Here is a 137,103-nt window from a genome sequence, read left to right on the forward strand (position 1 = left end):
GAGTCCAACAGTCTCTCCTGCAGGTGATTCTCCCCCTCGGGGGAGTTCACTGACAGAGACTCCTCTTCGGAGGACCGACGATGGTGTTTCTGCTCCCAGAGGACGTATCCGTTGCAAGGCTCGCCCTCCTCTTCGCCATAGAGGTCTTCCTTCTCCCCACAAGGGAGTTAAGAGACGCCTCTTCGGCTCCTCGCCCTGACCGTCCCCTGCAGAGGATCCTCCTCGTTGAGAGTCGACCGTTGCAGCCGCATCTCTGGACCTCTCTGCAGATTGTTCGTGATCTCTTACGCCTGCCAGACCAGCTGATACTCCTTCACCGTTCGTGGAAGCTGATGCGCAGTGGGCGCCCTCGCACCCCGTTATCCAACGGGCACCGGTCCCTTCGGGGCAAAAGGGCTTGTCTCACAATGTGAGCAAGTCCCTTAAGTTCCAGGTTTTACCTGTGCGCCCACAATCTCCTGCGCGCAAGCCTTCTCCTGTTCCTGCTGTTGCTGAGATTCATTCTGTGCCGGAAACAACGCGCCAGTAATCTCCTATGGCAGAGTTGACATGTCAGCACTCTCCTGCTCGCCATCGATCTCCTGCTCGCCAGCGCTCTCCTGCTCGCAAGCTCTCTCCTGCGCGTCGGCGATCTCCTCCTTGCCAGCGCAAATCTGCGCGCCCTGATTCTGATATGTCCCCTGCGTGCCCATGATCTCCAGCTCGCCAGCGCGTAACTACCCACCATTGCTCACCCGCGCGCCCACGATCTTCGAATCTGGGCGTAGAAAGGAAGCCTCACCCTTCGCCTTCTCGCCAGCGTTAACCTGCGCGCCCTCGGAACTCGCCATCTCGTCAACCCTCGCATACGCGCAGTCACCTTTGCGCCCACAGGTTCCGGCTCCTACCGTGCGCACTTCCAGAGGTGAACGGGACATGACGTCCCCACGAGTAGTCTCCTTCACGCGCTTCTAAGCCTGCTGATCCTGCGCCCCATCTGTCTTCTCCAGATCGCGCACCTGCACGCCAGCGATCTCCGGCGCGCCCCATCGCCTGCGTGCCATCACTCGCCAGCACGCCCACGCGCCTGCTCGCAGAAGATCACCTGCGCGCCCACGCGCAACCTTACCTGTGAGCAGTCGCTCACCTGCTCGCCCTGCGCGCCATCGCTCTCCTGTGCGCCATCGCTCGCCTGCTCTCCGTTGTTCACATACGTGCCGTTATTTTCCTGGTCACCAACACTCGCCTGCGCGCCCACGCGCACCCTCGCCTGCGCGCCCACGCGCACCCTCGCCTGCGCGCCCACGCGCACCCTCGCCTGCGCCTCCATCTCCACGCGCCCGCGCGAACCTGCGATTGTTCCATCGCGCGAACACCAGCGCGAGCCCAAGCGCAATTCACTCCGGGTTTCGCAACACGAGCTTCTTAGCGAGTCTTCAGGAGCAAGAGCAGTCAGGTCATCTTAACGGCTCCCCCCCCCCCCCCCCCCCCCGCAAGCGCAGAACAGCGCACTCGCAGGAGGAGGGGAGGCCTTCAGAGAGGTCTAGGCACCAATCTTCTTCCCTTTCTTTTCAGGCAGGCCCTGTGGTATCTACTCCGAAGGATCGCCCGATCCCCTTCCCTCCAGCGGGAGTCTCTGACACTGCGTCTGTCAGTAAGCAGCCATGGTTTGGGTCCCTTATCAGAGCTGTCGTTCAGGCTGTTAAGCCTGCCTTCGCTGATTTGGGTCTCAAACCAACGGCAGCTCTGACCCCACTGAAGAGGAAGAGAGGAGTAGAGATCGTGGTGACTTCTCCCAGGGTCAAACTGGCTCCTAAGAAGTCCGTAAGGAAGGCTCCTTCCCCCCCTCAGACGTTCTCTCCTTCTCCTGTGGACGAAGCTTTTCCGTCCTCATGGGAATCTACCGAGGTGAGACCTTCTCCCACCGCACCAATGGGAGAAACCCCACCACGAGTAGGAGAATCGTCCCGTGTTGGGGTGGAGAAGAGCCCTCAGACTTCGTTGCTGGAGTCCTGCATCCCTCCTAGAAGGGAACCAAAGGACTCGAAGACTATCCCAAAGTCTTCCAGGATTCGACTAGAGCCAGTGAGACCCCAGGAGAACGTCCGTCCACATGTCCCCCCAAGTAGAGCATCTGAGGACAAGAGACTTTGCTGCCAGTTCACCAGGAGGAGAGCAGCAAGAGTCAGAACATGCCTTCTGGCAAGTCTTGACTCTGATGAGGCATCTCAACGGGTTCAAGGACCCTGAGATCGTCCCTTGTGAGGGCAAGGACACGGTCCTGGACCGAGTCTTTGGCACTCAGAAACTCTCTAAGGCCAGTGCGGCTTTGCCCTGGTCCCAAGGGCTGAAGAGTGCCAGGGATAAGGTTGAGGGCCAGCTCTCCGAGCTCACCTCCTCCAGTCGTTCCACTGCTGGCAACCAGCTCCTCCCACCTCCTCGTGTCCAACAGAGGAGGTATTTTGAAATCATGGAGCAGTCTTGGTTAGCTCTTCCACTCCTCCACTCCGTGGAAGAGCTTTCCAGGGGAGTCTCTCTTGATAGACACTCCAGCCGGCAAGTGACATTTTCGGCAACAGAGATCCTGAGTCAGGAGAAGGTCGCAAAGTGTGCCATGCAGGCCACTTCGTGGCTGGATGTCTGGCTGGGGTCTCTGGGAATCCTGCTGCGATCCGAGGATCTGTCCAAGGAGAGCACCAGGAAGGCCCTGGAGACCTTCCTCCTTTCGGGCACACGCACCATTGAGTTTCTGGCCCATCACGTCTCGAACTTGTGGGCAATCTCGATCCTGAAGCGACGTGATGCGGTGACCAAGAGGTTCCACTCGAAGGTCCCATCCGTGGATGTCTGCAAGCTCAGACACTCTTCCCTCCTGGGAAAGAGTTTGTTTGAGCCCAAGGATGTGGAACAGGCGGCTGATAGGTGGAGAAAATCGAACCAGGATTCTCTTCTCCACAGGGATTTTACAACAAAGCCCTACAAACCTCCAGCACCTCAACAACTTCGCCAGTCCAAGACGACGAAACCGGCAGCGGCAGCAAAGACGACGGTGTCCAAGCAGCAGCCCTTTCCTGCCAGAGATAAGAAGGGCAAAAAGTCTTCCAGGGGAGGCAAGAATCCTAGAGGGAGCGGCCGAGGCCGCAAACGCTAGGATTGGCAATCCCCCTGCATGTCCACCAGTGGGGGGATGCCTGAAAAGTTGCGCATTCAGGTGGCAGCAACTCTGGGCCGATTCCTGGATGATCTCCGTGATCAGTCAGGGATATCGCGTCCCGTTCATAACATCTCTTCCTCCCCTGACAGCCAATCCAGTGTCGTTGAGCTCCTATGCCATGGGATCAGCAAAGGGGCTAGCCCTACGGACAGAAGTCAAGACCATGCTGAAGAACATGCTCTCCTGGAGGACGTGGACGGCTCCCCAGGCTTCTTCAGTTGACTCTTTCTTGTAAAGAAGGCGTCTGGCGGCTGGAGACCAGTCATCGACCTCAGCTCTGAACAAGTTTGTCAAACAAACTCCGTTCAGCATGGAAACAGCAGACACAGTCAGACTTGCAGTGAGACCATAAGACTTCATGTGTACACTGGATCTGAAGGACCCGTACTTCCAGATCCCAATCCATCCGTCTTCCAGGAAGTACTTAAGATTCAGCCTAGACAACAAGATCTACCAGTTCAAGATGCTGTGTTTCGGTCTCTCCACAGCACCCCAGGTATTCACCAGTGTGTTCACCCTGTTCTCTTCGTGGGCACACAGGATCGGCATCTGTCTCCTCCATTATCTGGACGACTGGCTGATCCTGGCAGACTCGGAATCGACCCTTATTCAACACCGAGACAAGCTTCTGGGAATTTGCCAAGATCTAGGGATCATGGTAAATCTCGAGAAGTCTTTTCTGCTTCCATCTCAACGACTGGTATATCTAGGCATGATATTGGACACCAATCTCCACAAAGCCTTTCCATCAGACGACAGGATAGCAAGGCTGAGTGTTGCAGATCCTTTCCTCAGACGAGGAGAGCTTCCAGCCCAATCGCGGTTACGTCTCCTAGGTCACCTTTCCTCCTTGGCCCGTCTAGTTCCAAACAGCCGCCTCAGGATGAGATCCCTGCAATGGCAGTTGAAGTCCTGGTGGAATCAAGGCCACGATTCCCCGGACATTCTGGTCCCTATGGGTCCTGCGGAACTGACGGACCTTCAGTGGTGGGTGACAGACAAAAACCTCCGAAAGGGAGTGGATCTTCTCGTCTTCCCCCCGGATTTGATGCTGTTCTCGGACGCTTCAAAAGAAGGGTGGGGGCCCCACGTTCTGAACCACAGGACATCAGGCCTATGGTCAGAATCAGAAAAGTGCCTCCACATAAATCTGCTAGAGATGAAGGCCGTATATCGGGCACTTCAACAGTTCCAACAAACCCTGGGGGGTCACTCCGTGGTGGTGATGAGCGACAACACCACAGTAGTGGCTTACATCAACAAGCAGGGAGGTACCTTTTCACAACAGCTATCCCATCTTGCAGTAGAGATACTGAGATGGACCGAAGTCCACTTGATTCCACTATCGGCTCGCTTCATTCCGGGCAAAAGGAATGTGCTCGCCGACAGTCTGAGCAGAGCATTGCAGATAGTGAGTACTGAGTGGTCTTTGGATCCTCTAGTAGCCAACTAAGTGCTGACTTTGTGGGGTTCCCCGACGGTGGACCTGTTCGCGACAGCCTTGAACTTCAAGCTTCCGTTGTACTGTTCCCCAGTCCCGGACCCCAAGGCACTCTGGCAAGATGCCTTCCAACAACGGTGGGACAACATCGACGTTTATGCCTTCCCACCGTTCTGTCTGATGAGAAGGGTGTTCAACAAGACCAGAATATCGGTCAACCTGTCAATGACTCTAATAGCTCCGCTATGGCATCATGCAGAGTGGTTCCCGGACCTTCTGCAGCTCCTGACGAAACTCCCGAGAGAACATCCTCCGCGACACGAGCTACTCAAGCAACCACACTGCAACATCTTCCACAAAGCCGTAGCATCGCTTCCGCTTCACGCCTGGAGACTATCCAGCATCTCCTCACAGAGAGAGGCTTTTCGCAACAAGTTGCGGAAAGGATGTCTCGGCACCTGCGAAAGTCATCCATAGGGGTCTACCAAGTGAAGTGGAGAGTCTTCTGTGGTTGGTGTTGTGGGAGGGATATCTCCCCTCGATGCCACTATTCCAGCAATAGCGGAGTTTCTTGTGTATTTGCGGGAAGAAATGCGCATTTGAGTCTCGGCAGTGAAAGGCTATCGCTCAGCCTTAAGCCTGGCCTTCAGGCTGAAAGGAATGGACATTTCCTCCTCGCTGGAACTTTCTCTACTCATACGAAGCTACGAGCTTACCTGCCCTCAGTCGGAAGTGAGACCTCCTCCATGGAACGTGGTTTGAGTCCTCAGGTCTCTTAAGAGACCTCCATTCGAACCACTACGCCAGGCTTCTGATCGTAACCTGACTTGGAAGATGGTGTTCCTACTTGCATTGGCCTCAGCCAAGCGAGTCAGCGAACTTCATGGTCTCTTGTACGACGTCGCCCATTCAAGGGGAGGTGGGGAGGTAATGTTCGGGTTCGTCCCTGAGTCCCTGAGTTTGTGGCTAAGATTCAAAATCCTGGGATTCCGGACCCCCGGTTCGACTCCTCCTGGATTTTGAGTCTCCGTTCTGTAACAAATGACCCAGACCATCTCCTACTGTGCCCAGTAAGGAGTCTGAGGCTCTATCTTAAAAGAACAGCTGCAGCTCGTCCTTGAGTGGGAGCATTGTTTGTGAGCACAGGAAGGATGAAGAGGAGGGTCACTAAGAACACCATCTCAGCATGGATTCGCAGGGTGATCCACCATTCCCTGAATCCAGACCCTCCTCCATCACGTCGCCCTAGAGCACACGATGTCAGAGGCATCGCTATGTCCCTGGCATTCAGTAACGCAGGTTCTACAAGCTGGGGTCTGGAAGCGTCAAACGACCTTCACAGCCCACTACCTGCAGGACGTGACCCACTGGAGGCTCGATACGTTCTCTATCGGCCCTGTGGTGGCTGCACAACAGCTGATCTAAACCTCAGGCTCCTTAATGGACAAGTAGCAGAAGGTTGAGGGCATTGTTACCTGGTTTTAGTCTGCATGAATGAAAAAGTATGCCTGGCCCTTACTCTTTTCTTCATCCTCCCCTCTCTTGGGGAAAGCAGCATCCTGGGTTCTCTGCACAGCTGACCTCAAACCACTGCAGGTAAACCATGCTTCCTCGTGTTCCTAGTATTAAGATAATACTGTCGCGTCCCCCATACCCTGACGAGGTGGTATTGGGAACGTCCTATCCTAGAATTCCATCTAAAGGATTCCAGGTCAACTTCCTAGGACGAGTCACACTTCATTCCTTCACACACAAGCTTATGTAGGCCGCACGTTCCTTGCAGAGCAAAGGATTTGCGAGGTGCAGGGACTCCTTATCTCGAGTGCTACACACTCGGATTCTGAGTCCCCGGGCAAAGCGAAAACCAGTAAGGCTGGGACTTACCACCCTTCCTAAGGGTTAAGTCACGCTATTTAAATAGCGTGGTTTGTATTTCGGTTACGGAATAAATTACAAATTCGTAGATACAGTAATTTGTATTTTTCCTAACCATGCAAACCTTAGCTATTTAATCATACTTGCCCGCCAGCTCTGTCTCCCTTGAAGTCCTACCTCTAAGCGAAGTGAATCAGTTCACCGGTGTGTGAGGGGGGAGGGGTAGCTAGCTACCCCTCCCCTACCCCCCGCTAACTAGCGAGGGGGTAGTTAACCCTCGTTAAAAATCTAATGGCTCGTCATTCAGCTACGCCGAAAGTAATACCCTATTTAAATAGCTAAGGTTTGTATGGTTAGGAAAAATACAAATTATCTACGAATTTGTCATATTTCAGATTTGGTCCTCCTTGGGGCTCACGGGTTCGCCCTCCAAGGAAGCTTTGCTTGATTTCATCCGCATGGAGGCTTCTGCCAAGCAGTCGTCGTCACTGTCAGAGGTAGATCCCCTGACACTTGTCGACGTTGTTGGGTCAGAGGTGTCTCATGCGGCTTCACCCATCTCCTCTGCCACTCCAGACTCTACGAAAGCTGCCGGCTTAATTTCCCCCGTTCCTGACCATCCTCCGAGGGGGAAACTAAGTTCATCATCAGTCTCTACTGCTAGTGTTTCTCTCCCTAGGGGGAATTCACTTACAGACTCCCCTTCGGAGGACTGCTGACGGTCAGCTTGCTGATCCAACAGCAGAGGAACCTCTAGACTGATCGTCCATTACTGCACCTGCAACCAGTCTTGTGACTTCGGTTCAGGACTTCTTTGCGAATCGTTCGTGATCTTTGGCGAATGGTTGTCCTTTTAAAGAACACGTTGACCATCCATCCGACAGACCTGCTGACCTTACATCGCCGTTCCTGTATGGGCCTAACAAGGCTCCACCAAAGTGCGCTATTGCGCGCCATCGTACTGCGCACCACGTGCCCGCACACCCTGACCAGCGCTGACTAGCAGCTTGTCAGGCACCAACGCTTTGGCGCACCACCCATCTTACTCGCCCTTACACAGGGCAGCAAGCTCACGCACTTACGCGCCAATATGCACCTACACGCTAACATGCCCCTACGCGCCATGCATGCCCACATGCGTACACACGCCAACGATCTCCTGCGCCCCAGCGCTCTCCAGCACCGATGCACCCTGCGCCCACGCGTCTGTTGGTGCTCACCTGCGCGCTAGCGCTCACCTATGCGCCAGTTAGTTGCGCAACAGCGCTCTCCCGCCCGCCAGCACACTCCGCGCGCCCCACATCACGCTCTCCTGAGTGTCATCTTGCGCTCCAACTAAGGTGCCAGTCAAAACCTGCGCGCCATCACTCTCCTACATGCAAGTTCGTAGGTGAGGCAACAATCTTATTGCCCTCACCTTTGACCAAGTTTTACCGGCACGCCAGCGCTCAATAGCTTTGCGCTCACTTGCGTGCCATCTTTCTCCTGCGCGTGCACCCTCTCTCTCCTATAGACGCGCTCCAACAATATCCCACGCGGCCATCATGATTCTGCTGCATGCCCACGCACTTGGAGACAGTCTCATCTTGCGCGCCAGTCAAAACCTGCACGCTATCACTCTCCTACACGCAAGTTCGTAGGTGAGGCAACAACCTTGTTGCCTTCACCTGCGCACCAAGTTTTACCGGCACGCCAGCGCTCACCAGCTTTGCGCTCACCTGTGTGCCATCTTTCTCCTGCGCGCGCACCCTCTCTCACCTATAGACGTGCTCCAACAATCTCCTGCGTGCCCATCATGATTTTGCTGCGCGCCCACGTCCTTGGAGACAGTCTCCAGCGTGCGCATTCAGAGACATTCTCCTGCGCGCACTAATTCTCGTACAGCCGCGCGCGAACACACTCCCACGCGCCTACGCGCACATCATGATTCTCTTGCGCGCCTACACACACATCATGATTCTCTTGCGCGCCTACGCGCACGCGCACCAATGTTCTCCCGTGTGCAAGCATGCGTACCAAAAGGAACGACGTCCGGCAAGGTCACGATCGCCTCATTCCCCTCCCCGCAAGCGCATACCACCGCTCATTGTGGGAGAAGGGAAACATGCAGAGGGGTTCAGAATCCCAAAGCTACATCCTAAGGCAAACCCACCCATTCCAGTAACTCCTCCCAGGGAACCTTTGGTCCCTTTCCCTTCAGAGGGTATGTCTGACAGTGCGTGTCAGCCAGCAGCCCTGGTTCAATGCCTTGATCAGAGCCGTAACCCAGGCTTTCAAGCCTGTCCTGTTTGATCTAGGACATGGAATCATGGCTTCCTCTACCCCTTTGAAGAGGAAAAGATGAGTTCTGGACGCAGTCACTTCCCTGAGAACAAAACTGACTCCACTCAGACCATCGAGGCAAGTTCCTCCTATTTCTCGGACTAACTCTCCATCCCTTTCGGATGAAGATCTCCCGTCACCTAGGGAACCATGCGAAGAGAGACTTTCCCCCATCGCACCAATGGAGGAAATCTCTCTTCACGCCGAGTGTGCCTCAGAGTCTGAGAATAGAAAGGACATGCCACACTCATCGATGTTGGAGTCTTACATCCTTCCCTGGAAGGAATCTAAAGACTGCAAAACATTGCCAAAGTCCTCCACTAGAGCTAGGATGGAGCCAGCCAGTCTCTCAGGGAATATCCGCGACTCCCCAAGAAGAGCCTTTGGGGATAGAAGGAGACTTTGCTGCAAGTCCTACAATAGGAGGAGACCAGTAATAGTCAGGACATGCATTCTGGCAGGTTCTGACTCTAATGAGGGTTCTCAACGGGTTTTCATACATGGAGATCCTCCCTCGAGAGGGCAAAGACACGGTCCTAGACCGCGTCTTTGGTACTCAAAACCCTCTAAAACAGTCCAGCCCTGCCCTGGTCTCAAGGGGTAAAAAGTACCAGGGACAAGATCGCCCAGCAGCTCTCCAAGATGTCCTCCTCCAACTGTTCTGGTACCACGAACAAGCTTCTTCCACCTCCTCACGTTCAACAAAGGAGGTACTTTGAGATCTTGGAGAAGCCTAGTTCAGCTCTTTCGCTTCACCACTCGCTGGAAGAGTTAACCAGGGGAGTCCCTCTTGAGAGAGACTCCAACCGGCAGGTCTCTTTCTCGGCAGCCGAGATCCTCAACCAGGAGAAGGTCACGATGTGTGCTATGCAAGCTACTTCGTGGCTTGACATCTGGTTGGGGACCTTATATATCTTGATACGATCTGAGGATTTCTCCAAGGAACGTACCAGGAAATCTATGGAAACCTTCCTTCTCTCAGGTACTTGCACGATCAAGTTTCTTGCCCACCGTCTCAAACTTGTGGGCAAATACCATCCTGAAATGGCGGGATGCAGTAGCTGAGAGATTCCATCAGAAGGTCCCTAGTGCCAAGATCAATAGGCTCAGACATTCCTCCATAGAGGGGTCTTTTCTGTTCGAGTCTAAGGATGTGGAACATGCTGCTGAGAGGTGAAGGAAGTCTTATCAAGACTCCCTCCTCCATAGGGTTTTAACATCTAAGCCCTATAAACCTCCAGCACCACAGCAGTCCCGTCCAACCAAGACCACAACGACAACAACTGCAGCGAAGACAATGGTGTCTAAGCTCTTGCCTGTAAAAGACCGGAAAGACAAAAAGTCCTCCAGGGGAGGTAAAAATCCTAGAGGGAGCAGCCGAGGCCGCAAACGCTAGGATAGGCAGTTCCCCTGTATTTCCACCAGGGGGGGATGCCTACAAAGTTGCACAAACAGGTGGAAGCAACTCGGGGCCGATTCCTGGACAATCTCCGTGATTAGTCTAGGATATCGTGTCCTGTTCATAACATCTCTACCTCCCCTGACCAGGAATCCAGTGTCATTGAACTCCCTTGCCATGGGATCGGCAAGGGGACAAGCCCTTCGGGCAGAAGTCCAGACCCTGTTGAAGAAGGGCGCTCTCCAAGAAGTCCTCGACGGATCCCCAGGTTTTTTCAGTCGACTCTCTTGTAAAGAAGGCATCTGGAAGCTGGAGACAGCTCTGAACAAGTTTGTCAAACAAAGTCCCTTCAGCATGGAGACGGCAGACACGGTCAGACTAGCAGTAAGACCGCAAGACTTCACGTGGACACTGGACCTAAAGGACGCTTACTTCCAGATCCCAGTCCATCCGTCTTCAAGGAAGTACTTAAGATTCAGCCTAGACAACAGAATATACCAGTTCAAGGTGCTGTGCTTCGGTCTTTCCACAGCACCACAAGTCTTCACCAGAGTGTTCACCCTAGTGTCATCTTGGACACATAGGATTGGCATCCGTCTCCTCCGTTATCTGGACAACTGGCTAATCCTAGCAGACTCGGTGTCAACCCTTCTTCAACACCGAGACAAACTTCTGAGACTTTGCCAGGATCTGGGGATCATGGTAAATCTTGAGAAGTCTTCTCTGCTTCCCACTCAAAGACTGGTATACTTATGCATGATTGTTGACACCATTGTCCACAAAGCCTTCCCATCAGACGACAGGATAGCAAGGCTGAGAAAGGTCGCAAGACCTTTTCTCAGACGAGTAGAACTTCCAGCCCAATCGTGGCTACGTCTCCTCGGTCACCTTTCATCGCTGGCCTGTCTAGTTCCGAATGGTTGCCTCAGGATGAGATCCCTCCAGTGGCGACTCAAGTCCTGGTGGAATCAGCACACGACTCCCCTGGCATCCAGATCTCCATGGGACCTGCGGAACTGACAGACCTCGAGTGGTGGGTGACAGACGAGAATCTACGAAAAGTAGTGGATCTTCTTGTCCTCCCCCCGGATTTGATGTTGTTCTCAGACGCTTCAAAAAAAGAGTGGAGGGCCCACGTGATGCACCACACGACCTCAGGCCTCTGGTCAGAGGCAGAAAAGTACCTCCACATAAATCTCTAGAAATGAAGGCCGTCTTTCTGGCCCTTCAACAGTTCTAACAATTCCTGGCAAGTCACTCTGTGGTGGTGATGAGCAACAACACCACAGTAGTGGCCTACATCAACAAACAAGGAGGTACCTTTTTGCAGCAACTATCCCATCTAGCAGTATAGATACTGTACTGAGATGGGCCGAAATCCACTCGATACCACTATCAGCATGCTTCATTCCAGGCAAAAGGAATGTGCTCGCCAACAACCTGAGCAGAGCATCTCAGATAGTGAGTACTGAGTGGTCTTTGGATCATCTAGTAGCCAACAGAGTCCTAACTATGTGGGGTTCTACGACTGTGGACCTCTTCGCAACGGCCCTGAACTGTTCCCCAGTCCCAGACAACAAGGATCTCTAGCAAGATGCTTTCCAACAACGGTGGGACAACATCAACGTTTACGCCTTACCCCCCGTTCTGTCTGATGAGGAGGGTACTCAACAAGACCAGAACATTGGTCAATCTTTCAATGACCCTCATAGCTCCTTTATGGCATCACCCAGAATGGTTCCCGGACCTTCTGCAACTCCTAACGGAGCCACTAAGAGATCTCCCTCCACGACACAATCTGCTCAAACAATCACACGCCAACATCTTCCACAAAGCTGTAGCTTTGCTACGACTTCACGCCTGGAAACTATCCAGCATCTCCTCTCTGAGAGAGGATTTTCACAAGACGTTGCGATTAGGATGTCTGGACATCTGCGAAAATCATCAGCAGCAGTCTACCAGGCAAAGGGGAAAGTCTTCTGTGGTTGGTGTCGTGGAAGGGATATCTCTCCACTTGATGCCACTATTCCAGCAATAGCGGAGTTCCTCGTGTATTTGCGTGAAGAAATGTGCCTATCAGTCTCGGCAGTGAAAGGCTATCGCTCAGCCTCAAGCCTCGCCTTCAGACTGAAAGGAATGGACATTTCTTCATCGCTAGAACTTTCTCTACTCATACGGAGTTATGAACTTACCTGCCCCCTGTCAGAAGTGAGACCTCCCCCATGGAACATGGTTCAAGTTCTCAGGTCTCTTAGGAGACCTCCCTATGAACCATTACGCCAGGCAACAGATCACCACCTGACTTGGAAGATGGTGTTCTTGATAGCTTTGGCCTCGGCCAAGCGAGTCTGCGAACTTCATGGTCTCTCATATGACATCGCTCATTCAAGGGAATGGGGAGAGGTAATGTTCAGCTTTGTCCCCGATTTTATTGCTAAGACTCAGAACCCAGGAGTAGCGGATCCTCGATTCGACTCCTTCCGGATTTCTAATCTCGGTAGTGTAACAGATGACTAAGACCATCTCTTACTATGCCCAGTAAGGAGTTTGAGGCTGTACCTCAAGAGAACAGCCGCAGCCCGTCCTCGTGTGCCAGCACTACTTGTCAGCACAGGAAGGTCTAAGAGGAGGGTCACCAAGAACACCATCTCAGCATGGATTTGCAGGGTCATTGACCTGCACTGAGTCCAGACCCTCCTCCGTCACGTCGCCCTAGAGCACATGATGTCAGGGGCATAGATACGTCCCTGGCCTTCAAAAGAAATTATTCAGTGATGCAGGTTCTTCAAGCTGGGGTGTGGAAATGTCAGAACATGTTCACATCCCATTACCTGCGAGACGTAGCCCATAGGAGACTCGATAGGTTTTCTGTCGGTCCTGTGGTGGCTGCTCAACAGCTGGTTTAAAACCTCAAGCTCCTTATTGGACAAATAGCAAAAGGTTGAGAGCATTGTTACCCGGTTTTAGTCTGCATGAATGAAAAGGTTTGACTGGCCCTTATTCTTTTCTTCATCATGCCCCCTCTGGGGGGAAAGCAGCATCCTGGGTACTCTGCATAGCTGACCTCAAACCACTGCAGGTAAACCATGCTCCCTTGTGTACCTAGTGTTAAGATTAAGACTTGCGTCCACATACCCTGACGAGGTGGTATTGGGAAAGTCCTAGTGCACAGTTTTCCATCTAAAGAACTTCGGAACAACTTTCTAGGACGAGTCACACTTCTACATACCTTCACACACAGCTTGCGTAGGCTGCAAACCTTGCGTAGCAAGGTTTTAGCGATGTGCAGAGGCTCCTTATTTCTTGAATGCTAGCACACGCAGGTAAGGAGCCCCCGGGTAAAGCCAAAATGCCAGACTGGCAGGGACGTCCACCCTTCCTAATGGGTGAGTCACCCCTATTAAATAGCGTGGTTTGTATTCCAGTTACGGAACAAATGACATTCATAGATAATTTGTATTTTTCCTAACTACTGTATACAAACCTTAGCTATTTAACCAAACTTGCCCACCAGCCCTATCCCCCTTGAAGTCCTACCTCCAAGCAAAGTGAGCTCAATCACAGGTGTATGAGGGGAAGCTGTAGCAAGCTACCCTCCCTACTGCCCCGTAGTTAACCCTCGTTAAAAATTAATGGCTCGCCATTTCAGCCACGCCGAAAGTAATACCCCTATTAAATAGCTAAGGTTTGTATAGTTAGGAAATATACAAATTATCTACAAATTTGTCATTTTGATAAGTAGCTGGGGACAGATGATGAATTTTTTTTTTTTTTTTTTTTTTTAATGTAAAATATATTCACCTAAATGTAAAGAGTTTGTGTGGTGTGTTGTTGTCAGTTACGAGACATTTTTTTGGATGGGCTTAAGGGCTAATGGGGAGGGGGGGGGGGAATACAATGAATTATGGTTTGTGTGAAAAAAAATCAGTTTTTTTTTTTTTTTTTTTTTTTTTAGGAAAAAATACCTAATACTTTCAAATTGTCAATTTTATTTATGTGCGTCAGTATTTTTGTTAACCCTCAAGTGGCTCCCCCCCAAAAAAAATGACTTAATCTGTTATTGTTTCTTTTAACAGAATGATAGCAATAACCTACTCACAGTAGGGAGTCAAGTAGAGGTACTATAATAGAGTAACATTTCATAATCCTGCACCTGGTTATGTTGTTGGTCAGCCTGGTGAAGACTTGTCAAAAGCAGGTGTACCCGAATAAATTATCTGACTTGATGAACTAAGGAGAACCTGTTAAAAAAGGCGGTGAGAGTGATTTGGACTCCCCTCTGCTTTTGAAAGTGATGTAGACCTAAGGGGGCTGGCCGGCTAATGCCGATTTTCAATGACAGGACTTTGACATTTATACCACTTAATAAGGTGACTTAGGACATCTCCAGTTGCATAGGATTTTTGCCTCTGACCTGCAGTTTAGCGATGTCAGGGTCATTTATCCTGAAAATTAGCGTTTTTCAAATTCTATCTCATCCTTTGATAATTATTACTAAGATCTAGGATTGATATAGACCTCCAATAATATGATTTTTATTTCTAAAAGTAATTTTTTTTGCTAGATATGAATTTTTTCATTATGCTAAAAAAAAATAAACCCTAAATACCAGGGAGAAAAACTTAAGAAAAATAATATCAAACAAAAATTGGAAAAAATAAGGCTTCATTTCATTATTTTATAATGTATTTATAGGTTATATACCAAATTTCAATGCTATATCTAGGGAGACTATTTAATTTGAAGGCCAATAAGTATAGTTTTGAGATACGGGCGTTCAAAGTTTTTCTTTGCAAAGACAATATTAACAAATCATGATTATTATGAATTTTATGGCCTTTTTTTGGGTATCAGTAAAAGAAAACTAAGTTATTTATCATAATGTAATCATAAATGAAGATCTGTTTGCTCAATATCTTGCTTTTTTTGGCTCCTGTGAGGCAAGGCGGCCGCTCCTCTATCCACAAAACGCACACACACACATACACTCTCTCTCTCTCTCTCTCTCTCTCTCTCTCTCTCTCTCTCTCTCTCTCTCTCTCTCTCTCTCTCTCTCTCTCTCTCTCTCTCTCTCCACTACCGATATTACCCTCTTCTGAACTTTTAATAGAGCGAATTTTTTTTTCCTTGTTAGCAACAAGTTGAAATTGTCTTTTCCTCTTTGAAATGATTAAATTCTTGCAGAAAACGAGTGCATTGGAAACTTTAGCGGAAGAAAACCCCACGGTTGAAATATATTTGTTACGACACATACAAACCTTCGCTATTTATAGGGTATTACTTTTGGCAACGCTGAAAACCAGCCAAGACAATTTTAGTGAAGGATAATTACTCCATCCGCTAGTTAGTGGGAGGGGTTTGGGTTAAACTGGCTACCCCGCTCACTCACACCTGTCGGTTGAGTAACCCCTTTTGCTTTTGGCTCGGTAGAGTGCGGACGTGCTGTCTCTCTCTCCCGTTAAACAAACTGCCTTGACTTTATTACTACAGTATTCCTTTTTCTTTTGTGTGTATCGGTGTGTGTGTTTGGTTACTGTCCCGCTATGCGGACATGTCCAGGTATTGAAGGCCACCGCTGCGGTACCCTCATGTTGTCCTTGGAGACGGACCCACACCCTTTATGCCCGGCTTTCCCGGGAAACTCAGTGTTCGCGGAACAACACCTGTTCCGAGTGTAGGGAGTGGCCTGCCTCCCAGTGGGAGAGGTTTGCGCATAAGAAGAAGTCTAAACGCGAATCTTCGCTTTCGGGGTGTTCCTCGAAATCGAAGAAATCGCTGGCTTCTGCTTCCTCTACGCCCAAATCTCTGCCTGAAGCTAATCTTCGACCAGGCCCTTCTGGGGCATGGTCGAGCAGTAGCGCAGGGCTTGTGACTCCAGATCAACCTTGTGGGATAGGCGAGGGTGGCGACTCCCCTAGTGAGTCTGCTCCTTCCCTTTCCCCAGGAAGCGCTTGTTCCTTTCCAGAACTTGCGTCATTGTGGCCATCGCTGGGTGTCGATGATCCGCTACGAAGGAAGTTCTCCTCGAACTCCTCCGAAGGGGAGCAGAGAGAAGGCGGTCATCTCCTTCCTCTGCGGAGGTCGATCCTCCTCTTCTGGGCACAGGCGCTGTTGCCAATCGGTCAGGCCAAGAGTCTGGTTCCGACACCGAGGAGTTAGCTAACCACCAGGGGCTGTGGCAGGGCTCTCTCTCCTAAAGCAAGCTACCCCTTCAGGGGAACATATCTCTCGTTCGCGAGAGAAGATTGCCTCTGTACATCGGCAATCTCCTTACGCTTTAGGTTCTCCTCCAGGGGCGGAAAGAGAACCTGGTTATAAGCGTAGTTCTCCTTTAGATGAACTCTCCTCCCCTGCAGAGGAATTATCTGTAGACCTTAATCAGTCTCCCCCTCGGGCGGAGTCTGTTGAACGTTCATCTCCGGAGATTCGTAGAATGGAGGAGTGGGTAACCCCTCTCCACACCGGACGTTCTCCTCCTCGGGCTGTGAGGAGACGTCTTTTTGAACCTGCTGGTTCTCCTCACATTGACCTTTCGGGGTCTCGTGACGATCACCCTTTGGGCTGGCGTGATCGTGAGCCTTCGGCCTCTCGTCATGTTGATCCTGTGGGTTCTCATGACAGCATGAGTCCTTCGGGTCTCCGTGCGCTGAACCTTCGGGCTCTCGCAACTTGAAACCTTCGGGTTTCTGTTACGCTGAACCCTCGGGCTCTGTAACTATGGTAATGTTGAACCTCCGGGTTCTCGTACCATCAGTCACGCTGATCCTTCGGGGTCTCGTGACAGAGGAACCTCGGTTCCTTGTTACGTTGACCTTTCGGGATCTCGTAACCTGAGTTACGCTGAACCCTTGGGCTCTCGTAACTTTAGTCACGCTATCACTTTGGTGTTTCGTGACAGAGAAACTTCGGTTTCTCGTTGCGTTGATCTTTCAGGTTCGCGCAACACAGTTCACACTGAACTTTCGGGTTCTCGGGACCATAGTCATTCTTTCTATGACAGAGTTTTTAAACTCTCATTGTGTTGATCGTTCGCGCTCATACAACACAAGCTATCGTGAACCTTCGGGTGAGTGTAGCAGTGAGTTCTCTCACCAACCTGAGAACTCTAACACGTACGACCAAGTTGGCGCGCACAACCAATTTGGCGCACACGACCAACATGTACGCAAACAAAATGGAGAACATGGCGCGCAGGTTCATCCCATGGCGCGCCATTTGCACAAACATCCTGTTGCTCACCATGCGCTCGAACAACCTATTGCACGCCATGCGCGAACAACATACTGTGCAACATGCGCGCGAACATCCTACTGCGCACCATGCGTGCGAACAACATACTGTGCGCCAGGCGCGGGAACAAACTTATGCGCGCTGTGCGCACGAACAACTTTATGCGCGCCACGAACGAGAAAAAGGTGCGCGCAATCGGGAAGGGCGCGCACAAGCACCCTTCCGCCTACCAACAGTTCAGCACACGACCATCTTGGCGCTCACAATCAGTCTCTCAAGCCCCTTAGGCCTCAACAGAGACAACAGTCGCCTGCACGACCGAGCCTAGATCCTTTCCCTAAGGGTAGGCCTGTGCCGATCTTGCCTGTAGGGAAGCCTCCCTCAGACAAGAGGGTTAGGAAACCTGTCCAGGTTCCTAAACCCAAGGAGCAGTGCCTTCCTAAGGACCTCCCCCTTAGTTCCTCAAGAGCCCGCGACCCCCCGTGGCTTAGCGCCTTATTCAATGTAATGCGTCAAGCCATGAAAGGAGTCGTTCAACGCTCCCAGTCCTTAGGTGACACACCGAGGATCCCTTTATCGCCTTTATTCCCAGGGTCGTCTCCTCCCTCCGATCCTAGGAGGAGTTCGGAAGATTCTGCACAGGCGGGTCCTTCTAACAAGGGGAGACTGTCATCCCCTCGCAAAAGACCTATGGAGGAGATTAGGCATGAACCTAAGGGTAGTCCCTGCAGTTCAAGACGCCACAGGCCAGACCAAAGGAGAAAAGGAAAAGGATTCGTCCTTCATCCCCCCAAGGAGGATAGGGTTACTTCCTATGGAGACTCCTTCCGTCCCTTACCGGTTAAGATAGTGTCTAAGGAGGTACGACCTGCGACCGGACGGGAACTCACCCCGTACGGCAACAGACTTACAGTCCATCTGTAAGCCGACGGAATCCTCTAGGCCCTTGGGGACAGAGGACCTCTGGCCTCGTGGGAGGGAACCGAAAGATTTGTTCACCATCCACAAATCCCCGGCCAGGCTTCCTTCCTCACTGTCTCCCAGGTAGTCGGAAGCAAGCACCTCCTCGGCAGTCTCCCTATCCCCAGTCTATCCAGTTGACGACTTCGACCTACTCCGGGCTCCTATGGATGAGAGCTCGGATGTGGAAGGGCAGAGCGATCTCGAGGACGACGCTCTGCCAGCGGCCGTTAGCCCTAAGTTCATCGAGGATGAGAGGAAGGAGTTGAAATATGCCCTCTGGCAGGTCCTAGCCTGCATCCGTCCCATCAATGGACTTCCAGATACATTGGCAGCCCCTCTAGATGAAAAAGAAACAGTCCTTGACCAGTTATACGGCACTCAGAAATTTCAAAGGACCAGTGCAGCTTTGCCCTGGTCTAAGGGGTTGAAGAATGCCAAACAGAAGTCAGTGTCCCAGGCAACTGGGTCCACCTCCTCTCTCCGCTCCAGCTCGTCCTCCAAGCTCCCACTCTCTCTGCTCCAGCTCGTCCTCCAAGCTCCCACTCTCTCTGCTCCAGCTCGTCCTCCAAGCTCCTACCTCCTCCGGATGTGTTTCAGAGGAGGTACTATGAGATCCTCGGGGAATCTCTTCCAACGCTGCCTCTTGACCACTCTATAGAGGCACTCTCGAAGGCCACACCCTTCGAGAAACTGACGGGACTTCCAGTCTCCTTTTCGGCCTCCGAAATTCTGAACCATGAGGAGATGGCGAAGTATGCCATGCAGGCTACTTCGTGGCTGAATTTCTGGTCAGGATCCATAGGACAACTGATGCGGTCTAAGGACCTGTCTCGGGAGTCCTCCAGGAAGTCTTTGGAGATTTTCCTGTTGTCTGGCACTCGCGCCATCGAGTTCCTCTCCCATCAGGTAGTGACGCTTTGGGCCAACACTATCCTGATGAGGAGAGATGCTGTCATAGGCAAGTTTCATAGACATCTCCCACAGGCCGAAGTAGTGAGACTGAGAAATGTCCTTTCGAGGGCAATTCTTTGTTCCATCCCGAGGATGTCGAGCGGGTGGCAGAGAGGTGGAGGAAGTCCAGTCAGGACTCCCTCATCCAAAAGGTCTTAACAGCTAGACCTTACCCCTCTCAGCCACAATGAAGCACAGCAAAACCCACAACCGAAAAGGGCTAGAGACCCAAAACAGCAGGGTGAAAAGGGTGCGAAGCAGGCCTTTCACAGCAAAAAGTCCTTTCGTGGAGGAAAGGGTAAGTAGGGATCCGGCCGAGGCTGGTCCCAATAAGACAGGCAATCCTCTCACTTGCCCACTTGTGGGGGATGCCTGCAAAGCCGCTGACAGAGGTGGCTTGACCACGGGGCCGAACCCTGGACGGTCGAGGTGATTCATTCAGGGTATCGTATCCCACTCACGCTCTCTCTCCCTCCACTGACTCAAGTGCCGATTCCATCGAACTCCTGTGCGAAGGGATCCACACAGGAGTTTGCCCTCAGGGCAGAAGTCCAGTCCATATTGGAGAAGGACGCTCTCCAGGAGGTCCTCAACAGGTCCCCAGGGTTCTACAGTCAACTCTTTCTTGTGAAAAAAGCGTCTGGAGACTGGAGACCAGTCATCGACCTCTCAGCCCTAAACAGGTTTGTCGAACAGACACCTATCAGGATGGAGACATCCGACACAGTCAGACAAGTGATAAGACCCCACGATTTCATGTGCACTTTAGATCTAAAGGATGCATACTTCCATATCCCAATTCACCCGTCTTCCAGGAAGTATCTGAGATTCATGTTCGATCGGAAGCATTACCAGTTCAGGGTACTGTGTTTCGGTCTTTCCAAAGTACCCCAGGTATTCACGAGAGTATTCGCCCTAGTATCATTTTGGGCTCACAGAGTCGGCATCCGTCTCCTAAGATACTTGGACGACTGCCTGATTCTGGCAGACTCGGAGGCGGCCCTTCTTCACCACCGAGATGAGCTTCTAAGGCTTTACCAGGATCTGGGGATCGTGGTAAACCTCCAGAAGTCTCAACTGCTCCCCTCTCAAGAACTGGTATACCTAGGCATGCGATAAGACACCCTAAGGCACAAAGGGTTTCCATCAGACGAAAGGATCCAGAGACTGAGGGAGATAGCACAGGTCTTCCTCAGTCGGGAAGAGCTCCCGGCGCAGTATTGGCTTCGCCTTCTCAGTCACCTCTCTTCCCTGACCTGACTGGTCCCCAACAGTCACCTCAGGGTGAGATCCCTCCAGTGGCGACTAAAATCCCAGTGGAACCAACACTCCAATTCTGGGGATCACTTAGTCCGCATAAGGCTAGAGGAACAGTCGGACCTCAGGTGGTGGTTGACGGAGCCAAACCTCTGCAAAGGTTTCGATCTTCTCGTCTCTCCCCCGGAATTGAGACTTTTTTCGGATGCATCAAAAGAAGGGTGGGGGGCTCACGTGCTGCACCATTACATCTCCGGCCAATGGTCCGAATCAGAAAGGTACCAGCACATAAATCTCTTAGAGATGAGGGCAGCCTTTCTGGCCCTCAAAAAGGTCCACCAGGTCCTGGCGGGGCACTCCGTAGTGCTGATAAGCGACAACACCACGGTAGTAGCTTATGTGTAAGCAAACAGGGCGTTACCATTTCCCAGCAGCTGTGCCATCTTGCAGTAGAGATACTCAGATGGGCAAAGAACAACTCGGTTACTCTATCAGCTCGCTTCATTCCGGGCAAGCGGAGTGTGCTAGCAGACAAGCTGAGCAGAGCGACTCAGATAGTTGGCACCGAGTGGTCTTTGAATCCTCTGATAACCAACCAAGTCCTGACTTTGTGGGGTTCCCCGACTGTGGATCTGTTTGCAACGGCCCTGAAATTCAGGCTCCCGTTGTACTGCTCCCCAGTCCCGGATCCCCAAGCTCTTTGGCAAGATGCTTTCCAACAACGGTGGATAAACCTGGACGCTTACGCGTTTCCCCCGTTTTGTCTGATGAGAAAAGTCCTCAACCAGGTACGAGCAAGCAACAACTTGCAAATGACCCTCATAGCTCCACTATGGCATCACGCAGCACGACCTCCTCAAACAATTACATGCCAACATCTTCCACAAAGCCGTAGCTTTGCTTCAACTTGACGCCTGGAGACTATCCAGCACCTCTTCACACAGAAAGGCTTTTCGCAACCAGTTGCGAAAAGAATGACTGGACACTCAGGAGATCCACAGAGGCAGTCTACCTGGCGAAGTGGTCAGTGTCGTGGAAGGGGTATCTCTCCCCTCGATGCCTCTGTTCCAACTATAGCGGAGTTTCTTGTATACCTTTGGAAAGAAATGCTTCTCTCGGTCTCGGCAGTCAAAGGCTACCGCTCAGCCTTGAGTCTCGCCTTTAGACTGAAAGGAGTCAACATTTCCTCCTCGTTGGAACTTTCTTTGCTCATGCATAGTTACGAGCTTACTTGTCCCCAGGCAGAGCTAGGACGTCTTCTTTGGAACATGGTTCGGGTCCTCAGGTCTCTGAAGGGCTTCCCCTATGAACCACTACGCCGGGCCTCCGATCGCCACCTCACGTGGAGTCGGTGTTCCTGCTCGCTCTGGCTTCGGCCAAGAGAGTCGGCGAACTTCATGGTCCATCTGCTGATGTCTCCCACACTAGGAGATGGGGGGAAGTAATCCTCAAATATGTCCCTAAGTTTGTAGCTAAGATTTGAAATCCAGGAGTGCTGAACTCAAGTTTCGGCCCATTTCGGATAGAGAGTATTCGTTCTGTAACCGAAGATCCAGACCAACTGTTACTATGTCCAGTAAGGAGTCTGAGGTATTACTTAAGAACTGCAAAAGCTCGCCCCCGTGTACAAGCACTTTGTCAGCACGGGGAAGGTCAAGAGAAGAGTCATGAGGAATACTATTTCCTCCTGGATAAGGAAAGTAATCAAATACACTCTACAGTATACCCAAATCCTCCTCTTCCCAACTGACCCAGAGCTCATGACGTCAGAGGCATCGCAACGTCACTGGCGTTCAAGAAGAATTTTTCTGTGGCACAGTTATTGCAAGTGGGCGTGTGGAAGCGTCAGATGACCTTCACAGCCCACTACCTGAAAGAGGTAACCCACAGGAGCATGGAAACCTTCTCCGTTGGTCCCGTGGTGGCCACACAACAAGTGATCTAATGCCTCAGGCTCCTTGATGGACAAGTAGCAGAGGGTTGAGGGCTGAGGTTACCCGGGTTAGTCTGGGGTGAATGGAAAGAATGTCTGGCTCCCTTCTTTCTTTCTTCTTCTCCCCCCCTGGGGAAACAGTTCCGCAAGACCGAAGCATAGCTGACCCCACCCCTCTGCAGTTAAGATTCATTCCCCTTGTGCATCCTGAGTATGAATAAATACTTTGTTACGTCACCAATACCTCTTGAGGAAGGGTATTGGATATGTCTTGGAATTCATGCTTATCCTCGAGTTCCTATGTAAAGACAAGCCATGAGTCTCTCTCACACAAGCTGCTGCAGGCCGCTATCATTGAGTTACCTTGTAACTACTTTGATTTTAGAGAGGGTAGGGTTCCTACTAATTAGATAAAAAATCAATTAGAAGGAACCCCGGGTCATGACCAAGGCCAGTTGATAGAACTTCCTCCCTCCTAAGAGTAAGTCACCCTATAAATAGCGAAGGTTTGTATCTTTGTCGGAACAAATAACAAATTTGGAAATAATTTTTATTTTTCCTAACATACAAACCTGGAGCTATTTATACAAATTGGCCTGCCACCCTGTCCCCGTAGAAGTGCTGCCAGAAAGCAAAAGTGATTACTTAACCGACAGGTGTGAGTGAGCAGGGTAGCCAGTCTACCTCAACCCCCTCCCGCTAACTAGCGGATGGGGTAATTATCCCTCACTAAAATTGTCTTGGCTGGTTTTCAGCGTTGCCGAAAGTAATACCCTATAAATAGCTCCAGGCTTGTTTGTTAGGAAAAATACAAATTATTTCTAAATTTGTTATATTTAGTGATTTTTGACCAGGCTCTGTTCACTTACTGTGTGGATCTTGAACTGTAATGTGGTGGGGTTCTCCATTAAGCTTGATTATTTCTTGTGCTACCAGCTGGGAACTTTGACAATGATTGTAGCCGCCGGAGTTGGGTGTTAAAACATTTGGTGTTTGAACGTTTAGTGTAGCGATAGTGTTGCTTGGTGAGACAGTTGTACCACCCAGGAAACAGCAATGTACACACAGTGGCATTTATTATGTACTATAATATGTAGATGTTTTTGGGCTCAAGCCATGTCGTCCTGATGGAAGCTTCCTATAGACAGCTTTCTAAGGGATATTTGCCTACAGTGATATTCCTAGAGAATTGACCATAGGTCTCCAGAATTCTAACTCCTGGCACGAGTATCCTTAAAATTTTCTTAAGGATATCGCATAATATCAGGGGATGTATATCTTGATACTACACATGGCAATCTACACCCTGAATAGCGTTTTCGCTTTGAGGGGGGAGAGTGGCGAAACTGAAGGGGAGTCGTTATCCAGGTTACCCTAACTCCCCTACTATTACGAGGCTCCTAGGTGGGGCTCATTCCTATTTTGGTAGTGATTTCACACGGTGTTCTCCCTGTTCAATCCAGCGTTCTAGATCGTTTCTTTAGAGGATTTATCATGCATTCTCCAGCATCTTCTGCCACTGGAAAGTTGAGTATTTAATCTTTACAGTGTATAATTTCTAGCTCCTGCATCACAGTGAAATTAGTATAATTTAATGTTTTATGGAGGGTGGCCGGTCACCGGATGCGCCATTTTGGGCGCTGTCGTTCGTCATGCATGCTTTATTTAGTCAGCAGAACGACATTCCCGGTATTTAGCTTTAATGAATTATAGCTATTTAGGCAAAATTATACTAGTAAAGATATGATCATGCATGACAAGGTACCCGTCTGTACATGGAAGTGTGTGAGAAACCCATGTAAGTCTACAATCAAATATCAAACCTAAAAATTTAGTTTCCCCTACACATGGGATACGTTGACCTTTAATGTATATACTCCTCGGCCACCCCAAGCCGATTAAAGATATTAGATTCAATACATCATGCTGGTATTAGATTGTTCACAGGAGCGTTTAGAACCTCACCTATCCCAAGTCTCCTTGTTGATGCTGGAGAGTTGCCTCAGGACCTTTACTGAATGTATTCCATTATTCGGTATTCGTTTAGATAGCTGAGACTCCCTAATTCTTTAGCCTTCCAGACTGCAAGCCTTGTAAGGCACCCATACTTTGAGTTGCACCCAAAATCTCCTCAACCCTATGGCTTTCGGGTTAAACAATTATTAAACAGTCTGGATATAATTAGAAGTAAGGTACTTCCATTCAAGGTATCATCAATGCCTCCATGGAAATTACCAGAGATATCTTTTTGTAAATACTTTATTGGAGGTAAGAAGAATATGACAGACCTAGAAGCCAGGTCTCTTTATATGGAACATGTTAAAGAACATAGAGGATCAACTTTTATATATACTGATGGCTCCAAATCTGATGCTGGCGTTGGATTTAGAGTACTGTACATAGTAATGGTTTTAAATGTAGAGGTGCACTTCCTCTGACTACTTCCATATTTACTACCTTACTGTATGGCATATTAACCGCTATTGAGAAAATGACGTTGGAGGAGGGTAATTTTACAATTTTTAGTGATGCAAGGAGTGTCCTTCAAGCTATAGAAGTTTTTAATTCTAATAACCCTCTAGTTTTAAAGATTTTAGAATGGCTTTTTACTATTGGACGGAGAGGTATAACAGTTCGATTTTGTTGGGTTCCAGCACATGTAGGTGTGTCTGGGAATGAGAAGGCAGATTCACTGGCAAAGAATGCTGCATCCGAGTTGCTGCCAAGAAGGTATCCCATTCCCTGTAATGATTTCCTACCTAACATCAAGAAATTGGTTTGCAATAAATGGCAACAGCTTTGGGATAGCCTAGATGGCAATAAAATGAGAGAGGTAACAAATGTCATATCTCCTTGGAGGTATAACAAGATGCCCCGAAAATGGGAGACGTCTCTTTGTCGCCTTCGTATTGGTCACACTCGGTTGACACGAGTTTCTGCTGAAAGGCCAACACCAACCATATTGTGACGACTGTTTAGTACCTCTAACAGTGAGGCATTTGTTGACCGAATGCCCCAATTATAATAACTTCCTTAATAGATATTTGATTGAGGCTCTAGGTGAGAGTGGCAGGTTCATCCTTGCCATGATTATTGGACATGATGTGTCCAAGTGGTATTTTTAGATTTATTTCAGAAGCAGGTCTTTCGAAAACTATTTAACTTTTATGACATTCAACTTTTATGATTTTAATTGAATATTTTTTTTTTTTTTTTTTTTTTTATACATAAACTAAATGATATCGGCGTCAATGACCTTAGATGTCAGGATGCCTTAAAACTTTAAATCAATCAATCAATCTAGGGGATATGGGGACAAGTGACACTCAACTGCGTCCTAAAGTTTATTGCTAGGCTCAGAATCTGGCCGTAGCGGATCCTTGACTCAAAACCTTCCATATTAAGAGTTTCTGTACTCTTAAGTAACCCACTGTTCGAGCTCAACAGATCAATAAACTTTGTCAGTGCAAGCAGTCGAGAAGAGTTACAAGAACTCAATCTCTTCCTGTAACATGAGGTGATCGAACTCTCCAAGCAGACTCATTCCCTTCTGCCCGGAAACATAGAGCTTATGACACCAGGGGCGTTTGCACATCCCTGGCATGCAAAGTACTTCAATGTGAGGCAGGTCATAAAAGTGGGCGTGTAGAAACCTCAAACTACGTTCACCTCCCACTACCTGCAATGCATAACCCACAGTAGTCTCGGCACATTCTACATAGCTCCTGTGGTGGATGCATAAATCGTGATCAATAACACTTCGGCTCCTTAGTAGGACATGTAGCAGTCGTTTAATGGCTGGTGTTATCCAGTTGTAAGTCTTGTATGATAGGCGAAGAACTGGACTTTCACCTTTCATTCTTCCCTCACTTGCGGCTGGAGCAAACAGAGGAACTCTACAAGCTGTCCTCCTCTGTCCCTTGTATATCCTAATACTGTATATGCGTATATATTTTTATGTCCCAATTCTTCCGAGTCCACAGGGGGTTTAGAATGAATCGTCATTTACCAATGAATGCATTGGTTTGCGCTTAAACATTCTCCAAGTAGATTGGAAAACCAACCTCACCAGACCTTGTCTTTGTTCAGCTCGCTCCTTAAACACACACACAACAGCCTGCTTTCACACTAGCATGCATAACATTAGTGAGCCTGTGGCACACATAACAGCACGCTTTATGCTAAAAGCACACAGTGACAGAACTTCACACTATGTCATGGATCCACGCGCTCTCACCAAGGGTAGATATTTCCTTTCTTAGCTAAAGATTGATTGCGATTACGTGTCCCGTTAGACGATTTCATAGCTAGTTACGATGACAGGTGTGAGCAATGAAGCATTTGCCTTCCCAGATGGACAGAGGATAGTTAAAAAAGAATTGCACCAGAACACAACTTTAAACGGTGCCCCCACCCTTCCTTTTCCCCTGTTGGACAATTAGTCCTATAAGATCGATTGATAGGAGTTTCATATAAGTCACTCCTACCATTTTTCTCCTAGTGGGAGAGAATGTTGGCCAATCTTACCGAGGATGAAGAAAGAGACAGTGACATTGCATGCTACTTTGCTTTTACGTCTACTATTTGTGATTGCAGGAGAGCCATCTCACCAGATCACACGCTCTTAAGAGAGCACCATATCACGTGTTTGCGATCGATCGTGCACCCTTTCTTCTGCTCGCAATTGGTTGTGCATACTCTCACCATCTTGCGGTTGATCGCACACCCTCTTATTTGTGTGTGGTCGATCGCGCACCCTCTCAACTACTTGTGGTCGATTGCGTTTCCTCTCACCTGCTGGTCATTAATCGTCACGCACCCTCTCACTTGCTTGTGGTCGATCGCATTTCCTCTCACCTGCTTGTCATCTATCATCACGCACCCTCTTACCTGCTCACTGTCGATTATCATGCACCCTCTTACCTGCTCACTGTCGATTATCATGCACCCTCTCTCCTGCTCGCCGTTGATTGCACACCCTTTCACCTGCTTGCCATCAATCGCGCACCCTCTCAATTGATTGTGCAACCTCTCACCTGTTTGCTGGAGCATCCTCCTATGGAAGTATCTCCTGGAGCTTTCATTTTGTATTAGCGGGGGTTCCACCTATCTTATTGCACTCATTTGTCCAACTTAGAGCTGTCTCATGCTAATGCTTTTATCTATTCATTCACAAGCCTGCTCACCGTTTGGTATGTAAGCTTCTTACTCCTATTACTCCCAGGTATACATGTGATAGATACCGAAGATGCGTAAGAGGACTAATTTCACACCCTCAGCAATCCAGTAACTTACTGAAAGTACTGTATTCTGGTCCAGTTGACTGGGCTTTGGTGTTAGATCCTCACCCACAGAGGCATGGTCGATCAAGATCGTCAAGATGCATCTCCTATGTTGAAAATGACATTGTCACCAATCAACTTTGTTTGTGGTCTGCCCTTTGAGAACACCAAACCATCATTGAACATTCTCCTGGAAGTGTTGCCTGCTCAAAAGTGATGAAGGACAGTTGTTCACCTTTTTCAAAAGCATCCAAAAGAAGGGAGAGCAAATACTCCAAAAAGAAGGTTAAGAGATCGTCTAACTTCCTTAGGTATTTTCGTAGGAGAGATCCTGACAACCTTTTAGTTCATCAAATAAGGAATTGTTTCCATACCAACAAACCTTTAGTTATTTATGTGGATTATCTTTCGGCAAAGCTGGCCATTAGACTTAGAATGCGAGGTGGCAACTTTGCCTAACCTCCTGAGTTGGTAGGCAGGGAGCGGGTGGGGGTTACCCAGCTGTCTTTATATACTCTCATAGCTGTAAGCTATATCACTTGTAGAGAGCGGACGTCTACTCATCTCCAAAAGCTGCTGGACTTTTTTATTTCTCTTTACAGGTGTGCTTGTTCTTCTGATCGCTCTCCTGCAGACATGTCCTGGGCGTGAGTGCCTTGTGTGGTACCTTCATGTCTTCGGTGGATACCAACCCCCCCCCTCTCTGTCCATCTTGGAGAGGGCAATGCTGCGATCAGGGCGACGGCAGATATCAACCCCCCCCCCTCTCCATCTTCTAGAGGGCATCGCTGCGAGCAGGGTTTGCCCTGTGAAGAATGTACGGAGTGGCCTGCCTCCTAATGGGAGAAGTTTAGATAGCGCAGGAAGAAGGCGGCGAAGTGCAATCTTTCTCCCTTGGGGGCGAGGAAAGCGTGTTCTTATTCTTCTCTCACCCCTAAGCCTCTGTCTTAAGCACCTTCTTGCTCTTTTTCCTCAGGGTGATGATCGAGCAGAAGCACAGACCAGATAACTCCTTGGTAACCTCCAGGTACTGGGGGTTAGTTGCTTTCCCCAGAGGAGTAACTTCACCTCCAGTCACCTAGGAGCCTTTCTCCCTTGCAGTTGTGTTGCAGGTGTGGCCATCCCTTGGGGTTTCTGTACCCCTTATGAAGGAAGTGCTACTTCAACTACAGTACTTGAGTGTGGTGCCAGGAAGGATCTTACTCCAGAACCCTCAACATCCTGTGCTTTGGAGGTCTGCAAAGTCCACCCGTCACCCTCTCCTGTACCTTCCACGTGTGGACGAGGCGATGGCTTGTGTTCGCCCCTCCAACGGCCTCCTGCTGACGATGGTCCTGATTGCCATCCCGGGACATTGTCATCTCTTAACCCTCAGTCTTATGTTTCTCCCCACAGGAATACTTCGGTTGGAGGAGATGATCTTCACGAGACCAGTGCTCCTTCTACCAGAGGCGCACGAGGACGAGAGACTCCATTTCCTAGTCTTCTGATAGTCGTTCGAGATGATCTGAAGATCATTATAGAAATCGTAGGTCATCGTTATCTTAACGCTCTTCTTCCAGAAGGTGTTCTTGCTATAGAGTGTCACGCTCACGACACTAACAGTCTCAATGCTCTCTTAGGAGGCGTTCCTCTTCGCGAGGAAAAGTCTGGCGATCGCGGTCATCACGATCACGAGCAACTTGGTCTAGATAAAGGTATGGATGCTCGCGTTTTAGATAGCGTCTATCTGGATCACGAGGATAACGCTCACGGCAAAACTCCCGTTCACGAGAGCTATGCTCACGCTCTCAAGGGCGCCATACACGACGTTGACGTTCACGATCACGAGGTCAACACTCATGTTCACGAGCTAGGCACTCGAGATGTTCGCTCCGTTCACGATCAAGGGCTAGACGCTCTCGATCACGAACCTTGCATTCACGATCACAATGTAGATGTTCCTCGTCAAGAGCAAGAGGCAAGCGCATGTGCAGTCCATCTGCACGTCGCTCCTCAACTCGTCCATCTCCCAAACGAACTCGGACCGAACCTGATCTTGCAATGAAACATCCTACAGACATGCGTCCAGCTAAGCTACTCCCAATGCCCTTTGCTGCCTGGGGTGCTTTAGCGAAGCGTTTGACTATACAACACTCTCCAATGCGTTCCTCTTTGACGCACTCAACAACGCTTCGGGTTCGGGTTGCCCCTACTCAGAGGCCCTCACTGACAACTACTTATGGCGTAGGTGGCCCTCTGTAGCAACAGGAATGCTCAAGGATTCCATCGTCCAGTATGGCTCCTACTGCTCATGTGAAGAGCACTTCTACTCGTGAATCGCACTCATTGTCGCGCGAAACTTGCAATTTTGCACTTGAATCTAGCAATTTTATGCGCAAATGGGAGATTTCCATGAGCAATTCATGAGTGGGAGTATCGGAATACCGAGCAAGCGCAGTCCCAACACCTCCGGCTTCTACCACCTTTAGCAGCAGGCCAATACCCTTCCCATAAGGGTTTAAGGAGCCTCCTAATAGGTATGCCCGGACCGTCCTCTTCACTTGACAAAGGAACATCTCCTGTTGCCATAGAGGCTCTCTCCTACGTCAACTCAGGCTCCTTCTAGGGTTCCTCCTAGGCGATGTTCTCCTCTGATTCTCTAGGGAAACCCAGGACTTATTGAAGGGTGCTGAGCTCCCATCATGAGTTAAGTGTTTTTCTAACTAACCCGCAGAAGTCCTTGGGTGTGGCTCCTCTACTGCCACAGGTCCTGACTGTTCCAGTCATGGCTACTCATTGGATTCCCTTAGAATCCGATTCGAGTTCGTCGCATAAGAGTTCTGACCCTAGAAAGAGACCTTCGTAACCTTCGGCTCCTGTAGCCAAGGCCTTGGTAACTGGTATCCCCGAACCCTCGCAAGTGCCTCCTTCAAACCTCTTTGAGGAACACTTACCTGCATGAAGGGAATCTAAGGACACCAAAGCAAAGGAAGCCCGTTTGGCAGAGGTGGACAGGAGATCCCCTGTGGCATGTCTCTCAAGCAACCAAATTGACGACCGAGATTACTGTCTACACCTTTAACCCACAAAAAATTGAGGTAGTGCCTTCAGACCAGCATCTGATTTCCTTGCCCTTGGGCAGAGGAACCTTCAGCTCCTGTAGCTAAGGCCTTGGTAACTGGTATCCCCAAACCCTCGCAAGTGCCTCCTTCCAACATCTTTGAGGAACACTTACCTGCACGAAGGAAATCTAAGGACGCCAAGACCAAACCTAAGAACACCAAAGCAAAGGAAGCCCGTTTGGCAGAGGCAGACAGGAGATTCCCTGTGGCATGTCCCTCAAGCAACCAAATTGACGACCCTTACCGACCCCAAGCTCTGAATGTGAGCTCTGAAGGCAGCTAGTCCTAACTTCCACTCGGAACAAGGGAGAAGAGTGTCTGCGCACACTTTTTGGCAGGTCCTTTCTTGCATGAGGACCATCATAGGCTGTCTACTCCTGGTACCACCACCCAAGAAGGGAAGGAGATGGTTCTTGATGACCTTTTTGGAACCCAAAGTCCCCCCAAGACCAGTGCAGCCCTGCCCTAAAGGCCTGACAGCCGCCAAAAGGAAAGCAATCGCTCAGATAGCTGGAGCTTTTAGTTCTTTGAAGGCAAGTTCCTCCTCATGATCTTTACCACTTCCTTTTGTCTTACAAAAGAAGTATTATGAGATCGAGAAGGAACCACATTCTACCATGTCCCTCGACCCTTCGTGGGAATCTCTAACGAAGGGTCTTCGCAACCAAACCCTCTCCGCTGTGAGAGCCTCCCTCTCAGCAGTTGAACTCCTAAACATTGGGAGAGGCACAAAGTACGCCATGCAGGCTGCTTTGTGGCTCGACTTATAGTCGGGGTACTTGGGCTACCGTGTGCCCTCCCACAATCTTTCGAAGGAGTCCACAAGGAAGTCCTCAGAATCTTTCGTATCGACAGGTACCTAAACTCAGTTTTTATTGCACCACATCGTCAACTTGAGGTCGAATGTCATACTCATGAGGAGGGAAATTTCACATGCAGGTGCCAAAGGTGGAAGTCTCACACTTCAGGAATTCCACCCCTGAAGGTTTATCTCTCTTTGTTCCCAAGGAGATCGAGATGGCTGCTAAGAGGTGGAGGAAATCGTTGAACGATTCTCTCCTTCATAGAGCCATGATATCCAGGCCCTATGGAAAACCATCCCAGTCTTCTCGTAGTTAACAGGCTACCTCCAACCCCACAACTTCCAGGTTCTCTGTACCTTCTAAGGAGTCGAAGTGTCCCTTTTAGTCCAAAGGCCAGAAAGGGAGCAAGTCCATCAGAGGAAAGAAGGGAGCTTAAGTGAGCGGCTGAGGTGGTCACTCCCGCTAAGAACAGCAATCCTCATCACCGACCACCTGTGAGAGGATGTCTGCAGTGCCTCTGGCAGAGGTGGCAGCATCACAGGGCAGATCCCTGGACGATTGAAGTGATGGCCATAGGGTATCGTGTCCCTTTCACTCAATCTCTCCCTCCTCCGACAAGGGATCCAGTCCCGTCAAGCTTCTATGCGAAGGGATCTGCAAAGGAGCTGGCCAAAGTCCAGACCATGTTGCAGAAGGGCGCTTTCCAAGAGGTCATGGATAGGTCTCCAGGCTTTGTCAAATTTTTCTGGTGAAAAAGGCGACTGGAGGTTAGAGACCAGTTATCGATCTCTCTCCCCTGAACAAGTTTGTTCAACAGACTCCGTTCAGGATTGAGACGGCAGACACGGTCATCCAGGCTGTTCGACCAAGGGACTTTGTGCACACTGGATCTCAAGGATGCATACTTCCAGATCCCAATCCATCCATCCATCGTCCAGAAAATATCTGTTTCATAAACGAGGACAGAATATACCAGTTCAAGGTTCTCTGCCTGTCTCACGACAGCACCTCGGGTTTGCAAGAACGGCATTCATCTCCTCAGATATCTTGACAACTGGCTGGTTCTGGCAGACTCGAACACAACCCTTCTTCGTCACCGAGGCATGCTTCTCAAGTTTTGTCAAGATCTGGGGGGTCTTGATTAATTTTAAGAAATCTTCACTGCTTCCTTCGCAGAGATTGGTATACCCTGGTATGATCATAGGCACCCTCCAACAGAAAGTCTTCCCATCAGACTAAAGAGTACACAGGCCGAGAGAAGTGGCATCACCCTTCCTCAGACGGGACGCTCTACCGGCTCATCAATGGTTGCGTCTGTTAGGTCACCTAACCTCTCTCCACCTCCAAACGGCAGCCTCAGAATAAAATCCCTGCAGTGGCAGTTGAAGTCTGTGTGTAACCAACACTCAGGTCCGCTGTACAAGAGTTCCAATTACTCAAGAGCAAGTGATGGAACTACTTTGGTGGGTGGCAGAAGAAAACCTTTGCAGAGGTCAAGATCTTCTCCTCCCTCCTCCGCACTTGATGCTCTCTATACAGATGCATCAAAAGAAGGGTGGAGGGCCCACTTGGTGCATCACATGATCTCCGGCCTTTGGTTAGAGTCCAAAGGTATCAGCATATAAACCTTTCAGAGATGAGAGCAGCATACCTAGCTCTTCATCAGTTCCAACAGTTGCTGGCAGGTCACTCTGGTGTTGACAAGCGACAACACCACAGTAGTGGCTTACAAAAACAAACAAGGCGATACGTTTTCGCAGCCTCTATGCCATTTTGCAGTAGAGATTCTCAGATGGTCAGAACAACATGTGGTGTCCCTGTCAGCTAGCTTCATTCCAGGGAAGAGGAATGTACAATCAGAGCAGAGCGACTCTTGTAGTAGGCTCCGAATGGTCTTTGAATCCTCTGATAGCCAACAAAGTCCTGACTTTGTGGAGTTTCCTGCCAGTAGACCTGTTCACCTGAAGCCCACGTCACAGAGGGAAGATCCACAGGAGACATGTTGATATTAAGTGTGCCTCTTCTGCTAGTCTCAAGAGATGTTATAGATGTTGGTGTGATTGTGGGTTGCTTTGTGGGGAAAAGTCTGAAGACTGTCTCCTATGCTTTTGAATTAGACAAGCTAAAGGTATTCAGCACCAGAGTAGAAACACACTCCTGCACTTTCTTTAAAGCAAGTCTTCACCAACAACTTCTTGGGAGTCCCAAGATCGTCAATACAAATTGTAGATGTCATCAACCTGTAAACAAGATGACGACCCCTCCCATGTGAGCAGCCCCCCTTTCCTCTAGGGCAGGGTTTCCCAAACTAGGGGTCATGGAGGGTCTAACAAATGTTTGTAATACATTCAGCTTATCAGAAAGGGGCTAAATTTTTCAAGTCAAGTCTCAGAGCTGGTTTGAGTGCATCCACAGACTGGTTATATGTAGTAGATACCACGGTTGCCAGAATTATCATAATTATGCTGATTTACTCTTATTTTTGTCCATTTGGCTTAAGAAATTTTGAATGTGACAAGCCGTATCTGGCATAATTTATGGCATAATTCACAATCATATATAGGATACTGTACTTGATATCTATATGGAAGTCATGATCTCCTACTCCTACACCACTGATGCAAAGGGCCCCGATTAATTTCATCAGCTACTTCACGCTTCATAGTCCTCAGCCATGTAGGCCAACTCTTTCCTAGAGTATTTGTGGAGCCCCTTTTGGGGAGTACATAAAGGGTGCCCAAACCTTCTCCATCTAATTTCATTTCTAATCCTGTCCTGGGACCTCCAGAAGAGTAACACCTGTCACTTTAGAGGAATCTGCTACAGCAGCAAGTTTCAGAGAATCTTCTATAACCATTATTATAAGCTATGCTATATAACCCTAGTTAGAAAAGCAAGATACAATAGGCCCAAGGGCTCCAACAGAGATGAATAACTGTCAGGAAAGGAAACAAAGAAATAAGTAAACAAGAGAATTAATAAGCAACCAAAGTACAACATTCCAAGAGCAGTAACACCCTTAAATCAAGAGCTTTCATGAAAAAAAAAAAAATTAAAAAACAAGAGCAACAGAAATGAAATAGAACAGCATGGCCAAGTGTAGTAACCTTATAAGAGAACTGTAATCCAAGACAGTGGACAGCCATGGAACAGGCTATACCACTACCCCCCCAGACTAGAGAACGCTTGTTTGATTCTGGAGTGTCTTCCTCCTACTGTAGAAGAGCTGCTCACCATAACCAAAGTCTCTCTCCAGTCATTATGAAAAGTTAATTAGCCACTGAAAGATTACAGCTCAGTAGGGATGAAGGGCCTGGAGAGACTGATCTAGGACTAGACGCTAGAGTTGGTTCCCGTTTACAATTAGCCTTGGAATTCTTATGCTTTTCCGGAACATTTTGTCGTTCACAGATAATCTCAAGACTTAAAAGCGGAGAGAGAGATTTAGAAGATTCATAAATGGAAGTTTCACATTCCAGTCAAACTGGCTCATAATAGAACAGTGGGTGAAAAGAGGATGCAACCTTTCTCTCTGCCAATGAATGGTGAAAATTAGGTTTCTGTCATTTACATTCTCATCAGAGTCTGATCATTCAATTTAAGTTCAGTTCTATACCTTGTTACTGTAGTTCCTTCAGTAGCTACAACCTCACCATCCTTGTGAGCTGAACCTGTAGGTCCACCTGCTGAGTCATCAGCAACCATTGCCTGGTCTTACCTGGTCCCAGCTTGGATTAAGAAGGGCTTGGCCACTGATCATATGTATACAGTACTGTACTGTATATTCAAAGTCTCCAGGCTTGCTGGGGCAATGTCACTGCCATTCACGAACGGCCTCTAAAACCTATGGGATTCACCATCTCCTATAGAACTAGGTCTCTGACGGTTGTGCGCTGGTTGAGTACGATACTGGGAAGGAGGAGGAATAACTCGCAAACAGAGGATAAGGCTCCCATTGAGGCCTGGATGTAACCACGGAAGATTCCTTATTATGATCTGAAGGTTTTAACCAATGAATCATCTGAAGGTTTTAACCAATGAATCACTGGAGGAGGAGCATTTTTGCCATATTCCTATGTTAAAAGGAGATTGCAGTCCTGGAAGCAGAAATACGTAGTGCCAGTGGGCCAACAGGAGGATGCGTAAAGGCACACCAGCAGATGCTCCTCGGAAGCTTTGAGAGGAAGCGTACAGGGCGGGGGCCTGTAGTCTGTGGTTCTGCGGACACTGATAAGATATCTATTGATCTTTCAATACAAAAGTGTTTCTTGGGAAAGGATGAGTTACTACTTCCCTTTTATAAGCTGAACATATAGAACTCTTTGGAGTTTGGGCTAAGGATTTTCTGGGAAAAAAAGGTTTCACCAATTTCCTCTTAGGGGAAGCTGCACCTGTAGGACCCCAAACCGCGTGGGGTAATAAGAAGAACCGAATCACAAGGTCTTGACTGGGATCACAAGAATGCTCCAAGGCCATAGGTGTATGAGGAGAAATGGCGAACAGCCATAGAATGAAAAGGTACAGTATACATTTATATACAGCAAACTTCTGGAACCAGAGAGATGCCTCCCTGGTCCCCCACATCTGAAATAAATAGTTGTCCGTATGAGATTAAAGCACTTGATTGGAGAGAGAGAATGGTTTTCAATTTTTGGTGATATCAGAACTTCCATTGAAGCATTATTTGTTTGAATAAAGGTACAGGTAGAAGCTAAAGGGGAAATCTTGGCCTTGCTAAGTTGGCCAGAATTAATAAACGTGCACAAAATATTGATTGCCATTCTTTGTAACAGGGTCTCCGTAAACTCTAATAATGAATAATCAGGGCCCGGGGGGGAGGGGGAAGGTCTAGCTTCTCTTCCTTCGAAGAGAATGCAGTCCATTTCAAAAGGAAAATAATCCCTTTTGTCATTTTTCCTACTATAGCTGTTGCGAGGGAGGCGCCTCCAGCAAATGTCATAAGGGGTGTTCACTTCTCATCTCTTTCTCCTACATGTAGCACGCAAGAGATAGAGATCTATTTTTCCTCAGCTAATGAAGGTGCCACAAGGACAATCTTCAATACCTTGATAGGTTACTTAAACACATGTGGTTTAAATTCGAAGAGTACGTAAAAGTATCGCTCAAAACACTGTAGAAAGGTCAGAACGGCCCAACTTCGTCGTAACCAAGAGCAGAGAACACAAACTCTAGCATTTTGTTGAAAGATCCACGACACAACCATACATGTTTCCAGACCCACAATAACTTCAATCTGGTCATTAAAAAGCTACACCAGAGGTAAACCCCCATAAATGATGAAGGCTTGGTATCTGAATAGGAACAAATCTAAAATTTGTAGGATATCAAATAAGTGTTGGCAGGCACACGATAATGGAAATACAATTGCTGTAGACTAACCACCGTCCGATACAAAAGGTAAAGGTACGGGTAGATAACATTTTGGTTTATAAAAATCCAAGACCCACTGAGTATGCACTTATAATTAGCAAAATGTGTGTAGTGCAATTAGAAACCCTTTTACCCCCAATGCTATTTGGAACTTTCCAACCCTTAACACCCCCTCCCCCCCCCCCCCCCCGCCATTTTCTTTTTCAAGCACATTTTGCAATATTTTTTTTTTAAATGTTATTTTCATTAGTAAAATAAATTTTTGAATATACTTACCCGATAATCATGTAGCTGTCAACTCTGTTGCCGACAGAAATCTACGGTCGGGATACGCCAGCGATCGCTATACAGGTGGGGGTGAACACCACAGCGCCATCTGTGGTCAGGTACTCCAGTACTTCTTGTCAACACCACCTCAATTTTTTCCTCGGTCCACTGGTTCTCTATGGGGAGGAAGGGTGGGTCAATTAAATCATGATTATCGGGTAAGTATATTCAAAAATTTATTTTACTAATGAAAATAACATTTTTCAATATTAATCTTACCCGATAATCATGTAGCTGATTCACACCCAGGGTGGTGGGTGGAGACCAGCATACATGTGACAAAGAAGCTAAGTATCCCGTATTTTATTTTATTAGTTATTCAAAAATAACATAAAATAAATAAGTACCTGGTAAGGAAGACGACTTGAACCATTACTCTGCCTTTATTAAGTACGTCTTCCTTACTGAGCGTAGCGGTCCTCTTAGGATGCTGAACGACTCTTAGGTGCTGAAGTATAAAGGGCTGCAACCCATACTAAAGGACCTCATCACAACCTTTAACCTCGGCGCTTCTCAAGAAAGAATTTACCACCCGCCAAATCAACAAGGATGTGGAAGGCTTCTTAGCCGACCGTACAACCCATAAAAAGTATTCAAGAGAAAGGTTAAAAAGGTTATGGGATTATGGGAATGTAGTGGCTGAGCCCCCGCCTACTACTGCATTCGTTGCTACGAATGGTCCCAGGGTGTAGCAGTTCTCGTAAAGAGATTGGACATCTTTGAGATAGAATGATGCGAACACTGACTTGCTTCTCCAATAGGTTGCATCCATAACACTCTGCAGAGAACGGTTCTGTTTGAGGGCCACTGAAGTAGCCACAGCTCTCACTTCATGTGTCCTTACCTTCAGCAAAGCAAGGTCTTCTTCCTTCAGATGAGAATGTGCTTCCCTAATCAGGAGCCTGAAAAGGTAAGAAACTGAGTTCTTAGACCTTGGAAGAGAAGGCTTCTTGATAGCACACCATAAGGCTTCTGATTGTCCTCGTAAAGGTTATGACCTTTTTAGATAGTACCTAAGAGCTCTAACTGGGCAAAGTACTCTCTCCAGTTCGTCCCCCACCAAGTTGGACAGGCTTGGGATCTCGAACGACTTAGGCCAAGGACGTGAAGGAAGCTCGTTTTAGCAAAAAAACGAGCTGCAAGGAACATGTAGCCGTTTCAGATGTGAAAACTATGTTCCTGCTGAAGGCGTGGATCTCACTTACTCTTTTAGCTGTTGTCAAGCACACGAGGAAAAGAGTTTTTAAAATGAGGTCCTAAAAAGAGGCTGATTGGAGAGGTTCAAATCTTGATGACATAAGGAACCTTAGGACCACGTCTAGATTCCAGCCTGGAGTGGACAACCGACGTTCCTTTGAGGTCTTAAAAGACCTAAGGAGGTCCTGTAGATCTTTGTTGGTGGAAAGATCCAAGCCTCTGTGGCGGAAAACCGCTGCCAACATACTTCTGTAACCCTTAATCGTAGGAGCTGAAAGGGACCTTACGTTCCTTAGATGTAACAGGAAGTCAGCAATCTGGGTTACAGTGGTACTGGATGAGGAAACTGCATTGGCCTTGTACCAGCTTCGGAAGACTTCCCCTTTAGACTGATAGACTCTGAGAGTAGATGTCTTCCTTGCTCTGGCAATCGCTCTGGCTGCCTCCTTCGAAAAGCCCCTAGCTCTTGAGAGTCTTTCGAAAGTCTGAAGGCAGTCAGACGAAGAGCGTGGAGGTTTGGATGTACCTTCTTTACGTGAGGTAGACGTAGAAGGTCCACTCCTAGAGGAAGAGTCCTGGGAATGTCGACCAGCCATTGCAGTACCTCTATGAACCATTCTCTCGCGGGCCAGAGCGGAGCAAACCAACGTCAGCCGTGTCCCTTTGCGAGAGGCGAACTTCTGAAGTACCCTGTTGACAATCTTGAACGGCGGGAATGCATACAGGTCGAGATGGGACCAATCCAGCAGAAAAGCATCCACGTGAACTGCTGCTGGGTCTGGAATCGGAGAACAATACAACGGGAGCCTCTAGGTTATCGAGGTAGCGAACAGATCTATGGTTGGCTGACCCCACAGGGCCCAAAGTCTGCTGCAAACATTCTTGTGAAGGGTCCACTCTGTGGGGATGACCTGACCCTTCCGGCTAAGGCAATCTGCCATGACATTCATATCGCCCTGAATGAACCTCGTTACCAGCGTGAGCTTTCGATCTTTTAACCAGACGAGGAGGTCCCTTGCGATCTAGAACAACTTCCACGAACGAGTCCCTCCCTGCTTGGAGATGTAAGCCAAGGCTGTGGTGTTGTCAGAGTCCACCTCCACCACCTTGTTAAGATGGAGGGACTTGAAGTTTAACCAGGCCAGATGAACCGCCAACAGCTCCTTGCAATAGATGTGAAGTGTTCTTAGCTCCTGATTCCATGTACCCGAGCATTCCTGTCCGTCCAAAGTCGCACCCCAGCCCGTGTCTGATGCGTCAGAGAAGAGATGGCGGTCGGGTTTCTGAACAGCCAAAGGTAGACTTCCTTGAGAAGAAAGCTGTTCTTTCACCACGTGAGAGTAGACCTCCTCTCTTCGGAAACAGGAACTGAGATCGTCTCTAGCGTCATGTCCTTTATCCAGTGAGCCGCTAGATGATACTGAAGGGGGCGGAGGTGGGGTCTCCCTAACTCGATGAACAGGGCCAGCGATGAAAGTGTCCCTGTTAGACTCATCCACTACCTGACTGAGCATCGGTTCCTTCTCAGCATGCTCTGGAAGCAATCTAGGGCTTGGTAGATCTTTGGGGCCGACGGAAAAGCCCGAAAAGCTCGACTCTGAAGATCCATACCCAGGAAGACAATGGTCTGGGATGGGACGAGCTGGGACTCCTCAAAATTGACCAGGAGGCCCAGTTCCTTGGTCAGATCCATAGTCCATCTGAGAATCTCCAGACAGCGACGACTTGTGGGAGCTCTTAAAAGCTAGTCGTCTGACGAAGCCGGACACAAGATCATGGTACTGCTGCACAGTCTGTGAACTGTCAACCATGGGGAAGCGAGGAAGTACAGTGACAACCCGAAGCTGTCTAGACTGTCTGAGTCAAACAGACAACTCCTTATCGGGTTGCTGAGGTTGCCGCACTGCGTCACAACAAGTCACTTCTGCTGGTTGTTGAACGTCTTCCCAGTGACACACTGACTCCGTAAACAAAAAATCCTCTAACAAGGACTAAGCTTGGACTGCATGTCTTGCAACACAGCTCAAGGTCTATGGGAGCAGGTGTGGTAACAGACGGGGTTAGCGACTGAAGTGGAACCATTACCCTCCCTGGAAGCATGTTATGCTTAAATAAAAGTCCATAGGAGGCTAAGCAGCTAAAGGCTCCTCTCCAAATGACAGAGTCCTCAAGGGAATATCAGAAGGAGGGAGAATAGCACTTTCTCATCTACAGGAACCATATCCGAGAAAAGCTAAGTTCTCTCAGTGAGGGTTTCACTGGTGCAAAAGCAGCAGACTAGAAGGCAACGTTATGAAACTGCTTGATAGTCTAGTGAGTTGGCAACAACCAAAGATGTGTGACTGAGAAGCATGCGGTAAGGTATGCAGAGCATGCTGTATGCAGAGCATGCTGTATGTAGAGCATGCTGTAAGGTAAGCAGAGCATGTTGCATGGCGTGCGGCTTATGCTGCATGGGATGAGGTTCATGCTGCATGGGATGAGGCTCATGCTGCATGGTATGAGGCTCATGCTGCATGGGATGAGGCTCAAGCTGCAAGGGATGAGGCTTATGCCGCATGTGTTGAGGAGGATGCCGCATAGTATGAGGCTCCTGCCTCATGGGTTGAGGCGGTTGCCGCATAGCATGAGGCTCCTGCCTCATGGTTTGAGGAGGATGCCGCATAGCATGAGACTCCTGCCTCATGGGTTGAGGAGGATGCCGCATAGCATGAGGCTCCTGTGAGGTTCCTGCCTCAAGAGTAGCGTCTGCCTCAAGGGTTGTGCAGAGAGAGGCTCATGCTGTGAAGAATGCGGTTGCTGCATGCGTTGAGGCGGCTGCCTCATAGCATGAGGTTCCTCAAGAGTTGAGGCTCTTGCCTCAAGAGTTGAGGTTCTTGCCTCAAGAGTGGAGGTGGCTGCCGCAAGAGTTGAGGTTGCTGCCTCAAGGATGGTGGAGGTTGCCGCAACGCAAGAGGTTGCTGCCTCGAGGATGGAGGAGGTTGTCGCAACACATGAAGCTCCTGCCTCAAGGGTAGAGTAGGTTGCTGCAAAGCATAAGGCTCCTGCCTCAAGTGTTGAGGAGGTTGCCGCATAGCAAGAGGCTCCTGCCTCAAGGAAAGTGGAGGTTGCTGCACAGCGCTGGTATCTGGCAACTCCCAATGCGGCAGCTCACGCGTGGAGGTAGGTTGAGGAACCTCAACATCATACGTCTGGCAGGGTGGACTGCGCAGAGGTGGAGTTGAGGCGGCTGCCTCATGAGCTGCACAGCGCTGGTATCTGGCAACTCCCAATGCGGCAGCTCACGCGTGGAGGTAGGTTGAGGAACCTCAACATCATACGTCTGGCAGGGTGGACTGCGCAGAGGTGGAATTGAGGCGGCTGCCTCATGAGCGCTCGCAGGAGGAGGTGTGCTAACCTTCTCTGCCTGAAACTTCTGCATCAACACCGCAAGCTGAGACTGCATTGTCAGCAGCATAGACCACTAGAGTTTAAGAAAGACAACAACAAACGGAGGTACTGTCCGTTGAAACTGAGGGTCTAAAACAGCTGGTGCGGCAACAGACGGAGTTACTGTCTGTTGCGATACCACCTTGCCTCTCTGGGAGGTGTGCAGTTGTCGTACTGCAGCAAGTCCGAACTGACCCAGTGCTAATGGTACCACCTAGGAGTTGGACTTGCGCGGAAGGGACCGACTTGCACTTAAAAGCTGCAAGATTTGGTCCATGGTTTCTGCGAGAAACCTCTTCCGCAGACGAGGAATAAAAGGGCTCTCTCGTCTTTGTGTGGGTGGGGTGATCACGTCGGCTACGTGAGTTGGTTACACCCGAAACCACGGAGGGAAACGTCTGTTCGTCGATCAAGGCCTGCTGAACCCATAAGTCCTTCGACATTACTTCTCCCCTGGGCTTGGGAGCTTGTAAGAGGTCCCAGACTAGGCGAACAACTGGCACGAACAGACGAACCCTCGAACGCAACACTGTAACACTTTGCGCTTATCACTTTATCACTTTTGATTTTCTGTTTGCACTTATTTCACTGAACTCGAAACTTTAAGTGGTTTGTACCTGAAACACGCAATTCTATCCTTCATTAAAAGTTAGTAATTGCGAAAACAGTATTACAATGTAACAGAAAAACATAATGAAAGATAAATAATTCAGTGGCTGGAAAAGAGACTAAACACTAGATCAAATAAACTACGTTTAAAATCTCTCACCGCATAAAGCTGAGAACAAGAATAAAACTCTAGAAACGTTTACCTTCTTCCCCTAAAGAGACTAGGGAGACGAGCAAAAACGATAACAACGTTACCCGCTTGAACGAAACGTTTATCCTCCTCTCTCTCTCTCTCTTGACTTAGCACTGAGAGAAGAGCCCAATATATATATCGTTAAAACATATTATTGTTAAAGGAAAAAAACTGAAAGATTTCCCAAATAAAAAGTTCCTTTATTAGAATTAAAACCATTTAAGCTAAGAAAGAATGAACAAAACGCTAGAATCGGTTTACTCTTACTGCAACGTGACACTGTGATAGACTCTCTCTCTATCGTAACGATAGAGCGCAAGTTGAACGTCCTGAACGTCAACAACTGCAGAGACAAAACAAAACATTAGTTCAACTTTGAAAACAGTACAAGACTATCAAAGAAATTCTTTCAAAAACATTAAAATAGCATAATATGTTAACAGGTAAAAACGAAATGACGGGCTCAATGTTAATTAACTTCGGTTCCAAGAAAAGACCGCCTACTATTAGGAAAGGTCGAACATAAACAAATATAAAAATTAATTTTAATAAGTTTATAATAATTTAAGGAAGTTAATCAAAGAGGCCTATAAAAGGCGGAGAGATATAAAATAAATCTATAACTTTTGTTAAGCAAAATTAAGAGAGTCTATACTCTCTTCGACACCAACACTTCCGTCTAAGGGAAGGGTCGGCCATTTAAAAGTGAAAGAGAGTTCATACTCTCTTCGTACCAAAATTAAATAAAAATTAAATCAAATTAATTCCAAAAACTTGCTAAGCTAATGATATAGCTTCCTGAATAGCGAAGGCTAAATTCTAGAGCAAATACATCACCAAATCGTGAGCAATAACTCCAGAATCAACAGCGTATCCATGTAGGTCTAGCCGGAGGCACGACAGAGGAAAAATTGAGGTGGTGTTGACAAGAAGTACTGGAGTACCTGACCACAGATGGCGCTGTGGTGTTCACCCCCACCTGTATAGCGATCGCTGGCGTATCCCGACCGTAGATTTCTGTCGGCAACAGAGTTGACAGCTACATGATTATCGGGTAAGATTAATATTGAAAATTGTGCTAACAGCATTAATTTTATTCATAGAGAGGTCAGGTTGGTCTCTCTATTTGGAAAATGCCTGAAGTTTCTCATACAGTTATCAAAAATATGCAAAAAAATGTAAATAGCAATATTTGCAAGGACGTACCGGTACGTCCACGGGGGGTAAAAGGGTAAATAAATAAAAAGAAAAAAAAATTCCTTTGGTGTTCGCAGGACAGAATCGGCCATCACATAATTAAAAAATGTGGTAGTATGTTGATTAAATGGGCAGCTTTCGTTTGTATAGCAATATAAATAAGATAGGACTTATTGAACTTGGACTAAACCCAGCCCTGGGGTATGAGAGCAAATTCTGAAAAATCCCTGCATTTACACCTTATCTAAAGATAAGAGGATGGACAGTAACAGGGAAGAGAGGAAGCATGAAGACTAAAGTAGAAGGATGTAAAGCCAAAGTAACGTTGAAAAGTAATGCGTGTAGGGCACAGTTATAGACAACACGACCTTCTATAAGTGGCAGGCCGAAGTCTGCAACATTGAGATCTACCTGTCATGAGATGTGATTACAAAGCTAGGCTAACAGTATATATTGGGAATATTCATTCTAAATTCCCAAGGTGAAAATATGACCATATAATGGGCAAATAATTTATTTTATCCATAACTGGCCACTTGTTATAAATGCATATTAGGTATTCTAGATTTCAACAAGAATCATTTTAACTAATGCTTCAATTCTAAATCTTGCATTCAGTCATTAGCATGTTCATTTACAATAAACTACAAATAATGTGAAGTTAACAAGTTTGCAGTTTAGATCACACACATATACTTTGTATAGTTAAAACAAAACCAGATGTACTTTGCTTTCATACTAGGCAACCCCACAACCCCAAGAAGCTTAATAATTTTCATTTAGGTAATTATTTACAACACCACGCTCTCCATTTATTTCAAAATAATGCAATCCTGCAGTTCTCATCTTCGTGCACAGTAATTAAGGGATTTTGACGAAGGAAAATCTATTTCTGGGGAGAGACCTGTGACGCCCGGTGAAAAAGTCCTTTCTACTTTTTCTGATATAAATCTTCCAAATGTACCATAGAAAAATAAAAGCATGGAATGCAGAGGTCACTACCCTCGCGCAAGCACCTCGTGAGTGTTGTGTATACATCAGGGGCGTGTGAAAACCACTATTCACAGGCTGTCTTCCAATTAGATAACTCCTTCATCAAAGGGAAGGGCCGTAACAAAGACCCCAGATACCACACTTGTACCACGCCACCGTCGCCCACACGAACGCCTTCTAGGTCACCCTTCTGCAAGAACATATGGCTTGGCAAGGAAAGGGTGGGTCCGTACAAAAATAACCGGGAAGGGTTTCACCGGGCGTCACAGGTCTCTCCCCAGAAATTGATTTTTCCTTCGTCAAAATCCCTTTTCTGGGTCGACCTGTGACGGCCGGGAAAATGTACCAGAGATTGCCTTCCAAGCCCATTAAAGTAATAACATAATGAGGAGAATACAATCACCATGTACAACAATAATATAATATAATAATGTAAGTAAATGTCCAATTACCAACTAGCCAAATGACATGGGGAACGTAAGGCTAAATGACTATGACGACAAGGAATCAACCGAGTGTCGAATCGCAAAAGGCATCGAACCTTACATGTCTAAGCATATCTAAACATTAAAGGAACGGTAACTACAATAACAGTTAAACCATAGGAATTAAACATGGCAAATATCATAGGGCTAACGAACTACCCAGGAGAGTGGCGACGTGGTGTGAGTGGCAGGTAGGAGGGAGAAGAGAAGAGATGGAAGAAAGGAAGAATAGAGATTAATGGGGAGGGATAAGACTCCCCGCTGCCATCATCGGGTATTTAAGGGCCTGTAAGATCTTTAGATAGTGGCGTTTGACAACCATAGGGGATTTCCAACCCGTATATTTTTTTAAATCATCAAAGTCCCTGTTCTGGAAGTAATTGATGGAGGTATCTATTGTCCGTATATCATGAGCTTGGGAAATGATTCCGGATTAGTATGTTTAAAGAAGTAGAGGATTTGTTGCCTGATACCGTGAATGGAAATAGTACCTCCTAATTCCCTGATAACCTAGGGGCCAGACGAGCGGGTGGCAGTTCTAGCTAAAAAGGCCTTGACATCCTGGGGAAGAAGAATATTCTTCTGAGGGGAGCACCTATTTTGCGGATCCTCATTTTTTAGTTAGGAAAGCTTTGTCTGGAGAAAGGAGTACTTCGGCTGAAGTCGGCTGAAGGGAGGAAATTTATGTTTTCCGGGTTTCGTGAGAGAGCTGCTAGTTCTGATATTCCATCACCTGAGGCCAAAGCCGTTAGAAATAAAGTCTTCTTAAGAAGAGTGATATAAGAGCAGGATTCATTGCCCGTGTCCGTCGCAAGTTTGAGGACACCGTTCAGAGACCAAGAGTCCTTTTGTGGCTGAACCGAAGATCGAAGCCTAACACTTGTTTTTGGAATAGATGAGAAATAGGAATCAGCTAGGTTAATGTTAAACCCAACAAGTTAGATCTTCAAAGCTGACTAGATGGTGGTTAAAGTGCTAACTGTTAGGCCTTTGCCAAATAGGAACCTCAAGAAAGAGATGGCTATATTCGGAGACATAAGAGTATGGTCTGAATCCTTAGGGAATCTGCTAGTTGTTAACGGCTGAATCATATTGGCGAATTGTCGAGTCCCTTCTGCCTGATTCGATGAAGAGATCGTTTTCCGGTTCAATGTTCGCGGCTCTACGAGCTGCAAACTTCCTGTAGTCCACAAAGTTAGAGTTTTGGCTATCCTTGAGTAATCTGACACAGTGAGTTTGGATTACTTGGGTCAGTTTGGGGAACGGGATCCGGAAGGGACGGAGTTTCAACTCGAGGAAGAGAGGAAACCAACTGATTTTGGCTAGTGAAGTGGTACTAAAGCCACTGCCCCCCGGAAGGAGCGTAGTTTGTGCAAAAGTTTCATTAGAAGATTCACTGGGGGAAATAGGTAAATCATCTTCTAATGGTTCCAATCCCGGGATAATGTGTCCCTGGCATAAGCCTGAGGGTCCAGGGTTGGGGTCACATAACAAGGAAGTTTGTGATTCATCTGAGTTGCGAATAGATCTACCTGGAGGCCCGGAACCAGCCTGAGTATTCACCGTAATGAAATTATGTCTAGAGACCATTCTGATTCCAGTGGTTTCGTCCTGGATAGCGTGTCCGCTCTCACATTTTGGACTCCCGCTAGGTGAGTTGCTGACAGGAACCAGTTCTTTTCTGTTGCCCAGGCGAAGATAGTGACCAGGAACTGATTCAGGTTGGGTGACTACATCTGTGCTGTCTGACACTAATCTGATGTGGGTCAACCTCAGAGGAGAGAGTCTCTTCAGGGTCAAGAACACTGCCATGGCTTCGAGAACATTGATATGGGACAGTTTCATGGCGAGTGACCAAGAGCCCTGAAACTTTTGATGTTCAGAGTAATCCCCCCATCCACCTAGAGACGCGGCTGTATGGAATGTCACTTGTGGCGGTGGGAATTGTAGAGGAACCGATTTGGAGAGGTTCTTCGGTTCGGACCATGGGCGTAGTCTCATTTTCAAGACGAGGGGATCTTCAAGACCTTGTCTCTTAAAGGTACTGTAGCTCTCTTTCTCCAAACTCGATTGATGTCTTTGAGTTTGGCTTTTAATAGGAGATCTGTTAATGAAGTGAATTGGAGAAGGCCGATGATACTTTCTAAGGCTCTTCTGGACACCTGTTTGTGTTTGAGAAAATTCTTGATCTTGGAAGCTATTCCTCTTACCTTTTTGGAAGGGAGACAAAGTGTGCTTCGAAAGGTCCCACTGAATGGCTAACCATTCTAAGTGGCCTGATGGTTGCAGGCGAGACTTTTGGAGATTGACCCAAAATAACAGGTTGTCGAGAAATCAAGTACCTGTACTTCCTTCGTAGCTCTGTTGCCTTCTGTGGCCGACCGTGCCCAAATGAGCCAACCGTCCAGATAAGCAATGATCTGTATCTCTTGGTTCCTGGGTTGTTCTAACACTGTCTCTCCCAGTTTCGTGAATATCCTGGGATCAATGTTGAGGCCGAAGGGCATGTCTCGAACGCAAAGGCTTTCCTGCCTAGGCGGAAACCCAGATTAGAAGAGAAGTTTCGAGCTATAGGCACATGATAATAGTCGTCGGTAAGATCGACAGAGGTGGTGACGGCCCCACGGGGAAGTAAGGTCCGTACCTGAGAGATAGTCAACATCCGGAACTTGTCGCAGAGAATGTAAGAGTTTAGCTTTGACAAGTCCAGGTCCACTCTCAATGCCGACATGCCTTTCTTCGGAATTGTGAACAGGCATCCTTGGAATTTCAGTGATCAGTCCCGTTTGATTGCTTTCTTCTTGAGTAACTCTGTGGTTTACTCTTTCAGGATGGGAGTGGATTTCTGGGAGAAGGTAACTGGTGGAGGAGGAGGACCTGGTGGCCATTTCCACCTCAAACCTTCAGAGTTTATGCTATGAGCCCACGGACCAAAGGTCCAATGGTCTCGAAAGTGGTTAAGTCTCTCCCCTACCGGGACCACCTCGTTGTGAGGGAGTGAATCTAGGTCCTTTCCTTCCCCGAGCCCCCTTTTTCCTAGGTCCGCCTCGATAGCGGAACTGTCTTCTACTCCTATAGCTTCCTCTCTGGTGCCCACGAAAGGGACCTGAGGGTTCGGAGCTAGGGCTGTATGCAGGCGAGGACATCCAAACGGGGTTGGGCTGTGTACCTGGGGAAGCAGTGAGGTAGACCACCTGATGAGGGGGATTCGGATGCATTGATGTCAAATCAGAGGACGACTGTGATGACGAGTGGGTAACCGACTATTGATGGCAGGGTCAAGGGTCGACTCAGAAAAGTGGTTATTTAAAATTCTGGGAAAGCAATAATTAACAAGATATGTCGAGGAAGGATGTTATAAAAAGAAAATGGCTTGGTTTCCTCATTGAATGACTTGGAACTGACGTGTCAACATAGTCAACCAATCAGAATTCGTGATATTGTACATTTGATATACTGTATATTCAAAATATAGTGTCACTATTATAACTTGCATATTTTATGGACACTTGAGTAATTGATCCATTTTTAATAAAGTATATTTTGAATATACAGTATATCAAATGTACGCTGGCATTGCGAATTCTGTTTGGTTGACGATGTTGACATGTCACTTCCAAGTCGCTTAGTGAGGAAAAAGCTTTTTTTTTTCTTTTTATAACCCTTCTCCCTTCAACATATATTGCTAATTATTGCTTTCCCATAATTAAAATAACCACCTAATTACTGTGCAAGATGAGAACTGCAGGATTGTATTATTTTGCAGTGAATTGAGAGCATGGTGTTGTGAACAATTACCTTCATTTAATTACTCCTAAATTTGTATAGCATTCTTTCTCCGAATACAGTTCGACTTGAAAACAAGTTTCTTTTCTATCAAATTTGGAATTCATCTTTTTGGTTGAAAAAAATCATGAAATAGTCAAGAGATATTTGAATTTACCAAACAAAGAAATTTCTTTAGGTTATGTATAGATGAATATACTCGGCTTTCACAATGTTTATACTGAAATGACTAATCTGTTATATTAGGTCAAGTGACTAGAAAGGTCAGAGCTCAGGTTTATGAAGGGAGGCATAATTTGAATAACAAAGGTATTAAAGGAATGACCATGAATGGGAGGTAAATCTGTTGTTTGCGGACGATACCGTACTGGTTGTAGACACAGAAGAGAAGCTTGACCGACTAGTGACAGAATTTGGAAGGGTGTGTGAGAGAAGGAAGTTGAGAGTTAATGTGGGTAAGAGTAAGGTTATGAGATGTAAGAGAAGGGAAGGTGGTGCAAGGTTGAATGACATGTTGAGTGGAGAGTTACTTGGAGGTGGATCAGTTTAAGTACTTGGGGTCTGTTGTTAATGCAAATGGTGGAGTGGAAGCAGATGTACGTCAAGAGTGAATGAAGGTTGCAAAGTGTTGGGGGGCAGTTAAGGGAGTAGTAAAAAATAGAGGGTTGGGCATGAATGTAAAGAGCGTTCTATATGAGAAAGTGATTGTACCAACTGTGATGTATGGATCGGAGTTGTGGGGAATGAAAGTGACGGAGAGACAGAAATTGAATGTGTTTGAGATGAAGTGTCTAAGGAGTATGGCTGGTGTATCTCAAGTAGATAGGGTTAGGAACGAAGTGGTGAAGATGAGAACGGGTGTAAGAAATGAGTTAGCAGCTAGAGTGGATATGAATGTGTTGAGGTAGTTTGGCCATGTTGAGAGAATGGAAAATGGGTGTCTGCTAAAGAAGGTGATGAATGCAATAGTTGATGGGAGAAGTACAAGAGGAAGGCCAAGGTTTGGGTGGATGGATGGAGTGAAGAAAGCTCTGGGTGATAGGAGGATAGATGTGAAAGGGGCAAGAGAGCATGCTAGAAATAGGAACGAATGGCGAGCGATTGTGATGCAGTTCCGGTAGGCCCTGCTGCTTCCTCCGGTGCCTTAGATGGCTGCGGAGGTAGCAGCACTAGGGGATTCAGCATTATGAAGCTTTATCTGTGGTGGATAACGGGGGAGGGTGAGCTGTGGCACCCTAGCAGTACCAGCTGAACTCGGTAGAGTCCCTTGTCAGGCTGGGAGGAACATAGAGAGTAGAGGTCCCCTTTTTGTTGTTTCATGTGTTGATGTCGGCTACCCCCCCAAATTGGGGGAAGTGCCTTGGTATATTTATGTATTAGATTTTCCAATTATTTTAAATGTCTAACATCGACATTGATATATACACACTATCCACTTACACCCAGCATGAATAGATGTCCATTTTTAAATTATATATATATATATATATATATATATATATATATATATATATATATATATATATATATATATATATATATATATATATATATATATTATATATATATATATATATATATATATATATATATATATATATATATATATATATATATATATATATACACACACACACACACCTTTAGAAAAAAAAAATTAGCGAAGCCAACTAACAAAATGCATGTCAAATAAAACTCAAAACAACTTTAACACACTTTTATTGGTCAAAAGAATACAGTGGGGTGCTAGGGCATTGAAAGGACACAGTTTTGGAGTGTAGAAGGTTTTTATTGGTCAATTTCTCAATAAATTACACTCGGCCAGTGCAGCAAAATTGAGCAAAGTTGTGGACCTCCAAATAGAATAAAAGGGGGAAACCTTCATATATATATTTCCTTTTAAAAATAAAATAAAGAAAATTGTACCAGATGAAAAACACAAAAAAATTATCTTCTAATTTATGTTTTTCATCAATTAGAAACTGAAATATCTAGGATTCATAACATACCTTTTTGACATAAAAAAAAAAATATATGGAGAAGTGTGAAAGAGTGACAGGAACTAATATACTAGTAGTAGTAGTAGCCTGGCCTTACCTAAACAAACAGTAGTAAGATAATGATAATTACGTGCAATAATTAATATTCTGTCCTACCCACCCACCCAACCCTCATACCCTCCCCCATTTGGCTTGGAATGAGCTGAACCTCTCAACACCACTGACAATCAAGAATGTAGGTCTCTGCCTTAAGAGTCCGGTGTAAATGAAGTATTTATTACTGAGAATAGATAAAAAGATCACCCACAATCAAATATTGCATAAACACGTGTTAACTAAACTCATCTCTGAACATCACATAATAGACATAACCATAATATGATTATAAATAACACACCAGGAAGCACCAATCATTCAGTTGTATTAATAGAATTATGTATGGAGAACAACGGAAATAATTATAATTGCTTAAAAAATGCATCTCCAATAAATAGAAATTGTAATGCAAGGAGAAAACTGTAATTAATAAACTCCCTTGCAACAAGCAAGGACAATAGTAGCATAATAATAATAATTATAAAACTACGAAACGCATTAATCCACGAGGATACATAAATGGACATATGTACATATACCATTAACTATATAAGGTTATACATGTAAAGATATATGTATGGGTATAATCTAAATTATTGACTACATTTACCTGTTTGTCGCGTGGTGATAGTGTATCTTCTTCCTCCTTATCACTGAATAGCCTGTAATGACACTAATATAGGCCAGAAATATAACAAGACATTCATAAATATAGCCCCCAAAATAAAGCAACGGGCAAATACGATATATAAATTTCTTTGGCAAATGAACATAATGTAATCCTAATAAAATGACAATCATAGGCATATCAATGGTAATAACCACCTGTAAAAGGATGTTAGGTAATCACACGAAAATTCCGAATATCGCCGACAAAAAAAAAAAATAATAAAAATAAGAACGAACCAAAAGAAACACAATGGTTAGATTTTCCACAATCAAATATAGATGTTTTTCCACGACTTAAAAGATACGGAAAGAGTAAGAATGCACATTCTGAGAGGTCAGCGAAGCCCACCCTAGCTACCCCATTCAAAACTGTTTTGAGATTTTCTCCCTAACCACAGCAATAAAACCTACGATTACCTTGTACAAGATATACTTTTTTTTTTCTTTACAATAGGCATAACTATTATAGAAAGATTAAACCAAGTGGCATATTATATACAGAATTTGATCAACAAAAAATATTGAGTTAGCAAGAAGAGCCCTTCAATACAATAGCAGGTATTAGCAACTTGAAAGCGTTTCGTGCTGCAATAAACCCTTCCCTCAATCGGACACAAAGGAAACCCCTCTCTTCTAATGTAGGACGATTGCACTATCTTCAGTCCAGTCACCCTAATCTAAAAATTTTCTTTCTAGTCCAATCCAGTGAAGGTTTATCACTGCCCGATACCCCTAAATTGACAAGAAAATCATTTTACATCTTGATGTTTTTAAATGTTGCAGCTTCACACACACCGATCCTTATGAATATCATCTCATATCGGGGGGTACATCATGACATCACGAATTAAGTATCGTAACATGTGAGATACATTGAGTCCGTAACAACCCACAACTGAAGTCTTCAAGGCAACAACAATTGGTCTGAAAAAGATAAATCACACTTTGTTCTCTCAAATTTATTGAGGGTTCCCTGAAACATAAAGGTTAGTGATTTTCCTTAAACTGTGACACTTACCAACTTCCAGAAACCTACCATCACTACCACCATCAAACCACTTCCTCTTGCCAATGTTGACGGTGTCCACAAGATCACAGGTCAACCAATCCTTAACTTATCACCATTGCGTCATCAGGGGCTATGACAATTCTTATCCAAGACTCGGTGAAGGTCAAATTAGATGGCCAGGGTGATGATCTTCTCTTGTTTGCAGTAAGATGCCAGCCCAACCAGCCAGCTAGGTACCACTGTGCAGCCATGCTACTGTACTACTAATATTTTTATGTTTCATTGACCTACTTTTGAACTGTAGCAAGTTTAACGATGAAAAGCAATACGCCATTAACTTCAAAAATAAATAAACAGGCATTAGGTCTGAGCCAACAGGTAAAGGAAATACTGCATAAGGCAAATGCAGATTTAAACAGATCACACTCACCCCAAATTAAATTTTGATACTAAAATTGAGATTAAAGTAAAATCCTCTGATTAGAGGTCACATTACCTTTAACGGAAAAGCTATCATTACCAAGAAATCATAAAAATTCCCACTACTACCTCAGAACAGCGCACAAATAACAACCGATAAAGAGTGACCCGTTCACAGCTAACATGTGAAGCTTCCTTATCTCTAATCTAGTTTCAGGGACCCTTCCACTGGCTGTCATTTTGTTACCTCTAAGCTTCACCTCTACTCACTAAATTTAGATTTCAACCTATCTTGTTTTGAGACCTCTTTCCTTGCACTAAATCTTGCTATATTTGGTTGTACTTTTGAAGTAGTCTTCAGTTGTATTACTTGTAACTATATTAAAAATATTTTCCCCATAAACAATTTAAGCATTCACCCTCTAAAGAGTATACTGAGAATGCACAATTGCAAATCTTTAACAAGGATAAACTTCAGTAGAATAGTAGAGAAAATCAAAATTTAAAAGATGTTCTTTAGATTCCTCAACCCAAACCAGATATCACTATATGATACTTTTAGTTTCTCTGGTGATGATTACCGGCAGCAACAAAGCTGGAAGGTGGTTTAAACCAAAATCAATCTACTTCAACACTACACTTCATTTAATAACTAAAATATTTAAAGAACCATCCTATGAATTGTAAAGTATACAGCATAACTCGCAAACCACAAACGTCAAACTTTTACTCTGTCAATACAAGATTTCAGACCCTAAAACTAAATCTGATTGAATACAATTATACTATATCACAATTTTAGTAAATCAAGACTAATTAACTTGAGGTGATCGAGATCTTTGAAACAGGCAACACACTGACCCCATAAACAAGGTTCGACCTAATGGGGGACTCAGAACTAACACCGCCTGGATGTCCGCAGACCATCAATTTAAAAGACTCACCTGCTCACTAAATTCCTCCGGCTTGAACTATTACCAACGATCCCTAGTAACCTTGGTTGTATGTTGGATTATACATGGGAGTCACCGTTGGACCACCACCGGGAGGACCACCTGCACCACCCTGTGGAAATAGATAACTTCAGTACTAAAGCAGGTGCCGTACCTTAAATAAAGTTATACACATTATGCGAGGCTGCCTATAATATAGCAACAGCTTTCTTGGCCCATTTACGCAACAGCAAACATATTTACTCCAGCTAATAAAGTAAATCCTTCCAATTGATAAAGATAAACCATACGAAAAATATTCCAAATTAATTTTGCATGCAAATTTATCGTTGTGATCACGGATTACTATTATTCATAATTCATTGCATTAAAAACCAATGTTTTGTTTTTATTGTAAAGGGGAACCAAAGGTACAATACCAAACTGAAAGTGTAATTAAGATAAACAAAATCTGGTGCATAAGGATGAATTAGCCAACAAATATTTATGCAACAACCTTGCACTAAACTACACATTTCCAAACAGGGATCTGTTATTTTAAATCACTAACATTAGGTTGCAACAAAATACCATTGAAAACACTGTACATCGTTTCAGATTTAAAGGGATACTACTGTACTATTCCCATATCCTATGTATTATAATGCTTAATTCAGTTTTACCTAAAGATTGTATTCCCAACGAGTTAATGTTAGTGTAGAAATAAACCAACTAGAAAATGAATTTCATAACCATACTTTGAAGTTTATTCATTTACTGTGACAAATTTAGACAAACCCCTAAAATTCTACTCTGTGACCTACAATTCCCAATACAGTGAAAGATCATATAGATTCAAGAGTATATATATAAAAAAAATAAATAAAAATGGGAAATTGAGAGAAACTTACCATTATGGAATAATATTTAAATACAAAAATTCCTGGCAAAATTAAAAGAATTTCACAATAATATACCGCAGTTAAAATTACTATTAATCGATCTATGCAAGAGAGCTGTTGCTTAATTCAAGGCTACTACAACGCAATACAGTAATTTTGCTACATTTCTGCTCACTAGCGTCCAACACACACCTCATGCAGACACCCCAACTCTTGACCTAGAAGAGCCAAAGTTGAGCTATAATCATAACAGGATATTGAAAGCAATATTAGACAATACAATACAGCAGTATAATAGAACCGCATTGAAAGACAGCCAATAGGGTGCTGCTATTATCCTGGCATTAAAAATATAAAAAATAAAAGGCAGTTGACAAGGTTCATTAAGGCTGAATCTGAAGTCTCTGGAGTAGCTTTAGTCGATGCTAGACCACTTCTGTAATCAGAAGTTTATTAGAACAAAAAAAAAATTTTATCAACCTCATACAATGCATCCTGTAAAGGAGTAAGTAGTTCACGAAGACATGACGTAAGTGTATATTATGCCCCAATTACTAACCTTAGCAGCTTTTAATTGCTGCTCAATTTTTTCAGCTTCAGCGTGCATACCCTGTGACCGGTAGTACTCAATCCATTGTTGAGAGTAGTCAGTCATCCCACCACTAGACTGCTGGCCCGGGCCTTGGCCGTTCACCGCTGCTGCTGCTGCCGCCACCGCTGCAGACGCAGGACCTCCTGGGGCGCCTCCCAGTTGGTGGGGGGCATTGGGGACAGCTGGGGCCCCACCCACTCCTCCCTGGCCCAACAAACCACACTCAGATCACTCGAGTTCAATTACCATGACTAAGAACCTACCTTTACCCTTTTTTTCCCTCCCACTCATTCACTCAATCTCTCGCACTTTTTTTTTAGAGTTGCCTAGTGTTGAAAGGCACATTTCCCCCTGCATGGTGTGATATGAAACTTAAATACTGTACTGCAACGAAGATGCTAAGGACAAAACTTGAGTACGGTACTCGGAGAGAAAAAAAAGAAAAAGAAAAAAAAAGATGCTCTTGACACGTTTGCATATTTCTACACAGCCTTTCCAAGAAGTATTTAATGGAAAAATGACTAGTTGCTGAAGGAATATAATATATATATTTTAAATTCGAAGGGAAAATGTTTCACAATGGAAGTGTTTATCATTTACACCAAGTCTAAAAGACATTCAATGTCAAGACAGTACCAAAGAAAGGCAATATGAAAATGAAAAGAAATTACATTAAAGCTGGTGTTATGTGAAACAGCAAAATATAAAACGCAGAAAGCCGAGGAATTTAAACTAGACATAAAAATTACAAGATGGAGACTACTACAAATCATCTTTGATTTACGTTTTAGAAGAGGGAGCAAGGACCTTTAGCACTGGGGAATGTAATACAGTACTATGAAATTAATAGAAATCTTAGTATTGGGCCTGATAAGAAATAAAAGATTATGCAAGTAGATATTTTGCATACAGTAGCATGCACTAAGGCAATTGCAAAGTTCCTAACTAAAGGGAGGCATATGAATGATAGTTATCCACTGAAAAACCAAGCAATTTTGTATTGGCTACATCCATCAAAAGACAGATGTTCAATGATAGAAAAAAAAGGTGACCAAATCTGTGCAGTAAAGATTATCTGTATTTACACATACAAGCATTGCTTTGCTTTCCAGCTGTAAAAGACAGAAATACTCAAAATTAGCAGTTTCGATTTTGTTTTGAGTTCAGGCCTACTGTACATCCCCACTGACAAAATAACCTATGTATGGCTGGTGGACATAATAAATGAAAGTGACCTCATATTATACAATTAAACTTCCAACAAATCCTGACCGGGCAACATTTCTTTTTTCTTTTTAATTTAACAGCAGTCCCACCCTTATTCAAGTTGGTTATAGATTGTTTAAAAAATTCTTACTATCTGGAAAGCTAAGACTTCAAGTGTAACCTCATCTGATAGATGTGCAATGCAGATTTACCCATAATTAGACCTTTCATGGCATTGTCAAAAGTAAAAATTTGTAAATAGATAAATTATAATACAGAAATTTTGATAGTTTATGAGGACAGTTTCATTGCAACTTTTTTGTGTGTACTTATTATTCCTTGGCTAAATCAGTCCTCTTCACATAACTCTTGTGCTCTTTCTTGCTAAACTATGTATTAAATTTTGTTTAATTCCCTCCAATATCAGAAAAGCTTCATTTCAGAGTACATCCATTTCCCTCTAGATTAATGACAAGCTGGAAAATTAATTATACACTTTACACTTATTTTTAGGTTGGATTTACGAATTTGGACTAGATTGTCGTGAAGACCTTCAGTGCCTGAATTCTTTTTGGAGTTCAGATATGGATTTTTTTTACGGGGAGAGAGGGGGAGGGGGGGAGAGAGAGAAAGAGAGAGAGAGAGAGACTGTGTGTGTATGTATGAGAGAGAGAGACTGAGTGTGTGTATGTATGAGAGAGAGAGTGTGTGTGTGTGTGTATGTGTATGAGAGAGAGAGAGAGGAGACTGTGTAGAAATAGTGACACCCTTCAACAAACATTACAAAACAAAACACACCATTCATGGAAAGATATAATTCATAACTGGCTTAAACTAATATTGCTTTGCAATTGAAGTGCTTGAAGAAATTTAATTTTTTTTAATGCAAATGAATTTTCCATTTTGACAACTAATCAAAACCAGTCAAACTATTTTTCATATGAATGAATTTTTAATTATTACTTTGTTTTCCAATGCAATGATAAAAGTTAATGCAGTGTTTTCTTTGCAAATAAACATACATTTACGTAATACTTCACCTCAACTTGTGCTGGCTCCTTAAATCTTTACCACAACGTTTTTCGCCGGAGACAATGTCTAATGCTGACTTTCTTTAACAGTTTGTACATTATATCTACTATACCTTTCTGCAGCCCAACAATACGCTTTGGTATGCCTGTTCTACCAAAAACCAAAAGATGGTATAATCCTGCTAGGCTATAATGCCATATGAGATAAATCTCAAAAGTTTTCTGGTATGCTGTCACACAGGAATGCCTTAAAACCCTTACAAACACCTTAGTATACATTAGCCATCAATATATGAAATAAACAGGATGCCTATAGCTAACCAAGTAAATAAATCAAAATCCTACTGATGAAACTCATACCTGCTGGACAGGGTGACCTGTAAATTCCTAACATATAACCCCATAAAAAACACATACTCATAATAAGGACCATCAAACAATAAATGGAGCCAAGATATAAAATACTTGGGAGTTAATATAATCATAAAAAGCAAACAATGATATACTGCCTTTGAAATTAGTTTCATACATCATCACCTTGTTAAAATATAATAACCACTGTCATTCACTTGATTAAATCTAAAAATTATTGCTTATATCTTTGATCCAACTGCATTATAAAGTGCACTGACATGACTACTAACATTATCCCTGTAGCACAAATTAGGTGGGAATAGCTTAAAAATGCATGTAGGATTAAAGGATAAGTTTTACTTGGTAGGTTAGACCTAGCAAAGAAAACACTCGTTTTTTTATAAAAGTGGCTAGAGGCATTAAATGGAGTTACATAGAGAAAAGAACCCATAACTTCAATAGAATCCAATCCTGCGGCAGCATCTTAGTAATGAGAAAATAATCATAGCATATACAATGGCTACAAAGAATATACGTAATGCATTTGCAAGGCATCCACTTTCTTAAAGCAAATATCAATCAAATGACATTAGTGCCTAGAAAAACAAGCAGTCTTAGTGGAAAATTCAATTCATGGACATTAAGCTGCTGACAATTGCCGAAATATTATTTATCTGTAAATCTGAAAATGTTTCCTTTAACAATCTGCAAATTTAAAGAAATTGGTGGTGAGTGATAAATAGAACACAGGTATAAGGCATACAAACATTTTGCTCCCAATGGAAAATGCTATGCCTGAATAAAAAAAACATACAATAATTACAAACTCACTTTATAAACATTTCCATCTCTATGCACAAACACTGTCCATTCTGGGAAAATATATCACACCTTTTCCTTTTCCTTTCAACAATATATTTCTATCTTTTAAGATTATAAAATCTATTTCTCTATCAAAACTACTTTATTCATACAATGCTGATGACCCAAGACAGCACTTTTAATCATTTCAATCCGCAAAAGAATATATCTGTTGTATTGTTTCCAATAGATTAAAAAAGGCTTGAACTTCCAATTACCCTGATAATTACAAGCAAGCATTTAGAAAAAAAAAAGATACCCTGGCAAAACAAAATGATACGATTCTCCAACTTCATAAAAAAAAAAAAAAAAAAAAACCACTATCTTGAATAGAAATAAGTTACCATAGGGCAGACCACTTAGCATTTGTTATTCAACAAAAATAGCTCCACCCTCACAAACCAAACTATTGCCATAAAACTTGTTAGCTTGATACAACAAACTTTCCTCAATTATAAAAAGTCTCGCAAGATGACCAAAAACGTTATATATTCCTATAATTCAATCCAAATAGCACATGACCCAATATCCTAAAAACCATTATAATCAAGTCGTTTCATAGAATATAAATAAAAATTTACAGCATCTACACGGCTCACTGGTAGAGTTCAGTGTAATATTAACGGGATTCTGTTATTTCATAAAATTTTATTTATCCGAGACAACAGGCTTTAGGAAAGTAATCACGGAAAATTCTGTATTTTTTTTTTTTTACATTGCAACAGTAATTGGAGCTCTTCAAGAGATATAAAAGTCTTCTATAATACTTATGCCACATAAAGATAATTCTTTTGTGGATGGTTGACTTTTACGGATTGCATACGGAAGTTCTACTCTTAAGCCAAAAGTATTATCATGGCATGACTAGAAGATACAAAATGTCTTTCCCCAAACAATTACAATAGTAATTTATCTTTCCATATGATGTTACTTCATTATACTATACCATACTTACATACCTTGCATAGATATCTATTCCATTTACACTTCTAAAACAACCAAATAGTGCAGATGATAGTTGTCTAAAAACAAAGATTGTAATAACAAATATGAAATACAACAACTCAAGATTTAGCTTGCAAACCCATAGTTTTCTCCCTTAAATACATCCTTAAAAGAACTCACAATTCTCAAAGTTTCTACCTCAAGTACTTCATCATATAACGATATTATTACTGGTGTAAACATTAATAAATAAAGACTAATAATTTCCCCTAAATTTCACGAGCACAGCCTAGTAAAATTTCGAACGAGAATACAACCTAATAAAATTCTAAACAGTTTCCGGCACAAAATATCATCACTGAAGGAAAGATATCTTACTAATTTCCATTATAGTTCATGGAAACACAACCTAGTAAAGTTTCTAAGTTTAAACCATAAATTAATTAAATTTTTCATCAAAATTCGACTTGATTTATAAACTCGAACCCGACTATGAGCAGAGTCTTCCTCCTAAAAAATATAAATTGCTATGAAACTAAAAAAAATACCCAATTTACCAACAGGTGATGTACTCTAATGAATTTATAGCTGAACAAAGGGAATTATCCAGCTCATTCTGTTACTACCAATAAGGTACTTATAATAGTTATTTCAAGAATATTGAACTCTTACCATTTTGTTCCAATAAGCGAAACAGCTATGGAGTTGATTATATAATAAACCTTTAAAACATGATGTAATCTGGAATACTTTATTACTTGCCAAGCGAAACAGCTATGGAGTTGATTATATAATAAACCTTTAAAACATGATGTAATCTGGAATACTTTATTACTTGCCAATATCATAAAAATATCCAGGACAAGACGAAAACAATCTATGCAAAGTAGCCACAATATATTGATTAAACTTTAATACTCTGTAACAAAAAAATCAGTAATCTGTATCATCACAATGACCAGCATATAAAAATATCTTCACCTAATTTGCATTGACAAAAAAATCACAATATCCTATGATAGAAAAAAATAAAAAGGCCTTCATAAGCAATGGCAGAGTTTTAAGGAACATTTCTAGTGACAGCACCCATTACCATTTGACGCATCGTACGAGGTACTCTGGCCTCCCTTAATACCAACCAGAACAGATTAACTGACCTTGGAAGCTTTGACTTGTGCCTCAATCTTATCGGCTTCTCCGTGCATGCCCTGTGCCCTGTAGTATTCTATCCACTGTTGCGAATAATCCTGTCCACCCGGCGCACCGCCACCTACGCCACCTCCAGGAGCCGCTGGCTGTGCACCTCCACCCTAGAGCATCAATAATGCAGAAAGTTAAAAAAAAAAAAATCTGTGACAGACTGATTGCTAGCATATCTATTCGACTTAGTCAAGACTAAAAAAAAAAAAAAAAAAAATGCTATCAGGGTGAATACTTAAACAAGATTCCCATGGAACAACAATTACACTAACTCGACATACTGAAGAATAACCAAAAACAAAATAAACCAAAAAAAAATAAATAAATAAAGAATGTCTGTTCAGAAACCAAGGGTACAAACACTTAACTACTGTGAGTTATTGATGCTCTAGAATGGCAAATGGCTGTCTTGATATGTGAAAATAAATGGGAGGGAGAGAAGAATACCTGTTGAGGTGCAGCATTTGGAGTAGGACCACCTGGGCCTCCAACTTTCATAGTCTTAGCCTGATGCTCTATTGCTTCTGCTTCTCTATGCATGCCCATGCTTCTATAGTAATCTGCCCACTGTGCTGAGTAGTCTGCCTGGCCACCTGCAAAGTAAATCATATACAAATTTATATTCACACTAAATCCAATGCATATACATGATATACAGTAGACAATTATACTCTTCCCTTGCATATATGAGAAATTTTCACCAAACCAAGATAAGATCTTGAACTCATAGTCCTAGCCCAAAGTATTTGTTTTAAATACAGTATACAATTATGCAGATCAATAAATGAATTTAATTTTACAAAATATAACCCCATTAAAACTGAAACTAACTATCCAAATATTCTGATAACAAACCTCAACACCATGTATGTAAGCATTTGCCATTATCATAAACTTTTAATTAATCATAAAAGTGGTCTCTACTTTTTCTGGGAAGTTTTATCAATATAAATTGATCCTGCATAGCTGATTAAAAGCTATCTAGAGCAATGAAGAATCTAGCTAATCTAAACAAAGTTTGACCATCAATTACAAAAAATATTACTCACCAGCTCCAGGACCAGATGGAGGTTGATTGGCATTGGGTTGTGGTTGACTATTAGGAGGAGCATTGCTATTTTGTTGATTTTGCCCAGGGTAGTATTGTGAAAAATATGCCGCCCACGCTGCTGCATTAGCATCTGCCGCTTGTTTGGCTAACAAAAATATAATTACCAATTCAATAATTACAAAAAACCAAAGGAAAATATTTACTGTTTTTCTAATCCCATTAGGCATAAGACAATGAGAAACTTGGATTACGGTAAATATGAGTATTACCTGTTTAACCCATATGGCTTTTAATGTCAATTTATTTTAAGCTAAGGCCCTAAGGTCTCCGAGCACATAAATCTATATGGTATTTTGTAAATATTCTTTTCCTAGCTTCCCTCAATGTCAATTATTCCTTCAGAAAAATCCCTGAATGGTTATACTGTACTAGTATTTTCAATGCATCTTGGGTGGCACATTATACTTCACAGAAGGTAAAACACAGCATCCCTTTTGGTCCATGGTGCATTTCACTTTATGCCCCATTACCTGTATTCTATTCCTACCTAGATGTCCTACTTCTTTACTAACAACTTGTTTCAATTTTCCCCTCTAATTTCAAAACAAATCCTTCGGGCAAGCCCTATGAGTCTAGAAATATATGACTCGGTGGTCTGCAACTACATCATATTCATCATCATAATAATAATATCAATAATAATAATAATGATAATAATAACAATAATAACCATCATAAGAGTAATAATGCTTAAAAATTACACACATCCCCTTCAATAAATTGTATGAAGATACAGTACTTGGTACCTAAAAGGGGGCTCAATAAAAACAAAAATAAACTGAATAGAAAAGTCAACACTTATAGGAAACTCATTTAGTCCACAAAATTCTGAGATGATCACATTTCCATTGCTACAAAGGCAAGGGTAACACAAACAAAACTACATATGAAGATAAATATTTTTCCCTTGTTAAGTGTCCTTCAAAATCTAGCATCCCTTCCTCCCTCAGCTCCAAATGCCCAACTTCAAAATCATTCCCCTTTACCCTCCTCCAATTCCCAACCCTCATTTTAGGAAATTACAAAAAAAAAAAAAAAAAAAAACAATAGTAAATTTGACACTATCTTGTTTTCGCTACTGTAAATATAATAATCCCCATGCTAATAAAAGGTGAAAAGTTTACATGAAAATTACTTACTCTCTCCCAATAACATAACTAGAGATGTTCTACCATAAGCATCTCTTAAAAATGCTGAACTGTGCTATGTGACCTACTGTTCTTTGAGACAGCTGAATTTTATCAATACTGGATAGTTTAACCACATCACAGAGTCAGGATTTAAGACTCATAAGGCTGGCTTGAAAGGTTGCTATAGCATCAAAATATAGTTAATCTTAAATTACTTTTTTTAGTTTAATACAATATCCTGATTTGATTTACTTCCAAAGCTTAGCATTTGTTTTTGGTTAAAGTTTGGAAATGAATGTAAATTTGTTGTTGTTGACAGAATAGTTCAGGTAGGATATTCACAAAATATCATTAGGTCGAATGCCCCGCATTACTTCAAAATTTTATTTTGAAGGTTGCCACAACCCTACGATGGGTTTGGTTTGTTTTATATTTGTTGAAAGATTCCTTATTTCACAAAAGCTGTCATCAACTAAATACATATAATAGGGCTTTTAGAGATGTAAACAGTTGGCAAGTTATGGTCAGAGTAGTTGCCATTATGAGGTTTTATCAATCTCTCTTTATCAAAACATTAGATACATGCAATAATTTGATTATTTTTCTTTTTGTACGAAATATCTTCTTTAACAATTTTCAATGAAAGGGTTTCACTTGCACTCCTAGAACCACTGATTATAGCAAATTTCCTAGTTTTTTTTTTATAATAAAATTCTGAATCAATTGTTCTAGTGAAAAGCATCTTTGATAGATTTTTTTTAGGTGTTGTGGCAGCAAACCTTACACCTGTTGGTGATTTGACACTACAAGCATGTGCATAGTGAGACCCTTTATTCTTTATGTTGCAAAGTAGTGCATGTTGTTTAATGATAATCAAAAGTATTCGTATAACTCTTGCACACATACTTCTACTTAATTTATTATCCAAGGAAGCAGCAGTTCCCATGTTAAGAGAACTATATTTAGGCAGGACGGTTTGAGAGTTCTAATTGGGAAAGATCATTTATGAAAATCTGTTCTTGATTCAACAGACTAGAGGCAATACAATAAATTTAACTGGATCTTTATTCCACTTGTTATACATTCAACATGTAACTTGGGTAGAAAACTTGAAGGCTCCAGCACTTAAATGTCCTTCATTTATTGAGTCAAGTGTCTTAAATGTTGGTTCTGATACAGATCAACTCATCTTTAACATTTATACCTCATTATGGATAAAAAGTGTTGTTTTACAAAGTGCCATTAATGTTGCTCTAGCATTATTAAGAATGTTTTCAAGTTACAAGTATTTTAACAATTTTCTTCTCACTTTTTATCTTTAGGTTGTTAATTTTACTAAAGCTATCTAATTTTCCCACCCACTCTACAAGGAAGCCAAAATATTAATACTTAAATTTTACATAGGGAGGGCAAAGAGTAACTCATTTAGTAATATTTTCTATTTAAAAATTTTTGGATTAATTGTTATAAAAAATTCAAGTGAACAGATGAGAATAAATTATTTAAATCAGAAATGGAAAGGTTAAGTATTTTTTTGTGTATGACAATGACTGGGTGTCTAAATTGCAATATTATCTCTGTATAAACTTTATAAATAACTCTTAAAACTACTAGTAGATGCTCAAGAATCCTTAAAATACAGTACACCCAAGTAGCATCTTGGAATGTCAATTAAACTGCATTTGTAACCCGTCAAGTTCACAAATCCTCTGAATATGATTTTCTAAATGGTTGTCTTAACATGGATGATTTCATCTCGACCCAAAAGGGTATTGGATATAACGAGATTTGGGGAGATTGGCAGATCTATCATTATTATCATTATTACTAGCCAAGCTATAACCCTCGTTGGAAAAGCAAGATGCTATAAACCCAAGGGCTCCAACACAGAAAAATAACCCAGTGATGAAAGGAAAAAAGGAAATAAACGATATAAGTATTGAAAAATTAAAATAAGATATTTTGAAAAACATTAACATTAAAACAATTCATATATATCAATAAAAAGTTGCTAAGAAAACTGCCTTTTTTGATAATGACTTTTACAATATTTTACAAAATCTATTGCACTTGAAGCCAATCCATTTATATCAGTATTGCTACAAGTTAATGAAAGATTTGAAATATTACAAATTAGATTTCCACATCCATTAAGAACACCAATCTCCTACAAAATTTTTTTTCATGAAAAATGCTTCAAATGTTTCTGCAATTACACTTAATTACAAGTAACCCATGTTTGCTTTTGCACATGGAGATGGCTTGGTTTATATACTATTGTGATAATAAATTGTTAAAAAGATTTTAGTGTTACTAATTTCAAAGGGAGAGGGATTCCTTTTAGAATTCATACTGCAGTGCAGAGTAGTTTCATTTGGGTTGCAAAACAAATTGGAAATACATATTGAAAAATTATCACTACCCTTGTTACAGAGCATTCCATTCAAAACTCTAAATGAGGTTAGAGGGACAGTGTGATATTTGTTATTGAAATTGATTCAGGAGTTTTGAGGGGGGGGGGAGAAAGAACGGACAGTTTTTATCATCAATTTAAACACCATTTATGGTTGTTAATTAAATTTTGAATCAGTAAACGAGTCTTCCTAAAATTGATTGTTTACATCTCAGAGAATTAGGGGAGCTAATCCTTCATGTTGCTATCCATTCCATAAAACAATTTGTACACTGGTACTGCTTGCATCCTAATTACCTGGTTTATAAAATTATTTTTCCTTTCATCAATTATTTTCCAATAAAGTTCACACAAATAGATTAATTTGAACTATGATTTTTTTCATGTAATTACCAATCAAAAGGTGATTAAGGGAAAAAAAAACCCTTTGAATGTCCAAGATGAACATGTGACAAAATCTGAAATCGCTAGACAACTTCTTTTTTCATATTAATGTATGTACTATATGATTCCAGACCCAAATTACCATCCAACAAAATACTGAAAAAAATTAAAGTCTGTATATACAATATCATAGGGTAATTTAATAAATCGGAATGGCATGAAAAGCATGTACTGTCAAAGTCAGCCTTCCTGTGGATAACAACAATTCAGGGATAATTTCTTCTATTTCCCATTTTACATTTCCAACTGCACCAACATTTACTTCATTGTTCCTATCGTGCTTAAACTAGATCATACTTTGTTTCTTAAGACTAACACATTGTTCACCCAATCACAAAAAGGCAAGATAAATTTTTTTTAAGTAGAGGGGAAAACAATAAGCCCAAAAGGCTAAAACTATTACCCAAGTGAACTTGAACAAACAAGACATTGATCCCAAAAAGAGAACTGTATTCAAACTTCTAATTCAGTACTTTAATTCCGGAAATATGGCAACAAATCCCAATCTTTCTTTATTTTCTAATGAAATGACTCCTTGAAACTTTGAAACCTAAAAACTACTGCATTCAGATACAATGCCTCTTTAAAACATGATCATTGCACAAACCTTATTTGACATTTTATCTTTCCTGGAATTTTATAACCATACAGGGATTTTCAGCAAAAAAAAAAAATTAGAAAAAAAAAACTTGTCTTAGGACTTCCAAGCACTAAAAACCAACAAAAGCAAAAACTAAGAAAAATAGAATACTCACTTGGATCATTGGGATGACCTTGATTCCACTGTTGATACGCATTGCCCCAACCCTGCGGTGCCAGATTTGTATTACCATTTTGACCTGGACCACCAGGACCCTGAACAAAACAGTTAGGCAAGTATTTACTTCCTTATGACAGCTAAACTTGCTCAAATGAACTGTTTAACAATCTACAGCATCCGAACCATTTCAATAAATTATTTTACTATTGCACTTACAATTTAATTGCACTTAAAAATACTGTAATTTTACAAAATAAAACTTAATTCATGAAAAACTTATGGAAAACTAATATCAGTTCTGATTAAATGTTAAAAGTAGATAATACAGAATTGATTAACCCAAACCCATCTTGAAAAAAATACCACACTTGATGGAATCGTGCGAGTTGCGGCATGAAGAACCCTTGCATTGGCTAAGCACAGAATCTTTTGCTGTCTACTAACAAATTACTCTTTATTAACTGCCATTGCATCATAATTAACAAACTTCAATTACAGCTCACACTTGTTCTCAGCTTCAAGGCATTTGACCTTGCACAGCAGTTGAACAGGAAAATAAGTCACATCACTCGTTTCTCATAAAGGCTAAGCCCACCAGGTTGGTTTTAAATGGAACTTTACAAAGTAGCTGGAGTTAAAAAATTAAAAGGATAAAAATATCAAAAACATTTTGTTAAGTTACGAGAGCGCCAAATAAAAAAACTCTTATGACTCGAGATGTGAATAATGGGCTAATTTAACTACATGATTTTATAAATTCGATAAAAAGCTCTAGTACAAAAGCAATTAATCTATTGGGGTTTAATCAACAATCCTAAATGACAAAGAAATGTTCCCTTTTATTCCCGTATATTTGTAAAGTAAAGTTTTATATCCCCCCAAAAGTAACTAACTAAATATTAAATGACAGACTAGATGAACACGAACAAATCCTTAGGGACCACTTAGTCTAGTAACTTCACATAGGTTTTCCAAATTCTTGGGTTGTAGAAATGCAAAAAAAAACTCAACAATCCCATGTATTTTCAGTCTGAATCCTATTTAGCTATCAAATAAATTTCACCTTGCACACAGTAACTATAGATATGTATAAATTTGAATGCATGACATTTGCCCATACCAGTTATATCTATTCATTTTGCACTTCCTTTGACTAGTGTGTGTTATTCCATAATTTTTTCAACACTATAGTATTAACTCAATCTGTGTAAGAACTGAAACCAAAGAATTCTGATCACTTGAATATTAGTTTCTACTATTTACTAATAATATTGTACACAGAATTCTGACCACTTGAATATGTTTCTAGAAAAACTACCACTACTACTACAATACAGTCGTAACCCTAATTGACATAACCACCGTATTTCCCATATCGTAACACTTTTTTCCCCTGAAAAATGCCCCCTAAAATCACCATGCGTCCTAACACTAAGAAAATTGTATAGGAGAGTTGGACAACCTCATTTGTCTTTCACAACCCAGTAATGACATACAAGCACTCACTCTCTCGACATGAAATAAAGTCTGCAATTTTATAATTCACATGTAAATAATAAAATTTATTTTGATACAGAACTTTCTTTAATCAATGAAGCCATGATATTTGTTTCGATTTAGATTTGGTGATCAGTTGATCACTCATCAATGCCATCTACACACACTCACACACACACGTGCAATTAATGGTATCCTAGCTGACGAAGCTAGGATGTAATAGTGCTTTATGCAGTACACTATTTATCTATTCTCTTATATTTCATTGATATTTTGAAACAAATATATCTTGGTAATGACTTTGTTTCACGGGTTCCGAAATAACAAGACGGTTGTTGCTGAACAAACCTTAGAAAAAACATCACACTGGAAGTCTAGTGCAGTGTTACCAAGATAGCACCTAGTCACACAAACTAAAAATATTACACAGTGTAGTTTCTAGAGAATTCTTTATTTAATAGATAAATGATTTTGTATGAAAATGTGTACATTAGAAAATTTGGAAATATTACTGGAATTTTATTTCTTAACCAAAATTTGATCAGGGACATTTAGCACCACTGCTTTCATGTAAACAAAGTGACTTTAAATCAATGTTACGCATGGTAGTAGCTATCACTGGCTTATTTTTTTTCATAAAAGAATGTGATAAAATTGGGATAACAGGTGTACAGCCAATTAATATTTACCCTACCCCATTTCAAATACCAGTAAATTATTAAAATTTACTGTATCAAGCAAAAAAAAATAACACTGTAGAATTGCTAACAAGGAATTGCTGCTACGATAATTTGTAAAATCCTCAAATTTTTTTTTTTCAAAGTTTCTTAGCTAAATATATGGTGCGTCTTACCACGTATACTGTAGTGTCTCATGACACGGGAAATACGGTAGTTAGTAAATATAAGTAAAAAAAAATCTAAAACTTTTTCACCATTAGCAAAGATTAAGATTCTTGTAGTAAAAGGGAGTCAAAATAATGCTCACTTCACAGCTAAGTTAACCCAAAAGAAAGTATATAAAACTATAACTTTACCAAATTTTTCATTCGCATTTTACATGCCATTTCACACACTATGCCATCAAATATGGTACCTTCAACTTATAAGAAGTTGGTTAGCAATTTTCAAAATAAGGAAAACTTACCATGCCAGCCTTTTCTGCAATCATTTTCTTTGCATTTTCTATTTGCTCATGAGACCCACGAATTATAAAAGTTTTTTCATTAATATTCTGGGGCGGTCGTCTATCCAATTCACAGTGTGCACCAGTCTGCTGGTTAATCGTTCGGATAGTTTCACCACCTAATAAAAAAAAAATAAATACATCTTTCAGACTGTTACGAGTAACTTTCTTTTAACAAATAAAATGCAAAAGCAGAATAAGAAACCAATTCACTTCAACAAAAAGCAGTGAAGTCCAGTACTTACCTTTTCCTATTACTAAACCACATTTGTTTGCAGGAACATTAAATATAGCTTCTAATTTATCATTTGGTCCACCACGTCCGCCACCACCACCCTGACCTCCCATGGGACCTCCCATAGGACCACCACGACCCACTGTAATAAATAAATAAACAAATTAGCTAAGTACATAAAATTTTATAATGCACTTTTATTCATTCGTTTTTCACCAGCAACATTTTTTTAAAGAGAAAAATACAGAAATCCTTCAAGATAGTCAGGTGAAAATTTCTGCAAAAAAAAAAAAAAAAAACTTACTAGGCCCACCAGGACCACCAGGTCCACCCATTCCTGGACCACCAGGACCTCCAGGTCCTCCTGGCCCACCAGGACCACCAAAACCTCCACGACCCATGGGCCCTCCAGGGCCACCATGACCTCCTCGACCACCCCAGTCATTGTTGAACCCACCACGTCCACCCCGCCCGCCACCAAATCGTTCCTAAAAATATTGGAAAAAAAAATTAAACTTTCAACTCAAAATAACCAAAATACATACATACATACATATACCAAAGGCACTTCCCCCAATTTTGGGGGGTGGCCGACATCAACAAGAAACAAAAACAAAAAAGGGGACCTCTACTCTCTACGTTCCTCCAGCCTAACCAGGGACTCAGCCGAGTTCAGCTGGTACTGCTAGGGTGCCACAGCCCAACCTCCCACATTTCCACCACAGATGAAGCTTCATACTGCTGAGTCCCCTACTGCTGCTACCTCCGCGGTCATCTAAGGCACCGGAGGAAGCAGCAGGGCCTACCGGAACTGCGTCACAATCGCTCGCCATTCATTCCTATTTCTAGCACGCTCTCTTGCCTCTCTCACATCTATCCTCCTATCACCCAGAGCTTTCTTCACACCATCCATCCACCCAAACCTTGGCCTTCCTCTTTTACTTCTCCCATCAACTCTTGCATTCATCACCTTCTTTAGCAGACAGCCATTTTCCATTCTCTCAACATGGCCAAACCACCTCAACACATTCATATCCACTCTAGCCGCTAACTCATTTCTTACACCCGTTCTCTCCCTCACCACTTCGTTCCTAACCCTATCAACTCGAGATACACCAGCCATACTCCTTAGACACTTCATCTCAAACACATTCAATTTCTGTCTCTCCATCACTTTCATTCCCCACAACTCCGATCCATACATCACAGTTGGTACAATCACTTTCTCATATAGAACTCTCTTTACATTCATGCCCAACCCTCTATTTTTTACTACTCCCTTAACTGCCCCCAACACTTTGCAACCTTCATTGACTCTCTGACGTACATCTGCTTCCACTCCACCATTTGCTGCAACAACAGACCCCAAGTACTTAAACTGATCCACCTCCTCCAGTAACTCTCCATTCAACATGACATTCAACCTTGCACCACCTTCACTTCTCGTACATCTCATAACCTTACTCTTACCCACATTAACTCTCAACTTCCTTCTCTCACACACCCTTCCAAATTCTGTCACTAGTCGGTCAAGCTTCTCTTCTGTGTCTGCTACCAGTACCGTATCATCCGCAAACAACAACTGATTTACCTCCCATTCATGATCATTCTCGCCTACCAGTTTTAATCCTCGTCCAAGCACTCGAGCATTCACCTCTCTCACCACTCCATCAACATACAAGTTAAACAACCACGGCGACATCACACATCCCTGTCTCAGCCCCACTCTCACCGGAAACCAATCGCTCACTTCATTTCCTATTCTAACACATGGAATTACTAAATCATTTTCAATTTCTTAATTACTATTAGTTAATTTCGCTTTTTAATGTTATTACCTTGTAACAGCAGAATCGTTTGTCAATTACAACCATTCATTAAAGTTTGACACTAATTTCATTACAAACCAATCACAATTTTTCAAGATCTTTGGCCCCTTACAGGAAACTGATGAGACAGATACTGCATACTTAGTGAAACTGCACAGCATATTGCATCTATAACTCTTTCAAAAGCAAGACTTTCTGACCAATTCATTCTACAGATATTCATCTATTTAAAGATTTCTTAATCATCCCCACTTGAAATTCATAGATCTTTGCCACTAAAATTCACTCAAAAATGCTTCTGCAAAATTAGGCTTTAATTATCCTAAAATATTAGGAAGTTAATGTTAATTCTGCCAAGTTAAAATAAGAAAAATAATTTCCCATGGTGGAAAGGGGGAAAATGAGTGTACTGCAATCAATAATTTAATTTTTACTTACCCTCTCATCACCACCATATTCATCCCTATCGCGGTCTCTATCTCTTCGATCTCTATCACCTCTGCCTTCGCCCCTTCTATCACCAAATCCACCTCTGCCTCGTCCTCTGCCACCAAACTGTGCAGCCTGTGTCTCTTTTTCTGCTATTAAATCGTATACAAGTTGCTTTGCCATTTCAACCTTGGGGGAAAAATTTCTTTGTCAATCCTTAACACAATACACCTCAGGTTATTTATAGCCAACCATGAAAATAAAATTAAAATTTCTGAACCACAAGCAGAATTTAAAAAAAATACCTTTTGATGGTCTCCACTAATTCTAAGGGGCTTCTCATTTTCTTGTTGAGGGCCATCCTGAATGATAACCATCTTTGCCCCACTCTTTTCTTGGAGTTGTTTAATGGTTTCACCGCCTTTTCCTGAAAAACATGGAAACAAATGTATTTTATAATACAACTATACCAACTGAAAGAAAGGAAACCGCTACAGCAAAATTTTGAAATTAGGTACATGATCAATTTACATATTTTTTCCTGTCAGAAATTAAGATGAACCATTAAGGGCCCCGGAAACAAAGACACCAGAACCAACGAAGGCCAGGTGCCCTAACTTAGAACTTTTACAAGACAATTTAAACTGTCTGGTAGGTGTGGAACTTTGCTGAAAAACTTAAGTACCAATTTTTTTTCTTTTTTTTAATAAACCTAGCTTACAATTTAAGCTTATTTCAGGATTAGAGAATTTGGGGTCTTTAGGGATTTCTGGGAAAGCTATGCCTTCAGGCTTAAACAATCATAAAACATAAAGAGCTCTCATTCATCTTCACTAACCCAAATATATTGCTGTCAAGTTTAAAGATACAGAAGAGATAAATGGTAGTGCCAACCATATGCTTTTATCACTCAATGTTATGTATCTAGTACCCTTCTTATTGACCAAACGTATCGTACTGTATTAGCAACAAAATTAATTTTTCTTTGGACCCCCTTAGAAAATTACCTTCAAAGCTTCATTGTCGAAAGATTGAACTCCTTTCTTATATTTTTGAAGGTGTACTGATGATCCAAGTTAAAGGTCGAGTTTAGCCCAATTACTGTAGTTATCCTACATCATATACCATGAACTGAATATTTGAATTTAAATCTCCATCATTTGGATTAGAATTAGGAATCTGGCCACTAAAGACAGCAGCTGGGGTCTGTACAGTTATTCAGCATCCTAGTGCAACATGGCAAATGCCATGCAATTACAAATATGAAGTACAAGTTAAGGGGTTGGACAAGAAGCAGAAACAGTTTGGATGAAAATTTACTTACTCTAGGTAACAAAAATTAAAACTTCCATGTAACCCTCACCTACCAGTAATACCAAAAGATTTCAGACTTTAATTGTACAGAATTATACTCTAAAATTCAATTAAAAGAATATTGGTATCTAAAATTTTAGTGCAGTACTCAAAATACATGGACAAGCAAAATCCATCATACTTGTGTGAATTTGAGAGCTGGAACTCTTACTTTCCTTACAATAACAACCCACAACAGCAATACAGGAATTGAAATAATACAAATAATACATTTGTTAAACATACAGCAAGTAGTTTGCAAATTAATTGAATGTGAATCAAACTGAAAAGTTTACTGTTCAAAGATAAAATTTCCGCCTTACCTATTATAAGTCCAACTTTTGGACCTGGAATACTGATTTCCACAGTAGCAGCATTTCCCCCCATTTCCATACCAGGAGGACCCATGGGACCCCCACCTCCCGGTGGACCTCCTGGACCACCACCCGGCCCTCCCATTCCTCGTCCACGGCGTTCAGCTGGAGTATCACCCCGTTGAACAATGTCAAATATCATATCTTTTGCCCGATTAATAGCATCTCTGGATAAAAATACAATAAATAAAAATTAATATATCTTGAACCAGATTACACATTGTTAATCAAGACTTTAACACAATTTCATAAAAGAAAGAAAAAAAAACGCAAGGAAAATATTGTAGTTACCTAGGACCAGAAATTGTACAAACACGTTCGGGCAAACCCCCACTGTCCTGGGCCATCTGGATCTTTGCACCCGATTCCCGTTGCAGCCTAGAAATCTGCTCACCACCACGTCCAATGACTGTAATCAGAAATTGCAACATTCACAGACGTAAGTAATAGGGCCTTAGTCAAACACTTGGGCAAGACAGAAAATACTTACCATATAGACCAAACCTTTCCAAAAAAAAAATATACACAAACTAAGGGAGAAATTAAAAACTCAACACACCTACCAAACCACCTTCAAGAAAGGAAAAATAAAGTTGAATATGTTGAAATCCAAAATTGTTCTCACGGATTGGATTATGTTAACTAATAGTGAAGCATATTATTGTGAACCTGAAACCAGTCTCTGATAATACTGGCTTAATCCTATGGTAGTTCCTGCCAGTGCCATGAAACTTATATAAAATTAACTCAAAATTCCTTATTTCAAATTATTCTGCAGCCTCGTATCAAACTCCTTTCAATCAGCACTTGCATTCTTCTGCTTTAAAAGGCTACACAGTCACTCTATTTAGTGTGTGTTTATAAGCCAGTCATCCTTATACTGAGACTAACAATTGGAAAATACAATATATTCATCACAAGCATTCTTGTACACATCAAACACCAGGAATACTGTATAAACATATTTGCAAGTCTGAATAACTTTCCCACTTCACTAATTCTCTTGATATAAAAATTTTATTGTCAAAATATTTTAAATAGTACTACTATCGCCAAATCATTTCATTTTCAAGTTTAATCACTACCTGAAACAATAAATCATGAGTGAAAAGTCTCTCATAGCAAAAATGTGAAGGATATCTTAACTAACTTTCAGAAATTTTCATAAATTCATAACAATATAATAGATGAAACAAAAATAAAAATTCCATGAACTAGAAGTCACAACAGACAAAATGACAAGTTCAAATAGAGCAGTAGTAATTGGAAATGGTCCTTATAAAGCAATAGACAAAATGAACAAAATGCATAGTTGTTACAAGAGCACTTAATATATTGTATGTGTAATGGACAAATAATGATCCCTGTCTCCTAATAATCTGTCATGTGCTGTACACCCTGGACATTTTACTTCAACTTCTCAATCTAAAATTCAAATCATATAAACTTTCCTTTGTTCAATATAACCAATTAATCATAAGCTTCCTTTATTTGCCATAAGACACCACTAATCGCATCCAAAAAAGTCAAAACTAATGCCTCTGATTTGTTTGGCATAACCTAACAGTAATGATCCAGCCTCATTCCTTCATGCAACAGTAAACATAGCTTTTTGCTACTCTTCGTCTACTACCTGTGCATTGGGGCATCATATGACTTTACAACAACCTTTCCCCAAGTTTGTTCACCCCTTTATTCTTAATATCACTTAATGCTTGTTATTTTGGGTAAAAAGAGTTGATGTTCTGAGGATCCCTACAGAAGTCCGATTTTATTTGGTTAGTCGACACATGTGCATAGTTTACTCTTGATGCACTGCTTCTACATTTCACTTTAACATTACTCTCTCAACACAGCTCTTTTATGTGGGGCCTTTATTGATGTTTAATGCATTTGGTGGACATGTCCAGATGTGGCCTGAAATACTTTAATTGGCTTTGTGCCCTGGTGGGCATAAGATGGGTTGCAAAGCCATGATTACAGTTTATTACCTCTCTAGAAAGGGTAGTACAACGTGTAAGAGCTGGTATGTACCAAACGGATATATAGTAATCACACCAGTGGCCTAGAGCTGCATCTATTGCCATATGCAAGGAGACAAAAAGGTAAAGAAATGCTAGTATCAAAATCTTATTTCTGCTTCATTCCAACGTCAAAGGAAAATACACGTAATGTAATGTGTTAGCCCTAATCTTATTTTAGGGCAATGTAAATTATAGTTTCTAAAGAAACAAAAGGTTTTTCGGTAATTATATAAGGAAATGGGTGATTCGGGAGTCATGAAGGTGGGCCAATGTATAATCTAACACCCAAGACTGTCAAGATTACGAAATTTGGGACCTACTGCCCAGCACTAAGATGGGTTAATAAGTGCTGAAGTGTAAATTACTACAAAACTCGGCAGTTTCACCAGAGAAAAGGGTGGTTGGAAAAGAGAAAAAATAAAGCATTAAGAACAGATACGGCAGAAGAATATATGGGGGAAAACGGTGGGTCCTTAGTTAAGGTGTTGCCTTTTTCTCTTCTTTGAACACCTTCCATTGGAAAATGATGGCTCTTGTCAGCACAATAATGGAGGAACTTTGATTTTTGGAGGGGATTGCAGTACCATCAGTTTGCAACGGTCTCTGCCAAAACAAATCCCACGAACCATCTCGCATCGTTTTCAATTTTAAGAAAAGGAGAAGAATGGGGTCTTGCGCAAAGAGTCTGGACTTGCCACTCTGTGTGAATCTCCTCACACACTAAGCTATCTCCCTACTAAAGGGACTTCCTACTTCTACATTACCCATGAATTCAGAGGTCGCAGAATGTATTAAGAAATAGGTCACAGAAAACTATTACAGTTGTCTGCTGCTTCCCTGGCTTTCTCCCGTTCCCTCACCTCAAGTTCTAGGTTTGTGCAACTATTGGCAGCATGCAGTCTAGATCAATCATGACATACCTCAAACTCTCCAATAACTCCCAACCCACCAGGCCACGGAAGAGATCACCCACCAAAGTAGGCTCCAAAAATGGAAGTTATAGTCTAAACTTAAAACAAAACTTCCTTCAAGCTACAAGCAATTAACAAACTGACCCAAAGCACCAATCAGGCAAGATAAAGCATCAGTACCGTTGGTTGACATACTACCGCTAAAGAGTTACTAGGTATTTTGACTGATCACTCAGTACTACATAGGATCCCCTCATTGGTTGAGAGCTTATTTTTCCTTTGCCTACATATACACCGTATAGCCTGGCCTACTCTTTCTACATTCTCCTGTCCTCATACCTTACAACACTTTTCTTAACTACTGCACTGTAATTGTTCAGTGGTTACTTTCCTCTTGTTATGGGTAGAAGAGAGACTTAAGTTATGATAAGCTCCTCTTCTGGAGGGACACTACAAAATCAAACCATTGTTCTCTAGTCCTGGGTAGTACTATAGCCTCTGTTTCAGTCTTCAACTGTCTTGAGGTATTGTTCACTTGCTTGAGGGTGCACTATTCTATCTTATTTCTCTTCCTCTTATTTTAACTTTTTATAATTTATATATAAAAGATTTATTTTAATGTTACAATTCCTTAAATATCTTATTCCAATTGTTCATTACTTATCTTGTAGTTATTTCTCTCCATATTTCTTTTCCTCTCTGGGCCATTTTACCCTGTTGGAGCCCTTTGGCTCATAGCATAGTGTCTTTTCAACTAGGGTGGTAGTAGTAGTAGTAGTAGTAGTAGTAGTAGTAGTAGTAGTAGTAGTAGTAATGGGATGTGAGGAAATTCCATCTTCCCAGTTGTCGACATGGGCCTCTTACTCCAAAGCTAGTGTCCCTGCACAATATTTGCTTTCTGGTAAAGATTAGGCAAGGCCCTAGTAACTGAGACTCCTCAGAGGAGGAACTTTCCATGAAAAGAAGTACGTACAACGCTTCAGCCCAGGAGCTTTTAGATTGCCCTTTAGTCTGTTCAACTACAGGCTCATGTGAATCATCTGCTCAACCCTACAAAGGGAGCTCAAAAGGACATTCCTTTGTATAAATTCTGCAGCAGCACACTGAAGAAGGTTCCCCCTATTCCAGACCTTCACCTCTGGGATACTCCCATCCTCGTGTCTTTACTTAAGCTCTTTAACAACGAATCTAGTCTCAAAGAAGTGACCTCGTACCAGAAGGCGAGATGAGCTGTGATCTGTTTGAGACATAACACGGCCAACTACTTGGAGAATGGTGGAAGAAGGTCACCAGACATGAGTCCTAAACTACCATGGACTAGATCTATTACCAGAAAAAGAAGGATTAATGGCAAATGATGGTAGGCAGCGACATTCATAAATGATTTGACTAGCCCATATCTTCTCAACAGTTAGCTAGTTTGAATTTTGGTTCATGAAGATCCACAGGACCTCAAACTATAGTTCTCTCCTGAAGCTTTTGATGTCTAAAGATGTCATCACTAGAGATGTTCCTTCCTCTTTTCTTCAAAGAAATTGTTGCCATTATGATTTGACCAGATTGGTTTTAGGGACTCCTACCTTACTCGTGCTGTCTCCCAAACCTGGGGAAAGCAATCTTTCTTCAGATGAAAACTATAGTCTGCCATTTGACACCCATCAAAATTTCATCAAATTTTGGCCTCACGACTGGTAGAGAAAGAGAAGTCATTTAGAGCTTTACAAGTGCAATTGATGGTGAAACTCAATTTCTATACCAAACACTTGTCAAGAAGTTGCTCAGCAAGATGTAGGAATGGATGTACTGTATAGTAGTGCTAAAGGTGGGTACAGCTATGAGCCAAAGGAACATTGCAAAGGCCCAAATCAAGCCCACGGTGCACTGATGGCCCAAAGCCCCTAGTGAGTAATTATCTTCAGGGAAATTTGTTTTGCAAGAGTATATTCCTTTACAAACTTTGGATTGTGGATCTAATGAACAAATTCCTCTCCCAAGGTTATCGGTTCTCCTCCTAGGGAACTCTCTATCAAAGACAGTAATGAAGAAGAGTATTCAATAGCCGAACCAAGCATGATACACTCTTCCCATAGAGCACACCACATTCAGGGCTATGCTCTAACCGCAGTGATCCTGTGTCAATCATTCCCATCAAACCAGATGGGTTTCACCAGCACTTGTCATAAGGCGCTTCTAATCATATCACCGGTGAACACTTACCCCATATATCAAAAGCTAAGAGATATCTGTGAATCACAACCTTCCGGACCCTCTCTTGGGTCCAAAACTTAGTAGAATACAGTATAAGATGTAGCACCCTTCCTCTCCCCAGTCAATTGGCTTAGAAGACCTTCGCTCAGAACTCTGAAGGAGGAAGTCAGGTCAATGACAGGGAGGCCAATAAAGGAGGCTCAGAAGTAGTTACCAAGGGGATTGTAGTCCCAAAGGCCTCTTCTGAAGCACTTAGACCTGATAAGGTTTCCGAAAGACTATCCCTTCTAAATGGAAACCTCCCACAGTCAACATGGTTCCCAGTCATCTAGACCACCAAGAATGTGAAATCAATGTCAAGCATAGAAATCTGACCTGATGAGACTCTTCAGCCAGAGGGTATGTTGCCTCCTCTACTGATGCCCTTTTTTGCTTACCCTGCTGAACTTGGTAAGACAAGACACTTGCCTTGATGCAAAACAAGCAGATTGATCATTACATCATGAGCTCTGTCAGGAGTAAATTAAGCTAAATGTGGCAAACTTGAGTTGAAAGCAGCAAGGAGTATTTTATTACACACCAGCTGCTCCTACCTAAGCAGCTAAGAGATTGAGTGAACCAACCAGAAGAATGATGCTATAGCCAGCACGTTTAGTGACATCCACATCAAGAGATAAATGCCCTGTTAAGCCCTGTCCACACGATCGAGCAAGCACAATGGGCAAACAGTGATAACAGACCACAATAGTTAGTGAAAATGAGGGTTGATGACGTCAGTAGCAGGAATACTAAAGGCAGAGATCCGGCAACACTGTATGATGCCAGATCCCTGTCTGGTTTTCCCGCTTCTGACGTTATTAACCCTCATTCTTACTAACTATTGTGGTCTGGTATCACTGTTTGCCTGTCGGGCATGCTCAATCGTGTGGACAGGCCTTTAGAGATCTATTTATAGTGGCTGCAGACTTGAGTAAGCCCCAAAGAAAGTTACGGAGTCCCGCTAGGGGAATGCCATTTCACCTGGTACCAAACTAGAATGCAAACCTTTAGGTTGGTTAACAAATGTTAGCCTTCAAGAGATAAATGCCTATTATAACATATATCTCATGGTACATGCACTACGCATGATCCCAAAATTGTGCAGGCATGTAATACTCAGACCCTGTACATATTGACAAGTATTCCTAACCTAGGGAAAATGGGAACTCCTAGGACATGGGGTATAACTTAGAAATCTGTTCACCAGACTTTACATGCCTCGCTACCTAACCACATTGATACAACATATAAAAGGCTTAAAGGTACACATTATTAGCTTTTACAATAAGAAACCATCAAACATGTGCCCCGTACAGTAACATTAATAATACTAAGTATGACTATTCTTTGGCCTTTTATAAATGACAGGGTAGGAGGTATCAAGATGTCAAGGAATAATCATTGGATTTGCAGTTCAAGTCATGAACTGAATTGCCTGAACAGGACCATGCAGTATGGGCAAATGAATACTAGACCCTCATGTGTGATCCTCAAACCCTCTTTCATTGGAGGTGGTCCAGAACCATCAAGAGCCGAAGAGATGGTAACTACCAAGATTTGCTTCGCAAGTGTCAGAGAATGGCTAAGTGTGCCAAATATGCTATGTACTTTTTATAAAATATGTACATAAAATTCTCAGCAGGTTGCACATTGACTATGGTGAAAACCACCTGTGGCACTGCCTGCATATTCATGTTCTATAAATATTTAACATTCTCATTTCTTGGTCAAGTCTTGATAAACCCCTTTTTACTCATTTAAGGAGGAAAACATACTCTACACCAACTTTTTATAGTAATTTTTTCTTTTTTACTAGAATGGTTTCTGGCCCTTTTAATCATAGCATGCACATCAATTATGTGCTGGAGACCCCCTGCAAGCAGAGGCAGCACATCAGATATGTTTGGCAAATGTGATGAAGTTTGGTTTTTTTTTTATTTTTTCTCCTATCATTTTCAACTTACGCTGAGTACACTCAGAAGTTCGTAACACTATTTTTACCCAGGCTTAGCAAGTTATCTTTAGTTTTGCTACCTTTCCCCCCAACTATTTTCTTATACTATAATTAATTTTTCCCCGTAACTTTTAATACCTTTACTCTTAATATCAGTCAATAATACCTGAACAGTACTCTTATTTAGTCAATATGATTTTCCATTACGTTAAAAGTATAAAGTTATCTAATCTCTATAGTGCATGATTTTATATCCAATTTTAAATGGGTTTCATTATTTTCCGTTTCAGATGTAAGATGCATATGTTGGTTGTCCTCAAAAGAAAAAAATCATTGTTTAAAGGCTAATGGGTTATATTGAACTCGCAGTGTTTTTATATTAGAAAAACACATTCTTCAATATACAAACCCATTAATAATAAGGGATTGTACCAACCTCCCAACCCTACTCACTTGCTCCCCAGAGAACAACAGAATAAAGCATATTAAGTGGATGGTTAGGTCAAAGCAAGGACCTTTATTTTGACCATCTTCTGGATGTGACTAGCAGCACGTCATACCGGAATAAGGCAACTTATAATTAATGAGCTTATATATTGAAGAGAAAATATAGTTTTATGTAATGTAAAAAAATCATTGCTTTTGGTAGTGTTCCAACTATTTTACTGAACTACAGTGCCAAGGTAACACTAAACTTTATATAGTGCAATTTATATAGTTGACTTGTTAAAAACATAAGGCTTAAAGGAGAAAACAGTTATGTAAATTTCAAGTCTCAATTCAAGATCACCATATCACAGGAACTCCGCCAGGAAATGTCCTACAATCATAACCATGCTTTATATTTCAACTAACTACCCTATGAAACCTGTTTAGTTCTAACAGTAAAGTCAAGCATATATTTCCAAATATTGCCCACCCAAAAATAGGTCGGTGGATACCATCAAGGATTAATTACTAGATTCAAAGATCAATGACCTAATTTCAACACAAATTACTATAGTTTTCTTTAATAAGCAGCCAAATGGGGTGTATTGCAGTGCCTCAAACTTCAAGATAACTGAAATGACTTAACTAATTGAATAAAAAAAAACTAATAATTAGAATTATTAAAATCATGTACCGCCATACTATAAGAAAACAATTTACATGTTTGCTTACTTTATCAACTGAAAAAATCAACAATAAGGAAGCAACAATTAACTTTGTGGTAAATACATGCTAAATTAAAGGAGGATTTTTTCATTTTCTTTTTACAAATCGGAACATCTGGTCATCAAATAGAGAAACAAAAATCTAAAATTAAGATTGTCAACATCAGTCACACAAACAACTAGATCCATATTGGTTTTTAAGTTATAAGACCAGTTACTGATAAACTAAAGGTTCAAGTTTCCTTGGGTAACTCTCAGAAGTTCATATATTTTTACCCAGGCTTAGTAAATTATCAATGGGTGCAATCTAACACAGAAGAATCTATTCCAGTCTTTGCAAAGGTAAAATCCCACAAACCCAAGCCCAGTACAGACTATGATATATGATGTGCGCAATGTTGAGTGGATACTCTGAAAAAACTTTTTCAACGCCAATCCACACTACCGTGTTGATGGGCAGGCCCAATTTCTGCTCTCCAGCTACAATGAACAACTCACTGTCTCCCACTGAACGGACAAGGGTCAACACTTCATTTTATCTTAATCATAACAGTAATACATTTTATGAAGATAATTCTATTGATAACAACAGTACTCTCTCCTAGTAGAGTAAATCATCGGCATACATCCTTTCTCGATGAAAGCTGAACTGCAACTGGGCAACTAGCGCATGAAAGCAAGATAGGTGTTACATTTACAGTTAGGCCGCTAGGCTTTTCTTTCAACACCACTAGTGCATCACGAGGCTGATACACGAATCATAGTCTGTCCTGGGCCTTGAGCACCTTCATGAATATGATCTTATTTTGGACACCCTAAAAATAAATATCTAAAGCACTATTCACAATGAACAAAGCCTATCGACTTACTTCTATATATATAACTTTCAAACAGAAAACAAGAATTTTATTGCATTCTAGTACTGTAATGTTAAAGCTTCACAAAATTACCAATAACCACTTGAAATATTCTATTCTTACTGCCTTTGAAGTACCACCACAGCAATATCTTCCAATACCACAATAATGCTTTAAAGGAAGGTTCCCCAAAATTATGACACAATTATCTTAATTTATAAGCAAAATACTTGTTTTGCCATCAACACTGCTGGATTAGTGTGCAGCCGTAGTGATATCGCTATTATACATTTAGTCCTACAAACCGGTATTTGAATTTTCCTTTGTCATCAAGGAAGAAATCAGTTCGTTCTTTAAAACAAGTTTTTTTTTTCAAACAAAAGGTAATCTAGTTCTATACCGAAAAACCTCTTCTTTCCTATATTAAATCCCCATATTCTAGTCTGCTTTTGGTGGAATTTCACAAACTAAAGGTAGATTATTCAACATTAATTCTAGGATTCCTCTCTATTTTACTAGAAGAATAAGACTTTTATAAATCACTTACTCCCACATTCAGATCACACTCTTTAAATACCCAGGAAATTTTCTCCTCAACAACCCAAGTTCTTCCATATTTTGTCATCCTAGAATCATTCCTCTTTAGTCATCATGATAAAACTAAATGAGAATCACAAAAGGTAATGAAACTAAATGAATCACAAAAGGTAGACTAAGAGGGAAGAACCACAGAGAATCATAAACAGAAGACCACTGCTGCTGGATAAAGACAACCTACAGACTAAAGATCCAAATCAGGAGGTCAAGTTAATATTAAAGAAAATAGGTTTGAAAAAGATAAATCCAAGGGAAAAACAAACCACTAGTGACTACTAGAAACTTAGAAAAACACATGGGGAAACAAGTGTCATTTCAGAAGTACACTTCAACACAATAATGCAAATATAACTCAAAAGGTTTAAAAAATATTTATGTGCGATGAGCTTTCCAATGCCTAATTGGACAAGAAAAGCAAATGAAGAGAGGTAGAAAACTAAACTATAAAGGCAAAAGAGGCTAAAAATAAAACTAAACTATAAAGGCAAAAGAGGCTAAAAATAAAACAAAACAAAAACTGCAGGTTTTGAGGGACAGAAATTGTATAATAATAACTAGATGACAAGAAAAGAATGCTAAACAACTGATAAACTAGAGTACTGTATCCCAAATGTAAATTGTTGTTTGCTGTAGGTAAAAGACTTGGCACTGACGAATGAAAAAGGGTTTATTGTGGATTCAAGAATTCCTTAACCCATGAGGCTGAAGACCAGTAGGATGGTTGTAATACAGATATGGAAATATGCAGGGCTCACATGATTGAGAAGGGATTACAGAGAAAAAAAAAAAAAAAAAGTATAATGAAAGACCAGTATCATGGGTTGGAATCTTTACAGAAAAGGGCACTGATAATAACCTAAGCCTTACAGGACCTCAAGGAAAAGTCTATAGAACTTATTAGATATCTTAACCCAAAAATTTAAAAACAATAAATTTGTTCCCCCACTAAATACAAGTTGCCTATAACTTGCAACCTATTCTTAAGTAAATGGTGACAACTTTTCAATAATGACCTGCATCACATTACCATTGTATACGATTCACAATTATGAATGACTTTATACACAACATTCCAATCCCCTTAAGTGCAAATTACTGTAAATCATTTCACCCAATTGTTTACGATATAATAACCACTAAGCACTTGGATTTGATTTTCTGTACAAAAGCTAGACATGCAAGCTTTAATTAAACAAATACGAATACTCCCGTTGCATGTGAAGTTTCACACAATTCTAATCCTACATGGAAGAAGTTAACAGGAAAAACTAACGCAAAATAAAATGCATGATGGGAGCGAGATCAGTGAACAGACAAAAGTATTGCTACTAGTCAGAACTGGTAAGAGAAAAAAAATTGCCTATACTTTGATTGGGCTCCCCAAAGCATAAGGAAAAATAAAATCACACCAAAAGGACAACGCTTTACACTTTTCAAGACTGGATAGAAGGGGTACACTAAAGGAGAAAAAAAAAAAAAAAAAAAAAAATTTTTCAAAACTTCAAAACATTTGCTCAACTCTTTGGCTTACCAAGTCGATAAAAAAACCTTTCCTAAAAATACAAAGCAGCACACTTGGATTGAAAAATATACAAATTAACCCCCACCCAAAAAAAAAAAAATCATTCAAGGACACTGAACAATACACCCCACGCCATAAGATATCCCACTTGGCATCCAAAAACAAAGGTTCCTTAAAACAGTTCTTAGACCAATTGATATTTTTTCCTATGAAAAATAGTGTTTATAAGCCACCCAATAAACCTAGTTATCCCCTGACTACAACACTAATTCAAAAGTAGATACCACATAACGCATAACTAACAATTAATTCCACCATGTATCTCATTAAAAATTTATTCTTCAATCGTTGCAAAACCTAAAAACTCCACTAAGATATCATTTCTTGTGGATTCGCTAGAACAGTACACCCACCTCATAATCAAAGAGGTATTAAGTTTCGACTTCATAGCCGCTCTCACACGTTGTTCCATTGCAGGCAGCGGCCCTCTGTCATACTAAGCTGTAGGTGCATAGCACTATACCTGTGGGATGACCCCTATAGACCCTCTTAGCCCTGAAACCCAAGATAACAGTGCAAAATAGAGCAGCAATATAACGTTGCAATCACACAGTGTGTGTAAGTTTCCATTTTGAGAACATTGTTATCCTAAGAATTAGCATGCGCACATACAATATTGTATATTTGGCAAATTTCCTCTCCTTACAGGTGCCTTAAGAACCCTCATGGATTATATTTTTATGGTACAAAATTTCATGGCAGGGAGTACACAATTTTGTAATAAAATCAGGAAAAATCACTTTTCTGAAGGCTATACAGTAGTGTACTTTTGGAATTTTACTGCTGTTCATCCCATTTCACTGGTTTAAAATTCCAGCAGCTAAAACTTTCCTCTTTATTTTTTATACTTCTTTAGTTGCACTATTTCACAAAACGTTTAGTCCATCCTCTTCATCACTTTCACTTTTAAGAGCGTCCACATTCGCAAAACAAAATAAAATATGTTATATTTCCACCTCAAATAATCCCTCTATTGATCTAACATCAATGAAAACTTACTCTACAGTATAAAGAACTAATGACTATGAAATGCATACTGTACCTTAGTATAATGAGCTAATGACTATAAAATGCATACCTTTAAAGTACTTTATTCCTAACTGTAAACTTTACTAGTCCTACCTATACAATTCAATATCCTGAAAAACAATATACCTCTCACATTGCTAATTGCAAATAAGAAAAAATATCCACTATTATAAACCTGCATTGGTTAATTTTAGAAAATTCAACTATCATAACCCATTTAGTTTTACATAACTAATATTACTAACCCCTAAATATTGGTTGCACAGACAATACCAGTCTCAAAATGGAAACTTCACCACCAAAGATATCACCAAATTGATGGCAAAGCAAAAAAATAATAAAAGGAAAAGTCATCACCAAATTGTGCAAATATAACAAGAAATGGAAGAGAATAAAATAGAAATAAAAGCTTTATGCATCCATCTTGTTATGTCACAAATCAACACAATTTCTAAACCACTAAACTAGTTCAATTCAACTACAGGAAGAGGTACCAATGAATACAAATTGTTTCCTTATATATACAAAAGGAACATGAATAATGCTTAGTGCTTGGGGGGGGGGGGGAATCAAGAATATAAACAGACAATAGTAAATGTGATGGTCAGCAATACACAGTTCAAAGGAAATAGTGTAGATTAAAGGTAGCAAAGAGCTAAAACAGAATTGTTTTGTATGTAAATTAAAATATGAAACCTCTTAAAATAGCAAAGCACAACACAGTCAGTATATAAGAAACTGTATAATCATTGGGAAAAATTAAATATCAATATACAAGGTATGTTTAAAGGATAATCATGATAAGAATCATCAATATATTGAATGTTAAAAGTAAGGTTAAAATTCATTTACCAAATAAAAGCAGTTTGCAATACAGTAAAATATACTGTAATGGTTACTTCAAGAAAAACAACAATTCGTTATCTTATGGAAATTTTGACTTTCAATATAAAAAGCATCAACAGCCTAACCATGCACCATATGCACAAGGGCAGTGAATCTACAAAATATTTCTTTGAGCTGAAAATATGCAAAAACAAAACATGGCATTAGTAATTCCACATGTTTAATAGGAAACCTACATGATAGATAAATCAAATAAACCAAGCCAATAAGTTTAGATTACTGGTACTGTATGTTCCCATTGTATTCCTGAGAAATATGTTTCCACGATAAAGTTTTGGGGAATTTGAAGTGGGTGTACTCAGCAAGTTATGTATCAAAATGTGTACATGTTAAAACAAGTCTAGCAGCCATCATTACTGAAAAACACATCTAGTTGCATAAAACACTACTTTCAACACCTAAAATATATTACAACAGCCTAATTGCAAAAATTTAAAATACATAAAAATTCACCTTCACAAACCAGATATTAAAATTCTGTCAAATAACAAATCCACTAAAACTGCAACCTAAACTCAAATGTCAAAAATGCAAATTGGCACACAGTATGTTCCTTTACCAAATCAAAGCCTAAAAATACCACACAGTACTACAGTCATTCGTAAATAGTGTAAACTTTAGTCACATCACAACCATCACCACCATTTGCGGGCAAAATTCAATTTCAAAGAGAAACGCCTTAAAAAAATAAAATATTCAAACGGGCTCTGACAATTAAAAAAAAATTTGGGTAAAAACCTGAAAGAATGAAATTTAGTAAAGAGAATCTTGATATGTCATTAATATATAAGGTCAATAGTTAAATGGGATCAAAACAGTCTTCTAAAACAATACCTAGGTTATTTTCCTAAGAATTTCTAAATCACAACCTTTCACACAAACGATTATGAATTAACATTGGTCCTACTAAAAAGGGTTGAAATAACATGCAAAGGGCTAAATCAATGTTTCATTGCCTAGACATTTTCCCAGCAAACCCAGCCTAACATTCTACAACAGAAATTGTAATATTGGAGGTTAATTTTCTGACAAAAGGGTACTTTGCAGCATATTATACATTGTATAAACAACGGGCAACAAAATCTAAACCTAACATTATTTAAGGTGGAATGCAAGTCCATATACAGTAGGTTCATTTGAACTTGTACAGAAATTTAATAATTTCTTCTAACTACTTGAAATAAAAGCTAAAAGTAAATGCAAACTAACTGCAATTTTGGGGGTCTGTCTGAAACCTTAAGCAAGTGTACAATATAATAGAAAAAATATAAGTACATTTAGACGTAAACAATTACCATGCCACTAATAAAAATATATTTTTACAAAATAAATCGATCAATAGTTGCGATCTGTTGTCTTTCTGAGCTTTATAAAATTTTAAATCTATCATATATAATCAACATAATAGAATAATTGTTCTAATCAGAGTAGTTTTTATATCATGGAGTGAGTTATCACAGTAATATTTTATATAGATTATAGCAGTAATAGTTTTCCATAAAGATTAATAACAGTAATATACAATGTAAATTTCTCTATCCGAATATAACTGAACTTTAATAAAATGAACTCGACTACCAACTAAAATAATTATCCAAAAATACACAAACTCACACAAACACACAAAAGTCAGCAAGATAAGTGAAATAAATTCTTCATTCTCACATGATGATTATCATAGTTGAATAACAACAAAGAGTACTGTAAGTGGTTACATTCCACTTGTGCTGCCATCAAAAATAATACAATTCAAATTCATACTCTAGTATTTCATGCAATGTAAATAAAATGAATGCAAAGATATTGGTTTTATATATAGTTCATGTACATGAGATTTCAAATAATTTACTAAAACCAACAACCATCACCACCCCTTACGAGATGTTAAACCTCAAGAGTCAAGCTAACTAGCAAGGAACATAACAAATTGAAAGTTTGTTGAAAAAAAAAAAAACGAACGTATCTTTATGCAGTTATAACAATACAGTCTTTTACATTTTTTTTCAACATTCTTCAAATATCAACATAGAATAACTAGTTTCACCCCAAACCATTCCCTCTCCAGAGAGGAGGAACAAACAACCAAATGTTCACATGGATAGTGCACGCTAGATCAAAGTCAGAAGAGGAAAGGGAAGATAAATAGGGTACAACCTTAAGGGAAATACCACACCATACTCTGTCAAGAATGGAAGTTTTAAAGACCTAGTAACAAAAGAATAAGTGCATTTGTAATATCAATTATTTGACAATATGTAGCTTGACTTTTTTTTTGTTTAAGAATCACAAACTAACTGCTGTGGTAAAACAGGTCAATATTAGAGCACGGTTACATAGGAAGTTGTACGGCTGTATAGGTTGGGAAGAACAGCAGGGAGGAATGAAAAGCAAAATATTAATCAACGCAGCTGGAGGCCAATGGGATGTTGCCAACGAACCTTTAGTAACATCTAGTGTGTTTAATAAGGCACTGTATCCTACCGTACCTAATAACGCAATAATTTAATTTTCCATCCTCTAAATTGCATTTGCCCTCTTCTTACAACAGAAAGTTGATATTACAGTTCAAACTGCTTCTCAATTCAATAAAGTGGAAAACTAAATCATAGATAAGGGAGCTCTATGACATTTCATTTCATAATGGTATCCAGAATATTGCTAAAAAGTTCTGAAAATAACACCCTACTTGTAAATACCACATAAACTGGTTCAAGACAAAGAATAATAACAAAACCTATGCAGCAACTTTCAACCTGGTTCTGGAAATATTTTCTGAAACCCTAAGTGTCATGGGTAAGTAGAAAATGAAAGTAGAAAATTGGTAAAATAAATATATGGGATGTCAAAAACGAATCCTTTGCTGTCTGATAAAAGGAAGTTGTAAATAAATTTTCAAGAAGTTTCAAGGTCTTGCCTATATTAAACATGAGAAAATATTTGAATGGTTAAGCAATATAATAATGGTAAAATTTCAGTGTTTGATACAATAACTAAGGTGCTAATACTGTATATGCTACTGCTAACACTACTAAATGGTTAATTGTAGTCTTATATATTCCCTTCAGTTTCATCATCGCAACCATATTAAATTCATAAATTTAGAAATGTCAACTTCATTTGGGAAATTATAGATATTGTTTCAATATAGATTTTTTCACATGCATATTTACACAGGGAATCCAGGACATCTAGAAACATCACAGAGCTCAAATTCAATTATACTGTAGTACCAAAGTTACTTCAAACATAACTACTGGTATCACATACATTGAATATTTATAGTAATTTAATGTTACCACTACAGAAGTGATAAGGGTAGATTACCCTTTAGCTGTGACATCGTAATCAATCCATTCAATTTATGTAAAAAAAATTATTTCAAATTCATTCTCCTAGCATCAAATTTACCAAACATGGAAAACTTGGGTATCAATAAATGAATATAGTTTCACATAAAATTAAAATGCAAGAAAAACATGGCAATAAATCATAAGTGTCATAAATTTCAAATTGGTAAGAAAAAATTAATTACACCAGTGAAAAGATTTTGAGGCAACAAATCTGTGACAATTCTAACTATAAATAGAGGGTGTCATCTTTAGAATAATATATACTGTGCAAGTGTGTAAACAAAGGCAAGTCCTGTTTTAATAACTTACAAGACCCTTATCTACTAGAACTGTAAGAGCATTCTGCTCAGAAATGGACAAATACCTATAAACATATAACACTAGCAAATAAATTGATGTTAGGTATTCAATTTTAGTCACAAAACTAGGTCTCCCCAAAATCATAAAAGTACAAGTCAGCATACATCTGCCAAAGGTTGTCAATGTTTCTCAACCACATCCTCTAGAGGCACCAGAAAAAAAAAAAATCTAAAATATTAAATCTTCTTAATGGAGAAATACTTTATGACTGGGGACTTTTCACTTTTCAAATGATTTCTCCAATAAACTTCAGATGTCGTATCTAATAAGAGAAGTTCTTTTTCCTTACAAAATGTCCACAAATTATAAAATTTAAACAGTAAAAATTAGAAAAAAAGGGGGCCAAATTTACAATACAAAACAATATCCACAAGTTCAATGATGAATAATTAATTTGAATCCATTATGTAATATAAAACAAGCATAACAGTATTTAAAAGTGTTACAAAACTACAAACATACTTTACTCATGCTACCCAGACAGTAATATTACTGAAATGTAAAATAAAGATTCATACTGTACTTAATATAGGTAGCTATATCAATGGCCAGGACTAAAACATTCATTTTCATACTGCATAAGATCATATATCAAAAAAAAAAAAAAAAAAGTTTTGTCTCCCTTCTACATACATACCCTAGTAGACATACTTCATGCATGGTTTAGATATTAACCAAAAAGGAGGTAAAATCTAAATAAAATATTTTCTTAAAGCTGTAACAAACTTTATGATGGGTGCGCAATAAATTAAATAACGGCTAATAAGTTATCCCTACAATAAATTGTTTTAATAAATAAAATTTTACTAGATTCTATTAAAATTTTCAACTAAAGTTTAGTGATTTTTATTTCAGTTCTTAAGGAGTTTCAAATTGACTGCAACCAATGCTTATAGTCATAATCTCTTGCTCAGTGGCCATTTTCCCCACAAAACCTACCAATCCATTCTATTAATCATTCCTTCAATTAACAAAGTATCCATATTAAATGGAGTTTACCTTTCATAGCTTTTGATCTGTAAATTCACAAAAATTTGGGAATACAATTCTTGTTCTTTGTTCGTAAAAACCTGAAGCATGACAGTTCCTTTTAGGTGCACCAGTGTCCTTGCTTGTGTGAGATCTAGTCATTTTTCATATTAATATGGTAAGGCATACAGTTAAAATACTGAGAACAGACAGTATTAGTAAAATGCAATTTCATTCTAAATTGTGCACATACAGAAAGTGGGTCCTGTTGCAAAAGTACACCATCCTCAGAAAAGAATATCAATCAAATTAAATCTCATATGCACAAACTCTAAAATTCTCCTACTGTACTCAAATAAGAAAACAGATCAAAACATGAAATTTACTAAAACACTCCTACTTCCAAGAACACTAGTATTAATAGAATTTTACTGAATCTATCAAAATATCACAAAAGTGTATTTGCAAAGTATAAATATACATACACAAACACCCCCTTATACAAAGATTCGCTACCCGAATATTCAGATAGAAATGAAATAATTTTGTCCCATTTTGATTGGTAACTTAATTGCTATTAATTTTAGAATGATTAGTCAAAAAGGTGGTTTTTATTTTGAGAATTGTAAGTATAGTAGGTTTTTATTTTGAGTTATAAATATAGTAGGTTTACATTTGACTTGCTAGTGCGTTTCACAACTCCACCTGACCACATTTGCTCTAGACTTTTTTTTTTTTTTTTTTTTTTTTTTTACATACATTTATAGTTTGTAATTTTATTGTGAAGTTGAATGTATTTTGATCAGTAATTTGTATTCGACTATAAATACTTATATTTTGAAAATTTAATGTAGTATCAGGTTTTTTTTTGTCGTGAATCCTTAGTATTTAAATTGTGTTGCTAGCACCCTTAATATTGACTAAATGCACTAGTTTTTCATAATTGTACAGGGACGGATGGCCACATTATTTTTTTGCATTTAATTTTAACTAATTAACAATGGTTGGTAAGTGAAGGGCAAAAATGTTGGTGCAGTACCCAAGAAACCAAGAGTATCAATAAAATTGGAAGGTTAGGTTTGCTGATTTTCTTGATATACTAATTTTTAAAGGGGACACTACTGTATTGAAAATATCACTAGCATTTTAAATTTCCATTTTTTGCTACTTTCAGGAATAAAATATACATTCTAAAACAACATTGTCTTGTTTATACAGTATTATGAAACAAAGTTGTTCAGGTATTCTATTTCATTACTGTATATTAAGCCTTAGGTTGGTAAATGGTTGTACGTTACAGAGCTCATAGGAACGTATATCAACGTACACCCCTTAGCTATTTCTCTGTTGCACTGCAACCTACACCAACCCCCTTTGATCGCCAGTATATCGACTTTCACTTGTAGCCAACAATACGGTAATATATTACTGTATAAGTAACTATCATCACTATCACTGTAATCCTCATCTGCGCTATCTGGCACGTACACAGACCATAATTCAGCAACACTAACATCACCCACATTAAAGAAAAAAAAAATGTAAAATAGGACGAGAAAATTAGAAAATCGTTTGGTATATGTATTCAAAATGTTAACTCATAAGACTACTATAATTTTCCAGAGAAACACCATCTAAATATTCAAGAAAGCCCTCCCTTTCCTCATATGAAGAAGTCACAGTCCATCAGATATTTTTTGGCGGAAATGAATAGTAGGTGGAGCTTCAGCATCTTTGATAAATAATACCTTGCCTTAAACCCCTCCCAATGTACAAAAACAGGTTTGCTTGGTAAAGAACAAAAAAAAATTACATAGACGTTTACGTTGCTTCACATTCTTACTGAATATGTAGTAGTGCTGAAAGGGTTAATAATGGAAGACAAAGGGGGGCAGGGGGAATACGATTTGATGAAGGAATCATCTCTTTACCAAAGTTTCTTCAGGAACAACTCATTTGTAAAGAGGGGGATTGGTGTATATACATACAGAAGCTGATGTGACCATGATTGCAAATTGGAAATGCATTCTTGTGTATCAAGATGTTTTGGCCACTTTTGTAAACAAGTGTATCACTGGCTGGACGGAGGAAGAATATGATGCCCCTAAGCCAAAAGGGGTCATTTCCTCAAGACAGGCAAACCCCCCGATAGGAAAGGGAGCCCCTAGCCCTACTTTGACAATTGACCATTTTGCTTATAAATATAACCTAAGCCCAAAGGAGCACAAGTTCTTAGGATGTCATAGCTGATAATAAGACGACTATACATTCATAATGTCAAGAGTGAAATCGGGCAGTCCCTTTTTTGTTGGTCATTCTTGTAAGTCATGTCATTGTTCTCGTTAATAATTTCTAAACCTCAGCCGCCCCCCTTCTTAATGAATTATCACAAAGAACCACATAACTGCAAGATTGGTCCAGTCAAGATAAAACCAATCATGAAAATTCCTTTCTAAGCATTTCCTCACAGTGATAAACTTAAATCTTGGCCCAGGGTTAAATCTCCACTCACCATTAACATTTTATTTTATCTATAATGTTTATCACCAAGAAAATAGCCACATTATCCAAATAAGATTATTTCACATCTTATGTTGTGTGTCTGATATGGTATAAAAAAAGATTTTGACGAAAGAAAAATCTATTTCTGGGCAAGGGACCCATGTCGCCCAGTGAAATGCTCCTTCTGGCACCATTTCTAAGGTATAAATACTGCTAAATATACCAGAGAAAAAAGTTGCAACGAATGCCAGGAATATACCCAGCTCACTTACCCTTATAGGGTATCGGTATAGTGACTGGGGCGTGTTAAAACCACTATCAGGGGTCCATTACCATTAGTCTTCTTCCTCAACATCCGCCGTTACTACGAGGTGCCGTTCTACATAGGACTACTGCCCGCTACTACGGCTACTCCCCCCCACCCCCACCACTACCACTAACCACGCTTCTCCCATCATTCCTACTAGCACCCCAGGCTTGGGCCACCCTGGGGTGAGGAAAAAGGGGTTGGTTCACTGGGCGACACAGGTTCCTCACCCAGAAAGATTTTTCCTTCGCCAAAATCTTTTCTGGGCTCAAACTGTGTCGCTCCGTGAAATAGTAAGAGAATTGGTCCCCTAAGCTTGGAAATACACAAAGTTAAGGAACTGAATTAAAAATAGAATAATCTAATTAAGTGTTTTACTAATAAACCCTAATATACCAATCTCCTAAATTACAATACCAGGTCAGAGACCCCAAACCTTATTGGACATTAGTAACATATAAACATCACAAACATGGGTTAAAGTACAATCCAAATGAAGGTCAAGGATAAGGTAGGGAGAATAAGCAAGGCAGGTGCCAGCCTGCTCCTTATTAGGAGACAAGGCACTAAGAGGAAAAAATATATATGAAGATAGGACCCCGTTATAATGGTTCTGTTATATGCGGAGGAACAACGTTCCCTGCTGCCACTGTTGCAAATTTTAGGGCTTCCAAGGATTTCAAAATAGTGGCGTTTGAATACTGCTGGTGATTTCCAGCCTGAATATCTTTATAATTCTTCAAAATTCATGTGATGAAAATAATTGATTGATGTTGCTACTGCTCGGATATCATGGGCATGTGGGACTGATTCCGGGTTGGCTTGTTTAATAAAGTAAGGAATCTGTTGTCTGATTCCTTTCAGGGAAATGGTTCCTCCATTCTCTCTAATAAACAAAGGGCCTGAAGACTTAAGAAGTTCTATTCAAAGAGGCTTTCAGTGTTAACTGGGCACAGAGATAGATCCTGTGGAAGTGGGACAATCTTCCAAGGGGACCATCTACTCTGTGGATCCTTATTCTTTGCTAAGAATTTTCGATCTGGAGAGATTAATATTTCACCAGAAGAAAGTCAATATGATTTGGTTCTCTAGATAATGTCGAGAGTTCAGATATTCTGGCTCCTGAGGCTAAGCTTATTAAAAATAACGTCTTCCTCAGAAGTGTTATATAAGTGCACGAGTCATTATCAGTGTCAGAAGCTAGTTAAAGGACATCACTTAAAAACCAGGAAACTGTGCGAGGACGAATTACTGGTTTTAGTCTAGCACAGGCCCTCGGAATAGACGAAAAATACGAATCTGTAAGATTAATATTGAACCCGAACTGAAATATTTTCTTTAAAGCAGATTTAATTGTAGTAATAGTATTAGCGACTAAGCCTCCTTCAAACAAAGTACTGAAAAAGGTAACTGCCAGACTCATAGTCATTGTCCGAACCTCTGAGTCTTTCAGAAATTTGGCTAGCTTCGTTACGGCAGAATCATATTGCCATAGAGTAGATTCTCTTTTGTCTGACTCTAGGAACAATGTGTTAAAAGGGTCAATTCAAAATCTTTGTGTGCTGCAAATTTCATAAAGTCCATAAGTTAGGGCACCCTGAGTTCTTGGGGAAGCTGACACACTGTGAGTTTGTACTATCTGTGTTAACTTTGGTTTGGGAATCCGCCAAGGGCGAAGTCCCAGTTCCACCAAGAGAGGAAACCAGTTGCTTTTGGGCCAATTGGGGGCTACGAGGGCAATCCGTCCTTTGAAAGTCCTAAGCTTGTTCAGGACTTTCATTAGCATGTTTATAGGTGGAAACAGGTAAATCCTCCGCCAGTTGTTCCAATCTATGGACATGGCGTCTGTGGCATAGGCCTGAGGGTCTAGGTTGGGGGCTACCTAACATTGTAGCTTGTGGTTGGATTCTGTGGCAAATAGATCGACTTGGAGATCCGGAACTTGTTGGCAGATCCAATTGAACAACTTTTTGTCAAAGAACCATTCCGACTCCAGCGGAGTTGTCCTTGACAATGCACCCGCGACCACATTTCTTACTCCCGCCAGGTGAACATCTGAAAGGTGCCAATGGTTCCTTGTTGCCATTGAAAAGATAGCTATCATCACCTGATTTATGAGACTTGATTTGGAACCTCCCCTGTTAATGCAGTACAGTAGACTATCACTTGGTTGTCTAGTATTAGTCTGATATGTTGCAGATTTAATAATAATACTGTAATTTACCTTAAAATATGTGTTCTAAAGTAGGCTATAACAACATGCGAGTAAAAAGGGATGGGGAAAAGGAGGTAAGAAGAGGAACACTGTGCGATACGAGTGTATGGCCTAACCCTCCAAAATCGGGTATAATGCCGACCTGGTCAGGAAGACTATACTGCTCTAAACAATAACCAGCCCTCACGAATTGGGTAAAATGTCGACCTGGTCAGGTAGTACAATGAGTTAAGGATATAATCCTATAAAGTATAAACGCGTCCCAACTCCCCGCATAACATTCAATAGGAACATCTTAACCTAGATATAACATATCGAAGGGGAAACTCACTGGCGTAGGCTACCTTCCGAAGCCAATGTCATATTCAAATTATGCTACTCAGCTAAAGTTTAAGATTTCTTTAGTTGCAGCACTACATAGTTTAAATATTTATGCACAGTACTCATTTAAAATGATATGTATTCAAACAATATGAAAGCACCAAGTACTGAACAGAGGAGTGCAATAAGTTTACACCATGCAAAAAACCTAAATAATAAATCTTAAAAAATGTTAAAGAAATATCTTAGCCAAGAACAAATAAATAGGCTAAATAGCAAGAATTTGTGAAATGTTGAACGTATCAAATCCTTCCCATGAGTATTATACCTAATAAATTGATTTAGAGGGGGAATGATAATGATAAAGCAGTAGGTTGAACATCTCTCAATGACAAATTTTCCCTAATCTACCATATATATAAATATTTAAGTTTTTTGTAATCCTAGAATGAAGTGCCGAATCAAGCAGGAACACACACGTGTTTGATAAAAAGTAAATGTCCTATAATTTTACTATTGCAGCAACTGAGTAGTTATATATCAATCTGCAAAAAACCTTCACATATTGTAAAACGGTTTTCACATATATACATACAGTATTCAACTTGATCACAACCTGCATGAGCATGAGTAAAACTATGAATATTTCACACTCAAATGACCACAATAAATCTTCCGCAAACTACTGGAAAAGGATCTTATACTGTAATCTATATAGATAACTTTCAATGACTGCATTATGTATAAATGAAATTATGAATGTTTTACCTAATGTTGGATGAAAACAAGACAGGAAGGATACTGTCCATTCTCCCAAAGCTGAGAGGGGTATAGAACTTGTATATATAATAAATTAGGAAGGCATATTTTCTCTCAATTTTTTAGTAAATGAAGGAAAAAATGATCAGTTAGCAAACTATGTTTGTTTGTGCGTACATTTACATATAAATGTCTAATAACTTTTTTGCTTTTTTCAGGTCTTTAAATTTCTTTTTTACATATCACTTCCATCACTGTGATTTTCTTCAAACAAAGATGCATTCCTAATTGCCAATAAGAGAAAATACAATGGATTTGGTAGGGAAAATACTATTAATTTGGTGAGGGTCTTAATGACTGTAGTTCCCTCCTCTTAATACTGTACAGTATTTTATTTTCTTATTATAGTAGTTCATTCTTCACTTTCAATTTTTTACTCCTTCAAATGTAAATAATGTGCATACTTACAGCAAATGACATTTTACAGATTGTTAGAGAAGTAATCTATTAAATAATTTGTAACCAGTCATATATTTTTGTAAGTAAAAATATAATTTACCGGTTTATTTCTTCTAGACTTCCAACCTCTTCAAGAGCTTCCATTAAATGGAAACAACGGAAATCATGGAAGAGTAAGAATTCGGTAGAGTAAATAAGAAATTATTTTATCTATTGTTAACCATAATACCTCCATCTGTGGTAAGTAGAGATCATTACAGTACTGGAACAATGTACTAGGCAGAGCTGTACTTGCAAAGCAACCTACCACCCATTTTTGGGGGTGCTTTCAACAGCTGCATCCAGCATTAGTACAGGCATCTACATACCGGGGTATTACGTAACAGAAACCACACGTGAATAAATTTGGAAAAATAACCTGCAGTCTTGATAATTCTTAAAGACCTCACAGTTATACAGAATACTATAACAAAAATCCTTTTCTGTATCCTAGAAATTTCTAATCGACACAAAAAATGCTAGTTGTCAAATTTACAAATATTAAAAATACAAATATTTCAAGACAATTGTATACAGATTCTCACTCCTAATATAAATCTGAAAAACACAAAAGTTTATGCAGATAGACATCAAGTGGCACAATACCTGTATACAAGACATGGAGGAATTTAGCATTTAAATACAGCAGTATACTGCTGTATAACAATTCTTACGAGTATGTATTAAAATAAGACGAGTGTAACAACAGCATATGAAATGTGTACTAAGAGCCCGAATATTATGTAGGAAAATACATCATTCCCGTCCCCTTATCTTTTTATCCTAAAGGCTCAATGTTGCAATCTGTAATTCCAGCAAACTCCTTAAAACATGCTGATTCACAGTACCCACGTAGCTCAGTCACACCCTGAACTCCAGACTCAGTGCATTGCTATTACAAATTCAGCTTTCAGTAAAAAATATCAAGTGCTATATTGTTACATAGAAACTACAATGTTCCCACTTTCACCTGATAATACTCAAGGCTCACATGCCAATACATTATAGCAAAATAAGGTTTCAGTGAAAAATTAAAATATAATCCTTTCAAGGTTAATCTGATGAAAAAAAAAAAAAACCGGGAAAACACTTCCTCCTCAAGAATTCGTTGGTATCAAGATTTTAACCCTTTAGAGGGATACATTTATTTTCATTTGTAACTTAAATGAGTGCCAAATCTTTTAATTATATCGCACCATATGGTTTCAGCTTATAGGACCTAGAGCATCCCAGTGTTTTCAAACGCATGGAAACATTGTTAAAGTTGTTAAATATCTTTTCAACCCTTCTACGTGCAAAAATTGGTTGAGAATTGCTTCTGGTCTACGCACCACCACCCTGCCATAATTATGATAAACTGTACTGTAAATCTGAAAAAAATAGCTATGAATAGCTAAATAACTGTTCATGATATGATCAAAATTACTGTGCTGTTAACCCTTTTACCCTTAATGGACGTACTGGTACGTTTCACAAAACTCATCCCTTTACCCCCTTGGACGTACCGATACCTTGCAAAAAACCATTTACATTTTTTTGCATATTTTTGATAACTTTATGAGAAACTTCGGGCATTTTCCAAAATAATGAAACTAACCTGACCTCTCTATGACGAAAATTAAGGCTGTTACCTCATTTAAAAAAAATATATTGCAAAATGTGCTTGAAAAAGAAAACTTCCGGGGGTTAAGGTTTGGAACGTTCCAAATAGCTTGGGGGTAAAAGGGTTAAAAAGAAAATTATTTTGTTTGACAGGCATTCTTTTTTCGGCCCAACTATATAATGAGAGTGCACTCTTTAAAAAAAGAAAAAAAAAAAAACTTAGAATGGCCTCAAAACTAACAGATTTTAACTCTCCTCTAAAGGGTTAAAAAATAATTCAATAACTCCAAAAGAAAATTGGATTCATTACTTTCAACAAAGGATCAAACATTCATACCACACATTTCCCTACTAACAGACCACAAGACCAACATTCAACATCCTTCAGATACGGAAACTTGCACTGTCACACACGTCATGGCTACCCATGAGATTTGTTCTAAGTACCGAAATCTATTGTTTCTTTGAAAATTCTAACTATTGATTTTCCTCTGCTGATAATTTTCCCAGTCTTTAATAGCAAAATATATTTACCAACTAATAGCATTTACAAGAAAACTTAGTCTTAGAAAAATTGAAGGCCCACAATATACAAGATGAACAAAAACATTTGTAAATCAGTGAGAATTAGATCAATTTATAAATAAGGATTATACTGTATACAGGAGGCCAATACTGCATATAAAGTGTCCATGCATATACATATGCTATAAATATAGAGTATACATAAAACACCATAGTACATAAAAATACTAAATAAGAAAACCTGCTTATACATAATGGAAAAGAATTTCAACAGTTAAAAGAACAACAAAGTAAACTTCAAAACAAATTCCTACTGATTCTACTGTATCCCTCAAACATTTCTGACCCATCCTGCTTTGAAATGAGGGTCATAAATGCCAAAACAGGAAGACGCTGATAAAAACCAAAAGGGTGGGTACTCACTGACGCCGACCAGCTTGTCTGGCACCTTGATATCTTCAGATTCCATCGCACCGCCACCACCTGGTCCTCCTGGGGGCCCCCAGAGGTAAAGTTTCCATGATAGAAATAAGAAACATACAATAAAAAAAAACTGCCCAATTTGAATGAAGTACTGTCCAACATTCCCTGCTATCTGACAACAAACTGCTTCATTGCCAGATGCTTCAATGACAATACTCCATCAAATATGACAGCATTTCTTACAGTACGCTCCTTATTCCTCCTAATTAAAATGATTCTCAACATTCATAGTATGACTTAACATAGAAATTCACAGCATTCTCAAAATATACCCTCATTAGCTGGGCTTGCACATTCCATTTAATTTTAAAAATTACTAATATCCGATACAAAATATCTTAGGAGAAAATTGCATCACGTGGACATTGAAATCAGGATACTGTTCTAACTTAACCCCTACCAGTAAAAAGCTAGGTGAAAATATCAAAATTAAAATCTTAAATTTTGATTCATGCATGAAAAAATTACATATCAATTATCATATGTTACGAGACAAACAAAAATTCCCTCATGAAAGCCAATGGTCCCTCAAACATTACTACTGTACAAAACTGTACCATCTTAACGTCACCAATAAGTTTTATTTTAACTAAGAGTATTCATTTTCACAAACCATTATATTCCCCTACTATCTATTATCTTCCACAAAATAAAATAATAAATTCTATACATCCCTCCACGTGATAATAGGTCTTAAGTCTTCAAATCTAACCTATCCACATTTTCTGAAGACATTATAAACCTGCCCAACACCTTCTTTGGGATATAAACTACATTTCAGCAAGACAGGGCAGCAATATAGCTGTGAAACACGAGCACTGAAAATCTAACACTTTACAATTACCCCTGAGAGCCTCCCAAAATGACCAATACCAGCCTTGAAGTCGGAGTCACTCCGGAATTTTACTCAATCATGCAAGATGGGAGGTCAATTTCACTTGTTAAACTTAAATGTATTTTCACTATTTTCAACCTTCACATTGGTTTGTTACAAACAAAAATAAAAAACTAGTATGCATACTTTACCTTACCTCTTGCTGGCATGGACGAGCACTTTAATCCGAAGTGACTCTGACTATATGTACTCTTACCCTTGGGCATAGACCACATCATACTAACAATATATAATAGCAATAACAATTCCCACAAAACCAAACCACAATGAATACTCACTCAAGCCAACCATCTTGTCTGGAACCTGGATCTCATCAGATTCAACAGAGCCCAAGCCACGATGAGGAGGACCACCACCTGGAGCACCACCGCCGGGAGCACCACCTGGTCCACCCATTAATGGGCCGCTCATGAAGACTCCTCCGCCACCTCCTCCGCCGCCACCACCACCATCACCGCCACCTGGGGGTCGCTTGGCATCAGGACCTACAGGCAAAATAAATGAGTGAACACGATCGTTCTAGGGTTCCTATCACCATTGAATCTTGTCTTAATCTCTCTCGACTTTGTAGCTATCCCATATACTAGATTATGAATAACATTCACTTGAGAAACTTTTACCAATGATAATCACTTCCCTTATGTGAAAAAATTAAAACTAAACTATTTGAATGGTAAAATCTACTAATATACATCTTAGCATATTCTTTTCGGGTTTGGAGCTTTACTAATCTTTCCATACCCAGATGAAGAATGATGACCAAATTTTAAGTGTGCATTCTCAATATTAACCTTAATAAAATGTTAAACCAAAAACAAAAAATGCAAGAACAGAAGGTAAAATTAGTTAAGAGATATAGAATAATGTGAAAATAGCTAGTTCTTAGGTTAATGAATGTTACAAACCATGTTTTGGATTATTTGATATTATCAGTCAACCAACAAGGACTCATTGCTATTATTGCTCTACAGTTAACAAGGGGAGTAGTGCATGAAAGAATTAACCTATAGTTCAAACCTTTCTTTACATGTTAGTTTTTACTTTCTCACTACAGCTTTCTATTATAAAAGAAATTATGGAAGTCAACATTACAAAAATTGACAAATACTTCAATAAAAGAGCTAGCTTTACTGAGCTAAAAAAGAGGTCTTACTCATAGTTAATAATGTGAATTTATCGATTTTAGTCTGGCCAAAGACTAAGGCTAGAGTCCATTCAACAGCAGGTACAACTAGTGAGGCGGAAACCCTAGATGAACTAAGTACAGTAGTAGAATTTACTATAAGCAGCTAGGAGCTGAAGGAATGCTGCATTTTTTGCAGTGAAATGACTTTAAATGCACTCATCTCTACCATGGATTTTACTTCCATACAAGTAAAATAGTGAAATACTAAGAATAATAGAATGGGAACAATAAATCACACCCTTGATTGCATACTTCTGGAGAGCAACAAATGTGTAAGTCAAAGGCCCCATCCAATACAATCCAAATAGTCCAATAAAGGCTCCATACCATTAACTGGGAGACAAGCTATTCCAACATAGCACTATTCACTGGTACTTACAGTATACCTTCCTGTCTTTTTTTACTTCACTACTTTGATTACCCCCTTTTTTTTAATGTCCATTTTCCTTTTGTTTACTTTTGAGAATGCACACATTTACAGAAATTACAATCATTCTTCAGCTAAGGAACAATCTCCATTGGTGTAAAAGCTTAACCTAAAGAATTTACATTACAATTAGAAAATTGATAAATTTTTACAACCCAACCCTTAAAACAGATTATGGTGATTTCTTGAGTTACTAAAAGCTACTATCACTTCTTAATAAACTTGAGTTTAAACTATGCAAAATTTTAAACACTGGTACTATGATTACGGATATTTTATTCTGTCCTTTACGCCCTCATGTTCAAAACAGTCGTGGCCACTCATTTTTTCGATACAAGATGTGTGGAGCAGTGGCGGTCATTCAGCTGTCCTGGCCATGCAATGAAGAGGTTCAGTTTCTCGTGGAAACACACCATTCAGAGCTGATAGAATTTATATTATTGACAATTATGGCTTACCAAGGTGACATTTGAAGTGATGAAACACCAAAATCGGGGTGCAAGTGTAAAAATAAGACTCAGGCAAGTGAAAACACACGATAGAGTTAACCAAGTCGAATCAAATGGTGGCTAGCATTCCCTCTACTTCAGAAGACATCGCCAGGAGTGTGACTGAGCAAATGGAAAATATGCTAGCAACATGCATTAGTGATAACAAGAAAATTGTATTTTTCATTTTTCCCAGTATACAATTTTTCATATGTAGATTATTATGGCAAAACTGGCACAGCGAAAAGGGTGTATAAGATTTATTGAGTGGTAAGCCAACGAAGGCATGGGGAATACCCACAGTGGTAAGGTATTGGTTATCTTTTCTGGAAAGTGCTATTGGTTCGAAACGGGACAGACTTTGGGTTGGTATTCTAAAAAAAAAACAATGATCACTAACCAGACCTGAATGTTCTAAAGGATACAAATCCATCTACAAAAAATACTGTATTGGATCCTATAGCACATCACCTTAGAAAGTTTTTTTGGGCGGAAGCGTGGATAAATCTAATGCACTAATTATGTTATAGACATTCTACCAAGTAAAATATAAAATAACCATTAACTGTGCTTAAACAAATACTGTACAGCACAGCAATACAATTCCCTTTGCAATGTCACTAGACTACATAACTTTCATAAAAATGTCTAGAGTAGCTTATACGATCATATTTTTTTAAATTATCAGTAGTTAAAACATATGGACAATAAAATTAGAGGCTTTATACAAAAATAATTCTGGCAAGTTAATGTATAAAATAGAGAAACAATGTCGTGTGCCGAGCATGATTTCTAAACAAATATATTGTACACTTAATCTAATCTTCGACTTCGTTATTCCAAGTTTTATAAATAATTCATTATGAAATACAGGTATATTACCACGGTCAAGTTAGGAAACAATGGTTTTACTGAGAAATTATAGTAATCTCGCAGTTATATATATATATATATATATATATATATATATATATATATATATATATATATATATATATATATATACTCCAATTCATTTCCACATTTTCTCCTTTTGATAATTATGTATCAGAGTAAATGGAAACTTTTTGAAGTTGTTTGCTATGCATTATCATTCCTTTGTATGAAGATATTAACATTCTCATCTTTATATTTAGTGCTCTGTACCATATATCTCAAATATTGTAGAAGAAAAATAAATACGTTGATTTAAACCAAACATCTTTTTTTATTTTGATAACTGTAATGTTATTCCTTAATAATAGGTACAAATACAGCAACATGTCTTGTTTGACAATTTTGCGCATTTGGAGATAACTATCGTAGTTTAAATTGCTGAATATTAAATAAAAAAAAAACTCATGTATATAAAGAAGTGACTGTAATATGATTACTGCAAAGTGACTTTCAAGCAATGCATATCTTATTGTACATCAAAATGGAAAAAAAAATGCAAGAGCTTGTCATGTGATCTGTATCCTTGTAGTATTCAACATGGTTCATACACATTTAAAAATCTTTATTCTCTCTCAACATTGTTTAATGGAGGAAAATCATTCATTCATTCGAACATTTACTTTCCCCAAAATCTCATATCTGTTATTAACTAAAGAAGTTACCTGTCAAATACAGTAACATTTGTAACCAGTCACCTATGATTCCCAGCGTAATTCCCTCTCAAATAACCATCATACCCAAAGATTTGTCAGCTTCCTAAAAATCAATGACTTTCAAAGGCATAAAATCAACTCTACATTGAAAACACTCCTAAAGCCAACAAAAATATTTTCTCCTCTCACCTAACAATCTTCTTCATAATTCAAATCTAAGTTTATCCTATTAACAAATAGCACCTTGGAGAGAAATACTCCCCCTCAAGGGATACTTGCGACAAGTATTAGAAATTCCCCTCCCAATACAATGATTCAGGACATTAAGAGATGGCTCAGAGTTTTGAATTGGCATGTAGAAACACCTGGTTTCAGAAGTTGAATATGTACCTGATAACTTATGAAAGCAGCATGGAAAGCCAAATAGAATACACCCCGGTTACAAAAATAATGTGATTAATTATGTGTCAAACACACAAGAGTGATGGATTTAAAAAAAAGAAAAAAAGAAAAAAAGCTGATCTAGAATTAAGATTTGAGACCTTGATGGAGAAAAGGCCGAGCAATTTACGAGGACTGCCATTTGAGACCTTGATGGAAAAAAGGGTGAGCAATATATGAGGACTGCGAAAGAGACTAGATGGGTTAACCTTAGAGATTGGACTGTAAGTGGCAAATATCTGGGAGGATTTGTAGGGGAAAAGCAGAACTATGGGAAGAACCCGTAGATATGGTGTCGAAAGAAAAGTAAAGGTGGGATAGAGAGGCGCAGAGTCAGTTAAAAGAAAATCAAAGGCATTTAAGGACAGGTAAGTAAGGCATGCACAGGCTGCAGAGTTAGAGTACAGAGAAGAAAGAGATTCAAAGAGAAAAGTAGGTGTAGCTACTTGAAAAGCAGTAGAGCTATTGAATGAAAGGGTATTAAGAAGAGGAAGATGCAAGGTCAGGATTAGGGGTAACTAGAAGTCATCAAGGATAGAGATGGAAATATATTGCATAGGAATGAAGACACCATTTTGAACTATTGTACAGCTCAACAATGAAAATGAGGAGCTAGGAGAACCACAAAGTGGTTAGCCTGTGATGGAGATACAAAATACAAAAGTGAAGAGGGCATCGAGTAAAATGGAATATGGTAAAGCACCGGGTCCATCAGTTTAAACTTAAAATGGTCGAGAAAGTAGCCACAGAGGGAAAGAATGTGATATGCTGAATTTATCATGAGCAACATGGGAAGAGGAAATAATGCCTTATGAGATTCTGATATCTATATTTCAACAGAACGACAATATCATGGACTGTGGTGACTACATGGGAATTAAACTAACAGAGCATGCTTGAAAGATTTGCAAGGGTACTACTAGACGAAAGATTGTAAAGACTGGTTAACAGCAATATGGATTCATTAGCAGGACTGCTGATGCTCTTTATAGTAGTAAGGTAGCTAGCAGGAAAAGGCTAGAAGGAACCCTGAAGCTCTTTGTGTTTCTGTAGATCTAGAGAAGGCTTATAATTGAATACTAAGAGAAATAAATTGTTTTGGTGCCTGAAGAAGAGGAAAGTCCCCAAGAGGATTGTTTGGAAAGGTTAAAATGATATACTAAAGAAGTGTCAAAAGTAAAATCAGCAACTGGGGAAACAACCACTTTTATTTCATATTGGATTTTTACACCAGGGGTCAGAATTAAGCCCATTTTTACTTGTACTGGTCATGGATGTGTTGAGTGAAGAGATCAGAAATGAACAAAATGGGGGTTGTTACATGCATAAAATTTGGTGATTACTAATGAAAACAGGGACTTGCACAGAAGGGTTGTGGAATAGCAGGAGTCCTTGGAGAGGAATGGCTTGAAGGTAATTTGGATAAGACCAAGGTTATGGCGAGTAGTAAGGAAGGTAGGGACAGGATAGCCATACATGAAATTAGAGCCTCATAAACCATGAACAATTTAGATATTTGGGACCTACTAGAGATCAGGAACAAGGATGTGTGGCACAAGTTATGAATAGGATAAAACCAGACTGGGGGATGTGGAGGGAGGTAGCAAAGTGGTATATAAGAAAATGGCAACCAAGCTAAATAAGGGATTTTGACGAAGGAAAAATCTTTCTGGGCGAGGAACCTGTGTCGCCCAGTGAAATGCTCCTCATAGCACCATTTCTAAGGCACAAATATTGCTAAATATACCAGAGAAAAAAGGAATGCATGAAATGCCAGGAATTAACCCAGCTCGATCACTCAATGAGTGTCGGCATGGTAACTGGGGCGTGATAGAACCACGACCATAGGTCCCTCACCAGTTAGAACTCTCCTTCATCAACATCCCCTACTACGACTATCCTCACTTCATCCCTACACCTCCCCAACCCCCTACCTTCATTCCTCCATTGCAGCAGCGAAGGTTCAGACGTGTTTTTCATTGCTAAATATCAAGATTTATAACTGTAATGTGGAATATGATGAGGCTATAAGGAATTGGTGGAAGGTTGTTGTAAGAAATGAAGTTTCTAAAAAGGTCGTGAAGTGTGTTAGGATAAGAAATTAAATGAGCAAGTGGTTTTCAGTGGGTGGGGCTGAGACGCGGATGTGTGATGTTGTCCTGGTTGTTAAACTTGTTAGTGGATGGAGTGGTGAGAGAGGTGAATGCTCGAGTGCTTGGTCGAGGATTGAAACCGATAAACGAGTGATTGTGAATGGGAGGTAAATCAGTTGTTGTTTGCGGACGATACTGTACGGGTTGCAGACTCAGAGGAGAAGCTTGGTCGATTAGTGACAGTTTGAAAGCGTATGTGAAAGAAGGAAGTTGAGAGTTAATGTGGGTAAGAGTCAGAAGGGAGGGTGGTGCAAGGTTGAATGTCATACTGAGTGGAGTTACTTGAAGTAGATCAGTTCAAGTACTTGGGGTATGTTGTAGCAAATGGTGGAATGGAAGCAGATGTACATCAGAGATTGAGAGTGAAGGAGACAAAGCGTTGGAGGCAGTGAAGGGAGTGATAAAGAATATGTTAGGCATGAATGTAGAGTTCTGTATGAGAAAGTGATTGTACCAACTATGATGTATGGATTGGAGTTGTGGGGATTAAAAGTGACTGAGAGTCAGAAAATTAATGTGTTTTGAGATGAAGTGTCTGAGGAGTATGGATGGTTAATCTCTATTAGATAGGGTTAGGAACGTAGTAGTGAGGGTGAGAACGGGTGTAAGAAATTATTAACAGAGTGGAAATGAATGTATGGTGGTTTGGCCATGATGAGAGAATGAAAAGTGGCTGTCTTCTAAAGAAGGTGACGAATGCATAAGTTGATCGGAGAAGTACAAGAGGAAGGCCAAGGTTTGGGTGGATGGAGTGAAGAAAGCTCTGGGTGTGATAGGAGATTAGATGCGAGAGACAAGCGAGCATGCTAGAAATAAGAATGAATGGCGAGCGATTGTGACACAGTTCCGGTAGGCCTTGCTGCTTCCTCCGGTCACCCGGTGACCGCGGAGGTAGCAGCAGTTAGGGATTTAGCAAATGAAACTTCATCTGTGGTGGATAACTGGGGAGGGTGGGCTGTGGCACCCTAGCAGTACCAGCCAAACTCGGCTAAATCCCTCGGTAGGCTAGTAGCGGAGAGGTCCCCTTTTGTTCTTTGTTTGGAGGAAGTGCCTTGGTAAATAGAAAAATAGAGAACAGTAATAAGACTAGTACCAAGTATGGTTAGAAAAGAAAAGGAGGAAGCAAAGCTTGACTGCATAGACGAGAATGCCAAGGTGGGTTATCACTGCTTGAAATATTGAAAAATTAGGAAATAGCATGAGAAGAATAGCAGGTGTAGTCAACATTACACAGCTGATGGGGAGAGAGGAGGGCTTGGGAGAAACTTGTTTATGGAGAAATCGCGAGGGAGGCAAAGAATTAGATGGCGAGTTAAGATGAAGGATGTTATGTTAATCAGAAGTTTGAAAGATGATACCTTTGACCGAAAGCATTGGAGGGGGTGCAACAGGCAACCAAACCCTTAATGAGGAGGTGACTGAGAGAAAGAAGAGTTCTCTAAATCTGATATTATCAGTACAGTATCATATTCTCAGGATGGATTTCTTGAAGATAAAATCTAAAGATTCTACTTATTTCCTCGAACTAGAATTCTTACTTTATCAATAATGAACAAGATTCTAACTTATATCCTTCAACTAGAACAACCTATCAATAATAACCCTATTCAAACTTACAAAAAAATAAAAAATATCAAAATTACCAAGCTCTTAAAACCTATTTTCATAACCAACTCACACATTTCTTCTACAGTATCAAGATACCAATATGTACCATACCATAGCATTAGTGCCAAGATGCCTCTTGTACCATGATTGTCTGTGATGGCATTACCAATGTATAAAGTAAATTTGCCTTGGGCTACCTTACTATAGGGCCTCTTAAATAATTTTCAAGCGACATGAATGCTGGAGTAAGGGCTTATTAGGTATTATCATTGGTACAAAGACATTACAGTGCTGATTTACAGTAATGCCACATATCACTAAATTGATTAGTTCTAAAGTGGCTTTCATTGTGTGATTTTTTCAGGTCACATTTTACACATAAAATGCCTAATTCTTTCCAAACCCTACAAAACATCACATTAAACCTTATAATAAAGCTACAGTATAACCATAATGAAATATTGTCTTCAAGAGTTCGCAGACAAACAATATTGTACTTGGTGCTGGGGAACCGTACATCAGTGACTGGGAGCAAGAAGCAGAAAAATTGGGTTGCAAAAGAATTAATTGAAGGGTAGGACAAGGAAGCCACAGGTGGCATATCCAGTTTAAAAATAGTAAGAAGGTACTGTATATGGAGGGATTACTGTGGGCAGTCACATTATTACTGGCTTCACGTATGAAGGCCTCATCCAAAGATATCTCAGAATGTTACAAGAACAATACAGTAGTAGTCGTCTATTGACAAAAACTTGGTACAGAAATGTAATCTTTATTACATATGAATTAGATTTGTCCAAAATAATCACCCATACACAATATATTTGAGCAATAATTCACACCTACACTATCAACCCAAAACACAAAGCCTAATATCATAATTCTTCTTCCCCTCTCTCCCTCCTCTTTTACTTCTTTCTCTTCTTTTCCCTACGATACCAACTACTCAAAACATTTTTAGGATTCAACTTCCAACATCTCATAACCCCAAAACAAAACAACATCCTTAGAGCATCACAGTTATTGCACATATGTCAGCAATACAAAAATTACAATTCTTCCAAATAAATTGTTTCACTAAATATTTCCTTAGTATCTGCGAAGTTTAACATACGGTAACTCACAACAGCGATTTATAAGTGGACAGTGTATCAACACACGTTCCATTTGCAAGTGAATACCATCACACCTACACCCAGGTTCTTCCCGAGGTGGGCGGCTCCAGCTTCTTATCTCTATTACCAGATTATGAGATATGAGCCACAGTCTCGTAAATGCCCCACGTTTATAGTCAGGTATACAGTAAATGTTTGTTATATAAAACGAATGCAGTCACCATCGGATTCATATCTGTAATATGGGCTCCCAAACTTGTTGCCCCTTGTGCCTTCCCTCGAACAGCTTTAGATATCTTTTCTAATGGGTGTACATTACATCCAAAGATGCATCAGCAGAAAACTTACAAGAGCAAGAAACATGACTCTCATTACCTCGTAACAAAAAGCAACATTATACCCCTAACCCCGTAACAATTAAGAACCTCATATTAAAAACAGTATACAGTACAAAGATTATGTTCTGAAACAGCACGATTAAGCTACAAATCCTCCCTCATCGTTCTTGACATAAAGGATGCACAATGGCAAGATGCAAGTCAAGAGGAAACCAAACAGTAGATACATAACATTATGGTCTACTGGCCCTGTACAATGATCAAGCAAAACTTCCATTGTTACAAAAGACAATAGGTATCAAAATTGAGAGAAAAAAAAAAAAAAACAATTAAATTATCAACAATGACCAGCACAACCTGACAGTAAAAGTGAATGACCACAAAATGTAATACTGTAGTTCAATTACCAAATTCTAATTTTTAGGCTCTCGAAAGGAATCGGAACTCTGCACTGTACTTACAAAAACTGAACAATGTTATGTTGAGACAATCACAATTAAAATGATGATATTACTTGAAAATGAAAGATTTATTAAATACTGCATAGTAAACAGAGTTCTTAGAGAAGACAACAAAATTGTCTTATGAAAAGTATATAGAGCATGATAAAAGTCCTCTCATTTTGAGATGCAAGTCAGAGGGATTGAGATTTCAGTCTCAAAATATGTAAGGCAGAATGTGTTTATTATTAAGTTTGGATAACACAACCAATTGCGAACAGTTTCAGGATATACATGGCAAGACCACACTTCAGACATTTTTGGTAGAGGTACTACAGCACCTTCTCACACCAACGATAAATTTTATTAAACTCTCAATGACAGTAAATGTTATTACCTAACATAACTTCAGTCCAAGTAAAACCTGGAAAGGATGCCAATTCCAAATACCACGTTACTAAATGACTACCTATATGCCTAACACAATTCCTTTTTTCCTTCACAAAACACATCAGACTTACCTTGAGGCCGATCCATGCCACCTTCTGCTTCTTCCAGTGGACGCTTCTGACCAGATGGCTGGATTTTTGCAGCAATCTGAAACAAAAAGGAAACTGAATAAGTACCACAGTAATATTCTAGCATCATCTTACAACCTGTTCATCTATATATAAGAAAGAGAGAAAATTACAAGGATTTTGGATGTCTCTGACTTCTTAGTACATCCACTGGGACTCCCCTTGCTTTTTGGTAGAGCGATTTACTTTAGAAATTTAGTTCTTATGATCTTGTCTAACTTATTCTTGAACTCTTTTACCATTACTGTTTACTACATCCACTGGAAACCTATATCAATCATTTGCTATACAGTATTGTATGTAAAGAAATTGCAGCGGTGTTGGATCTTTTCAATTCCAGTTTGTATCCGTTACCTCTGGACTGATTTAAGCGAAGCGTGAGATTATTGTAATCTACATTAGTTATTCCTATAAGAATTTTGAATGCCGCTATTAACTGTCCCCTTAGTCGTCGAGTTTGTAAATCAAATAAGTTCAAACGTTCCATCCATAGTCTATATCCCAATTGCCTTAGTGTTGAAACTAGTTTGGTAGCCCTAGCTTGTACTGCTTACAGTCAATCTATATCTTTTTGAAGTGCCAAGAATTGGACTGGATTCTACAGGGATCTTACTAATGATGTATACAGCTGTAGTATAGTGTCTTTATTTCTGTATTTGATTTCTCTTTATGTAACCAACTTGTTTTTGGGCTTTGTTTTCAACGTTTATGCTCTGTTTAACGAACTTCAAATCCTTGCTGATAATACCGAGGATCTTCCTACCTGTCCACACTTCCTATTTCATTACCTAGCAATGAGTAATCTGATTGTGGGTTACTATAACATATGTGCATGACTTTGCATTTCCCACAGTTGAAAAGCATTTGCCATTTTCGGGACCCTTCTGGCCTCAATAGATCCTCTCTTAAAGCTACTATGTCTTCTGAGTTCACAGCATTTGTGCCTAGTTTAGTATCGTCAGCAAATTTGGCTATTTTACTAGTTAACTCTAAATTTATACCGGTAATGTAGATCAGAGATAGCAATGGGCCAATGATGGATCCTTGAGGTACTCTGCTTGTAACAGCTTCCCACTCTAAAGCTTCTCCATTGATTACAACTCTCTCTTTTCTGTTTGTTAGCCAACCTTCAATCCATTCAGGTGGCTAGTCAGTAATGCCTACAGAAAATGAGGGAGGGAGAGCGAGCAAACTTCAAGGAACACAGCATTGAGCCTTGGGAGCCAAATCAGATCCCTATCCGATGCTTTACTTTAGGGTTTTTATGACGAATGGTTGAAAAGATCCGAGAACTTTTGTAACCGCCCACACTTGTGGCTTGAGTTCTTCAAGAATAAGACTGTTTAAAGGGCCTCATAAATATGGACAATCTCTGAAGAAGAAAGATTCATACACTTTGTCCAGACTTGGCTCAAGGCTGAGAGACTTTCACTGCAGGTCGAGGCGAGCCTCACAGCCCAGTCTGGTATATTTACGAAGGCAACAAAATCCCATCCCTGTAAGGATGACCTGCTGAGCATGCCTGTGAAACTCTCCTACTCCATCAGCCAATGCTAGTTAGCACTGTTGAGGAAAGACACCTGATGGTGCAGTTGTTACCCACTGTAACTAGTTTCATGATATTTAGCAGCCATTCCAGTTTGCTCCATAGTATCATAAAGAAAGGTTTTTGTCAGAAAGATTTGCCATTTTACAGTTTATTAGAAAGAAACTAATCTCATTAGGTACAACCCCTCGTACTCTCATTGTGAAAACAATCATTCGTGCAAAGATTAACAGGAAAAAAACCATCCCAATAAAACAATAAGAATTTGGACTCTGTATTCAGTGTATTTACTTCCTTCATACATCCCCAAAAAACCTATATTTTACTATGCACTAAACCCCCATTTTTCAGTTCATATCAGATTAATTTGGTAGCCTTGAACTACAAAATGGGCCAATAAAATTGAAATACCAAACCCTGGCGACATCTTGTTACTTTTGCGGTACCCTAGATCCTCCAAAAGGGAAAAGGACATATTAGCACAATCCAAAATATTAAGGCCTCTCTAAAAGAACGGTTTCAAAACATCTCTTTGAGAGATAGGCGATTGGACAATTAAAAATGAGAGAAAATTTCTGATTGGCTATTTGGAAAAATGGAAATGACCAGATCCAGTATTAAGAGAAAATGGGAAATTACTAACCAAAGCCAATGTGCTGGCTATAGGGTTCAAAAGTATTTGAAGGGATATACTGTATTAGATTAGGTCAATTACTATCTCCCTAACTATAGTAGCCGCAAAGATTCTGAACGGAATAAGGTACACCCCCTGATGACACCATAGCCAATTCTGTTGTCTACCACTGATTGGCTATGGCATCATCAGGGGGGAAGGGCTTCTTTAGCCAGGTGTAGCAGGAAGTTTTCCCAACTGAAATTCCCCAAGGGAACATTAGCCCCAGATTGATTCCACCCCCCCCCTTGTGAAAGCAACCTGGGCTGTTAATTCCCCTCAGACCTAGGATATTTTTCCCTCTAGGCCATAACCCCCCCCCCCCTTTGGAAGCTTTGACCTTTTATTTCCACCGCAATTGAACTGTTCTCCCCAATCCCTTCCCAAAAGACAGGTAGGAATCTGGGACTTTGGGTGGGCAAAAACAGTTAACTAAAATGATTATTCAACACTTCCAAGATTCGTAAAAGGCCACAGAACCTAACACACGCACCTAACTTGACCTAGTAGTTCCCAGGAATTGGACCTAGCCAGGGGCAATCGCAGGACAGCCATTCCCAGGTCACAGAACTAACCCCTTCCCAGATCACAAAACCTACCCAGTTCACAGGCCTAGCTGGAGGTTAAGCCGTCCAGCCCCTTCCAAGGTCACAGATCTAGCCAGGGATTTAGCCCTGACCGCCTTCCCAGGTCACAGACCTAGATGCGGACTCCCGAACCCATGTCACAAACTCTACAAAAGTAAATAACAAATACTTCCTTCCTTTATGATCGACACCTGGTACAGGGGGAAAAACAGACCATTACACCGCAATCTCGGCAGCAACTACAATATTGTAATATAATAAAAGTACACAGTGAACCCTCTTCATCAACCATAGAAACCCCATTGCACAGCCACACAACACAAATTTTCTGGGCAAATACAGGGTACTTTAATTTCTAGCCAAATACTGTACATGAACCATATACTTTTCCTACTCATTAACTTGTGTTATACTGTATATCTATTTCTTGATTTTCTGACCACAAAAACTAGGGGGCAAACAACTCAATCTTTAGTTTTCCTAACACTGCCTTATAGAAATTATGGAAGATCGCAGTGGGAAATAAGATTTTGGTGGCAAAATACTAAATAAACCACTGATCTGCAACAATAGCAAGTCAGAAATTCATAATAAACACAAGCAGATAGAAAAAATTAAATACCCAGTTAATGTGAGTGGCAGGAAACTATCAAGTATAAATATAATGCCTGTAATTTATATCATACCCCTCAAATGGTCTTTACTCAAGACTTTAATATTATCTAAATGGTCCTTTGTTCTGGCAGGCACTACATCAATGTATTGTGCATGCCATTCCATGGGGTCACTAATAGAGCATTAGAACTACCTAGAAATTAAATCACGACCATCAAATGGTCATTGCTCTGCCTTGGCTCTTTGCTAGCAATTAAATCATTATACCACCATTCCCATGTTTTGTAAAGTAGTACAAGAATGACCTGTGCACACGTATCAAGCGAGTCATTATTTTGGTGAATTTTTTTACTTTCATAGTAGTATCAAGAGCTATATATATTGAATGGAGTGTATTTTAAATACAGTAATAAATTCTCAATAGACAAGGTTTAACTAAATTTTGAAATAAATTGAACTCCCCGAAAAACGTAGTTGTGACCATTGTAAAACAAAGGAAGTTATACATAAACACTTGGAAGGTGACAAGATTCAACAAGCTAGCTAAAGATCACATCATACAAGAAGCTAGCTAAAGACCACATCATGCTAAAAAACAAGCTGCCAAAAACCAATATCCTCAAGTTGGTTAAACCAATTTTTGTACAAGAAAATATTCGCCTACACACATTATGAGTGCAGGAACAGAGGAGGTATGGAGATAATGAAGAATTGAAAGCGAGCAGTGGGCAGAGTAAAAACCATCAAAAGAATAGTATGGTATGGTAGTATGGTTAACCAACACATGCATAACTAGGCTCAAGTTAAGATGACGATAAGTATGGATGGGAGATTCCAATTATTCCATACAAGTGAAAGGCCTAGTAATCCAACGTTCGGCACATGCACCCTAAAGTTGTGCCGAAGACCTTATAGTTGTACTGAGAAAAAGATCAAAATAGCCAGCACTAGACCATTCAGCAGTTTCATTCAAAATTAAGATTGTATATAAACCCTTTCCCTCAACCTATGAAATTAAAAAATTACGTTATGACACAACTTAAGACGTATTTGCAATAAGTCAGTCATTGTTACGTTCAAACTATTACCCTTACTGTATATTGTACATATATTTCTTAATAAAGGGGTATACGTAAAATAACACACATCTAAGAATACGACAGCGTATGGGGGGGGTTCCTAACCCCTATTAGGTAACAGGTAAGGACATGACTTGTAGGTTAGGTTAAGTGGTGAAATTTAATTACCTAAGGTGGCGTTTATGTGCAAAACTTTTGCAGAAAAAAAAATTTGACCGTTATAAAACACGAAAAACTTTACTAATAAAGGCATGCAGTTCTATGAGGAAAAACATCAGATTTCTTCAACAATGACATTTATTTCCAAAGGAAATAAATAGTTGATAAGACATACCGTAATATATCATTCAGTAATGAGGGGCTACAAAGTGGGAACAGTGGGGAATATGTACGGGCAAATTGATCAATGGTAAAAATTACTTTTTATCCTCCATACATTATTCTCAGGGACACATGATAAATCCAGGAAAAAATACACAAAATATGGGCATACTCTACCCCTGAAATATTATTTCACATTTGTTTACATTTTACAAATAACACGTATCTGCTCATTTAAGCAATAACTACCATAAAACTTCTTGCGCACAAGCCCTTCTTTTACTTTTTTCTACCATTGGAATTACTCCTGCTCATTCGTTTACATTGCTGACCCTCCTACCTTCCCCTACCACTAACAAAGTTTACCATATTTGGGAAGGTTCGTATATGTGACGTAGGTAGTTCTATGACACGTCCCATTTTCTGAGGACTACGCCTGAATTCCTTAGTAATTGTATTGTGTTGGTTGTGCATTAAGGAGCCCAACCTAAAAAAGTCTAATAGCTGCCATTATGGCTATAAGGATGCTATAGCCAAGTTTCACGTTGAGTATTACAGTACTTGTGTAGAATATTTCTTTAAAAGCTAATTGTATTACTGTATCCTAATAGTTTAGTGTCCCATGTGCAATTCTGAGTTAGTTTATAGGGTAGACAAGCACAATTTCTTCTGTAACTCAAATAATACAGATTACCAAGACGAAAACAGGAAGAAAAGATAAAAAGATCTAAGTGGGGTTTATCCTGCTAGTTCACTAAAAGAACGTTCCTTGATAGGGCCCAAATCGAACCATGGAAAATTGTATTTGTAAAACACTGTCTCAGCAAATATTAGGTCCATAAAACCATTATCAAAGGCCTTCACATTTAGGTCTATGACCAGAGGTGGTTTGTAACCTGCGAAGGGGTTCCAGGGGGCTTCTCCACCACTAGGTCTGGAACCTGGGAAAAGGGGGGGGACTCTTGGCTTTCAAAACTAGGTTCATGACCTGCAAAGGGGGGTGGCAGAGGCTTGCTCCCACTAGGTCCTTGACCTGGGAAGGAGGGTCGGGGGGGGGGGGGGGGAGGAGACTTGCCTCAGCTGGGTCTGTGACCTGGAAACTCCTATGTTAGGTTAGGAGGATTTGTTAGGTTTTTGTGGTCTTTTACAAATTTCTATAGTGTTAAAGTAAAATGTTTTCTTATTTTAGCCAAACACAAGTCACAGGCTCCTACCTGTGTCCGTCAGGAAGGGGGTGGGGTAACAGGAGAGACTTATTTGCAGGGGAAATAATATAAAGTTTATCATTAAAAGCACATTTTCTGTAGGAAAAGTTTTATACTTCTCTTGGAAATAGTTGTGTTCTACATTCATAAAATTGAAGAAAATTCCCATTTCCTATGCACATCAAATGAATTGGCCCCTAATCCACAAAAGCTCTCCTAATATTAATTGGAGCAGAAGAACTTTAGTTTAAACACAACAACTATTGCTTTCAACTTCACTTTGTCTCTCCACAAGATTTATAACCTTGAAAATAGGCTGCAAAAACCCAGTAGTGACCAGTGTTGAGTGTGTAAATTTAACCTACAGTAGACAACTAACAAAAGATGATAACTAGTCTGTTACTTATATTGCTAACCTAGGAATTACCATCAGTGACTCATCATAATGGTATGTTAACCTTGGTAGGCAACAAAAACGGTCGAGAATCGTCATCTAACCCCGGAAATAACCGAAGACAAAAATCAAAAGCAGCATCTTGTCCTAAAGCACATTACAGTACCCTCGTACGCAAACAAACAGTAGCAACTTGCCCCGTAAACATAAAAGTTAACCTAGGACACAAAAACAAATAACAGTAACTTGTCCTGCAACCATACAATGAAGTTAACCCCTATAGGTAGTAGGCTGGCCAGGGCACTAGCCACCCGTTGAGATACCACCGCTAGTGTGTTATGGGGTCCTTTGACTGGCCAGATAGTACTACATTGGATCCTTCTCTCTGGTTATGGTTCACTTTCCCTTTGTCTACACATACACTGCATTATTTGGCCTATATTTTTTTTTCAGATTTTCCCTTGCCCTCATACACCTGACACCACTGATTACCGAACTATTCTTGTTCACCTAAGGGGTTAACTACTGCACTGCAATTGGTCTTTTAGCTACTTTCCTCTTGGTAGGGGTAGAAGACACTTCAGCTACTGTACGCAGCTCTTCTGAGAACACCACTCCAAAATCAAACCATTGTTCTCTATTCTTGGGTAGTGCCATGGCCTCTATATTAGGTCTTGCACTGTCTTGGTTTACAATTCTCTTGCTAAAGGTCACACTCAGGCACATTATTCTATCTAATTTATCTTTATCTTAATTAGTTAATGTGTTTATAGTTTATTTAGGAAATATTTGTTTAGGTGTTATGGCAGTTCTTAAATTCTATTTATACTTCGTTTCCCATCCTCACTGGGCTATTTTCCCTGTTGGAGCTCTTGGGCTTAAAGCATCCTGCTTTTCCAGCTATGATTGGAGCTTAGCAATAACAATGTAGGTTGCAAAGTAAAGACAGCAACGGATGTATACGTACAGAATAAGATATTGAAGGGCAAGGGAAGTCTACAGTAGCCGCCTTCGTAAGATCGACGGTAACAAAAGCTTGGAATGAATGCAGGATTACCCACCCCGTGGGCCAAGCTTCGATACCAAGTAAACTGTACTAAGAAACCAATGGATTGCAGATCAACTTACAAGAAAGTAACGTACCCTACCCAGGATTACAAAGACGTACTTTATCAAACTATTTCTCCTGCGCATTCCTGTACCGGTAGATGAAGCTAGCGCTTGTCTCGCCTGGCCCTACGGAGGTGATACACTTCAACTATAGTTTCCAGAGCAAGCTACAATAACCTAAACCTAATTAACCAACCTCTGCTAGTACAGCAACCATTCAAAAGTCCCACAAGAGTAATAACATACAACAGCACCAACAAATGAAATATTTACAAACATTTACCGGATTTAGACCATGCGGCGTCGCCATTAAATTCGTCCAGTCTCGAGTGACGTCAGGTACAGCCAATCTTGAAAACCGAGGGAAATTGAACACGGTTACATAATTTAACTCGCAAGAAGACAATTACAGGCGTCATCTACGGCTACACTTCCGTCATAATGAGGCTCGAGACACTAAAAATTTTAATTTCTTCGAAAAATCGATGAACGTCCCTTTAGTACAACTACGGGAATTTCTCTAAGTGCCGAGGATGGGATTCACATCCTCCTCGCTTTCAACCACGTGATAACATTGAAAATACTTTTAAATACCATCCCTCTACAGCCAACAAACCTACTGATATATTACATACCTGTCTGGCTCGTTGAACAGCGTCGGCAAAAGCAGAACTTTGAGCAAAATTGGTACTATCAGGTCCTGCAGCTGCTGCCATCATGGACAACGGCGCTTGCCTCTATCAATGGCCGGGACAAACTAACTCTTGAGAAAAGCTTCAACAGTTCTTCCAATATTTTTTAAAGGTGATTCCTACACACCAGACCACTGTTAAAATTACACGTGATTTCTTTCTTTGGAATAAAACTGCCAAAATTGTTTCCTCTTAAACTATAAAGATTTTGGTTAACAATTTATCAGCAGAAATAACGATGGCACAAAATTCAGCAGAAAACTTGCGATTACCGAGGGAGAGAGAATAGTTCACTAATATCACCGGTAGAGGTCACTTAACCATTCAATTATACTGTATTTAGAAGAGTACTCATTATTTTTAGCATAGATTACGCTCAAAGAGCTCATTAATATAATTCTAAATGACAGACAAACTTCAATGATCAACTAGTATTATCCCCAGTTGTAATTTTTCGGAGGAGGGAACACCATAGAATCTTTAAAATCCCGCCATAACAACATACACTAGCGCCAATGAGTCAATGTGGGACCCGGAGGAATTACAATATTTACGTGCTTGGGACACCGGGTTCAAGAGTTGGACCATAAACAGATACGGGGTAAAGGGTACGTGAACATGAAAATATACGGATCTTTACGCCGTTCGATGCAACAATCTTATTCAATAAATTGTCTTTCTAATATGAGAATAATAAATATTTTCCTTTGGAATCTTTTCTAGACAAGCCCCTGGATGTCTGAATAATTTCAACACATGAAATACTAACACTGATGGTATATGTACATAATGCGCTCACAGAATTGTGTATACTAGTCGCACGTACACGAGTCCACGACATTAAATGAAAAAAATAATGATGGGCGGATGTTACCTAATGACTAATGATATGTAATATAACATGGCCTTCAATCAAAACTACATTTGACTGGTCATTTTAAAGTAGCAATGCCATGCAATAGGTCGCGACACATTATGCCGGAAGATGGCAACAAATCAATCAATCGCTGAACACCCGTTACGAAGTTTCTTTTCCAATGCAGATCTATTTTATTATTATTATTAATTGCTAAGCTACAACCCTAGTTGGAAAAGTAGCATGCTATAAGCCCAAGGGCTCCAACAGAGAAAATAGCCCAGTGAAGAAATGAAATAAGGAAAACCTAATAGAGAAGTTTAAGAACAATAACACTAAAATAAATCTTTCATATATAAACTATAAAGACTTGAAAATTACAATAGGATAAACTTCAAAATAACAAGAGGGAGAGAAACAAGATAGAATAGTGTGCCCGGGTGTACCCTCAAGCAAGAGATAGAGATCTCTGCTGAAGACAGGGGAAGACCATAGTACAATGGCTATGGCACTACCCAAGACAAGAGAACAAGCTAGTCTCCCCTACCCTTATCTCAGATTTAGATGTTGGATGTGTGTACGTATGTCGCGACGATATTCACCTTCATTTTAGTTCATCGCTACATACGCACATACACCTGGATATATATATATATATATATATATATATATATATATATATATATATATATATATATATATATATATATATATATATATATATATATATATATATATATATATATATTCTAACAACCTGTGAGAAAAAGAAATGAACATGAGCAGCCCATATAACATATAATGAGAATGACAAATGATGGATGTCATTTAAGAATAAAAGAATGGGCCCCTAGAGATTACAAAAATAATCAGAGGAAGGAAGAGAAGACAATGGATTGACAAATTATGAAAATTTTTGACTGGCATAGACCAAAAATAGGTGGGACGGTAAGAACATATCTGAGTCATTTGTCCTGATTGTGTGTGTATATATATATATATATATATATATATATATATATATATATATATATATATATATATATATATATATATATATATATAAATGAAATGACACCTAAATCTTATAACTTTTATCATGAACCTAGAGAAGACAAAAGAGGTGGTGGCATTGGAATCTTAATTAAGAAATCATATAAAGTTAAAGTAAGAAAACATCTCATAGTTAATTCATTTGAATATATGAATATTAAAATTCTATCTAGAAATGTAAATCTACAAATAGTTATACTCTAAAGACCACCGAACAAAAGAAAAAGAAATGTTTCTAGATGAATTTAATAACTTACTAGATACATTGAATGACAATCGAAATATAGTTATATGTGGTGATTTCAACCTACATCTTGATAACAGAGTAGACCCATATGTCAATGAATTTAGAGAATTGATTGACAACCACGACCTTGAAAACATAGTGTCTGAACCAACAGCTCAGTCTAATCATATACTAGATCTAGTTATAGTAAACAAAAACAACAACATCATACTAAATATAAAGATTGAACCTGACTGCTCTATATCCCCAATGCATAAGTTAATGTCTTTTGAAATAGATGTGAGAAAAATAATGCAATACAGAAGGAAATCACATACAGAATTAAGACCAACTTTGATCCAAAAGAGTTCATTGTACAAAGCCTAGAGGATATAAAAGGGATAACACCAGCCTGTAACTGTGAAGAGAATCACACCCTCGTAGAGAGACAATCCTGTATAAACTGAATTACTGATAGCAGTAAAACAATACTTGCAACTAATTATAATAATAGGTGCCTGGAAAAAAAAATAATCACAATTAAAGAAAAATCGAATTGGTTTGATAACGAATTACATGAAGAAAAAAAAGATAAAGAAAAATGGAGGATAAATCGAAATGAAATAAAAATAATGAAAACTGGCAACATTAAAAATCAGCTAGAAATCGCTACAATTACATTATCTTAGTTTAAAAAAAAAAACTATTATAAAAAGTGTGCAATGAAAATGAAAAGAGCCTAAAGAAACTATTAGGTCTAAAGACAGAAATAGTATTGCCTGACATAACTAATGATCCTAAATGCCTAGCAAATGATTTTATTGATTATTTTGAAGAAAAAATAAATCAAATCTGCTTCAGTTTTCACAACATCGGCACAACAGAACGAAGGAATACACCAGCAACAGGTGTAAGTAAGCTAAGGGTATTCAAAGAGTTAAGTCAGTGATTATATGAGAATAATAAAGAAAGTAAAAAAAAAAAAAAAACTACTGCGGAAATGACCCATTTCCAATTGACGATGTAAAAGATGCAGAAAATTTCACCAGACTACAAGAGACCTACCGAAACATGGTAAATATGAGTCTAACACAGGCAGTTTTCCCTGATTGTGAGAAAGTTGCATGTATCAAGCCTGTCTATAAAGGAAAAGGTGATATAGACAATTTAAGTTCATATAGGCCAATATCAAATCTGTCATATTTTTCGAAAATTATTGAAACTGCTGTACATGAACAAACCTGGAAACATCTGAAACAATCTCATGCCATACCCGATGATCAATCAGCATACAGAGAAAATTACTCCACAGATACAACAGTGTTAGCATTAAAAATTACATAACAGAAATTATAACAAATGACAAGTGTTGCATTCTTGTGATGCTTGATCTAAGTGCAGCATTTGATACTGTAGAACATACATATGTGATGGAAGACCTTAAAGCTGTGGACATCGTAGAACGAGCATATGACTGGTTTGTGAGTTATCTTGAAAACAGCAAAGTTAAAGTAGAAATATCAAATGTTGAATCTGAGACAAGAAAACTAACCAAAGGGGTGCCTCAAGGCAGTGTACTAGGTCCCCTCCTGTTTGAAATTTACACGATTGAACTGGCAAATATACTTGAAACTCAGAGTTAAGTTTAAAATATACGCTGATGATACACAATTCTATTTCCCAATAGAATCAGTTGATGAAGCTAAAAGAAAGATACATGAAATAATGAATGACATTAAGGCTTGGATGTTAACAAAAAAGCTCCAGGCTCAATGAAGAAAAAAGTTAATGTATTATTTTTGGAAATGAACATATAAATAATATGGTAAGAAATTGTAACTATCATATTAGAAACATAGCATTTATTAGTAAATACTTAGATGAAAAATCTATGGCCATACTCATTAATCACCACATATTTTCAAGAATTGATTACTGCAACTCACTGTTCTATGGCTTACCAAATTATCAGCTGAAGAAAATTCAGAGTACAAAACAGAGCCGCTAGATTAATAAAAGGACTACACAATAGGGATAGAATTACCCCTGCACTAATTAAATTACACTGGCTGCCGGTAAAAGCGAGAATCGAATACAAGCTACTCTAACTAACGTTTAAGATACTGAACCAATATATCTAAAAGAATTCCTGAAAAAACTAGAACTAGAAACAAAAGTTACCATAAGACACATGAGTGACAAACATAGACTATCTGAACCAAGAAAAAATAGTAAATTTGGTCAAAGGGCTTTCAGCTACTGTGCGCCTAGACATTACAATAAACTGCCAACTGAAATGAAGGTCTTGAAGCAATTGAATTTAAGAAGAAACTAAAGACATTACTTTTCACAAGATCATATGATTTGGAAGATGCTACAATCAAAGAATGGTTTAAGTTATAATGAAAATGTTTCGTTAGAGGATTGATATGGACCCGCCCGAGAAGTAGTTCACTCGACTTCAGTTGAGGGTTGGATTTGAACCCAAAACAAGTAAACAAGTAATCAACGCGAGTTCTTCCCAGTGTCTAACCTACATAACGTAAACCTAAGTTTGAACCACGTGGGAGGGTGCCACAGGATGGTTCGGGTGTACCGTCAAGTACCTCACACGGCGCATTTTAGACGTATCACAATAATAGGGGGTCTTTGCATCGCTACAACCACTGTTTAGCCTCATACTTTACCTCCTGTTTCTATTTCCTTACTTCAATCTTTCTGCAAAATCATTTTCAAGTTCCCCATCATGATGCATGGCTGAATGAACTACCCAGCCACAACGCAAGTTATCATGGCACAAATTCTGTAAATCAAATACAGTTCTTGAGCTTCATTTACATGCAAAACCAGAGAATTTTGAATTATTTTCTTTTTTTACAAATCTCTCTCTCTCTCTCTCTCTCTCTCTCTCTCTCTCTCTCTCTCTCTCTCTCTCTCTCTCTCTCTCTCTCTCTCTCTCTCTCAAATCATTTTGTAAAATGGGTCTTAATATCCGATATAATAATCATTATCATAACAACTGACAAAAGAAAACGTCCAGTGGTAACAATTGCAAAGCTGTTGAAATAATTATGTAGAATATTTTCAATATCTGCATCAACAAAATGAAAACCTTAAAACTTAATAAATTCCAATAACGCGAAAACGCTGAAAAGAAAGAATAAATTAAAGATACAAGTCTAATAAAGATAACCTTGCAATAACAGTTAGGGAAAATTCAGAGTTGAGTGAAATTTCACATGCACTTGTTTATGCATATACTTATCTGTACACATACGTTCACGTGTTTATGCATATACTAACCTGTACACATACGTTCACATGTTTATGCATATACTTATCTGTACACATACGTTCACAAGTTTATGCATATACTTATCTGTACACATACGTTCACATGTTTATGCATATACTTATTTGTACACATACGCTCACATGTTTATGCATATACTTATCTGTACACATACGTTCAAATGTTTATGCATATACTTATTTGTACACATACGCTCACATGTTTATGCATATACTTATCTGTACACATACGTTCACAAGTTTATGCATATACTTATCTGTACACATACGTTCACACGTTTATGCATATACTTATCTGTACACATACGTTCACATGTTTATGCTTATACTTATCTGTACACATACGTTCACATGTTAATGCACATACTTATTTGTACACATACGCTCCCATGTTTAAATATATACTTATCTGTACACATACGTTCACATGTTTATGCATATACTTATCTGTACACACAAGTTCACATGTTTATGCTTATAATTATCTGTACACATACGTTCACATGTTTATGCATATACTTATATGTACACATACGCTCACATGTTTAAATATATACTTATCTGTACACATATGCTCACATGTTTATGCATATACTCATCTGTACACATACGTTCACATGTTTATGCATATACTTATCTGTACACATACGTTCACATGTTTATGCATATACTTATCTGCACACATACATTCACATGTTTATGCTTATACTTATCTGTACACATACGTTCACATGTTTATGCATATACTTATCTGTACACATACGTTCACATGTTTATGCATATACTTATCTGTACACATACGTTCACATGCTTATGCTAAATGCATGCAGTTGTCATACACACGAGAACACATGAATGACTGGAAGCCTTAGTCTGAAAGAACAGTTGTGACTTTAGGCATTTCACGGAGTACTTAAGAAAAACTATGAGAGAGTGAACGTTGGACACTACAAAAAGAAAAACAAAATGGTAGTTGAAGTCAAGATCGCAGGATAATGAACAAGGGACGAGATCGATCAAGGTCTTGATTCGAGAGAATCTGTATTCTCTAGGTATTCTGGAGTCTAGACCATTGGTTCCCAACCTTTTTCCTGTCATTTCCCCCCCGCACCCAGTGCAACCCTCCAGATTTCCCCCTTCATGTGTATGAGGGAAAGAGTAGTTGAAACACACTGTGACGACTTAATAATCTATTTTACCATTATACAAATATACTGATTAACAAATAGTTACAGAGTAAAATAGATAGAGAACGGTTAGTAACAACTAACCGCATAGCCATGGAGCTATGAGGCTAGTTGTTACTAACCGCTCTCTATCCATTTTACTCTGTAACTATTTGTTTATCAGTATATGGAGAGCGGCTAGTAGCAAAATAAAAGGACTTTTGTTTATTCTTCTACTTCATAATTGAATTTGTGAGAAGGTTGAGGCTGCTTCTTGTGCACCAGTGTATCAATATCAGGGCTAGCTTTGTCACCTGATATTTTTTTTAGTTAGTAAGTAGTGTAATTATTTCCCACCTGGTAGCTTCAAATTTTCCCCCATGGGGGAATTTTCCCCAGGTTGGGAACCACTGGTCTAGACCTTGGGGTAGATAGATGGTTCACGTGCAAAACACGTGAAAGCTTAGAAGAGCAGAATACTCCAAGACCAAGACCTCAATAGTGGAAGCAGCACAGTGCGGAAAGAAATTGAATAGAATTAAACTATAAATGAGAAAAAGCGAAAATAAAACAATTACGACGAACGATTTTAAATAAATGAGTAACTTATAAACTATGAGACGATATTTGCGTCAATTGCACAACAGAAAAGCATCGGCATCAAGTATGAACCTCCAGCGTTCCACCGATTCAACTATTTGAGTAAGATCCTTCCACAGTTTCATCACAGACCCATAAACTTTGTACTACTGAACCTCATTGAAGTAAAGGAAAGACTGTAATAATAAACGGAGTATCTATTACTGTGACGGATAGTATAGTCGGGGAAGACATGAATGCAAAGGATGGTCAGAATTGTGAAAAATCTTATACAGATTACAAAAAGAGATAACTGGTCAATATCGATCAGATATTTAAAAGACCCAAATTCTCTATTCAATAATTTAAGTCGAGAGTCAGTTGCTGAAGACCAGAAAAGAGAATTACATTTAAAACATCCAAAAACTACTGATATAAACATTTGCTCCGGATAGGAAAGTCTGAAAAATCTTGAAAAGACATTATACAGATATTTGTGCAGTGTAAGAAGATACAAAGCAGATGTGTTTCTCAAAAGGGAATTTGCAGTCAAGAATGACACATAGAATCTTAAATGAGCTGAAAGTAGTCAGAAAAATTGTTAATAAAAATATCTGGGTAGGGAGGATCCAATGTCCAGGATCTACTGACAACCATACTTTTTCGTTGAGGTTCAACATTACCCCTTGTAATTTGCACCATTCGCAAGTTTTACTAGATCTCCGTTGAAAGATTTAGAAGCCAAATATCTACATACAAAAATGGGATGAATGTAAAGGAAGTTGCATCATCTGCATAAACAGCTACACAGTTTTCAAGGCCAAATCGCATTATCCGGGACGTATATAAAAAGTAGGGGGCTATAAATATTACCCCGAGGAAAACTAAAAATTACATTCCTATGTGCTACTATGCTCCCTATCAAATGCATTAGTTAGAAATGATCGGCCAACTCCCTTCTGTTCAAGTTTGAAAACAAGGACCTCGTGATTAACGCAATGTTACGAACTTCTCGATTAGAACCAGGGATTTCTGTAAACACTAAAACTCGCAAGTAAAGCATTACACTCACCAACACCCTCGTAAAAGTTAAACTGTACACAGAATTAGCTATAAAAATTTTGGTCTAAAAGCATAGATATTAATGTTTAAGAGTAATCAAAATTTGGAATATTCTTAGCTTCCCTTTTCCCTCAGTTATAAAATACTCCCGTTCAAGAGGAAGGTACATCATCACCTATTGGTTATTCCTTTTTTATCTACAAAGTTCTGTACATATCAAGGCATTCGATGCTACAGCCATAAATCTTCGAAAAATGGAAGCACTGGAGGGTTTTTAAAATATGGGGCAACCGTTGTTACGGATATGTTCGTAAGAATAAAGGATACGTGCTGTAATATATTGAAGGAAGGAAGTTGGCAAGAAAAAAAAAATGAAATAAAGTGAGTCCACGGTAAAGTAATGAATTGATTGCGTGATAAAGTGTACGAATCTTGGTTTTTAGTGTTTGGCCAAAAATTGTAGACCCTGGTAGGGACAACTAGATAGATTTCTTTTAATTCCATTTTCCTTTCCAAGTTCTGCTGCACTGAATTCTTCACGTTCTTACTACGTACAAATGTACAAACATTTACGACGAATCGGTACCTAGAGGAGGTTCCCCAAGATCAACCATAACCTCGTGGAGATTTTCAAGAGGCATCATAACCTCATGGTATTCTAAAAGATGCATCATCCTCTATGATGTCTGTTCTCTGAGATGTATCATCACGACGCCTAAATGTATCAATGGATGTATGGAATTTGGGCCACGTGGCCCATCTCTGGGGCCGAGTAGGTCATCAAGAGCCGAGATGCAAATGGAAGAAAACTTTGCCATTTATACTACCCTCAAGCTACCAGTGCTGCTGTAAGAGTTAGACATGCCGATGACCCACATAGACCATTCGAAATCAGTGTGAATCATGCAATAGGAGGAAGAACGTTTAGTTATGCTGCACCGAGACTCTTCAACGACCTTCCACTTGATGCTAAGAATAGCAAAAATGTGGCAGCTTTCAAGAAAAACCTGAAGACTTATCTTTTTAGAAAGTGTTATAATAGTGACCTAAAACTATTAAGCCTGAATACAAATACTAGCGAAATAACATAAGATACAAAGCAAAATATTAACTGGAAAGAAATTATTTTTCACACACCAAGGCCCGCCTGAACAGACTTTTAGTGTCTGATGGAGGGCGAGAAATAAACCCGTAAAAGTAAAGTAAGTTAAAATACGTTGGAAAAGAAGACGTGAGAAAGGAAGTGGGAACAAATGATGGGTACGATGCCTCGTGGAGGTTCTTCAATGTGAATCATAACCTCTTGGAGGCTTTCGGTACCCTCTCAACGTTTCTCGTCCTTATTCACTTCATAAAACGATTCTTTCACTTCCAAGTGAAATTAACACTGTCTCTTTCTCTTTTGGCATCTCGGCCTCCATTCTTCATTCTTCATCAGCCAGTCACACTACAATTCAAGGGTTCTTTGTTTAACACGCCTTTATCAGACCTTTTAAAGCTCCTTTCTCATCTTATCTTATCTCATCTCACATCTCTCTCTCTCTCTCCGTATATAATATATATATATATATATATATATATATATATATATATATATATATATATATATATATATATATATATATATATATATATAAATATATATATATATATATATATATATATATATATATATATATATATATATATATATATATATATATAATGAGGACTATGGGCCATAAAACGTTGTTAAACCTGGTGCTAACTAGAGACTGTCAAAGGTGACTGTGCTTCTTTATGAGACAGTCACTAATGTACCAACCGTGTGTCACACGATCGTACATAATTCATTTTGTATATATAAACATGTCTGCATTTCTCCTATGTAACATTGTAGGTTTCTCGAACATGTAATTTTCTGTTGCCTTGAGGTTTTGTATATAAAGGAGAGTGTTCTATAATAAATTAACTCAGTTGCTTTCATACTGCCTTTGAGTTCACAACTTTCTCTCGGCCCGTCACACTAATGCATAATGACACAGGGAATACTTCTTATGAAAATTTTGTTTAGCAGCAAAATTTTGTAGAGTTTGAATAAGCGACATTGGACATTTTATTTATTTGAAAATTAAAATCAAGAAGACATCATATTTTTCCAATCTCCTCATTTCAAAGACCGTTAGTTCGATATGGTATACACTGATAAATATATCAGCCTTCTGTCGATGTTGGTGAAGGGAACCATATCGTTCAAGCAATAACAAAAATATAGCCGAGATCATCTCCTTTAATTTCTAAACGTCATTAAAGTTCATGGACGCTTATAGTCATCTTCTGTGAAGATATACAGTACATAAATAAATTTCAATGGCAAATGTTTACCGACAATTGATACTTTTGTTGAAAATTCAATTTCAAATAACTGGGAAGAAATCTCATCAGAGAGCACATAAAGAAACTGATATATTGATCATTCCTATATTGACGGAAACTCACCATATACAGTATGTTTAGGTTTTCTGTAGCGATCCGTAAATAATCGAAGTTAAATCGCATACTTCCATTTTTAAAATGCGTTTTCTCTTATAAACTAACCAAAATTATTTGCAACTATAAAAAAAAAAAAAAAATTATTTGCAGCTATTAAAAAAAAAAAAAAACCTTTTGAAACAACAAAAGATTTCGGTTATATTCTCCAATACAACAAAAAAAAATGCATTACCCTTGAAATATCAATCATTCTTCAAATATGCACCACAATGGAAACTCCATCTAGGCGCAAACTCTGATCAAATAGTGCTTTGCCCTTACAGTAAACATAACAAAAACAACAACAAATGTAGCCGTTTCTATTCCACTGCCGGACAAAGGCCTCTGACATGTCTGGGATTTGACCATTTTCAAACCGATGATATGGAAAATAAAACCAAAGAGTTGACGTATTTTTTTAATCCGATGAAAATTAATCCATCGCCTATAACTTGAATAAGAGATAGTGCCTATTCAAGATACATGATGACAGACCTAGAGACTTAAGTAACAAACGTCATGGACACAGCAGTCTCGAGACATAAATTCATAACTATGTAATTAACATCAGTTATTTGAAGAAAAAAACAGCCCTTTATAATAAATCTAAATCATAATTTTATCACAGGCAACAAATTAAAATAAGCAAAACATATTGGGTACAATTCCATGATCTCAATACACAGTTCTTTAGTTTGATGATTGGATGAAGTACCAATATATGAATGACAAGGTAATATGTGCACACGGTTTCAAATATATTTCACATTGAATAAATTTTCCTGACAAAATACATAAAGGGGATCCAAAGTTATTGTTTCAATTGTAATGTATTAAAAAATGGATTGGGTCTTCGATCGTACTGTACCAAAGACAGAAAACTGCGAAACTATAAAAATATTAAGTGAAAAACCTACAATATCTGGACGTAAACTTTCATTTTATTATAGCTAGAATTTTTCGTCTTTTTAGTTACACTAAAGTTCAAATTGAAGGAAACTTGTTTACGGTTAGAATCAAATGACCAGGATATAATCCAAAGACAGAGAGAACTTCTCATTCGCCTTCAACCTGTAAATCTCGTTCTCTGAGAATAGATCCAGCTTGAATTACTACAAGGTTTGGTGAACACTGTCTTAGTATTTGCAAGTCTTTAGATACATGAGAATATATATATATATATATATATATATATATATATATATATATATATATATATATATATATATATATATATATATATATATATATATATATATATATATATATATATATATATATATATATATATATATATATATATATATATATATATATGCATGCATAAAAATCACAGGAAAACGTGATGCTCAGATGCAGAAGAACCACAGGGAAAATGAAAATACGAAATATACGCTTAAGTCCTGACTAGTTTCGTGATACTTCTTCAGAGTCCTCTGAAGAAGTATCACGAAACTAGTCAGGACTTAAGCGTATATTTCGTATTTTCATTTTCCCTGTGGTTCTTCTGCATATATATATATATATATATATATATATATATATATATATATATATATATATATATATATATATATATATACACCTATTCATATTCGATCTAAGATGATTAGTTACGTTATGTTTCAATGATTTAGTTTGCAAGACCTTTCAAATCAAGATTCCTGTTATTTGACGTTATTTTTTGTGTACCCACATCGCTGAGTTTGTCATACTCTGTATTTTATCAAATAAAAAATATTTACGTGTCTGGATATGTCTGCTCTTGTAAACATTAAGGTCTAATTGTGCACTTATTTTTTTCTTAGAACCACCAACCTAAAATTGCGAGATTCGCTACACCTTGTGAGGTGATTAGGGCAAACATTACACATGTAATTATATAAAATGAATACAAACAGAACACCAAATCTAAATTAATGATGATCACAAAGAGATTCTTATTAATAAACATTTTCTTGGACGAGCATTTTTCAAGTAGACTGGGGATGTCATAAACGGGTTTCGCTTGATAACGGAAATTCGAGCGACACTTTTTTTTTTCGTATATGTAAAGTCGGTTCAAATTTGTTTTCTAATGCTCCCCTTATCGTCAACGTACATTATTTTGCAAATATTATGTATAGCTCTTTAAATAAATATATGAATCCGATAAACACGTATTACGTGCCAAAACAAAATAATTACTTAAGAATCGGGCTGCATAGAAGCAAGGAATAAAAGCTGTTACGGCCCCGTCAGGTAAAATTTTGTCTGAATATTTTCATAGTTTTTGAATTCAGGACCACCTTTTTGTACCCCTGCATTGAAAGGTCCTTCACAGCGGTGTTACTGAGGACCTCAGAGCCAGTACCGTGCATCCCCAGCCGGATATCCTTACACGTCCTGTAGTGATGCAGGAGTGCAAAAAGCTTCGATGAGCTCCTGTTCGTCAGATTCTTTGACACGAAACCGTGAACCATGTGATGTCCCACCGACACTGAAGCTTCTGGGACGACGAGCATTTTTGAGCGGGACTTGGGAGGCCACGGTCGAGATTCTCTTTGAGTGTATTCGAAGATCGGAAAGATTTCCTTTTTCCTTCCATCGGATTTCTTGAAGTCGAAACAAAAGAATACATTTGAAAACAACACGGCATCGCCATGCGACCCACTTCTGAAATTTATAACGTTTCTATAGAGATCCCCGAGACCATGGAAAGCCTTCTTTGGTACAATGAATTCGTCGAGATCAACAATGGCAACTAATGCATGCTTTCCCGAGCTTCTGTACACACAGTCATTTAGGGCTACAAGAGACCCCATGTCCCATAGCTCTCCCCATTCACTGGTAGGAAGATTCCAAGGAAACATTTCAATTGCGAGACCCAACTCTCTGTACGCTTCCAGGAGTTCGTTCACTTGGGGAGCAACAGCTAGGTCGTAAAAGTAAAAATGAGATACGTTTAAAATGGAATTGTAATAAGAAACGAACTGGGCCATTGCGCTAACATCATCGTAAGGACCAAACAGAGATCTGACACACACGGCTGAGCTGTTGGCTTCCGACGGATGGTAAAATTTAACTGACTTACGATGCAAATAGATTAGTTTATGAGGAGCATCGACTGCGTTATGGGGATGTAGCGAAACAGCATAAGGACTTGATCCTCCCCCTTTCAGATTAGTTCCCCTTGATTCTACATAGCGAGAATCACCTTCTACTTTGTCCGTACTATTAACTCTTTGTGGGTAGCAAAGGAAGAACGTACCACCAAACATCTTTCGCCCTTCATCGAAAATGTGAGCTTTCAGAATGCCCGGCTGAGCATCTCTCGTTCCTCTGTACCACAATAAACATGTGCAGTTCAAAAGTTCCGCTCTGACAGTTCCTCTAAACTGGAACTTGTTCTCTTCGTGCAGCAACTCGCTCTTCAGTCTGAGAATACCCAGGATGCGAGCCACAGGACCTTCGTCTAGCTGTTCCCGGTCATCCCAGAATGCACTGTAGGTGTAAATGTCATCTGTGATGCGCATCCATGCGGGAGAATGTCTATGATCGTGACCTTTAATGAATGATACCACGGAAGAACTACCGCCATCTCCACCCGGGGACAGGTTACCACTTTCCCGTAATTTGGACTCGTCTATTGCATTCTTATATCTGACAGGGTACTTTTCATCTTTTATTTCTTGATCATTGTTGTCTTGTACTTTCACCGTGCCTACAGCCGCCTTTGGTCTTTTTTCGCGTAACTCAATTTCATTTTTACCACTTTCTTCATTCCCGAGGAAACTAGCACCACTCGTTTTTTCAATTCCACTAACACCACCGTTATCCGACTTTCGTACTAATTCACTTTGGTCCCTAGAAACCGTTCCCCTCGAACGTGTCATCAAGATACCTTGACCAAATATAACGTCTTCAACGAGTTTGCGTCTGTGATCGTCCTGAGGAGAGGTTTCAATCTTCTGTCCACTGTCACGGGGAGGTTTTGGAGTTTCACGATTCTCTTCATAATATCCATCGTCTTGAGTTACACATATCCAAAGAAACACAAAAAGCAAGACCAATCCGATGGGTTTTCTAAAATTTCGTCTCATGGAAAACATGATGCCTTATTTTAAGGGCGGATATCAACGGTTTAATTCACGGTATGTTTTCATTGTTAATTGCATTTGTAATGTTAAATTTACTCTAGGTTACAAAGTAAGTTCGGAGGGTGTTTTTGATAACTACATGAGAAATTTGCCATACAGACTAGAAACGTCATTGTAAAAATAACAAATTGAGCAGGTTGACATAAGTCTGATTTCATACGTTATATGTTGACCATCTGTTTACCATTGTTATTCATCATAATTTAATCCAATTTTAGGTTTTTGTATTATGTTACTTTATCGTTCATCTTTCCATTTCTATTCTGCACTTTGATGTTTTTCCAATAGGTCCCTTTAGGCTTTAAATGTATAATTTTTCCAACCAGGGTTGCAGTTTGGCTGGTAATAATAATAAAACTAAGAGAATCAAGCTTCTATTGTAATCCAAGAATTCTCACGGCAAGTACTGTGGACACAAGACCAAAAGCACGTTCACACACAAAAATAAAAATGCCAATCGATTTGAGCTTTATTCCATCATGATGTTCCCGTGCGATATTTCATCTTCTACCGATGAAATCGGTGAAATGGCTACCGTGTTCCTTGCACAACGCTTTCATTTTCTTTGATTAAAGTCCTTTTTACTTTTTCAAGAAATCTTCCTCTTAATATAATCCATTGAGACATGAGTCATAAGTCCGCCCAACCGTGAGAAATGCAAGGATGTTTTCGCTTCCTGTCATACATCCTTCACCTGGAAACAGAAGAAAAATTACTTTTAAAATGCGGATGAGAACGAGGGCTGACTTGGTACCTTATCCTGACTATAGTAATAGCTATTACTGTCTAGACATTAGCAACAAACTATGAGTGGCAGTGGGTTCAAATGAGGCTCGAGGGAAGAGAGTCGTTAAAATGGATAAAGCTAAGAAATAAATAATGTAGTAATAGAATTATTTAATAATAATGAAAACCTATACATATATCAAATTTTTCTATAACAAGAACCATGCAATATCACAGTAGAGGTGTGCTATGATCAAGTCTTGAAGTTACCAAGAGGTGACTTGGATTAACTAATATTATTAATTCATTTGGTAATATAAAACCATGAAATTATCAAATTTGAATAATTTTAAAACAATTAGTTATTCGGGTTAGTTTCATCTTAATATTTGTTAAAATACAAGCGTTTATATTACAAGGAAAATATACTATGAATACTCCCCACTGCAGAAAATATACAAGATATATATTCTATCCACATGAAAGAGGATGAATCAGCAAGTA

The 137,103-nt window shown here is 40.0% G+C and overlaps 2 protein-coding genes across 14 annotated transcripts; both read right to left on the reverse strand.

Moving 5' to 3' along the window:
* Window positions 1-51,062: 51,062 nt before the first annotated feature.
* On the reverse strand, window positions 51,063-121,169 carry LOC137620545 (far upstream element-binding protein 1-like). 13 transcript variants are annotated; one of them, XM_068350767.1, is made up of 18 exons: window positions 120,913-121,165; window positions 112,691-112,766; window positions 102,663-102,869; window positions 101,430-101,498; window positions 74,629-74,746; window positions 74,287-74,504; window positions 72,916-73,037; window positions 72,620-72,799; window positions 70,657-70,840; window positions 70,363-70,494; window positions 70,079-70,236; window positions 67,431-67,482; window positions 62,627-62,773; window positions 62,025-62,170; window positions 61,535-61,687; window positions 55,948-56,184; window positions 54,499-54,619; window positions 51,063-53,049 (listed from the first exon to the last, which is right to left on the reverse strand). In XM_068350767.1, the coding sequence occupies exons 1-17, from the start codon at window positions 120,994-120,996 to the stop codon at window positions 54,542-54,544; spliced, it is 2,361 nt and encodes a 786-aa protein (XP_068206868.1). In that variant the 5' UTR covers window positions 120,997-121,165; the 3' UTR covers window positions 51,063-53,049; window positions 54,499-54,541. The 13 variants fall into 13 exon arrangements, with proteins under 13 accessions (XP_068206868.1, XP_068206867.1, XP_068206866.1 ...); XM_068350766.1 differs by having other exon boundaries at window positions 67,431-67,530; window positions 102,663-102,845; window positions 120,913-121,162; XM_068350765.1 differs by having other exon boundaries at window positions 67,431-67,530; window positions 120,913-121,161.
* Window positions 121,170-133,380: 12,211 nt separating this feature from the next.
* Window positions 133,381-136,548, reverse strand: LOC137621106 (uncharacterized). The gene has a single exon (XM_068351538.1). It carries the CDS (start codon window positions 135,823-135,825, stop codon window positions 133,972-133,974), a length of 1,854 nt encoding a protein of 617 aa, XP_068207639.1. The 5' UTR covers window positions 135,826-136,548; the 3' UTR covers window positions 133,381-133,971.
* Window positions 136,549-137,103: the final 555 nt, after the last annotated feature.

The sequence above is a fragment of the Palaemon carinicauda genome, chromosome 27 (genome assembly GCF_036898095.1).
Source record: "Palaemon carinicauda isolate YSFRI2023 chromosome 27, ASM3689809v2, whole genome shotgun sequence".
NCBI classification, from domain to species: Eukaryota; Metazoa; Arthropoda; class Malacostraca; order Decapoda; family Palaemonidae; genus Palaemon; species Palaemon carinicauda.

Excerpts from the sequence above, each read along its gene's own strand:
- LOC137621106 (XM_068351538.1), bottom strand. The coding sequence starts at position 135,825 with ATGTTTTCCATGAGACGAAATTTTAGAAAACCCATCGGATTGGTCTTG.
- LOC137620545 (XM_068350765.1), bottom strand. The coding sequence starts at position 120,996 with ATGATGGCAGCAGCTGCAGGACCTGATAGTACCAATTTTGCTCAAAGT. Across the intron at positions 112,767-120,912 it reads CTGTTCAACGAGCCAGACAG|ATTGCTGCAAAAATCCAGCC; the intron begins GTATGTAATATA and ends TTTTTGTTTCAG. Across the intron at positions 70,841-72,619 it reads AATATGGTGGTGATGAGAGG|GAACGATTTGGTGGCGGGCG; the intron begins GTAAGTAAAAAT and ends CAATATTTTTAG.